We start from the raw sequence: 110,134 nt of genomic DNA on the forward strand, positions 1-110,134 counted from the left end.
GGTTTCACCATCTATCACCTCAAGCCAAACGTGATCTAAGTTTACCTATTCACCAGGACCTAGCACAGAGACTCTCCTATTTTTATCGATTTAAAGAGGTTAATTAACTGCCCTATTTTTATACAAAGTAAATATACAAAAAATACACAAAGAGACACAATCAAAAGTTCAATCCTCAGACAAAATCAATTACTAAACATCTGCAGGGCAAAAAGGACAGAGGAGGAGACATTGGAGAGGAAACTTTGGGAGCTGTTGGCAAGCCGCGTCAAGGATGCGGCTTTCCTCCGGCCCGGCTTGGCCGCGCCCCCGGAGCACCCACACTTCCCCACCGCCCTCCCGGCGGGCGCTCTCCTCGTCGCCCCGCCCCGCCCCTCCAGAGGCCCCGCCCCGCCGCCGACGTCAGTTGTTATGTCTCGGCTCTGGCAGCGGCCGCAGCTGGTCTTCTGCTCCGGAGGCGACGGACACAGCCTAGGGAGGTGGCGGGGGTGTTCATCCTAGCGGGGTGGCCGCGCTGTGGCCAGGAGGCAACGCGATAACGCCTGGGAAGCGGTCTCAGGCCTGTTCTTGCTTTTTTCCTCCGGACAGTAGCCCAGCACGCCCTATTTCCTTCTGCACAGACCGCGACGCCCCTTCCCGCACCGGGCCGCGGTGCCTGCCCGCCTGAAAGGCGCCGCCCGCGGGCCCGAGCGAACCTGGAGCTACCACCGCCGTGCCCGCCGCGCTTCTCGCGAAGCCTGGGCGGCCGGCGGGGCCTGGGGCCTGGACTCCGGGAACGGCTCTGCGTCGGCCGCTCCTTCCCGCTCTGGGCCCCGGGCCTGGCGGGGCCAAGCGCCGCGCCCTCCTGACCGGCCGCCGCGGGAGCCCGGCCGCGGCCCGGCCATCCCCAATTGCTTCCCGGGAGCGCCGCCCCTGCGGCCCGGACCCATCTTCCTCCGTGAACCTGAATTATTTTTTTGGCCTCCCTTCTCCCCGTTGAGATTACGGTGCTGGAAGGCCGACCCCGCCACTTCGGTCAGTGCTCCCCGCCGGAGGAAACGTCCCTCGTTTTGTTCTTCCCGGCGGGCTCTCCTTGCACCTCTCTTATTTGGGTTTTTAACTGATGGATTTTTTTTAGTTTTTCCCTTTATTTTTCTCTCCTTGAGTGGAAGGCCCCGCAGGGGGGCTACGAGGCTCCCCGCCCCTGCCCCCCCTGGTCTTCCCCGCACCCCCGCACGAATACCCAATCCACCTGCCTCCTCCGGGCTGGGCAGTGACGGCGGCCAGGGCCGGACCACACGCCGAGCTAGTGCCCTCGCCCAGGCTGGCGTAAATACACGCTCCCCCTGCCCTCCTCTTTTTCGTATTCTGAGCTCTGGAAAGAGAGAAGACGCAGGGGAAGATGTGGCTGAAGCTTTTTTTCTTGCTTCTCTATTTTCTGGTCCTCTTCGTCCTGGCCAGGTTTTTTGAGGCCATTGTGTGGTATGAAACTGGCATCTTTGCCACCCAGCTGGTGGATCCGGTGGCCCTGAGCTTCAAGAAGCTGAAGACCATTCTGGAGTGCCGGGGGCTGGGATATTCTGGGCTGCCCGAGAAGAAGGATGTCCGGGAGCTGGTGGAAAAGTCGGGTTAGTATTGGGCTCCCCTGGGATCACCTCCCAACGCGGGGAGGGGACGACCAGTATTTCCTTCTACTTGGTGGTCCCCCAGAATGAGGCGTTACCTGGACGGATTAGGCAGACTACTCCGAGGGGTACCCAAGGTTTCTAGAAAAATGTGAAGCCTAGTGTTGAGAAAGGGGGCTGGAATTTATTTGTAGGATGTGTTATGTCTATTTTTATTTTATTTTATTTTACTTATTTGTTGCTATGTCTTTTTAAGGTTATTTTAAAATAAAGTGCAGCTTCTTAAAATTGTTTACTAAGTTAAGTGATTTTCTCAAAATTAGGGCATGTCAACCAGTTACAAACTGTAAAGTATTGTCAGTTGAAATTCATTAGTATACAAGAAAAGAAAATCCCCCAGACATTGTCTGTAGATAGCAGTATTTGACAGGATAGTAATAATAGCAAGTTACCCAGAGGAAAATATTACTGGAATACTTAATATCAAAGAGGTATTTGTATTTACGCCTAAGATTTAAATTTTAAATGATGAGTTTACATATAAAGTATACACTGTACAATATTAGCTTTTTATACTTCAGATGTGGTGAGAATAAGGTGAATGTTTTTTGTGACTACCTTGTTTTGTTTTGAAAGCGTTTGTATCTGTCAGGATTTTAAAAAAATTGTATCTTGGACGTAAACTTGCTTCTGTGTCACACTGCTGCATGTGTTTTAAATGGATTGAGAAATAAAATTGCAACAGTGCTAAGAAAATATTTAACGTCTTAAAGAATGCATTTTCAATAATTGTTGATTTGGGGGTAGGATTGGGTGAGAAATATGGTTCATTTTTTTAAATGGCCAAAGTAAATCTTTGTTCAGATACACTTCCTGGAAGGGGAACGTACTGTAATTTGAGAAGGGCATTCTGGGTTGCTGTAGGAAGCAGTTGAAACTGATGGCTATCTTTTGTTGTTTTAAGTATACCTGTCAGCTCTGTCTTTTACAAGACAAATATTTTCCTTATTTAGTACCCTGTAGCCATGTCGTGTGATAGAAAGAATATTAACTCCCTTCGAGTTTAGTGCTCACATATTTGCAGGTTACTGACTATCAAACTTACATCTACTGCTCATATCCTCTGGAGGAGAGAATCGTCTTTGTAAAAGTATTACGTTTCCTTTAGAAAAAAAACAAGATTATGTATTATTCTCGCCTCTTGTTTACTGGGTGGCTTATAGTGATTCATTTCTTCCATAGGGTGGAGGGAAATGGAATAAAGTAGATCTCTAAAATTAAAGTAAATTTTGTAGGTTTAAAAATGCAGAGTGTTTTAATTGCTAAAGTCAAATCAGTTTTCATGGTAAAATAATTTGATAACACATTCTTTTTTCTTTTGACTTTTGTTTTAGTGTTGCCTTCCTTTGGGCCTAAAAATGCTTGTGACTTTGAGTGTACATAACATTTAAAGAATACACACAGCCCACAGAAATATGACTCAGATCACACACTTAGAGCACAGAAGTCTTGGTATAGCAATTTAACGTTAAAATTTAAATATTCGTTGTGAATGGTTTTGCTGTCATCATGATGGTGTTGTTTTCTCATCATTTAACATTTAAGGCAAAAATTAAAAATAATTTGATGTTAGTGTTTTCCTTTAGTTTTTATTTGATGATACAAGCTCTAAATTTATACTCTAATTCTGTATATGAATACACAGTTTCTTCTTATAGGTAATCTGTTGTGCCTAACCTCCAAGTCTTATAAACCTTGTTGCTATTTTAAAGCAGGTGGTGATGGCAAATTCTGTAAACCCATTTCTAAATCTTGTAAGTCAGAAGTATATAAAGCATACTGTTTAAAAATTATTTGAACTCTAGACACGTTACAAAACTAAATATTGTGATGGCTTTTTGAACTTAGCAGGAAATTCAGTAATTTCCTACTAAATTATGTGATGACTCCACTAGAATATAAGCTCCATGAAAAGATGGATTTTTGTCTGCTCTATCCATTTTTGCCTGACATAGTAGGTTCATATTACATACTTACTGAATATATGAGTCTTAAATGAGTGTATTAAGGCTCTATTTTATAGAGTACAGCAGAAGTACAATAACATGATACCTAACAGGGTAAAATGGAATTCATCTTTGAAGTTGGGGATGGGGGATTTAAACTTTTTAACTGTTATTTTTTTCTTTTTTTAGGTGACTTGATGGAAGGTGAGCTCTATTCTGCACTCAAGGAAGAGGAAGCATCTGAATCAGTTTCTAGTACCAATTTCAGTGGTGAAATGCACTTCTATGAACTTGTAGAAGACACAAAAGATGGCATCTGGCTGGTTCAGGTATCAGAAACAGTGATAGAAGTGAAATGATTTTTACCAAAATGGTATTCACCAGCTGGTGACACTTCAGCCTGTGTTGTGTTTCTTCGACTCAACTCACGTTCCCTATGTTCTCATAGGGAAGTTCCGGTGTCCTCTTCCAAGAGGTATTGCAAGTCAAGGAAAATGAAAGTTGAAGAGTAGGGGTGTGGGGGGAAGTGTCAGGAAAGACGGTTGACCTTTTTGTTCAGAATCAGCAGAAGCAAATTTATTTTAGTTGTTGGATCTTCATTAAAGAAACATATATATTACCCTTATTTAGTGATTCGTGCTATTTCTCTGTTTTTGTTAACTCCATTTTTAATTCAGTGATCCAACTAATTTTTGGAAGGAATAATATAAGGGAAGAACCCTAAAGTAAAAGTATCCTTCTATTAAAGAAATAGCCAAGTTTTTTGACTAAAGAGGAAAAACTATTGACGTGAGTGATATTGGGTACTCATTACTTTGTTTATTAAATTGATGAAATCATAATTTTAGACCCTAGCTGTTAATGATATCACAACTGTGAGATTTAATGAACATATTAGAACTTTAGGGCTATGAAAGGCCTTAAAAGTAATCTTTTATGCTTCCCAAAGTGTGGTTTATGTACCACTCATAGTGAGTGGGCATACATTACCATTTACATATTTTAATGTGAATTACAAAATCAGTATTATACTGGACATGTAATTTCATAAATACTGCCTAGGCAAGGCTAAAGTTATTTAAATTTTTAAAAATAAGTTCACTTAAAATAACAAATCAAGTAACTTAGCAGCATGAGTTACGATTATTGAACCAGGATCAAATCCTAGGTCCCTGCTTTCTTATCCAGTACTCTTGTTATTTCACACTGGGGTTAGCAAAGTTTGATCGAGGGCACAAAAATCAAAATAGCTGGCTTCTCTGTATTTCTTTTGGAGAACAGTGCCTTCAAAATATGGTAGAAAAAGCTATGAATCAGAGACCTTAGTCGCAGATCTGGTCCTGTCATTGATTTGCAGTATGTTGTGGATGGATAGATTTTCTACTGCACAAGACCTCAAATAAGTGCATGTACATCAAAAAAGGATGGAATAATATTGTAGTCCACTGGGCTAAAGAGTTGAGGTTTGGGAATTCTTCAGTGATTGTACTGGATATCCATGACCTTTCCTTTATTTGTAATCTTTCTATTGTGTTTGATCTTTTACCTGCAGATAGAATCTAATTCAATAATTTTTTAAGTTGAGCAAAGGGAGAACCTGGGAGGATATGGGTACAGTCTACACATTATCCATCAAATTCTAGTTTATGTCTGTGTTGATTAATTGGTATTGAAAAATTAACTGTGACACCTTTAAAGCCTTAATTTATAATTTAAATTGTTACCTGTTTCTTTTCCCAGATACTTGTTGCTGATAGTCTGATCAAGGAAGAGTTACTGGTTTTGATAATTTTCATTTTATTACTGAGATGGAGTTGAATAGCCAATGCCACCATCCTGTGTTCTGTGTCTAAATGTTTGTTCACACATGAATGATCCCACAAAGTGAATGGTAAAGATGCTGAGCACCTGGAAATTCTTTTGGTATAGAGGGTGCTGCCTATATATTATAAACACATTCTGGTTCACTCATTAGGAATATATTCTTGGTTTATAAATGAGCTATTTTTTGATGCTGTATTAAAGTTAACCATGTATTAAACCTTAATATGTGACAAAATTCAGTTTATTCAGCAGATATGTGTATGCCAGCCCTTGGAGTTAATGCCAGGAACATACATGAGTCTTCCGTCCTCTTCTCTCAGGCAGCTCGTATTCCAGTGGGGAGGGGTAGGCACTAAATAAATAAATGTTTGATGTAACATTAGTTAGTGGAATGTGCTAAGAAAAATAAACAGGGTAAGGAAACAATGGCAAGGAGTTCTCTGAACAGGTGACACTTGAATGAAATGAACAAATAATGAATTATAGTGAATGTTAGCATTCTAAATTCTCATCACTAAAAATTACTTTTCTCTAACCACTAGAAAAAGTGATTATTTTTCTAATCACTGAATAATTTTCTCTTTAAAATTATTTTTTATCTCTTCCAGTTTTCAAAATTCATTTCCTTACTCAGGTGAATTATAGTTTCCTTTTATATATATTGAGAAAAAATGTCACTAGGTCACATGTAACTGATAATTAGCTCTTTAGAATTCATATATCACATTGCTGAAAAGATGTTTGAATTGACTTATTTATGGAAAAAGTGAGTTTAATAAATGGGTATATGACTTAGCTATTCTGTCACTTGGTCAGTTCATTATTTTTCTGGAATGGATTGATAATCTGGGTGGATTCTTTTTTGGTGACACTTCTTATGGAATGATAACCACAAAAGGAAAAATGAATTCCTATAATTTGTTTAATTCATCCAATATTCCTTATGATTTCTATCTTCTCTGCAATTCATGAGTTTAGCTTTTGAATAATACATCTTAACAGTCTTATCTTTCTCTAAATTGTTTCAAGATGTGCTAATGCACATGAGTTGGCCTTATGGTAGAGTATTAGGATACTTCTTCTCATGGCAAGCTTTTCTGTGTAACATGAGTTAGAAAGAACCAAGTTTTCAAGGCAGCAACACACAGGAGACATCTCACTATTATACACTATGTGATCTATGGCAGAATCAAGTCCTCTTTTTCCTAATAGTTCTCTCTAATGTTCTAAGGGTTGCCTGCTTTGTTTCTAACCTAAGTTCATATCTTTGATTAGCTTTTCATTTGCTGGTGTTGTGGGTTCTTTGATATTGCTGCCACCCAATTTCTTAGCATCACAAATAGAAGACAGTTACTTTTCTTTCAAAAGGTGCTTAGGGAAGCAGATGAACAGTGAATAGGCTTCTGAAAGTGGCAAAGTTAGCACACCTCATGGGCTTGATGGATCTATCCTTACCTTAACATTTCTATTTCTCTGTTTTGACTTGTGTTCAAAGAAGTTCAAAGGACAGTGATATATGTTCCCTACTGGCTTTGTTCCATCGAAAGGAATTTAACATCTCTCGAATTGAATAGCAGTGAAAAGCATCATATGATTAAAAGTAAAGCTTTGGGTCAATATTTCTGAAATAGTATGTTAATGTATTTCCTGCTTGGCTGAAAAGAGTTAGTAACTATTCTAAAATTTGTTCATCCTTGCTCCTGAACAATAGTTTTGTTCAGGGGAATTCTAACCTATTTATTCCTTTCTTGACACTATTCTAAAGGCAAATCACATGTCAAGCCACTGTATCCTTTATTTCGTATAGGTGAAAACTTTATGTTTACTCATAAAGCTAGTGAAATACAAAGAAATGATTACATGCCAATGAGTTCTGTTTCTGCTACCAGCCATCCTCACTCTTAATGATTTTATAAGATTTGCATATATGTATTTAGGTTGATCTATGATCTTGAAAGTAAAAACTCCCTGTTTTAATGAAATAATGAGAGATGCAGAAAATATCAGAGCACAGTACTCCTGTTCTATGGAGTTGTATTATTTAATCCAGTCTAGATGTTGCATGGGGATTAACAATATTAAAGAGGATATGCCAGATGTTCTGATTAGTAGTAAAACCCACCTCTAAAAAGTAGGCAAAGGTGTGTGTTTTTTTTCTTATACTAGGGGAACACCTATAATTCATGTGGAAGGGAGTAGGCAATAATATAACAGAAATAAAAATCTTGGAGCCTTTAGAGACTCTGTATAGTCAGAAATAGAAGAATAAGTTACTAAACTGTAAAAAGCTAAAATAGTTTAGTTCAGCATACTTCCTGAGAATACAAATAAGTTAGGCACTGTATAGACGCAGGAAGTCTGTTCCAGACTTGGAACTCAGGTTGTATGTACTTCCATCTAGCTTTTTTCTAGTGTCTGAAAATACTCCCCACAGAGAACAGTTTTTCTTTGTACGTTTAACTGGACATCAGAAAATTTGGGCACTTAGCTTTACACACTGTCCAACTCAGTTCCATGCAGTGGTATACTGGAGCCAGTCTGTACTGCTTCATGAAGGGCAACTGTTAACATTCTCTTCCAGCTCCATGTTTTGATATGTCACATTGCTAACTTGAAATAGGCCATGTGAGAGTACTTACATCAAGGAAGTAATAAGCAAATGATAGAAATCAGAGCTTCTTTATTTTGCTGAAGAGCTAGTTGTTAAACATTTACCAGCAAACCACCGGTTTCACTCCTTCATCCAACCATCTGACAAATAGTTATTGAAATCTAATGTGTGCCATGTGAACCTTGTGGTAAGCACTAAGGGCGTAACAATGAATAACATAGTCTATTGCCATAAAAACAGATTTGGTTTACTAAAATGTGTGGACCAATAAAAATCTTAGTACATAATTATCTTTCCCATCTGAGTTAGATGGTCCATGATGGTACTAGCATCTTGAGAGATCCTAAAGAACTCTATTAGACAATGAAATGGAATCTAGGAAAATTACAGTAGTTTTTTTTCTGGAAGAAGTGTGATTTTAAATACACTTAATTGGAACATTAATGTGCAGTTGCATAGCCAAGTCTTTTATGCTGTTTGTCCAGAAAACAGTCCAGATGACAGGTTGCTGGGGAAGGGACTTTTATTATAACAAATAAAAACCTTGGAGCCTTTAGAGACCCTGTATAGTCAGAAATAGAAGAACAAGTTACTAAACTGTAAAACGCTAGAACAGTTTAGTTCAGCATACTTCATGAGAATGCAAATAAATTGGGCACTATTAGCTGCAGAAGTCTGTTCCAGACTTGGAACTCAGGCTGTATGTACTTCCATCTAGCTTTTTTCTAGTGTCTGAAAATACTCCCACAGAGAATGCAGCATCCTTCCTTAACTGCCAAGTATGTCTTTTCTTTTAATAAGACCAGGACTGTGAATACCACTTAGAATCATTGTGTATACTTTTGGATATGAGCTATAAGTTGGGAACAAGAGTGTGACTGCTGGTGTGACACAGTAGTGATAGGCTTATTCTTTTGTGCCATGTGACTCAACCAGTTGAGTTGTTTTCTGAAAATATTAACATTTTTAGTGGTTGTTTAATTCAGCTTCCCCCAAATTTAATCACAGCTAAACCTTCAGTTGAAAAATTACTGTATAGGATATTGGACAAAGCAATTTCTAATTGCATAAATATAACTTGAGAGTCAAATAAAATGCTCTCATGCAGTGCTTAGGGGATTTTTCATTTTTGTGTGTCTCTCAGTCAGGGATCATTAAACTCTTCAAAAACAGGTGTTGGAGCAGCTTGCTGAATAAATACGGCCCTGGGGTTAAGCATTGTCCTGTACTTGCCTCAGGGATGTCCCCACCTCTTTTCACGCACTTCTGTTGTCAGAGCTGTAACCAGGGGGGCCTGGATACAGCTCCTCCTCCTTCCTGCTTCCTTTCCTAGCATTGGAGCTCTTATAAGGCTGAAAGATACCTGTGCAGTGAGTAAGACTTTCGCTGCAAGATGCCCCTAGACTTAGGGCCATACTTTACAATTTAAAGCAACCTCTTGATTAACCCCTCTATGCAATGTGATTGTAAACACAGACTTGACAGATTTAGGTTATTTGTAACCTTGATCAGGAGATGGGAATGAAAAGGGGAGGTCTTTAAAAAAAAAAACAAAGAGTGCAAAGGGCAGGGAGCATGGAGATATGATTGCACAGAGACTTATTAATTCTTCTGAGTAATCTGAAAAATAAGTTCAAAGTTTTTTCATTACTTGATGGAAAGAACTACCATATTGATTCTTGAGTGGTAGGGAGAAAAATGAAGTGCCTGCTTTCCTTGATCTTCCTTTTTCTTCAGGTAAAATTTATACAGCACTTTTGGACTATGGAAAAATGCAACAACTAAGGACTTACTGGGTAACATAATTGGTCTGAACCTCAGAAAGAGCTTTCACCTACTTGTCCTCAGATTGCCCTCTTCGTGGTTAGATCTCAGCATTTGAATAATAACTTGGGTCTCCCTCAATAAGGCCATTTATTTTCACTAAAAAGTACTATCAAAGCCATTTGTTTAATGCCCTAAATTGTGTGTATATTTATTCAGCATCAACACTATGTTACAAAATGTTATGTAGGCATGTATGAGGACAGTAGTCTCAGTGGTATACAGTAGCGGTTACTGGGCAGTGATCTGTTGGCACATAAAATAAACTTCAAGTCACTTGTCACCACCATGTGCTACTCTGTTCTCCTGCTGCCCTTGAAATATCTTAGACTTCCCAGCAGAGAGGCCACAGATGAAGTAGTTTCACCATCTCTTGCCACTCCCAAGAAGTTGACTCTTGGCACTCATTTCACATAACCACCTGGGATTTCAATTCCTGGAGGCTTTGTGAATATAAAAATGGTCCTTCCTCCCAGAAAGATTAGCGGCGCCCAGAGTATTGTGTTGTAATTTTGAATTAAATAGTATCAGTAATCAGGCATTCATGAAAATAAACTTGGCCTACATACCCTGGGCTTAAAATATATCAAACAGATGGTTTCATGAAGATTTTAGACATTTTGGCCTTTATGTTGCCATTTACTTTTTTGTGTTTTTCTTAATTTATTTGTTTTTTACTGTTATCTCATTGATATTCTGCCTTCATTCAAATCAGGAAGATGAGGAAATAAAGGCAAAAGGTACTAACAATTAGAAAGACTGAGAAAGAAGTCATTATATATTTTGAAGGTTAATTTACAGATCTTTTCCTTTATATATATTAATATATTAAAAATAATATATTCTTTTTAAAAATATATTTTTCTCTCAATCCTAATTATGTTTGAAAGCTATTTGAACATTTGAAGTAGAAGTTCAAGAATGTAGAATATTTTAATGGTAATTCTTTTTGTACGTTAGACCCACTCATTAGGGTCTAGAATCTTAAGAAAAAAGCCATAGTATTGATTTAGTCAGTGCATAGTTTAATAGAAAACGTGTGTTGACTCTTGGCTCCATAATTATACTTGAAAAAACATTAGATTGAAATTTGTTGAACCCACATGTGATCATTTTTTGTAAGCTTTATTTGGGTTACTGCTTATGATTTTCAGAGTAGAGAAATGACTCGAAGGGCCTTTTTCTTCCAGCATAACAATTCTAGAGAATGGGCTACATGGTGCAGAATGTGGCTAGCTTTTTAAGTGTGGGAGTTTAGTGCGCTGTATTCAGTGCTTTAAGTCTTTGCCAGTTGGACAGTTGCTCCTTCTACAAGAACTGCAATATAATATGATACAGTAAATAGGACCTGGAAACAGAGTATCTTTTCCCAAAAAGTCAAGTTATATTTGTAGATATAAATGGTTGGTTTGACTTCACTTTAGGTAATTAAAGTTTCTGTTTTTCTTTTGGGGGGAATAGGTCATAGCAAATGACAGAAGTCCATTGGTGGGTAAAATCCACTGGGAGAAAATGGTGAAGAAGGTGTCAAGATTTGGAATACGTACAGGCACTTTTAACTGTTCCAGTGACCCCAGGTAAGTTGATTAGGCAACTCTTAGAATTTGGGTTCTAGCCAGAATTTTCTTATTTAATAAAGATAATGATTAGAAGCCTGTTTGAACTGAACCCTAAATGTGATGTGTAGCACACTGTTATATAAGTAATTATTTTTGATAAACTGGCAGTTATTTATCTTCTGAGATCTTTCTCTTATTCTTCAATATTCTTTCTAGTGGGGATGACTCTTAAAAGAGTATGTCTTCAGTCCTTTTTGTTTCAATTTTCTTCTCAAAGAGACTACAGCACATTTATGGCTTTAGGTACTAATCTAAATCTTCTTTCTCTAATTCGGACCTTCAGTTTGCATTTGGCAGTCATTTCCATCTACCCCACAACTATTCCTAGGTACGTCCTTTTCCCTAAACCTCGGATCTAAATTCAGGTTTATCCTTTTTCCTTTAATGAAACATGTGCCCTTTCTACCTTTCCTTTTTCTGTTTTTTATTATTCAGTTGGTTTCGTGTGTTTTTGGATTTTTTTTTTTTTTTTTTGCCTTTTCTCAGATGAGAATCCTTGCAGGCATTTTCGTTTTTCTTTTGTCATCATCTCCGGTATTTAGTCTGTCACATTACTTCTTGGTTCATATTCCATTATTTCTTCTTCAGAATCTTTCCTATTTCAGTATCAAGTGCTACCAAGTTATAACTCACATTAATTCATTCATTTAATTACCCACATAGCATGTTCTGTATAGTGCTAAGGAGGGGGCATAATATATGTATGTAGAAAGCCCCATGACAGTTTCTAGCACGAAGGTAGATATGCCTGGCTTATGTGGCCACCATGGAAAACCCATTAACTGTAGGAAGCCCTCTTATGCTACTACTATGCCTCAGATTTTCTTACCCTTCTCTTTTAGGCCCACATTTGCTTCAGTTCTCCTGTTTTGTCCATGTGTAATATAGAGTGAGGTTTATGGTAGGAGGACCCCCTAAGAATTGGGGATAAGAAAGTTAGTTCTTGTGTCCTCTTCTCATCTACCCACAAAGCTCCCATTTGCATCTTCACCATAAAATCTTTATCAATTCCAGTGCCTTTTGTTGAAATATCCAAGATAGCCTAAGTGTCAATGTTCTTATGAAAAGGAAATTATTCTTATTTCTATCCTTCATTTACCAAAGACAACTGCATTTAGTCTGATTCCAACATTCCCAAATAGAGTCTTAGTGAAAATCTCCCTAGCCCCCGACCCCAAGCTCCATAACTGCAATTCCAGAATAAATGATAGCGTGGGTATTTTGATACTCTTTTCAGATAATGCCAAGAGTCAGTATTCATATTATCTACAGTGATATTTTACTGATATTCAGAATTAGTTTTTTGATTAATGAACTAAATAATACATTTCAACAGTGATATAAATATATTAGAAAATATCAAATAGAATAAAAATTTACAAAAACATAAAGGTTAAACACATAGTCTAATGTAAGTTGTTAGGTAACAATAAGGAGTTTAAAAACTAAGTGCATAACATAAAATGAAGATAATTAAGCATGAAAAACTGAAGGAAATAGTATTCAGTTTTTTTGGTATAGTCTCATAAAGCAAAATATATCAGAGGTGTCATAATTGAGTCTGGTGGATTTTAGTGCCAATTTTTCCTGCTCTTCCTTTGAAAAACTCTTTCTGATTCTATACTAGCTGAAGAATAGTGAAGAGATATTATATAAGCTACCTTCATACAGTCCTCAAAGTCCTTCATCTTCAAATCCCTCTTATTTATGATGGAAGGGGTATTTTTAAGCAAATTTTGCTTTTTTGTTGGTTGTAGCTATATTTTGTTACTAAAAAAGCACTTTTCATTTTCCTCAGCTTCATCATAAAGATATAGATTTTGGTGCACAGTTGTGTGTATCAGTTACAGTATCTTCATGTTCATGCTTCCTTTCACTTGGAAAGTCTTCCACCCAGAGTAAAAACTGTTGATGTTGTCATAGAAGCTGTGCTTAGTCAGGGTCATTTTTTTCTTCTTTTGAAAATTATGGAGATAAAAAATAAAAGAGGGAGATAGAGAAAAGCATGTCCAGCATGTCCATGCAGAGTGTAACTGGGCAGGGAATAGTGTTTATTGGCAAGTGTTTTAATCATATGTTCAATAATTGAGTCTTCATCTTGATCTCAGACTTTTAGAGACACCAGAACTCTCTACTCCATCATTGTGGTGGTTTCTTTACTGCAGTTCCTTCTCTGGGGTGGCCTCCAGAGCAGCCTCCTCCAATGCCCGGGTTCCATTGTACAGCAGGACTTTCCTGACCTGGTTAACTCCCCTAAGGATATTCAGGACCACCATCTCTGGGTGGTGTCTGACTTTGTCTATGGGAGCATTTTTAAATTCCTTTCCCAGAATACCTGATTTGCCTGGCCCTAATTCCTGTCATTCCCTAACCAAGGGATCTAGCTAAGAGGGCTTTTCCTGTCAGGTCTATTCTCTGTTTTCTTTGGAGAAAGTGGAAAGTGAGATGGAGTGTGTATGTTCTGGTGGTTGGAGAAATGGGGGCAGTAAAGAGCAGATGGAGAAGATTGGCATTGCAGGAGCTGAGTAGCAAATGGGCCAGGAGGGATTATAGTGAGAGTATCAGCAATGGGGGCCCATGGAATAAACAGGGAAGGAAAGGATGAGGGAGATGGGAGAGCCGGCCAGGATGCCAATGACCTGGTCTGAAGAAACATTACCAAACAAAAATACCAAGGTTTCTTTTTAAATACAGCCTTCCACACCAGAAACTGGAATGCCAAAACTTGCTGGCCAGGTTTTCTGTCATTTTTTTTTTCAAATTCTTTGAGATCTTCATAAGTTTACTTTAATAACTAGAGGATATTTTTATGGTATCATCACTGAATTTATATAGACCTTTAAAATTTTTTTTGAGTTGATAGGGGTTTTTATATTGATATAAGGTAGTATAATATTATTCTTAAAAAATAAAATGTACATTAGTCTATTTCTACTTAATAGTGGAGTTTTAAAATTAATATTATATGCTTTATTTGTGTGTTATATTTTTTTACTTTATACCAGTGTTTAGATAAATATATATTAGTAGCCTGGTGTTTTGTATTAGACTTTTTCTCATATCTGGAAAATATGATTGAATTTGAAAGATATACGATGACATATGGAATTTTCTTTTCCTGTGTACTCTGAAATTCTATCTGGAATGATAAACCTTAAAACTATCATTAGCTCTGAATTGAAAAGAAAGCACAGGTACATTTGTTTTCTTACATGAAGAACTGTATGCACAGGACTTTGCCTGTTTTGCAAGAAGTAAGATTTTCTGTCAGAAAGACTCATTTATGACACAAATCAGAAGCCAAATATTCTGAGGTAGTTATACAAAGATAAAAAGATTGACGAAGAGTAGAACTGTCATCAGAAGTGTCATAAGCAATTAAAAAATTAAAGCTACTTAAAGGTACGTAAGATGTAAATAAGGCAATTATCTATATGCACTTGTTGCTTTTTGGAGGGGAAGGTAAAAATAGAATTCATCTCAATGAATTATTATTCTTTGCATTAGACAAATACAGTGTTATGGGATAGAAGATACTTTGTAGGAATATACAATTCCCAAACCATTTCAGTTAAAGAAATACTAAAAGTAATGTAATCTATCTTGCTAAGGAAGTGAATTAACTCAAGAAGCTGAGTCATGGTCTGATCTGATTCTGAGCCACAGATAGTTAACCAGTCATTACAGCCTTGTCTTTATGACATAACTTAAATTGTCTTCACTTATCTTAAATTATCGGAAAATTCTTCTATAAAATTGATCATATTATTATAAAAACATATGCCACCTATGTCAAGACTTTCCTCTCAATATGATCTTATAAAATGTTTAATATGCTTATTTAATAAAGTATAATCCGTGTTTACCAAGTATAACATTTGTGATTGTTATATCAATATTCTAAACAGCAAAATAAGATACTAAACATTTATTACTGTCTAATTACAAATCTGTTAACAAATATATCCACATGGGAGATTTTCTTTTTTCCAACTTTATTGAGGTAAGTTTACATAATACAAGATTCTATATATTAGGTTTTCAGAAAATACTTCTAAAAAAAAATGTTTCACTGATGAGCTCTCTGATGTGTAATACAAGATCTATTTTCATTTTTCAGTGTTTCATTCATTGTCTAGTTTTTTTTAAGGGGAGTGGGCTTTCACAAACATAGCAATAACTGTCCATTTACAAAAGGATTGGAGTTATGACTATACTGAATAAATCTAAACAAAGGATTAGTTTTAGTTAAATTCTTTTATACTTAACTCTGTTGTAAAATGGGGTCATCCTTGGACTGGATCTCTTCTTAATCTGAAAACTTAACTACCTTTGTTTCCTCTGTGTTAAATATTAACTCTTCATGGTCTTCATTAAAGAGATGAGGAACATAGAAAAATATGGGATTTGCTCTTCTATGTGCTTTTGTGCAAATGACTTTGTATCAGTGCCTATGTGTATTAGGCACTGCGGTGGGTGCTTGGGTTAATAAGTGGGTACAGCCTGGCTCCTACACTCCAGGTGCTTGTATTCAGGCCAGGCACTCAGCATGTAGGATCATCTATTTCCTTCTCTCTTCTCTGCTTATCTGAATCTCTCTACTTTCAAGGTTAGCTCCTTGAAGATCCCAAATCTTTCATGAAATCTTCACCAGCTCAAACTCCCAATGATATTCTCTTTTCTGAACTTCTTTTATATTATTTAGTCATAGGATATATATAGTTTTATACTTCTGTTTTGTTTCCTAAATAGGATTTTAAATTCCTTGTGAGCAGAAATTATTTTCTTGTTATCTTTTGGATCTTATCAGCACATGATGCAGCAGTAGGTATATAGTAGATGCCGAAGTATTTGCTGATTCCCTGACTCAAAGGCTTTTCAAACTATACTTCTCTTTTAAAAAGAAAAAAGTGAAACAGAGATGGAACAAAAAAAGAGAGCTTTCTTTTCATTAGTGTTATATGATCAAAGGAGAGCTTTCTTTTCCTCTTGTACAACTAACTGCCAGCTATTATACTACTTTGATTATTTGGAGGTTATTTGGTTTTGGGGAGAGAGTCTCTTTCAAGTGCTGGAGAAGATTTTTCAGGGGAAGACTAATTGTTTGCACAACAGTGAAGATGCACAAGCTAGCTCATCTAGCATCCTGGCTGCTTACTTACAGTTTACTCTCTTATAGATACTGCAGGAAAAGAGGCTGGGTACGATCCACACTCATTATGTCTGTTCCACAAACAAGTACTTCTAAAGGGAAAGTCATGCTTAAAGAATACAGTGGACGCAGAATTGAAGTAGAGCACATTTTTAAGTGGATAACTGCTCATGCAGCTTCTCGGATCAAAACCATTTATAATGCTGAACATTTGAAAGAAGAATGGAATAAAAGTGATCAATTTTGGGTAAAAATATACCTATTTGCAAACCTTGACCAACCCCCAGCTTTCTTCTCTGCACTAAGTATAAAGTTTACTGGAAGAGTTGAGTTTATTTTTGTTAATGTAGAAAATTGGGACAACAAGAGTTATATGACAGATATTGGTGTATATAACATGCCATCTTATATACTTAGAACTCCTGAAGGAATTTATAGATATGGAAACCATACGGGTGAATTTATATCCCTTCAGGCTATGGATTCATTTCTGCGCTCATTACAACCTGAGGTAAATGACCTGTTTGTTTTGAGCTTGGTTCTAGTTAATCTTATGGCTTGGATGGACTTATTTATCACACAAGGAGCAACCATAAAGCGATTTGTGGTTCTCATAAGCACTTTAGGAACATATAATTCTCTATTAATTATTTCTTGGCTACCTGTGTTGGGCTTTTTACAGCTCCCTTACTTAGATAGTTTTTATGAATATAGCTTAAAATTGTTGCGCTATTCTAATACAACCACACTGGCTTCATGGGTAAGGGCAGACTGGATGTTTTACTCTTCACACCCAGCCCTGTTTCTCAGTACATACCTTGGACATGGTTTGCTAATTGATTACTTTGAGAAGAAGAGACGGCGCAACAACCATGATGAAGTCAATGCCAATAACTTGGAATGGTTATCAAGTCTGTGGGACTGGTACACCAGCTACCTTTTCCATCCGATTGCTGCTTTTCAGAACTTTCCTGTAGAGTCTGACTGGGATGAAGACCCTGACTTATTCTTGGAGCGGTTAGCTTTCCCTGACCTTTGGCTTCACCCTCTGATACCAACTGATTATATAAAAAACTTGCCAATATGGCGATTTAAATGTCTTGGAGTCCAGCCTGAAGAGGAACTGTTGGAGGGATCTCAAGATACTGAAAATGACTCAGACAGTGAGAGCACAGACACTTTTCACAGTGAGAAGGAAGTATTTGAAGATAAACAAAGTGTAGTTCACAATTCCCCAGGAGGAGCACGTCACTGTGATGCTGAGCCTTGTTCATGTGCCAATAAATATTGTCAGACCAGCCCATTCGAAAGGAAGGGGAGGTCATATGGATCGTATAACACTAATGAAGATACGGAGCCTGATTGGTTAACTTGGCCTGCTGATATGCTGCACTGTACGGAATGTGTTGTTTGCCTAGAGAATTTTGAAAATGGGTGTTTGCTAATGGGGCTGCCTTGTGGTCATGTGTTCCATCAAAATTGTATTGTGATGTGGTTGGCTGGGGGCCGACACTGCTGCCCTGTTTGCCGATGGCCTTCTTACAAAAAAAAGCAGCCATATACGCAGCACCAACCCTTGTCCAATGATGTCCCATCTTAACCATGTGCAATTTGTCCTTTGTAGGCTCTGAGTATCTTACAGCTTGCCTTTTTAATGTTAGTCATAATGTTTTTGTGGTTTGAAGTTTAGTTTAATGTTCGTGCAGTGACAGGAAGTACACATTATGCTGATGTTGATGACAGTTTGGTTGCCTTGTGTGTCAGTTGAATGCACACTTAATTGTAAAATTTTTTATTTACAACATTGGATATTCAGAAATTAATGTTTTTTGTAAGCACAAAAGAAGTATGATAGACATTTATCCTAGCAAGACTTCATAAGGTAGGATCAAATTCTAATGGAATTGAGGCAGTTTCTTATCCTAAATGTTTCTTCCCTTTTTACAATCTGTCCAGCACCTCTTGGTTAAATAATGTATGCTCTGAGACATGAAATTAAAACAGACATGAAATAAATTATTTTAAAACCAGAAGATTACAGCTTTTCCAATGGTAAATTGTTTTTGATAAAGTCGCTGAATGCTGTAGGTGTTTGGCTGGTTTGTTAAATTCACAGGTAAGTCAAACATGATTCTTTGACTCATATGGAAAGACAAAGGTGACGGAAATTATGTTGCTGACACTACGCAGAGGTGATGTTAGTCCACCACTTAGCTTGGTTAGTTTTGATGGAAAGGAATTTCATGGTGGTCTTTTTTTAAGTATTAAATCTTTTATAGTATTTAGTATAGTCATCTAAATAAAATAAACTATACTATATTAGCCACACATAGGTTACTTTATGTGTTTTTCCTGACTTTTTATTTTTAAAAATACCCAAACTACAGAAAAGTTGGAAATATAGTACAATGACATCTATTTCTCTAATTCAAGTATTTACATTTTATTGTATTTGTTTTATCTCCTCTGTGTGTATCTTTTTTTTCTATGGTTTTTTTTTTTTGCTGATCCCTTTGAAAATAAATTTGTGACATCATGATGCTGCTTTACTACTAAATATATCTAAGAATAAGGACTTCTTTTACATAACGAGCATACCATTAGTGCACCCAAGAAATTTAACATTGATTCAATAATACCTGATATACAATCCATACTCCCAAGTCCCTCCCCACATACACTTCAGATCTTTATTTGTTTTTATTTTGTGAACTCTGGCAAGGTTCATGCCTTGGGTTTAGTTTCCTTCCTTTCATTCTTTTCTCTAGAGTAGTTCCCCTGCCTTTTCCTTTTTTTTTTTAAGTCTTTCCTGATACTAATATTTTTGAAAAGTATAAGCTTGCAGAATGTTCCACATTGTGGATTTGTCAGTGTTTCTTCATGAGTAGGTTTAAATTACGTAACATACCTAGATGATATGTACTTCCCATTTGCATAACACTAGGGGGCACATGATGTCAGTTTGCCCCATTACTGTTGATGCTAAATTAGGTTAAAGTAACATCTGCCTTATCTTTCCATTGTAAGATACTTGTTTATAACTAAGAAGGAACCTGTGAGACCATGTGAATATCCTGTTCAACAACCTTTAACTCAAGTTTTTAGCATCCACTGATGATTATTAGCTTGCATCAGTTATTAAATGGGAGTTGTAACATGGGGATTTTCTAATGCCATCCTTCATTCTAATTAACTTTTGTTTTTGTAAAAAGCTTTCCATTTTTCATTCTCATACTTTGAATATCACTTTGGATTCACAGATTCTGTTCATATTCAGTAGTTAAAATTCATTATTCTTTTTGATGATTAAATCATACAAAATTTGGTTAAGTGGGAGCCCATCTAAGCCAGCTCTTATGTCCTATTGACATGTTTCTTTCAATCTTGAAGCATTTCCTTGCTTTCTGACACAAGGTGTTCCAGGCTCACTTTAGACTTTCCCTGGCCCAGCCCCATAATCAGCCATTTCTATAAACTATCCGAGTTTCATAGTGGACTTCTATTGATTGCCCCCAAACAGTAAGGAAATACGTTTTTCTCATTCTCAGCTGCTGCTGGGTTACTAGCAGAAAGATTTTTTCTTCTTGTGCACTGAGCCTCATTTTCATACACTAATGGAAATAGGAGCAGCAGTTACCAACTTTGTATTAATATTTGGGAGCTGCTTTAAATTTTACAATAAAAATGCAAACACTACTTGTGTTCTGACTTTCCTTTTGAAAAAGGTAATCACGTTATTGTAAATCCTAGTGTCTCCCAGGGTTCTGCTATTGGGCCACTGCTCTTTTCTCATGTTTTCAGCAGATGTCCCAAGTCTACATGTCAAGGCAAAGGCCTCTCCCCAGATCTTAAGTTTTGTATCCAGCTATCTGCTGAACAGCTCCTCCTGATGCTTTAAGGACTTAGTATAAAATAGCTTTTCATTCTCTCCCCACCCACAGACCTCTTAGGGTCCTGATTTCAATGGATCAGATACATACAATACCTATTATAAAATGTACATCAAAGTATGAACATTTTTAAAGACAATTAAAATTACTCCAGCATCCCAGGACATACCACACTTCGGAGACTACCAGCCTAGATGATAAACCAATCTCCTTAATACTGGCTTTCAAGGCCCTTTGTAATCTGTTCCTGGCCCACCTCTTCGAAACAATGTGATACTCCATACTACTTGTCTGGCAGGATACAGGCACTAGTTTTTCTCAGCTTGGTGCTTTGCTATCCCCTCTGTCTAGTGCTCTCATCCCTTCCTCTCTGCTTTGTTTGGCTAGGTCTCACTTTATCCAGGAACTTCACATCTTCCTAACCATCTTCTCCCTCCAACCCACCCTGGGGCTGTCACCTTACTCAAGTAATCAAATTTAGCATCATCAACAATGGAGCAAACTGATATGTGCATTTCCAATCCCAGTAATAACCTTGTACAAACATGCCTGTCACACTTTGCTGCATTGTATTAAAATGATGGGATGTGTTTTTTTGGGGTGAACTCCTTTAAGGTAGGAACTGTGCTTTTATTCATGTAAATAGCCACAGTGCATGGCACAAAATAGACATCTTGAATGTAAGACGTGATGAAAATATGAAGTTGTGGGGGGAAATTGCCAGAGGTTCAGGTCTCCAGGGAAGCTTGACTCATCCCTTCATTTTAAGCACAGCAAATAATGCTCTTGTCAGATTTTCCTGGAGGTGGAGAATTGAAGGAAATATTCAAGGTTGAAGACTCTAAACGTCAACTGTGCTTAAAAAGAAAGTTTGAATTCTTGAATAGAGCAACCTATTGAATTTAATGAACTAAAGATTCCAAGTACGTGGGCTTTGTGGTTACTGAGCTTGATGGTTATTTTGTAGGACACATGGTTTTGTTCTGCTCAAAAGTTCTTCTACTGTCTTCTCTAGTTATTTCTTGTGTAAGCCTTTTCTCTTTTAGGATAATAAACTTAGAGCAGAGTAATGCTATAATCTACTGTTAATATCCTTAACATAGTAGATAGATCTAGAGGAGACATAACTTATTGTTGGCTTGAATTTTAAAATCAATTTTAACTTTTCTCTTTACCAAACTTTTTAACACAACCTAATGTAGGTAGAAAAGGTAAAACAAAAGAGATTATATTTTTAGGACTCATTAGTAGTGACAAAGAGATTGATATTTATGGCTGCTCCAAGAAAAAAATCTTAATCCTTTTTTCCTGCAGCCACATACTTCTTTTCATCTCTTCTTTAGATTATTTGGGAGCCTGGAAGATTATTCATGTAATCTTCTTCCTTGCTCCCACGTTCCTCCCCCTAGCCATTTTATTTGTCCTTAAAACTACCAAAGAGACAAAAGGTAGAGAGAGGTAAAGTGTTAGATCTGTGGATCTGATTAAAAATTTACTGAAGAAAAAAATGGAAATTTAATTGTTAAAATATTTTTGAATCATGTTTTAATCATTCTGTTCTTGTTTTTTGTTGTAATTTAAGTATATTGATTTATGATCAATTTAGGCAATCTTTTTCCTTAATTTTTTATACCATCTCCTCGACAAAGTTTCCATTGTTTCATATATAGATCATTTTACTTCCTAATATCCTTGTGCAACAGGTAGATCAGAAGTAATTCCCGTTTAAAAGATGATCAGAATGCAGGACAACCAAGAGAGTTAAAGATGTGACAAGGACACAGCTTTCAAATTCCAACATCTTCAGGGTCCAGGAAAACAGAGTTGAGTAGGGAGTGATGGGGGCAACAATGTATATGCTTCACCTAAAGGTATTAAAATGTTTTTTTAAAGATCGTGTCAGCCTATTAAAGCTGGCGGTGGCCTCTTCATAAGCTCTGGATAACATGCTCTATATGTATTTTGTTCAGGGCTCTTTCTATCATATTTTCACTTAGAAAAATAAATGTGTTTATGGAAAAGACAACTATAAGAAACTGCATTTTGTCAAAATTATCCTTTATGCTGGTGCTAAATTATTCTTCCTGTTGTCAATTTCTCAATTAATATGCATGATGGGATAATAGGCTCCTTATATTTATGTTAAACAAATGGTGCTTGAATATTCTCATTTACAGTCTTGAAACACACTGTATGGACAGAGGATAGCATATTTATCTAGTAATTAAGAACAAAACTAAGCTTAATAGTACCCAAAGAGATGTCAGAGTACAGACAGTACACATTTTCTTGTTTTTTTCCCCCAACTTTATTGGGGTATAAATGAGATTTAACATTGTGTAAGTTTATGGTATACAATGTATTGATTTGATGCATTTATATATTGCAATGTGATTACCATAGTAGTATTAGTTAACACCTCCATCACATCACATAATTACTATTTTTGTGTTTGGTGAGAACATTTAAGATCTATTCTCTTAGCCACTCTCAAGTTTATAATACAATATTAACTATAATTACCATCCCTAAAGCTTATTCTTCTAACTGAAAGTTTGTACTCTGACCAACATCTCATTTCCCCCACCCCCATCCCTATTAACCATCATCCTACTGTTTCTATGAGTTTAGCTTTCTTTGGATTCCACATGTAAGGGATATTGTACAATATTTGCCTTTCTCTGTCTCACTTTCTTTACTTGACATAATGCCCTCAAAGCCTGTCTGTGTTACTGCAAATAGGATTTTCTTCCTTCTCGTGGCTGAATAATATTCCACTGTGTGTGTGTGTGTGTGTGTGTGTGTGTGTGTACACACACATATATATACCTCATCTTTATCCATTCACCCATTGGTGGACACGTATTTTCTTATAAGCATCTGCTGAATGAATGAAGAGCCATGCAGATGCTTACAGAGAATTTCTTCTTACTTTACACAGAATATGAATGAGCTTGGTAGTCTGTCTTCCCAGTCTATAGAACAGAAACTACATGTATAGAGAGACTATGGAGTAGGGTGGAGCCTGCTAGAGGCAGGCCAGGCAAAGAAGTCATAGTTATAATAGTCTGATAGTAAGGGGTAGAGGTATTAAGAGAGAGAGAGAGAAGACCAAACCAAAAAAACAGTAGTTGGTGAGTAAGTACAGTGGCAAATAACTTCCTGAGAGAATATCACTCTTGCCATCAATGATTGTGTGTCATCAAGAAAATCATTTTACCCATACCATTTACAGAAGAAGGAAAATTCTTTTGATGATATATTCAAAGTAGTTAATTTTAAAATGTTTCAACAAAGTGAAAAGTTGCTATTTCCTGGGAAACTCATAAGGCAATAGGGTGGGAAAGAGAAGTCTTGTTCCTTGACTCCCTTATGAAAAGTTAATGCCTAATAGTCTCACCAGTTTTACCATAAACCATGCCATCAGTTGCATAATAGAAAAATGTTAACATACAGCGTATATTGAATCAGTGTCACCACTGTTGGTAAAATTCTGCAATTCTTTTCATTTGGGAATGTACTTTGCAAAGATCATCTATTTATGATAAAGTCTGCAGAGTAGGTGACTTGTTCCACATGGACAACTTATTTGGAGTTTTTGAAGCCCTTTTACATAGTAGTGTTTCAGACACAGCAGAAGGGAGGTTAGAACTCATATATTCAGGGCTGCCTTTGTTTTTATTGTTTAAATGCTCTCCATTTAGTTTTACTAATTCCTGAGACAAGTGGCTAAAAAGAATAGGCGTCTGGAACAAAATGTCTTCAGCAGACTCCTGGCTTTGTTGCCAGAGGCTTGGATAGGTGACACCTCTTAAAATGCAAAACAGAGCGACATCTTGGGTTTTTTAAACAGTATGGTTCAAATTATTTGTTAGTATTGAACATGGTAGACTGTGACCAATCTTGATAACATATTGCTTTGCTTTAAAAGCACTTTGTTTTGTTTGATGAGAGAAAAAAACATGGTTCCTACAATTTTCCTGTTTAAAATAATAGAAGCTGAGTGTCCAAAGCAAATGTGAAGGCCATTTTGTCCCATCTTCTGCCTTAGATTGTTGATGTCCCAGTTATGAATAAATTGGCACACTCATCATCTAAAAAAAGGCATGCTACATTTGCAAAAATTCATAAACCTGCCAGGATCCACAAAAGAGCATGCAATTAACTGGCAATATAGCAGTAGTAGGTGCTGAAAGCCCAAATGTGAACACTTAGTTGGACACTCCAAGGAGATGAATCAGGAGTTGAAAAAGCTAGTCTGAATATACCCTACTTGCACTGAAATATATTTACATTTATTCATCAAAATGACACATACTTAACCAGGATTTTGATTTATAGAGGAACCATTTGCGTGAGTTCAACAGCAGACTCATTTCATTATCCTGAATATCTCCAAAACAGGGAGGATGAGACATGAGAACAGCTTTCTTCTGGTGTTACTGAATGAGGGCAGATTTACGCAGACTCGCTGTATTTTCATGGTTGTGGAAGGGATGACAGATAATATCACCAAAGCAAAAGACAATTTACAGCATAATTAAATACTGGAAATTGGAGAAAGAACCCATTGCAATTTTGAAGTTTTCTAAGGGCAAAAAGTTTCCTGAGACTGCAATTCATTCAGTTATATTCCTTTAATTCTGAGTGTATCTAACCCACTTTGGGAAAGTTGTGTGTTTCATGAGATTCTGGTAATCGAGAGACCTACAGACTGTACAAATAGCTTGGAGGTGTTAGTCAAGGAGAATGTGTTTTACTTGTTTATCTGAGAATTATTCCATACTTTGAGTGCAGTACTAGTGTTTTCTGAAATAATATTCCTATAGGGTAAACCATAGGTGGGAATTGGAAAAGGCTTGTGATGCCTCATGTATGAATCAGCTATAAAGAAGAAGAGTAGGCCAAGGAAAGGGTGGGACAAGGACAGGATCTTCACCATCTACTTCTATAACCACTTTCAGACACCAGACAGCATTATGTTCTTTTCCCTTTCAAGTATTTACTGAAGGGCAGTATATCTTCAGAGAAGTATATGAATATTAAGTGTACAGGTTATTAATTTATCACAAACTTGACACACTCATGTAACCCATCACCCAGATCAAGAAACTATTAATCTTCAAAATAAAACAGCCAGATATTTCATCAGCAAAGTGAGGTTTTTTGGGAATAGAAAACTGCAATTCAGAACATGCCAACTATGGCAAAACCATAGTTAAGCTTGGTGAACACAGGAAAGGAATACTCTTTTATAGAGGAAAAGGGGGAGTTGAGAGGCTGTTATAAACAAAAGGTCCATTGGAGTAAACTGGGAGTTCAAAGTATAGTGGCTTCTCATTGGCTGAGTTGTGACAGTCTCTCATTGGCTGGGCTGTTGCAGGGCAAGGAGAAAATCCTTTCTTTCTCCTGCAGGTGTAGTAAAGTATAGGGTTTTTCCTGTCAGGGAATGCAAGGTCTCTTCCTGTTGCCATGGAACTGATGGGAGTATGGTGGGCACCACAGCTACCCCTACTGGCCTCCCAACTCCATTTTAGTGAGCTGTCCCTTTATTAATAGGTAGTTGCCACACCCTAGAAACCTCACCTAGTTCCTTCCTAGTCACTACTTCCACAATCTTTCCCAAATATAAACTATGATAACTTCTGAAATCACAATTTTGCCTCTTTTTGAATGTTACATAAATGGAATCATGTAATATATATTTTATGTATAGTTTCTTTCATTTAAAATTAAGTTTTGTGAGTTCATCTTTATTGTGTATATAGAAGACGTTTGTTCATTTTCATTATTGTGTAGTGTTATATGAGCATACCATAATTTATCCATTCTATCGTGATGGACATTTAGCTTATTTCCAGTTTTTGACAATTACAAATAGTACTGCTATGAACATTTTTGTATATGACTTCAGTTCGTATTTCTGTTGAGTGGAGTTTTTGGGTTATTGAGTATACCTGTGTTCAGTTTTGGCACTGACAGTTTTCCAAAGTGGTACCAATTTACATTATTCCCCGCAGTATGAGTGTCCCAGTTGTTCTACATACTTGCTAAAATTTGATATTATAATTATTTTTTTCATTTTTGTAACTCTTGTGGATGTATAGAGATGTCTCTGTGGTTTTAATTTGCCAACAACTTATGAGGCTAAGATCCTTACCACATGTTTATTGACCATTTGAATTATCTCTTCTGTGAAGTCCTTCAAATCTTTTGCCCATTTTTCTATTGAGTTGTTGTCTTTCTTCTTATTATTGCATTATAGGATTCTTTATATATTCTGGAATAAGCCTTTGTCAAATATATGTAATGCAGATATTTTCTCCCAGCCTGTGGCTTCCCTTTTGGGGAGAAGGAGGTATTTTTTAAAACTATTTTTTTCCATATTAAATTTCAATCATATACAAAAGTGTCTCCAACTTCAACAATCGTTAACTCATGGCAAATCATGTTTCAGCTATATCTCTACTATTCCTTTAGGCCTTTATTATTTCATCCAACTCATTTGTTTTTTTCTTCATATGTTGATTGGATTAATTCCCATTGAATAATTAAATCCAATAAATGCATTTTTGTATTTATATTACTGAGTTCTCTGCATATGACAACTCTATGGATCACTCCCTCCTTGTAATTTCTTTCCATTAGGCTTCTCTGATATAACTGTACCTGGTTTTCCTCCTACTTCTCTGATCCTTCCTTCCTGGGATCTTCTTCCTCCCTGGCTCCTTTGGAGTTATTATTCTCCCAGAGTTCTGTTCCAGTTCTCAATTCATTTGGGTGATTTCATTAATACTCATAACCTTGACTCCCATTTATATGCTGATGGCTTCTGAGTCCACATCTCCGGCCCCAAACACTCAATTCAATACTAGGTCCTGATATGGAGCAATCTGCTGGCCATTTCATTTGGATGGCCCAGAAGCATCCATGGTAAACTTGCTGATTGTTGTCCTTCCCACCCCACCACCAATCTATTCTCCCACTCTGCATTATACTACAATTTTAGCTGAACAAATACCCAGCTCTCAAGTATATTTCCCAGCCCATGTTGCAGTTAGACAGAACCAATGGGACTAATTCTTGCCAACACAATGTAAGCAAACATGATACATGCCATTTCCAGATCTTGACTTAAAACACTGGGCATGTGGATTATCATTTTCTTTTCCCTGCTTCGAACCTGCCAGATATGCTGATAACTGATTCAACATTGCAAATTTGTTGTGACCAGTGCACAAGGCTACTTCACCAACCAGGGTCCCTACATAGCTGCACAGAGCAGAAACTACCTATAGAGATTATTAGACAAATTCCACAAAATAAACCTATTTAAATCATTACATTTTTGGGGTCTTTCTGTTACAGCAGACTAGCCTTTAACTATTATACCATCTCAATCACATCATATCCAAATTTACTAATCATCCTCCCACCTAAATATCCTGTGTCTATAGTTCCAGCATGAGTAAAGGCTCCTGCAATTATATAGTAATTTTTCCTCTCTCAACCAATTATCCTAAATGCAGTTCATACTACTTCTTAAAAATGATTCAGGATTTCTACTTGTGGCCATGATGGAGTTACTGGTACTGAACTAATCTTGTCATAACTATAAAATGAGACAAAAATACACGAGCAGTTATTTTCAGGCAGTGAACAACATGCAGTACAAGACTGAGATCCCTGAGAGAAGGGAAACTAACAGGATAAGCCCCACAATTACCCAGCTCTTTGCATAGGACAGTTTCCCGACTTCAGTGCAGGGAGCACCTGTCCAAGAAAACCAAAGTGGTCCCACTGAGGTTCAACCAATGTTGTATGTATCTATGCTTCATTTTGTGTACTGTTAATAAGCATATTTTTATATGAATATACCACAATTTATGTATTCATTTGGTTGCCAATGAACATTTGTTTCCAGTTTTTGTAATAAATAAAGCTTCTTTGACTATTATCATACATGTCTTTCAATGGACATAAACATTTGAGTATATAACAAGGGATGGAATTGTATCATGAAGTTTAAATACGTTTAGCTTTAGTAGATACTACTAAAAATATTTTCCAAAACTAGTTGTATCAATGTATACTATAACCTGCAGTGTATGAGTCCCATTGCTCCATGTTATTTTCCAGCAGTTTATATTGTCAGTGCTTTTAATATTAACTTGTGTGTGTGTGTTGAGGGTGGCGGGTGGAGAGGGAGAGATATAGTGATACTCATTGCGATTTTTTTATCTCTGATGTTCATCTCATATTCTCATTAGCAATTTGAATATCCTCTTTTGTGATGTGTCTCTTCAAGTATGTTGCTCATTTAAAAAATTGGCGTGGGTCTATTGTTATCAATATGTAAGAGTATATAGTTTGGATACGAGTATTTTTATTTTGGAAATATGGAACCATTTGTGGCTTCCCTTTTACCCGCTTAATGGTATCTTTGGATGAATACAAGTTCTTCATGTTAAAGAAGTTCAATTTTATGATTTTTTAATAGCTGTTTAAAATTTGTGTCCTGTTAAAAGTCATCTTTGCCTACCAAAGTCAAGATATTTTCCTATGTTTTATTCTAGAAGCTTTGATTCTTTATGTATCATATTTCATCTATGATCCATCTCAAATGAGTTTTTGTGTTATGTGAGGTAGGGATCAAATTTCAGGGTTTTTTTTTCTTATGGATGTCTAAATCGACCTTGCAAAACTTAATGGAAAAAATATAATTTTTTCTGCTAAATTGTGGTGGCATTTGTTATAAATCAGTTGTCAGTGTTTATATAAAATTCTGCTTCTGGGCTCTCTATTCTTTTCCATTAGTCTATGTAATAATTTTGCACCAATACCAGTTTTAGTTGCTAGAATTTTATACTACTGTTGATATCAGGTAGGATAAATCCTCTAACTTTAGTATTTTGCATTTCCACATAAAATTTGCAAATTAGCTTATCAAAACTCACCACAAAAAGCCCTTCTGGGGTTTTAATTGGGATTGCATTAAATCTGTACATCATTTTGGGGATCAATTGATCTTTACAATATTTATTTTCACTCTATGAATATGGGATAGCTCTCCATTTATTTAGATCTTTAATTTCTATCAGCAGTACTTGTACTTGTTTCCATTTCTGGTATATTGTCATTCAGTTTATATTTAGGTATTTGATTTCTTTTTTAAGGTACTGTTCTGCAAATTTTATTTTTAAATTACTGATTGTATATAGAATGTATTTTTGTATATTAGACTTTTTGCTCAGAATTGTGTTAAACCTGTAAATCCACATAGGGAGAACTGACATCTTTACTGTGCTGTTTCTAATCCATGAAATTAATGTCTCCATTTTATTTACATCTTTGATTTCTTTCATTATTCTTTCAGTTATGTAATTTTCAGCATGCAAGTTCTATACTTATTAGATTTATACCTAAGTATTTCATTTTTTTATTGTAAATGGTGCTGTATTTTTAATTTTGGTGTCATGTTCACTGCTAGTATTTAGAGTATATAAAATGCTTTTGTACATTTGTCTTTTACTCTGGGACATTGCTGAACTCATTTTTATTTCTAGAAATATTTTGGCTGATTTCTTGGAATTCCTACTAGACAAACAGGTCATCTGGAAATAACAGTTAATTTCTTACTAACAAGTTAAATAGGAGTTCTATTTCTTCCTCTCTGATCTGTATATCTTTTCATTTCTTTTCTTATCTTCTTGTAGTGACTAAAACTTCCAGCATTATGTTGAATAAGAGTACTGAAAGTGAATATCATAATCTTAAGGGAATGCATTCAGTCTTTCACTATTAAATTTAATGTTAGCTGTAGGTTTTTTGTAGATCTTTATCAAGTTGAGGAGGTTCTCTTTCTACTTTTTTTAAGAGTTATTTATTTTTTCATAAACTGGTATTTCATCAAACCCTTTTTCTTGCATTGAGTGATATGGTCATGTGATTTTCCTTCTTTAGACTGATATTATGGTGTATTACACTGATTAATTTCCAAATATTGAACCAGCCCTGCATCCCTGGAATAAGCCCCACTTGGTCGTGGTGTATGATTTTTACATATTACTGCATTCTACTTGCTATATTTTGTTAAGAGTTTTTATACCTCTTTATGGATTTTGATAAGAATTTTTATGTCTATATCCTGTAGTTTTCTTATTTTATACTGTTTTTGTCTGGTTTAGTTATCAGGGTAATGCTGGCTGTAAAAATGAATTGGGAAATGTGTTCCTCTTCAGTTTTTTGGAAGAGGTTGTGTATAGTTGGTGTTAATTATTCTTTAAACATTTGGTGGAATTCTCTAGTTTAACTCACGGAGCCTGGGGATTTCTTTTTTGGGAGAAATCTTTTTGTATAATTTTTTTGTGTTTGGTTATTGTTTTAAATTATGAACTCAATTTCCTTAATTGAATATTATCTGTCATACTATCTATCACATTATTATCAATATCTATTGTATTATCCATTTCATTTTGGGTGATCTATAGTAGTTTTTTTCAGGAAATTGGTCCATGTCATCCCTCATTATCCCTTGGTGTCTTCAGGGTTCTGTAGTGATACTGTTTGAGTCCTGATATTGGGTAATTTGTATCCTCTTTTATTCTTTGTTGGTTTTTCTATAGGTCTGTTAATTTTAATTTGTATATTCAAAGAACCAGCTCTCTGTTTTATGAATTTTCTCTATTGCTTCTTTATTCTCACTTTCACTGATTTCTGCTCTTACCTTTACTATCACCTTCCTTCTGCCTGCTTTTTTATGTTCTCAAGGAGGAAACAGATTACTGATCAAAACTTTTTCTCTTTTCTAATATATACATTTAGTGCAATAAATTTCCTTTTCAGCATTTAGCTATGTCCTATAAAAAATTGACATGTTGTATTTTCATTTGCATTCAGCTCAATGTTATTTTTTAAATTTCCATGAAACTTCCTCTTTGATCCACTGACTATTTAGAAATGTGTTGTTTAGTTTCAACATGTTTGGAAGATTTTTCTATTATTGATTTCTAGTTTGATTCCACTGTGGTCAGAAAACATACTTGGTATGACTTAAATTATTTTAAATTTCTTGAGGTTCTTTTATGGCTCAGGATATGATCTATATTGATATATGTTCTGTAGGCACTTGAAAGAATGTTTATTATGTTGTTGGGTGGAGTGTTCTATAAATGTCATATTCTGTTGTTTGATGGTGTTCTATATCCTTGCTTATTTTCTTAGTTGTCCCATCAATTGTTAAGAGAGTGGTGTTGAAGTCTCCAACTGTAATTATGGATTTGTCTATTTCTTGATTTCAGTTCAGTCAGTCTTCATTTCCCAATATTTTCAGTTCTGTTTTGGCATATGTATATATATATTTAGGATTGCTGTATCTTTTTGTTGCCACTTTTATCATGAAATGTGTGAGTCTTTGTTTCTGGTGAATTTCATTGCTCTTAAGTCTACTTTATCTGATTTTAACATAGCCACTCCTACTTTCCTTTGATTAATGTTGCATGCTATATCTTTTTCCATCCTTTTACTTTCATCCTGCCTATATCATTATATTTGAAGTTATTGTATTATATGCAGTTGTATTAGGTCTTTAAATCCATTCTGTTATTCTTTTAAAATTGTATTTAGACCATTTACATTTAATGTAATTATTGATCTATTATTTGGGTTAAGTCTGCCTTTTTATATTTTCTGTTCTGTTTCCTTTTTCTGTCTTCCTGATGGTTACTTGAGAATTTTTTAGAATTCTTCTTTGATACAACTATGAATTATAATTTATAATTTAAGTAACTCACATACTGTGTAATTCACCCATTTAAAATATACAATCAATAACTTTTAGAATATTCACAGAGTGGTGCAACCATCACCACTATTTAGTTGCAGAACATTTCATCACCCTTAAAAGAAGTCCATACCTATTAGCAATCACATGTAATTCTACATTCTTCCCATTTCCTGGAAACCATTTCTCTATATGCTGTCTCTGAACTTTTGCCAATTCCATGTGTCCTTTGGATTTTTTTTTTGTCAGATGGCATAATGTTTTCTAATTTTAATCCATATTACAGCATAAATCAGTACTTTATTTTTTTATGACTCAATAATACTCCATTATATAGATATACCATATTTTATTTATCCATGTATCACTTGATGGACATTTGGATTATTTCCACTTTTTGACTATTATGAATAATGCTGCTATGAATATCTGTATACGAGTTTTTGTGTGGACATATATTTTCATTTTTGGTTGTATACATCTATAGTAGAATTGCCAAGCTGCTTTCCTCAATTACTGCACCATTTTACATTCCTATTGTTAGCACAGGAAGGTTCCAATTTCTGTGACACTTGTTACTATCTGTTTTATTATAGCCACCCTACTGTGTGTGAAGTGGTATCTCTGTGATTTTGATTTTCATTTCCCTGATGGTTAAAGTCTATGGCATTTTTTAGCATATTTCTCTGTATAGTTTTTCAGTGGTTGCTATAGGTAATACATTATATATATATAATTTATTACATACAAATTGCACAGTTTTGAACTACCAAATTTATGAGAGGACTCTATTCCCTAAATCCTTGCTAACAATGAATATTATCAATTTTATACTTTTGCCAATCTGAGGGTATAAAATACTGCTTTCAATTTTCATTTCTATGATTTCAAGTCTGGATGAGCATCTTTTTATATATTTTTTGGCTCTTCAAGTTTTTTCTGTGAATTGCTTTTTCGTATTCTTTACTATTTTCCATTGAATTGTCTCCCTTCCTTCCTTTTTTTAATGTGGAGCTCTTTGAAAATGAGAAATCCATTGAAGTATTTTTAAGACTCCTTCACCATATCCCTCTTATTATTATTATTATTTTTGAGAATGAATTTTAAGGCAGGAATTCTTTAGGAAGGAGGACACTGGACTTCCAATTAGTAAATAATACTTATCAAATGTCTATCATGTGTCAGGCATTCTATAGCTCTAGGAAAAGAACAGTGAACAAAAAAAGAAACTCATACAATCTGGTGAGGACAGGTATTAAACAATGGTAACTAAAACTGAGTGAATTACTACAAAAAGTGCAAAATTCTGACTTTTGAGAACACGGTGACCAGTGAGTCTTCTCCGAGCAGGTAATATATAAGCTGAGAGCTAAAGGATGAGCTAAGAGAGAGATAAAAGCATACAGTGCAAAAGAAAGATCATGTACCAAAGAGCCCTTTCTGTTTCCTGGTGAGGGTTTTGGGCCACAGGCATTTCATTTCCTAAAGCTGCACTTGTTCTAAAGTTGGTCGTCAATATGGAGGAAAATTAGATATGGCATGTGGCATCTCAATGAAATACAGAGCCCATAGCTACTGACAGAGTGCTATAAACATATCAGTGCAATTGTTCCTCATTCTCTGGAAGGGCACTGTGCATATTCCATGCATTTTCCAGGCTCTATTCTCAGAGAGACATACACTCTCTAGTCATATCCTGATATTGCATTGGCATTGGACAAAACTTTAGGTACAGCTATACTTTGGCCTTCTTCCATGGACCTTAGGAAGCATGCACCAGATCCTCTCACCTGCTAAGATTCACATCTGAGGGGGTGGGAAAAACTAAGTGAGCAGGCATTGTAGCTCTTTGCTCCTGCCAAGCACAGCAAGTGTTTAACAGGATCATACTCCCTTGCCATATGTTCACATACATGTTTATTCACACACATTTTCAGGGGTTTTATATGCATTCTCCTCCTGATCCCTGAAAAATAGTATTAACAGATGCATACCCTTGACTTGCTGCAATGCCTGATGTTTTTAAATACTTCCCAGATTAATGTGTTTAACTATTGAATCACTGTGTTGTACACTTGCAACCAATATAATAGTGTATATCAAGTATACTTCAATAAAAATACACTTTAAAAATTATGCTATAGCTTATAGATGGTAAAGTGTATAGATCTTAAGTATATGATCTGATGAATTTTTTTACATTCGTAGTTGACTGTAAAATCACAATGTAGATCAATATTTAAAACATTTCCAGACTGTTAGAAGGCTCATTCTTGCCTGTTCCCAGCCAATATCCACAAAAGACAACCATTATTCTGACTTCTATTTCCATAGATTAGGAAGTAATTTTTGCCTCTTCTTGAACATCACATAAACAGAATTGAATAGTATCCTTGTTTTTTAAATGATGGGGCAGAAGGACAGGAGGCCAGGATTTTGGGTGGGCAAAATGGTGGAGCAAAATTAAGATGGCCCTGAATCTGGGAGCCTTGAAGACTTCACCTGCAGTGAAAGCACAGGCTGAGAAAAAAATCCATCTGCTAGCAAAGGGGGCCAAAAAGAAAATATTTGTCTCAGGCTACAGCTCTGGTGAAAAAATAAAAGTAGATGTTTTTGAAACATGACAGTTATAAGGCTGCTCTTATATGGGCTTAAATTTATACTATTCCAATGGTTATTACCAAGGCTTTTAGAATGCAGTTTCTCATTTGCTCTGGACATGACCAGAGGAAAAATTTCCCATTATGTTTTATTTCTACTACCTTGTTAAAATTCAGCCTATTAGGAACATGTTATTATTTTTTACACTATCAAAAATTTATTTTTATTAAAAAAATTTTATTAAGGTATCATTGATATACACATTTTTTATTTATTTTTATTAAGGTATCATTGATATACATGCTTATAAAGGTTTCAAAAGAAAAATAATGTGGTTATTACATTCACCCTTATTATCAAGTCCCAGCCCATACCTCATTGCAGTCAATGTCCACCAGTGTAGTAAGATGCCACAGAGTCCTTATTTGTCTTCTCTGAGCTACACTGTCTTCCCCGTGACCCCACACACACCATGTGCACCAATCATGATTCCCCACAATCCCCTTCTCCCTCCCTCCCAACCCATCCTCCCCCACCCCTCCCTTTTGGTAACCACTAGTCCCTTCTTGGAGTCTGTGAGTCTGCTGCTATTTTGTTTCTTCAGTTTTGCTCCTTGCACGAGGAGATACGTTCAGGAAAAAGTTGCTCGTGTTTATATTTAAGAGATTTTTGCCTATGTGTTCTTCTAAGTTTTATGGTTTCATGCCTTACATTCAGGTCTTTGATCCATTTCAAGTTTACTTTTGTGTATGGGGTTAGACAATAATCCAGTTTCATTCTCTTGTATGTAGCTGTCCAGTTTTGCCAATACCAGTTGTTGAAGAGGCTATCATTTCTCCATTGTATATTCATGGCTCCTTTATTGTATATTAATTGACCATATATGCTTGGATTTATATCTGGGCTCTCTAGTCTGTTCCATTGGTCTGTGGGTCTGTTCTTGTGCCAGTACCAAATTGTCTTGATTACTGTGGCTTTGTATTAGAGCATAAAGTTGGGGAGCGTGATCCCCTGCTTTCTTCTTCCTTCTCAGGATTGCTTTGGCTTTTGTGGTTTCACATGAATTTTAGAACTATTTGCTTTAATTTGTTGAATAATGCTGTTGGTATTTTGATAGGAATTGCATTGGATCTGTAGACTGCTTTAGGCAGGATGGCCATTTTGACAATATTAATTCTTCCTATATATGAGCATGGGATGTGTTTCCATTTATTGGTATCTTCTTTAATTTTTCTCATAAGTGTCTTGTAGTTTTCAGAGTATAGGTCTTTCACTTCCTTGGTTAGGTTTATTCCTAGGTATTTTATTCTTTTTGATGCAATTGTGAATGGAGTTGTTTTCCTGATTTCTCTTTCTGCTAGTTCATCGTTAGTGAATAGGAATGCAACAGATTTCTGTGTATTAATTTTGTATCCTGCAGCTTTGCTGAATTCGGATATTAGATCTAGTAGTATTGGAGTGGATTCCTTAGGGTTTACTTTGTGTAATATCATGTCACCTGCAAACAGGTGAATTCAAAAGTAATTAAAAAAGTAACTCAGTAACTCAATAAATTCAAAAAGATTGAAACTGTACCAACCAGTTTCTCAGACCACAAAGATATGAAACAAGAAATAAATTACGAAGGAAAATGAAAAGTCCCACAAACACATGGAGGCTTAATAAGATGCTCCTAAATAATCAATGGATGAATGACCAAATAAAAACAGAGACCAAGCAATATACACACAAATGACAACAATAATTCAGCACTGCAAAATCTATGGGACGTGCTAAGAGGGACAGTTTAACTTCTTCCTTGCCAATCTGGATGCCTTTTATTTCTTTGTGTTGTCTGATTGCCATGGCTAGGACCTCCAGAACTATGTTGAATAAAAGTGGGGCGAGTGGGCATTCTTGTCTTGTTCCCAATCTTAAAGGAAAAGCTTTCGGCTTCTGGCTGTTATGTATGATGTTGGCTGTGGGTTTGTCATATATGGCCTTTATTATGTTGAGTACTTGCCCTCTACACCCATTTCATTGAGTTTTTATCATGAATGGATATTGAATTTTGTCAAATGCTTTTTCAGCATCTGTGAAGAGGATCATGTGGTTTTTGCCCTTCTTTTTGTTGATGTGGTGGATGATGTTGATGTATTTTCGAATGTTGTACCATCCTTGCATCCCTGGAATAAATCCTACTTGATCATGATGGATGATCTTTTGAAGTATTTTTGAATTCATTTGCTAATGTTTTGTTGAGTATTTTTGCATCTATGTTCATCCAGGATATTGGTCTGTAATTTTCTTTTTTTGTGGTGTCTTTGTCTGGTTTTGGTATTAGAGTGATGTTGGTGTCATAGAATGAGTTTGGGAGTATTCCCTCCTCTTCTACTTTTGGAGAACTTTAAGGAGGATGGTTATTAGGTCTTCACTAAGTTCTTGATAGAATCCAGCATTGAAGCCATCTGGTCTGTCTAGAGATTTTGTTCTTAGGGAGTGTTTTGATTACCAGTTCAATTTCGTTGCTGGTAATTGGTCTATTCAGATTTTCTGTTTCTTCCTGAGTCAGCCTTAGAAGGTTGTATTTTTCTAGAAAGTTGTCCATTTCTTCTAGGTTATCCAATTTGTTAGCATATAATTTTTCATAGTATTCTCTAGTAATTCTTTGTATATCTGTGGTATCCATAGTGATTTTTCCTTTCTCATTTCTTTTCTGTTTATGTGTATAGACACTTAAAAAAAAATTTGGTAAGTTTTGCTAGGGGTTTATCTGTTTTATTTTCTCAAAGAACCAGCTCCTCCTTTCATTGATTCTATTGTTTTATTCTTCTTGATATTATTTATTTCTGCTCTAATCTTTATGTCCCTCCTTCTACTGACTTTGGGCCTCAATTATTGTTCTTTTTCTAGTTTCATTAATTGTGAGTTTAGACTGTTCATATGGGATTGTTTTTCTTTCCTGAGGTAGGCCTGTATTGCAATATACTTCCCTCTTAGCACGTCCCATAGATTTTGCAGTGTTGAATTATTGTTGTCATGTCTGTATATTGCTTGGTCTCTGTTTTTATTTGGTCACTCATCCATTGATTATTTAGGAGCATGTTATTAAACCTCCATGTGTTTGTGGGACTTTTCATTTTCCTTCTGTAATTTATTTCTTGTTTCGTATCTTTGTGGTCTGAGAAACTGGTTGGTACAGTTTCAATCTTTTTGAATTTACTGAGGCTCTTTTTGTGGCCTAGTGTATGGTCTATTCTTGAAAATGTTTCATGTGCACTTGAGAAGAATGTGTATCCTGTTGCTTTTCGATGGAGTGTTCTCTGGATGTCTGTTAGGTTCATTTGTTCTAATATGTTGTTCAGTGCCTCTGTCTCCTTACTTATTATCTGTCTGGTTGATCTGTCCTTTGGAGTGAGTGGTGTGTTGAAGTCTCCTAAAATGAATGCATTGCACTCTGTTTCCCCCTTTAATTCTATTAGTATTTGTTACACATATGTAGGTGATCCTGTGTTGGATGCACAGATATTTACAATAGTTATATCCTCTTGTTGGACTGACCCCTCTCTTGTGACTTTCTTTGTTTTGAAGTCTATTTTGTCTGATACAAGTACTGCAACTCCTGCTTTTTTCTCCCTATTAGTTGCATGAAATACCTTTTCCATCCCTTTACTTTCAGTCTATGCATGTCTTTGGGTTTGAAGTGAGTCTCTTGTAGGCAGCATATAGATGGGTCTTGTTTTTTTTATCCATTCAGTGATTCTATGTCTTTTGATTGGTGCATTCAGACCATTTACATTTAGAGTGATTATCGATAGGTATGTACTTATTGACATTGAAGGCTTTAGATTTGTGGTTACCAAAGGTTCAAGAGTAGATATACACTCTTATGAAGGTTTCACATGTAAAACAATGTTGTTATTACATTCACCCATATTATCGAGTCCCCTCCCATACCCCACTGCAGAGTCACTACTTGTCTTCTCTGTGCTATACTGTCTTCCCCATCATTTCCCCTACACCATGTGTACTAATCATAATACCCCTCAATCCACTTCTCCCTCCCTCCCCAGCTGTCCTCCCCCACCCTTCCCCTTTGGTAACCACTCGTCCTTTCTTGGAGTTTGTGAGTTTGCTGCTCTTTTGTTCCTTCAGTTTTGCTTTGTTGTTATACTCCACAAATAAGGGAAATCATTTGGTATTTGTCTTTCTCTGTCTGACTTATTTCACTGAGCATAATACCCTCTAGCTCCATCCATGTTGTTGCAAATTGTAGGATTTGTTTCTTTCTTATGGCTGAATAGTATTCCATTGTGTATATGTACCATATCTTCTTTATCCATTCATCTACTGATGGACACTTAGGTTGCTTGGGAACATGTTATTTTAAAAAGTTTATAATATTCTGTAGGGTTGGAAATCGCAAGCTGAGATATTAATTTAAACTGTTCCTAAGTTGATAACATCATGGATCCCTGGCAGAAGCACTGTAGTCTCATTTTGAAGGAACATACCCAAAATCTAGGCCCTGTGGTATTCCTACAGATTAAGATAAACCAAAATTACGAAACGCACAAGGTAAAAAACATCTAAGGCCAAGAGTTAATTTAAAAGGAATCATAATTAACTCCAAAGCACTTCAGCTATTAGAATTTCTAAAAAAAGTTACACTTACGTTCACAGAAATAAAAGGAGGAGGACTTGAAAGAAATAAGAGACCATAGAAAATGAAAAATATGTAAGAATTTCTAGATGTTAAAAAATTCAATGGAAATAAAAAGCTTAGTCACTGAATAAATCTTAATGAATAAATAGCAGCAGATTACACAAAACTAAAGAGAGAATAAGTGAAGAGGATGATAGATCTCACTTATCCAAAATGCCTTGAAAAGAATCTAAGACAAGAGTGTGTTAGAAAAAGATAAGACATCAATGTTAGAATTTGGATATTCATTATATGTTTAATTCAATTTTCAAAAAGACTGAAATGAGAAAATGGGAGAGAAAAGATCTTGAAAGGATAATTATAGCTGAGAAATTTCCCAACATAGTAGATATTAATGTTAACATCAAGAAGTACATAAATCACAGGCAGGATAAATATAAACAGCTACCTATTATAGTGTCACTGAAAACTATCAAAAACAGAGACGATCTTAAAAGTAATTAGAGGTTATGTACAAGAGAAAAATAGACTAATAGCTCGCTTCTCAGTATCCACAAAGGAAGAAGATAAAAAGCAAAAGAATTTCTTCAGAGTGCTAAAAAAAAAAACCCCAAACAACTATTAACTTATAATTTTATACCCTGCTAAGATATCAGCCTAAAATGAAGGCAAAATAAAGACATTTTCAGGGGAAATAACAACAGACCAAAAAAACCAATAGGTCAACACTAAACAAAATTCTAATGAATGTGTATTAGAAATAATAGTAATGATCTCCAATGGAAGGCCTTAGATACAAAAAGAAAGCATGACAATTTGGTCATGCTTAAGTTAACATGTGGTTAACTTAAAAAAAAACAGTTGATTGAATAAATAATAATAATAATATTGAATTTGGGGGTTTAAGAGATAAAACTAAAATATCCCACTACAATAATGTGAAAAAATGAGTGGGAAATCATTACACTTAAGAGATCACATGGGACTCACATACCTTCCCTTATTTCACCACAGCAGGTAGGTCCTAAAAACACACTTGATCTAATATTCTTTGGGAAGGAGTAAAGATATTGAATAATTTTAGATTTTATGTAAGTTTGTTAGAATTTTAAGGATAACCACTAATATAAAAGCAGTACTTCCAAAATGGTAGAGGAAAAAACTGAATTAAGAACATTTATCTAAATAAGGTAGAAAAGTCAGGGAATGTAGAAGGCAGAAAAACAATGATAGGAATAAAGAAGCATCAGTATTCATAATGAAATGGACTAAACTACATCCATAAAAATATTTCAGACTGGATGTTTTTACATCTAATTTTAAGCTATTTGAGAGACAGAACTGCAACATAGAAAACTGAAAAACTGGAAATAAGAAAGATCAGGAAAAAGAACATATTTACCAGGAAATTATTAACAAAAATAAAACTGTTATAGCTATATTATTATCAGATAAAATAGATTTTTATGGCAAAATTACTTTTTAGGGGTAAAGAGGTTATTTACATAATGATAAAAATTTCAGTTAACCAAAAGGCGAATCATAGTCTTAAAAAAAAAAGCAAAAGTCTTTCAAGAAATATATAAAACCAACATCACAGAGGGAAATTTTAACTTCACCTTGATAAGTGATAGATCAAGACGACAATATAGATGTGAAAACAAGACACACTTGATCTAATTGTCATATCCTATATACAACAGAGAATAAGTAACCATACAGAATGTTTACCAAAATGGACTGTATACTAGAACATAAAGCAAGTGAAGAAACCATTTGGATACACAATACATATCACATTATAAGCCCACAAGTCAATTGGGTTAAAAATCCATGACAAAAAAACAAAAAAAATTTTTTTGGAGATGTGAAAACGTATTTCTAAATAATTCATAAGTCAAAGAAGAAACCTTAGTAGATATTGAGGAGTCTGCACTCCCACCACACCTGGTAGTTACAAGGCACCCCACCTTTCCCCCTCCTCACCAGAGTGGTATCAGGGGAGTCCTAGTAGACTCAGGACTTTCACCTTCAACCAGTGATAATGAGACTACCCCCACCACAGTGTCAGTGGAGACCATATGGGGAGCTGGAACTCTCACCTCTGCTGGATATTAAAGAGGAATTCCTCCTGGGTCTCACTGGAGGCTGCGTAGGAAGCTTTGGCTTCTACCTCAATCTTTAAGTAATGAGGTTGCACCTCCACTTTTCTTACCAAAGCATTGTCAGAGATAGCTAACAGAAACAGAGGTTTAAATAAGATACAGAACCTCAAAATAATGTAAAGTGTCCAGGTTTCAAATTAAAATCCATCATCATCCCAAGAAACAGTAAAATCTCAAATTAAATGAAAAAAGATAATCAATATATGCTTTACTGGGTTGAACAGTGTCTCCCCAAAATTCATGTCTACCTTATTTGAAAACAGGATCTTTGCAGATGAATCAAGTTAAGATGAGGTCATACAGGATTAAATCCAATATAACTGATATCTTTATAAGAAGAGGGGAGTTTGGATACAGACACAGAGGAAAGAAAACCATGTGGAGGCAGAGGAAGATATTGTGATGAATCTATAAGCTAGGGAACACCAAAGATTGCAACTATCAGGAACTAGAAGAGGCAAAGAAGGATGCTCTAGAGCCTTCAGAGGGAGTATGGCCCTGCCAACACATCTTGACCTCAGACTTTTTAGTCGTAAGAACTATGAGAGAATAAATTTCTGTTGTTTTAAGCCACCTAGTTTATGGTAATTTGTTATGGCTGTCCTAATAAAGTAATACAGATGCTAAGAATGAGATGACAGATGTTAAAATTACCTAATGAAGATTTTTAAACAGGCATGATTAAAAAAAAAAGCTTTAATAAACAAAACATGATTGAACCAAATATTAAAAAAAGAGAAAGTCTCAGCAAAGAAATGGAAGATGGGAAGAAATGGAAGAAAGACAATAACTGAAGAGAAAATTTAGAATTGAAAAATAAATAAAATAAAATAAAAAGGTCATCGGATCAGCTCAATAGTAGAATGGAGAAGACAGAAGGAAGAATCAGTGAAGTGGATGACAGAACAATAATATTACCCAATCTGAACAACAGAAAGAAAATAAGATGAAAAACAAACAGAGCCTCAGAGACCTGTGGAATTATAACAAAAGACCCAGCATTTGTGTTATCACAGTCATGGAAGGAGAACAGAAAGAAGGCAGGACTAAAAAAGTATTCAAATAAATAATAGCTAAAGAAAAGAAAAGAAATAATGACTGAAAACATCTCCATATTTACAAGTGACATAACCTACATGTTCAAGAAGCTGAGCAAACTCCAAAGATAAATCCAAAGAAATTCACCCTCAGGTGCATTTTAATTACTTTTGAAAACTAAAAACAAAGGAAATATCTCAAAAGCAGCCAGAGAAAAATGACATTTTACCCATAGGAAAAACAATTCAAATGACAGTGTATTTCTCATCAAAAACCATGAAAGCTAGAAGGAAGTAGCACAATATTTTTCAGGTGCTAGAAGAAAATAACTGTCAACCCAGAAACTTATATTCCCAAAGAATATTCTTCAGGAATGAAAGACAAGGCATTCTTAGATGAAGAAAAACTAAGAGAATTTGTCAAAACTAACTTAAAGGATAGTTATTAACAGGAAACAAGAAGGTATCTTGGAACACTAGGAAACAAGAAAGAGCAGAGCATGCAGAAAGATGGATAAATACAATAGGCTTTTGTTCTCTTGAGTTTTCTATAATATTTTCGATGGTTGAAGCAAAAATCATAACATTGTGTAATGTGGTTCTAAATGTACAGAGAGGAAGTACTTAAGACAATTATATTATAAATGGGGGAGGGTATAGAGGCCTAAAGGGAGATTAGGTTTCTATACTTCACTCGAACTGATAAAATGACATTAGTAGACCCTCCTTTACTGCCTCTTTCCTAACCAACCCCCGCACTGATTCTTGTCACAATAGAATAGTTTGCATTTTCTAGAATGTAATATAAATGAAATCATACAGTATGTACTTTTTTTCTGGCTTTCACTCAGCATAATTATTTTGCTGTTGCAAATACATGTTGTTGCCATATCAGATTATTTTTATTGTTGAGTAGTATGCCATCGTATGGATCTATCACAATTGGTTTATCCATTCACGTGTTTATGGACATTTGGATTGTTTTGACTATCACAAATAAAGGTGTGAAAAAAAAGTTTAACAAGGGTGAGGGGATGTGAGCAGAGAAGTAAGTACAGATCTTAGCCACCCCCATACTTGAGAACGCAAACTGTAAAATTTTCCCAGGAGGTGCTAGCATCTGCTGCTACAGAAACTGATGAACAATTCCTGCTGATAAAAACCTGTCACCGTCTGTAACTGTTAAGACTGATGGACATTTCTGCCTGTTCATCTAATAATCAACCAATCACAGACTTTTCTCTAAACACAGTTTTTTGTAGCTTTTACTTTTATAATCTCTAGCCGTTTGCTGTTCCAGGGGGCACAATTCATATTCCTCCCTGACTCCTAATTGCAAATGTCCAAATGAAAACTTCTGTTCTGCCTTTGACAGTATTCTTTTAGGTCTACAGATGCTATCAATATTCACGTACAAATCTTTGTAAGGACATACGCTCTTTTCTTCTCTTTGGTAAATAGCCAGCAAGGGATGGCATAAGACAGGTTATGTTTAGCATTTTAAGAAATTTCCAAAATCTTTTCAAGTGGTTGTGCACTTTACATTCCCACCAGAGATGGGAGTATGGGATGGAGGCACTAAATGAGTAGTGTCTTCACCGTCATGAGATGAGGTAATGAAAGCAGCCTCACCGTGTAGATTCAATTGCCCGGATAAAAAGCGGCCAGCCTTTTTAAGCCGCAGACTCCTCTGACTATCTAATAAAGGTTATGGCCCAAGTGGAGTGCAGGATCACAGGTGCGCACACACACACTCGCGCACAAGTGACAGGTAGCAATCCACACTGGAAATGGCGATGGACTGAACATTGAACAAAACCTGTGACACCTGAGATGGAAAAGAGAGGGCTGCAATTCAAACACTGAAGTTAAACAATTGTTGGGACTTGCTAGGAGGGGGAGAGAAGATGATGCTCAGGTTTTATTGACAAGGTGGTGACTACGGAGGAGAGGAGTAGGTCTGGCAGGAGGCAAAAGGGGTCATTTCTGGCTTGCTGACTGTGAGGTGCCTAAGGGACATGAAGGTTTTCGGGAAGCGGTCATACATGTACCTTGTCTGGCTGGAGACAGACTTACAGTGCAAGAACACATAGGCTCAGGAGCAGCTCTAATTACCAAGTGTAGTCAATAAATTCGCAACCTCCGGAAGAATCATTTGCACACCTCAATCCAAAACCCTAATACGACGCCTCCGTGTGTAAATACCCTACCAGAATGTGCTCAATTGCGTTACCTTTTTGATTAACCTACCCAATCCACTTCTGCGCATGCGCCTGGCGCATGCGCACCACCCTCACGACGGCTCCTCCCTCCTTTGGGCTTCAGGATTCCTCTCCTCCCACCGGCCCCGCCCAGGCGGCTGCCCGTGACCTGCCTGGGCGCAGGGAACGGAAAGCCGGAAGGGGCAAGACGAGTGGAATTCACCATGGGGCTGTTTGGAAAAACCCAGGAGAAGCCGCCCAAAGAGCTGGTAAGAGCTACGGCGGCGGCAAGTGAGTGGGTGGATTTACAAGGGGGCTGAGTGGACTTGGTAGGTGACTGGACTCTCTTTCCTCACGGGTTGGCCAGGTACCGCTCAGCCCCCCTGTCCGGAGCCTCCCACTCGACGGAGGGGCCGGAGGAAGAGTCTTTACAGAGACGGCTGTGGCCAGAGAAAGCCCCAGTACCTCAGCCCTCCACAAGGGAGCCGAGGGCCGGGTAGAGTTCCTCATTCTCCGCACGGGGCACGGAGGTAGCAATGCGACCCTGGTACCTGAACACCCTGTCCCAGGAGCGCGTTGGTACGTCCCGCCCGAACCTTCCCTTGGCGCAGGCCCCGCCCTCATCCCTGCCTACGGGCAACCGGCGGCTGTGGGCATTTTTCCAGAGAAGCCCGCCTCTTCCGCGAGAAGAGAGGTTTCCCTGCCGCCCTTTCCCCGTCCATCGCGCTCTGTTCAGAAGCACTCGTTTCCTTTTCCCCCTACCTTACAACGACAGTACGTTGACCTCAGGCACATCAGTCAGAACAAGGACCCGACTCGGAAGAGTGTTGCCGAAGATAGCTCTGGACTCGGACTCGAAGGCTGGATCTGCCTGTTAGCTGAGAGTGTTGGTCTGATGTGTCAGGTGAAGAGTGCCCTGCAGAGTCAGGCTTCTTAAATTTGAATCTTGGTTCGCCACGTACCAGCCTTGTGATCTAGGGAAAGTTCATTCTTCTGTGCCTTAGGTTTGTCTGTCAAATAAAAATACCAGTATCGATTCAGTCATTGTAGATGACAGGATGTAACGTTTCAGCTAGCCGTGCTAGTTAGAGTTAATTCATTTTCTGTAGCCCTGCTGCCCAGATGAAGACCAGCAGCATCCTCAGGCAGACATATTTTTAAAACCAACCTTGTGCATCAACCCTGTGGTCTTCTGATATTACTTTCCCTACTGGAACGGTATGTTGACATGTTCTTACCAATTATATTTCCCAGAATCTTAACTCACTTCATGAATGGCAAAGCTATGGCCAATCACTAAAGTAATAATCTTTGCCTAACATCAAAAACACACTTCTGTAATAACAAGCATCTCAGAATACATACATGTCACAAAATCTGCACCTATGTAATGACCAGTATCATCCGGAACATGGTTAGAAATCTCGGGTCCTACTCAAAATCTGTTGAATCATAATTTGATTTCTCACGAGGTCCCCAGTGATTAGTATGAACATTAAAGTTTGAGAAACATTGCTTTACAACACCCATTACTATCTGTAATGAGAAAACCCCTAAAAGCTATCATCTAATAAGTGATATTTTTCAAACTAATGTCATGCCAGTGTAGCTCAGAGAAGACAAATAGGGACTCTGTGGCATCTTACTACACTGATGGACAGTGACTGCAATGGGGTCTGGCGGGGGACTCCATAATAAGGGTGAATGTAATAACCACCTTGTTTTTCTTGTGAAACCTTCATAAGAGTGTATATCAATGATACTTTAATAAAAAAAAAAGAAAAAAGAAATAAACTAATGTCATACAACATGAAGTTGCTAGCACACAATATGTGTATTAATGTTGATTATATTTGTTAATCATAGGTCCTAAATGGTGGGTACTCAATATTAGTTTCTTCTGGAAACGTACTCAATTTTACTCCTTGGTAAAATAAAAACTGGATCTTGAAGGAAGTAAGAGTGTGTGACATTGCTTTGCGAACTGTAGAGCATTACATAGGTGCAGATTTTGTGACATGTATGTATTCTGAGATGCTTGTTATTACAGAAGTGTGTTTTTGATGTTAGGCAAAGATTACTTTAGTGATTGGCCATAGCTTTGCCATTCATGAAGTGAGTTAAGATTCTGGGAAATATAATTGGTAAGAACATGTCAACATACCGTTCCAGTAGGGAAAGTAATATCAGAAGACCACAGGGTTGATGCACAAGGTTGATTTTAAAAATATGTCTGCCTGAGGAATATTATAAAGATGAAAGAAGCAGCCAAGGGATGCATCGTCTAGAAAGTAAGATAAGCATTTCTGGAGCAAGTCTGGCTCAGGTACCATATACACAGTTATAGGAGTTTGGAGGGCAGGATGTTGAGAAATGATTTGGTCTTCTGTTATGCTTTCCACATAACTTCTGCCTGTGAATTGGTTCTGGACAGTTTAGTAGGGTTTTAGTATTAGGTTATTTAGACATGTCAGACACTTTGATGGAGACATCTTAGTGGTGACACTTTCTTAAAGTGTCTAAGTTAAGACTAGATTCGGCCTGCTTAAGGAGGGAGCCTTGTAATCCATTTAGAAACCTGTGATTACCTTTGGATGAGAATCAAGAGGACATGAGATTCTGCTGGAAAGAGATCTTTTGGACTTCAGGTTCTGCTGGAAAATGGGTACTGTCCTTACTTAAGGACTTTGCTGATTGAGATTTAGCCTTTGGGTAGAGTAGTCACCTTCCATGGCATCAGAATTCTTAAATCATATGATTAACTTATATCCTTAGGGCCATGACTTATGGTTGTGGGGTGTTACCAGAACAGTGAAGAGAATAAGGGGAGATGGAGAAAAAGAGAATGCTTCATTCACTTAATGCATACAACAAATATTTCCTGAGATATTTTGGTGTGCATTGGATACCAGCTTTACAAAAATGAGCCATTGGTGCCAACTTCAAAAAATACCAAGTTTATTGGGGGAGAGTAACATGTGAACAAATACTTACATTTTAGAGTAAATAAGAGCAGTAAGTACAAGATCTATGACGTGACAAGGAGTAATTAGCTGTTCAGATTAGGGAAGGTGACCTGGTCAAGGAATCTGGATCTTGTCACAAGAAGCTAGCCAAGTGGCTTGGTATATGATTAGGAAAAAAAGGATGGGGGAGCATTCCAAACAAAGTAAGGTGTGGGAGTGTGGAACATAGGTTGGAGAAACTAGAAAAAAGTTCAGAGTGGTTAGAGGATGAGTTTTATCTGATTGGGGTACAGTAGTAGTGATGGCAGTTTTAAGATGTAAAATTGGAGAAGAGGCCAGATTATCAAAAGCATGTATGTCATGTCTACTAAGAATGTTGAGTATTAAGAATAGTGGTTTGCAGCAAGAATTGGAGGAAGAGACTTAGGTATGGAGGCATATTAGTGGCCCAGGTGAGAGATGATGTGGGTCTTAAATAAGAGTGGAAATGGAGATAGGCTAGGATGATTTTTAGAAATATTTAACATATGTAGTCAGAATTTTCTGATCTACCGAATGTGGGATGAGAATTCAAAGATGATTTTTAGGTTTTGTTTAATCTTACCCCTGTCAGATCTACATATGTCCCCCTGAGTGTCAGTACCATGAGTTGAAATGAGAGAATTCAGGAAAAGAGCAGGTTTGATGGGATGATGATGGTGGAGGAGAAGGAGCCACTGAAGTTTTAGACAGAATTCTGTCCATTTTAAATAGAATTCAGGAGACCAGGGAAGACATTAGAGGAAGAGTTATCTTGGAAGAATATTTTTCTTTTCTACTTTGTCTCTTCAGCAAAATTGTAAGCTTCTTGAGAGCAAGGCTCATGTTTTTCTTTATCATCTACTGGGCCAGAATAGTGTTGAACTCCAATAGTAAGAGTAAGGTGCCTATCAAATATTTGCTTGGTAAATAGAAGGAGAGATGGTAAGAGAATATGATTACACATTTTAAGTGTAGCCTAATTGATCATCTTCTGTATAGTCATCTGACAGTGTAGATACCCCAGCAGTTAGCCTTGCTGTACTAGAAAGAACAATATGATTTGTAGCCAAAACTAATCTAAGAGAAAAGAACAATAGGTACTGTCTCTTGGAATCTGGTGCCAGTCATGAGTAGTGTGACAAGGACTGCAAACTCTTCTCATGATCCTTTCTGAGGCAAACCCAGATAAGGAACACACCGTGAGACTCACGTGGCCAGATGATTTGATGAGACTTAAGAGAAACTTTAAGAGGTGATTAGCTTGCAATTGTTTAACTTGATGAAAAAACTCATCCTATAATCATTAATCGATGCCTGTCTTTTTGCTTGCTGTAACTTAATAGAAGTGCAGGGGAGTGCTGACTTGGTGCTTAGTCTCCTGAGAAAGTCTAAGCCCTCTGCTTAAAACATCATTCTACTCGGTTTCTCATTTTCTTTACAGTCCCCGACTGTAACATGACAGTGATCATAACAGGCATTTTGACCTAAGTTCACTTATAGTTGTTGTTTTTGGCTAATTTCTATTTTTATGTATGTTTTAAATCTTGAAGGATACACAAAATCCTAGTTTATGGAGATTGCTTTCAGGGAGAGGAGGTAGGTAGCTGAGGGTCAAAAGTGGGAGGGGAACATACTTTTCATTATACATGTTTTAGTCTGGGCGGCTATAAAAAGTACTATAGACTGGGTAGCTTATACACAACAGAAATTGATTTCTCACAGTTCTCGAGGCTGGGAAGTCCAAGTTCAAGGCACCCACAGATTTGGTGTATGGTGAGGACCGGATTCCTAGTTCATAGATCGTTATCTTTTCACTGTGTCCTCTCATGGCAGATGGGGGAATCAAGCTTTCTGGGATCTCTTTTATAAGGGCACTAAACCTATTCAAATCACCTCTTTAAACCTCATGACCTAATCACCTCCCAAGGGCCCCATCTCCAAATACATTTCATTACACTGGGGATTAGATTTCAACCTAGGAACCATTTTACCTTGAACAATTCAGTGGCATTTGGTATATTCATAACATTATGCAGCCACCACCTCTGTCTACTTGCAAAATATTTTTATCACTCCAAAATAAAATCCCCATACCCTCTGAGCAGTTACTACCCATTATGTTCTTCCCCCGTATCTGGCAACTACCAATCTGCTTTCCTATTAAATATTTCTTATAAATAGACTCATACAATATATGTCCTTTTATGTCTGGCTTCTGTAATTTACTACAGTGTTCTCAAGGTTCATTCTTGATGTAGCTGGTACTTCTTTTTATAGCTAATGGTAATTTTGTTGTATTCATCAAATGTATTATTCATTCATCCATTGATGAACATTTGAATTGTTTCAACTTTTTGGCTATTGTGAATAGCTCTGCTATGAGCATTCATGTACAAGTATTTGAGTACCTACTTTCAGTTCTTTTGGATATATACCTAGAAGTAGAATTGTTAGTCTTATGGTAATTCTTGATTTACCTTTTTGAGGAACTCCAAAACTCTTTTGCGCAGGGGCTTCACCATATTATATTCCCTCCAACAAAGTGCAAGAGTTCCTGTTTCTGTACATTTTTGCCAATATTTGTTTTTTTATTGTAGCCAATATGTTGCCAATTGTGTTAAATATCTTCATGTGCTTATTGGCTATATATCTCCTTTGGAGAAATGTCTATTTATGTCTTTTATTTTTTAATTGGCTTATTATTATTGAATGAATTCCTTATATATTCTAGTAGTAGACTTATTAGATATATGATTTGCAAATATTTTTTCCCATTCTATAGGTTATCTTTTTGCTTTCTTGATAATCTCTTTTGATGCACAGTTTTTAATTTTTGAGGTTTAAATTTATGTATTTTTTTCCTTTTATTGCCCAGGCTTTGGGACATTTCTGATTACTCATTGCTGAATACAAAGTTATGAAGATTTTTCCCTATGTTTTCTTCTAAAAGTTTAACAAGTTTTAGCTCCTTTATCTAGGTCTTTGATTCCTGTTGAGCTAATTTTTATATACTGTGTGAGGAGTAGATTTGGTTTTGATTAGTGTTTGCATAGTGTATCTCTCCATTCCTTTACTTTTAACTTTACTCTTTATATTTAAATGGTTTTCTTGTAGGCAACACATAGTTGGATCTTTTTTAAAAAAATTCTTCTGACACTCTGTTAATTGGTTTAATCAGACCATTCACATTTAAAATGATTATTGATATAGCTGGATTAATATGGTATTGTAACTGTTGTCTATTTGTTATACTTTTTTGTTGTTTCTTCATCACTCCTTCCTTTCCTTCCTTCTTTCCTTCCTTCCTTTTTGCCTTTTTCCTTTGTTTTATTATTTATTTATTTTTATTTTTTGGAAGTATGGTGATATATAATATTATATTGGTTTCAAGTATGAAACACAGCGGTTCAACAGTTACATACATCATTAAATCTTTATCCCAAATAGTTCAGTTACTATCTGTCAACATAGAAAGATGTTACAGAACCTTTGGCTAATGTTCTTCATGCTACACTACCATCCCATCACCAACTTATATTATGATTGAGAATTTTGTGCCCCTTTATCCCCCTCCCCACTCCCACCCCCGTCCCTCATGTTAAGCACCAGTCACTTTTCAGTGTCTTGAGTTTAATGCTGTTTTGTTTTGTTTTTACAGTCCACATAGAAGTGAAATCATATGTTATTTGTCTTTCTCTGTCTGGCTTATTTCACCTAGAATGATACCCTCTAGGTCCATCTCTGTGGTCACAAATGACAAGATTTCATTCTTTTTTTATGGCTGAGGTGTGTGTGTGTGTATATATAGCATCATCTTTTTTTTTGTCCAAAAGGCAGATTTATTAGTCCTATCCCCTAGGATTCCAGTTTGTTAGGTTTTAAGTAGCCCAGGAATCTGCATTTAAAATAATTTATATAACATCTTCTTTATTAGTTCATCTATCAGTGGACACTTGGGTTGCTTCCATATATTGTCAATAATGCTGCAGTAAACATTGGAGTGCATGTATCTTTTCTAATGAGTGTTTTTGTTTTCTCTGGGTCAATTCCCAAAAGTGGAATTTCTGTGTCATAGAATATTTTAATTGTTTGAGAAATCTCCATGCTGTTTTCCACAGTGGCTGTACCATTTTACATTTCTACTCCCAGTGCATGACAGTTTCCTTTCCTCCACATCCTTGTCAACATGTGTTATTTCTTGTCTTTTAGATACTAGCTGTCTGACTGGTGTGAGGTGATATCTCACTGTGGTTTTGATTTGCATTTCCCTGATGACTAGTGATGTTGAACATCTTTTCCTGTGTCTGTTGGCCATCTGTGTGTTTTCTTTGGAAAAAATGTCTGTTCATGTCCTCTGCCCATTTTTTATTCAAATTATTTGTGGGTTTTTTGGAGGGAGGGGATTGAGTTATTATGAATTCTCTTTACATTTTGGATGTTAACTCCTTACCAGATACATCTTTTGCAAACATTTTTTTCCCACTCAGTAGGCTGCTTTCTCATTTTAATGGTTTCCTTTGCTGTGCGGAAGCTTTTTAGTTTGATGCAGTCCCACTTGTTTTTTTCCTTTTGTTTCTCTTGTGTAGGGAGACATATCTAGAAAAAAACTGCTGCTGCCAATATTTAAGAGTTTACTGCCTATGCTTTCTTTGTGGAGCTTTGTGGTTTAAAATCTTATATTTAACTAAGTGTTTAATCCATTTCAAGTTTATTGAACCATTTACTTTTTACAGTGGTCCAGTTTCATATTTTTGTATGTAGCTGTCTAGTTTTCCCAGCACCACTTTATTGAAGAGACTGTCTTTTCTCCATTGTATATTCTTGCCTCTTTTGTTGAGGACTAATTGACCATATAAACGTAGGTTTATTTCTGGGCTCAAGGAGAGATTGTTTAAATGGTATAGTGTGTTCTTCTGTCATGTCAAAAAAATTTTGAAAGTAGGGAGAGTTGGTGATTGTACAATATTGTGAAGGTCCTAAATGCTATTGAATTGTACATTTTTAAATGGCTAATTGTATGTTACATGAATTTTACTTCTAAAGTGTATAACTGTACAATTTTTAATTTAGGTGCTTTTATACTTGTTATGGATGGAGTTTCAGTTCTTGCATAACAAATGTTTTATAGATTTTATTAAATAATTATTTTACTTAAATCATTAAAAGTGAAATTTATTGGAAATACGTCTCTTAATGGTATAATTTCTAAGTCATTTAATCCACGTATCTATAGATGAATTGCTAAAGGGTTCAGCATTAATTCTATTCTTGTTTTATTTTCTTATTTTTTTATCTTAAATCCCACAGCTGTTGTTTATTGTAAAGGCTTATAGGTAGGATTTCTGGTAGTGATTTCGAGCACCAGCGTCTCCAAACTTTTTTGATTTGCAGCAGTGGGGGTCAGCTACCAGCATGGTCCAGTCATATTGGGTGAGGATGTCTTTGATCTCTTTTTTGGAAGCCTGTACACAGACCTTTGGAGGTAGACTACCAGGGCTTTGGTGGTAGACTAGCAGAATGTGTAAAACTGGGCCACATGACCACACCCTTCATATAGACACAAGAGGTCCAAGCCAGCTAAGGCTCCTTGCCCAGAAGCAGAACAGGTTCCAGTAGCTTATATAGCAACATGTATGGTTAGATCATCGCCAAGGGTTACCCATTCACCCACTTAGGCTATTCGCTCATGCAGTGTGCCACGCCTATGGCCATCTTGCATCTGAAGACCCTGTACTGGATGACGTGGCTGCAGCTATAGAAGAGATCCGCATCATGAGGTGCTGTAACTGGAAGAAAACCCTATGTTTTTTTAGACTGAAGTGCTGAGAAACTATTACTATAAATGAGTAGATGGTAGGGAAAGAGTTTTGCTAGTTCAGTGTCACCCAGTTCTTTGTATTTCTGTGTCATATGCCAAAAAGCACATAGTAATTTACTGTCATATGCCATAAAGCATATAGTAGTTTTAATGGTTTATCAGCTGACAACTCAGATTTTCACTTTTGTTTTTTTGAAACAAAAGACTTGGAAAACACTGTACTTGCATAGGAATTTAGTAATCATTAGCATTTTATTATTTTCTTAAACCCTACACTAGTATTTCTAGTTGGCCATATGTTTAGTGCTTCAAAGGTTTTTGCCTTTCAGGGAAATATTATCATGGTAGTAAAAGATATAGGTTAGGTTAAAGGAAAATCTTTTGTAAAATGGAAAAGCATTGGGGATAGAAAAGGTGAACTCTCATGACATAAGAAGAACAGGTTTGGAATAATAATCTGTAGAACTTGAAAATCTTCTGATGCCCTTGAAACATACCTATGCTCATGTACCTCTTGAAAAATCTTAATGTACTCTCTCTGAGATCCTGTATAAAATGCTTCTTACTGCCCGTCTTCTGATAAGAATCCTTGAAAGCTTGGGGCTTCTATGTACTGTGAATAAAAAAAGGAAAGAAAAGAATGAAAAAAAAATAGAATGTGGCCCTAAAGCTCTTTCTTTGAAAATGGCTTAATTTTGTGTGTGGATTTTGTCTGGAATAAATGTAGAATTAATATACAATTCTTTAAAATTCACTGAATTAGAAGTATTGGCTTCTCTTGTAATTCCTTTTCTGAAATTTTTTCCCAGGTCAATGAATGGTCCTTGAAGATAAGAAAGGAAATGAGAGTTGTTGACAGGCAAATAAGAGGTAAATTATTATTTTATGTCTCCTGTTCTTCACCCTCTTGGTGTATTTTGCATTAGTTCATAAAAATAACTGCATCTATATATTGTAAGACATAGTTTATTCTTACATTAATTATTTATGGCTGTCCTAATTATTTTGCTTTTTAGTCACTATGAAAAACAAGATGTAAAGAACTCAAAGAAACTTTACATTTTATAAGAACTAAATCTTTCCTCTGGTCTGAAATTTAGCTATTCAAGGGGTTGGGGCTGTGTTAATTCATCTCTGATTTCCTGAGCCCAGGTTGGTTTTGGAAACAAAGCAGGTGCTCATCTACTGTGGTAGTCAGAATAATGGCCTCCTAAAGATGTCCACTTCTTAATCCCCAGAACCTGTGAATACCTTAAGTTACCTTATATGGCAAAAGGGAATTTGCAGATATGATTAAATGTAGGATCTTGAAGCGGGGAGATTTCCTGGGTTATTTGGATGGGACCAACATAATCATAAGAGTCCTTATAAGAGGGAGATAGAATGTTGAGAAACAAGTGAGAGAAAAAGAAATGTGACCACAAAATCTGATGTTGGACTGATGTGCTTTGAAGATGGGGGAAGAGACCATGAACCAAGGAACACATGACCTCTAGAAGCTAAAAAAGGCAATGGATTCTTCCTTGAAGCCTCTAGAAGAAATTCAGCCCTTTCATCACCTTGATACTAGAATTCTGACCAGCACAATTGTAAAAGAAGAAACTTGTGTTGTTTTAAGCCGTTAAAAAAAAGAACTAAAGGAACCTCTTCCTACTTCTAAAGAAGTGATTTTATGGAATTCAAATTAAATAAACTGTGCATCTGTAAGGAATGAATTCCATTTTCACTACTCTAGTTTATCTTAGCATGGCTATAAATTGAGGAAAATGAATTTCCAAATAAAATTGTTGTCTAGTACCACTTAAAATTGAGGCAATTTGCAAAGAGATAGTGATGTTTAAAACTTGCATGATTTTTAACACATTCATGATTGGAGAAAGATTAATACTGTAAAGATACCCAGTATTATTCCCTTTAAAAAAGAATTAGAAGGGCAGTTCTATTCCCAGCCTTGCTGGAGTAATGGTGTCAGATTTGCACTGGCACTCCCATCATAAAGACAAAATTGGACAAAATCTATGAAACATCTGTTTTCAAACATTGAACAGTTGGCAATGGGGATTTTGATCACTGGGAGGAGGGAAACAAAGGGTGAGAGCCCTAATATGGCCATGATTTTTTTGCCTGGCAAAACTTTCTGGATCGTAGTGTATGGCAGGGGATTCCAAGCAGAAAATAATGGTCTCAAGTTGAGGATAAAGAGATCAGGATTCTGGAAGACTGCAGTGGCTGAAATTTGTGGGGCAGAGTATTAAAGAAAAGGCAATACCCAGAGAAAGAGCTCTAGATATCTGCATGGGATCCAGTAGTATCTTTACCCAAATACTAAATGGTGTATACTTAGAATGAGATTTTAAGAAGTAGGACAAAGAACAGTTACTGGGTACAGAAGATCTACCAGGAAGCTGGAAGCTGACCAATTCCCAGAGCTAACAAAAGATTGAGAGATGGTAGAGTTCTGATCACATACAGTAAAGAGACTTAATTGGACATCTGGGTCATTCAGTAGAGACCCCAGAAAGGTCATACCTTAATATTAAGGCTAAACTAGCCCTAAATTAAAAGCTGTTGTAAACCCATACCAACAAAGTTTAAAAAGATGTCTTGAAAGCTGATCTACAGATAGCTTAACTGCCTGCCATAATCAAGCAGAATGCTCTTAAAGGAAGACCAAAAATTCAGACAATGAAAAATGAAACATTCAAAGTGTCCACCATCCAATGAAAAATTACTAGAAAGAAGCAGGAGAAAAATCAGGCAATATAAATAGACCCAGAAAAGAAAAAGAAATTTAATAAGCAGATAAAGATTTTAAACAGCTATTGTAAATATGTTGAGGAATTTAAAAGAAAACATGAACATAATGAGAAAAATAGGAGATGCAGAAAAGAACAGAATGGAACTTCTAGAAGTGAAAGATCTAAAATGAAGTGAAATAAGATGAAAACTTCACCAAATGGGTTTAACAGGCAGATTAGACACTACAGAAAATATCAGTGAAATTGAAGATAGTAATACAAACTGTCCAAGCTGTAGTACAGAGGGGAAAAAAGTGAAATAAAATGAACAGCCAGTCCAGTAACTTGGGGAAGAGTAAGTGGTCTAATGTATAATTTGAGTTTCAGAAGGAGAGGAGTCAGGATAGGCTCACATGAAACAATGGCTGGTGAAAACTGTAAACCCACAGATCCAAGGAACTCAGTGAGCTTCAAACAAGATTCACACAAAGAAAACCACAGTCAGGCATGTCATTGTCAAATTATTGAAAATTAATAAGGAGATAAGACAGTCTGAGAAAAAAGACACATTATACATAGAAAACAAAAAGAATGATTAAAAATTTCTTATCAGAAATGATGCAAACCAGAACATCTTTCATATTGGTGAAAGAAAAAAACCCCACATTATCCTAGAATTCTGTATCCAGTGAAAATGAAGGTGAAGTAATGAAATTTTTATACAAAAGAGAATTTACCACCAGTTGATCTACAGTACAAGAAGTGCTAAAGGAAGTTGAAAATGTTAAGGGAAAACCATACCAGGTACATACTTAGGTCTACTTAGAGGAATGAAGCATGCTGGAAATAACAAGTATATACATAAATATATATATATTTAAATTTATTTTAAAAATTGGTTGTTTAAAGTAATAATGTAGGGCTTATAACATTAACATGTAGAAGTAAATAAACTGTATGACAATAGTAGCATAAACAATTGATTAGTGTCATTTTTAGAAACCTCATAAATTTAGTTAGGGTCCCACAAGCCTCGTTAATGCTGTTTTATACTTTGTTCATTGTATGCCTTCTCACATCCATAGCTCATTTATCTTGTTAAATGATATTCAAGCCTTACTCCTGCTATTTCCCATTCATAGCAATTTATTAGTTAGCTAACTCTAACATGTATTAGAAAAAGATGATGAGTTTTGGAGTCTTAACAATACCAGGTTAATTGCTATCAATTAACTATCGAGCTCTGTTAAAAATCTCAGAATTGTGACAACAAAACCCATGTGCCCCTGGCAATGATAACAGTCATAAAGGCCAGTGAAATGGAATAGAGAGCCCAGAAATAAACATATGGTCAGATGATTTTCAGCAGGGGTGCCAAGACCATTCTATGGGGAAAAGACAGTCTTTTCAACAAATGGTGCTGGGAAAACTAGATTTCCACATGCCAAAGAATAAGTTTTGATCCTTACTGTTTTTCCCTCTCCTTTGACACCAAATGCAATGGTGTATTTTTTCCTACATATATGTATAACATTAACAATATTATACACAGCAGTAATAGTATAACTTCATTCAGGTTCCTGGACCCAGTTCCAATCTGTGTAAGTATGTGGGAGGGGGTCTTCCCATACATACTACCACGAAGCAATTCTGGAACACAAGGAGGGTGTTGGAGAACTCAATTCAATTCTGATGCTATCTGCCTAGAGACAGCACCAGATTCCCAGGTTAAGGACTCCATCCTACAAGACTGCCCTCCACCCCTTACTCCAAACCCTGGTTGCAAGCCCCTGTGCTTCTGCACAGGAAGGCAGTTCCTGTGCTTCTAACCTACCCACTGCAGACTGCAGCTTCCCACGACCTCCCCCTTAGATTCAATTAATTTGCTACAGAGGCTCACAGACTCAGGAAAACACTGAACGATCACCAATTTAGTAAAGAGTACCATAAAAGATACAAGTTAACAGCCAGATGAAGAGAGACATAGAGCAAGGTCCCAAATAAAGGAGCTTCTGTCCTCCTGGAGCTTGGGGCCTGGCACGGTGGCACATGGAGACATCCTGGTTTCCCAAGCATAGAAGTTCTGTCTCTGACCAAGAAGCAGAACTCAGTTGAGGAGAGCAGGCAAAGCAGAGCAGAGACCAAGTGAGCTCTTCTCGTGGGTTTTGTGAAGGCTTCACTGCATAGTCATGAATGACTAAATTGCTGGCCATTGGCTGATTCAGCCTCTAGCCCCTGTCCTTGGGAAGGGGTCCACAAGTCTCAATGATATGACAAGACACCCATTTCACCTTTAAGACTGCAGTGTTTTTAGGAACTGTGATGAAAACCAAATATACCTGAGAGAGAAATATTTGGTTGTATGAATGACCAAATATGTATTTTGTCTAACTTATTATGTCATACATACCTAATACCATATATAAAAATTAACTCCAAATGGATCAAAAACCTAAATATAAAGTAAAAGTATAAAACTCTTATGAGAAAACAGGACAAAAGCTTTTCATTACATTTGGCAGTGATATCTTGAACATGACCCCAAAGCCATAGGCAACAACAAAAATAAAAATAGACAAATTAGACTTCATGAAAATCAAAAATTTTTGTGAATCAAAAGACACAATATAAAGAGTGAATGTAGGAGGCAGAGCCAAGATGGTGGCATGAGTAGAGCAGCGGAAATCTCCTCCCAAAACCATATATATTTTTGAAAATACAACAAATACAACTATCCCTAAAAGAGAAACCAGAAGATACAGGACAGCAGCCAGGCTACATCTATACCTGTGAGAACTCAGCGCCTTGCGAAGGGGGTAAGATACAAGCTGCGGGCTGGCGGGACCCAAGCGCCCCTCACCCCAGCTCCCAGCGATAGGAGAGGAGTTGGAGCGGGGAGGGAGAGGAGGCCCAGGACTGCTAAACACACAGCCCCAGCCATCCGCACCAGACCGCAGACACACAGTGCATGGGGTGCTGGATACTAGGGAGACAGGACAGTAAGACCTGTGAGTGGGTCCCAGCAGCTGGTGCCCCTGGGACAAAGAAAAGCGAGTGCTTTTTTGAAAGACTTAAATCCCACAGCTGGATGGAAGCGTCCCAGGACACTTAGCGCAGCAGCTGGGAATCCCGGGGAACTCCGGGTACCCTAATCCCCTGGGCGGCAGCACAGCTCAGAGGCCCTGCATGAAAATAAACAGCCTCCCACCCGTTTCCCCTCCAACGCTGCTCCGCCATAGTGGAGCAGCAGCCTGAGGCCGGCCACGCCCACAGCAACAGCAGAGCTTAACTCCACAGCAGCCAGGCAAGAATCAGAGACCCCATCTGTGTGCAGCTGCCCAGCACTAGCCACTAGGGGTCGCCGTTCTCCCAGGAGAGGAAGGCCACAAACTAGCAAGAAGGGACGTTCTCCCAGCCAACACACGTGCCAGCTCCCCACAACTACCTCTATCACCATGAAAAGGCAGAAGAATTTGATACAGACCACACTAACCCAGACATCCTCCCCTGAGAAGGAATCTGGAGAGATAGACCTAACCAATCTCCCTGAAAAAGAATTCAAAATAAAGGTCATAACCATGCTGATGGAGCTGCAGAGAAATATGCAAGAGCTAAGGGATGAAGTCCAGAAGGAGATTACAGAAATGAAACAATCTCTGGAAGGATTTATAAGCAGAATGGATAAGATGCAAGAGGCCATCGATGGAATAGAAACCAGAGAACAGGAATGCATAGAAGCTGATGCAGAGAGAGATAAAAGGATCTCCAGGAATGAAACAATATTAAGTGAACTGTGTGACCAATCCAAAAGGAACAATATCCACTTTATAGGGGTACCAGAAGAAGAGAGAGAAAAAGGAATAAAAAGTCTATTTGAAGAAATAATAGCTGAAAACTTCCCCAAACTGGAGGAGGAAATAATCATTCAGACCATGGAAGTACACAGACCTCCCAACAGAAGGGACCCAAGGAGGACAACACCAAGACACATAATAATTAAAATGGCAAAGATCAAGAACAAGGACAGAGTTTTAAAGGCAGCTAGAGAGAGGAAAAGGTCACCTACAAAGGAAAACCCATCAGGCTATCATCTATCATCAGACTTCTCAACAGAAACCTTACAGGCCAGAAGAGAATGGCATGATATATTTAATGCAATGAAACAGAAGGGCCTTGAACCAAGAGTACTGTATCCAGCACGATTATCATTTAAATATGAAGGAGGGATTAAACAATTCCCAGACAAGCAAAAGTTGAGGGAATTTGCCTCCCTCAAACCACCTCTACAGGGTATTTTAGAGGGACTTCTCTAGATGGGAGCACTCCTAAGACTAAATAGATGTCACCAGAGAAAATAAAATCACAGCAAAGAAAGCAGACCAACCAAATACTAACTAAAGGCAAAAAATAAAATCAACTACCCACAAAAGCAGTTCAAGGAAACACAAAAGAGCACAGAATAAAACACCCAACATATAAAGAATGGAGGAGGAGGAATAAGAAGGGAGAGAAATAAAGAATCACCAGACAGTGTCTACAATAGCTCAATAAGCAAGTTAAGTTAGGCAGTAAGATACTAAAGAAGCTAACCTTGAACCTTTGGTTACTACGAATCTAAAGCATGCAATGGCAATAAGTACATATCTTTCAATAATCACCCTAAATGTAAATGGACTGAATGCACCAATCAAAAGACACAGAGTAATAGAATGGTTAAAAAAGCAAGACCCATCTATATGCTGCTTACAAGAGACCCACCTCAAACCCAAAGACATACACAGACTAAAAGTCGAGGGATGGAAAAAAAAATATTTCATGCAAACAACAGGGAGAAAAAAGCAGATGTTGCAGTACTAATATCAGACAAAATAGACTTCAAAATAAAGAAAGTAACAAGAGATAAAGAAGGACATTACATAATGATAAAGGGCTCAGTCCAACAAGAGGATATAACCATTTTAAATATATATGCACCCAACACAGGAGTGTGAAACAGGAGCATATGTGAAACAGATACTAACAGAACTAAAGGAGGAAATAGAATGCAATGCATTCATTTTAGGAGACTTCAACACACCACTCACTCCAAAGGATAGATCCACCGGACAGAAAATAAGTAAGGACACAGAGGCACTGAACACGACACTAGAACAGATGGACCTAATAGACATCTATAGAACTCTACCATAATCAACAGGATATACATTCTTCTCAAGTGCACATGGAACATTCTCCAGATTAGACCACATACTAGGCCACAAAAAGAGCCTCAGTAAACTCAAAAAGATAGAAATTCTACCAAGCAACTTTTCAGACCACAAAGGAATAAAACTAGAACTAAATTGTAAAAAGAAAGCAAAAAGGCCCACAAACACATGGAGGCTTAACAAGATGCTCCTAAATAATCAATGACCAAATTAAACTGGAGATCAAGCAATATATGGAAACAAATGACAACAACAACACATAGCCCCAACTTCTGTGGGACACAGCAAAAGCAGTCTTAAGAGGAAAGTATACAGCAATCCAGGAATATTTAAAGAAGGAAGAACAAACCCAAATGAATAGTCTAATGTCACAATTATCGAAATTGGAAAAAGAAGAACAAATGAGGCCTAAAGTCAGCAGAAGGAGGGACATAATAAAGATCAGAGAAGAAATAAACAAAATTGAGAAGAATAAAACAATAGAAAAAATCAATGAAACCAAGAGCTGGTTCTTTGAGAAAATAAACAAAATAGATAAGCCTCTAGCCAGACTTATTAAGAGTAAAAGAGAATCAGCACACATCAACAGAATCAGAAATGAGAAAGGAAAAATCATAATGGACCCCATAAAAATACAAAGAATTATTACAGAATACTCTGAAAACCTACATGCTAACAAGCTGGAAACCTAGAAGAAATGGATAACTTCTTAGAAAAATACAGCCTTCCAAGACTGACCAAGGAAGAAACACAAAATCTAAACAAACCAATTACCAGCAAAGAAATTAAAGCAGTAATAAAAAAACTACCCAGGAACAAAACCCCCAGGACAGATGCATTTACCTCGGAATTTTATCAGATATTCAGAGAAGACATAATACCCATTCTCCTTAAAGTTTTCCAAAAAATAGAAGAGGAGGGAATACTCCCAAACTCATTCTATGAAGCCAACATTTCCCTAATACCAAAGCCAGGCAAAGACCCCACCAAAAAAGAAAACTGCAGACCAATATCCCTGATGAATGTAGATGCAAAAGTACTCAACAAAATATTAGCAAACCGAATTCAAAAATACATCAAAAGGATCATACACCATGACCAAGTGGGATTCATCCCAGGGATGCAAGGATGGTACAACATTTGAAAATCCATCAACATCATCCACCACATCAACAAAAAGAAGGACAAAAACCACATGATCATCTCCATAGATGCTGAAAAAGCATTCGACAAAATTCAACATCCATTCATGATAAAAACTCTCAGCAAAATGGGTATACAGGTCAAGTACCTCAACATAATAAAGGCCAAATATGATAAACCCACAGCCAAATTCATACTGAATAGCGAGAAGCTGAAAGCTTTTCCTCTGAGATTGGGAACAAAACAGGGATGCCCACTCTCCCCACTGTTATTGAACATAGTACTGGAGGTCCTAGCCACGGCAATTAGACAAAACAAAGAAATACAAGGAATCCAGATTGGTAAAGAAGAAGTTAAACTGTCACTATTTGCAGATGACATGATATTGTACATAAAAAAACCCTAAAGACTCTACTCCAAAACTACTAGAACTGATATCAGAATACAGCAAAGTTGCAGGATACAAAATTAACACACAGAAATCTATGGCTTTCCTAAACACTAACAATGAACTAACAGAAAGAGAAATCAGGAAAACAACTCCATTCACAATTGCATCAAAAAGAATAAAATACCTAGGAATAAACCTAACCAAAGAAGTGAAAGACTTACACCCTGAAAACTATAAGACACTCTTAAGAGAAATTAAAGAGGACACTAACAAATGGAAACTCATCCCATGCTCTTGGTTAGGAAGAATTAATATCGTCAAAATGCCCATCCTGCCCAAAGCAATATACAGATTTGATGCAATCCCTATCAAATTACCAACAACATTCTTCAATGAACCAGAACAAACAGTTCAAAAATTCATGTGGAAACACCAAAGACCCCGAATAGCCAAAGCAATCCTGAGAAGGAAGAATAAAGTGGGGGGATCTCACCCCCCAACTTCAAGCTCTACTACAAAGCCACAGTAATCAAAACAATTTCGTACTGGCACAGAAACAGAGCCACAGATCAGTTGAACAGAATAGAGACTCCAGACTTTAACTCAAACATATATGGTCAATTAATATACGATAAAGGAGCCATGGACATACAATGGGGAAATGACAGTCTCTTCAACAGATGGTGCTGGCAAAACTGGACAGCTACATGTAAGGATCACTGTCTAACCCCATACACAAAAGTAAATTCGAAATGGATCAAAGACCTGAATGTAAGTCGTGAAACCATAAAACTCCTAGAAAAAAACATAGGTAAAAATCTCTTGGACATAAACATGAACGACTTCTTCATGAACATATCTCCCCAGGCAAGGGAAACAAAAGCAAAAATGAACAATTGGGACTATATCAAGCTGAAAAGCTTCTGTAGCAAAGGACACCATCAATAGAACAAAAAGGTATCCTACAGTATGGGAGAATATATTCATAAATGACAGATGTGATAAAGGGTTGATATCCAAAATATATAAAGAGCTCATGCACCTCAACAAACAGAAAGCAAAAAATCCAATTAAAAAATGGGCAGAGGAGTTGAACACAGTTCTCCAAAGAAGAAATTGACGTGGCCAACAGGCACATGAAAAGATGCTTCACATCGCTAGTCATCAGAGAAATGCAAATTAAAACCACAATGAGATATCAGCTCACACCAGTAAGGATCACCACCATCCAAAAGACAAACAACAACTAATGTTGGCGAGGTTGTGGAGAAAGGGGAACCCTCCTGCACTGCTGGTGGGAATGTAAATTAGTTCAACCATTATGGAAAGCAGTATGGAGGTTGCTCAGAAAGCTCAAAATAGACATTCCATTTAACCCAGGAATTCCACTTCTAGGAATTTACCCTAAGAATGCAGTAGCCCAGTTTGAAAAAGACAGATGCAACCCTATGTTCATTGCAACACTATATACAATAGCCAAGAAATGGAAGCAACCTAGGTGTCCATCAGTAGATGAATGGATAAAGAAGATGTGGTACATATACACAATGGAATATTATTCAACCATAAGAAGAAAACAAATCCTACCATTTGCAACAACATGGATGGAGCTAGAGGGTATTATGCTCAGTGAAATAAGCCAGGCAGAGAAAGACAAGTATCAAATGATTTCACTCATATGTGGAGTATAAGAAAAAAGAAAACCTGGAGGAACAAAACAGCAGAATCATAGAACCCAAGAAAGGACTAACAGTTACCAAAGGGAAAGGAACTAGGGAGGATGGGTGGGTAGGGAGGCTAAGGGTGGGGAAAACGAAAGGGGGCATTACGATTAGCATGTACAATATGGTGGGGGTTATGGGGAGGGCTGTGCAACAGTGAAGACAAGTAGTGATTCTACAGCATCATACTACACTGATGGACAGTTACTGTAATGGGGCATGGAGGGGGACTTGGTAAAGAGGGGAGCCTAGTAAACATAATTTTCTTCATGTTATTGTAGATTAATGATAACAAAATAAAAATAAAATTAAATTAAAAAAAAGAGTGAGTGGAGCAAAAAGGCAACCACAGAATGGGTTTTACAGTATTTACAAATCATATATCTGATAATGAATTAATACCCAGAATATATATAGAAGTCCTCAAATTCAACAACTAAAAAAAGCCCCTGTTTAAAAATGGACAAAGGACTTGACTAGACCTTTGAGTCTATAGAATATTTCTCCAAAAAGATAATAACTGCTCAGTAAGTACATGAAAAGATGCTCAAGGTCACTAATCAGGGAAATGCAAATCAAAACCACAGTGAGATACCACCTCACACTGCTTAGGTTGGCTGCTATCAGTCAAAACAAAACAAAATAACAAGTGTTGACAAGGATGTGGAGAAATTGGGACCATTGATCATTGTTGGTGGAAATGTAAAACTGCAGTACCTGTGGAAAACAGCATGGCTGTTCCTCAGAAAGTTAAAATAGAATTACCATGTGGTCCAGCAATCCCACTTTCGAATATTGCTGTGGACTGAAAGTTTGTGTCTCTCCCAAAATTCATTGTGTTACAGCTCTAATCCCCAGTGTAATGTATTTGGAGGGGGGCATTAGGAAAACGCCATGAAGGTGGAGGAACCCTCAGAAATGGGAGTAGGAACTTTGATAGACACTAGAAAGACAATCTCTGTCCATCATGTGAAGATACAGCAAAAAGGTTTACATTTTCAAACCAGGAAATGGGTACTCATTAGGAACTGAATTGCCCAGCACCTTGATCTATTTCCAGCCTCCAGAACTATTTGAAATAAATTTCTGTTGTTTAATTCACTGAATCTATGGTATTTTTGTTTAGCAGCCTGAACTGATTAATACAGATATTAGTACTAAGAGGAGGTGTTCTGCTGTAACAAACACTTAAAAATGTGGAAGCAGCTTTGGAACTGGGTAATGGGTAGAGGCTATGAGAGTTTTGAGTTGCATGCTAGAAGAAGCCTACTTTGCCAAAAATGAACCTTTTAAGGTGAGGGCTTAGGGAAAAAAAGGATGCTGGAGTCAAGCCTCCATCTTCTTAGAGAACAACACATCAGTAACCATATACAGAATGTGGGTAGAATATGGATGGTAAAGGCCATTCTGATGATGTCTCAAATGAAAGTGAGAACCATGTTATTGGAAAATGGAGAAAAGGCAGTCCTGGCTACACAGCAGCAAAGAACTTGGCTGAACTGTGTTTGGGTTCTAGTGTTTTGTGGAAGCTAGACCTTGCAAGCAATACAATTGTATAGTTACTGAGATTTCTAAGCGAAGTGTTGAAGGGGTGGCTTGGGTATTCCTGATGGCTTATAGTAAAATGAGAGGAGAGAGAAGTGTGTTGAAGAAAGTATTGTTAAGCAAAAAGATTTGGAATAGCCTTATCTTTCCATATTGCAAAAGATGAGAAGGCATGTCCAAAAGACACCAAGGGTATGGCTAGACCAACCATTTGATAAAGAGATTGGAATTCAGCTAGCTCACTGCCAGTTTGAACTGAAGGAGATGAATACAGGTTGGAATGAAGGAAGGCTTGTTAGACTTCTTAGATTCTGAATGATAGGACTATAAAACCATTTGGCCTTGAATTTGCACAACACTTCAAGGAAAGGAAGAAATATCCCTAACAGTACTTCAGAGAGTGTTAGTGCCAGCACCTCAGTTCCTATGCACCAGATGGCTGCTGATCAAAGCTGTTAGGAAGGGTGGCTGACAGAGCCCAGGGGCTGTAGCCCCACTGCCCAGCAGAGCCTCGGCTTGAGAGGGACCCCACAGAAAGTCAAAGCTTGGTGGTGCTCTGCCAGTCGTGGGATTATGTTGCCACCCCAGTAGGTTCTGAGTATCAAGCCAAAGAGTCATAAGATCTCGTAGATTGCCTTGCTGAGTTTTGGGCTTGCTTGGGACTTGTCACCCGTTCCTTCTTTCCTATTTTCCCCTTTTGGAATGGTAATATCTATCCTTTGCCTGTCACAGGTTCATAGCTGGAGAAAAATTTTGCCTCAGGATCAATCATACCTTCAGACTCACCCATATCTAATTTAGATATTTTGTTGAGACTTTGGACTTTAGAAATTAAAGTTGATGCTGGAACAAGTTGACTTTTGAGGCTGTTGGGATGGAACAAATGCATTTTGTATGTGAGAAAATAAACTTTGCGGGGCCAGAGGCAGGATGCTATGGACTGAATATTTGTATGTCCCCAGACTTCCTTTGTTGAGGCCATGATCCCAGTGTGAAGTGGGGTATTTGGAGGTGGGGCCTTTTCACATTAGGAGAGTGTAGCCCTCATGAATGGGTATAGTGCCCTTAGAAGAGACACAAAAGATGATGCCTTTCTCAGCCCTGTGAGGATACAGCAGGAAGGCATCCATCTGCAAACCAGGAAGCGGGAGCCACACTGGTTGTTGGCACTGTGGTCTTGAGCTTCCCAGCCTCCAGAACTATTAGAAATACATTTAGGTTGTTTAAGGTACCCAGTCTATGGTAATATAGGTACATACACAAAAGATTTAAAAGCAGGAACTCAAAGGATACTTGCATACTCGTGTTGATAGTAGCATTATTCACAATAGCTAAAGATAGAAAACAACCCGTGTCCACTGATGGAGGACTGGATAAGCAAAATTTGGTATTCACATGTAATGGAATATTATTCAGCCTTGAAAAGAAAGGAAATGCTGATATATTCTACAACATGATGAACCTTGAGGACATTATGCTAAGTGAAACAAGCCAGGCACAAAAAAATTAATACTGTATTATTATACCTGTATAATGTACATAGAATAGTCAGCTTCATAAAGACAAAGTTAAACAGTGGTTGCTGGGGGCTGGGGGAGGAGGAAGTGGGGAGTTGTTATTTAATGGGTTTGAGTTTTAGGTTTGCAAGTTGAGAAGAATTCTGGGGATGGATGGTGGTGATGATTCCCAACAATATGGATGTACTTAATACCACTGACCTGTGTACTTAAAAATGATTTAGATGGTAAATCTGACATTCTGTGTATTTTAAAAAATATTCTTTGAAAAGTTAAAAAAATATTTAATTTTTAAATTTAATTAAAAATTACTTTAAAATATTCTCTATTGTTCTTAAAACACTTAATATAGACATACTTTACCTCTAGTTGATGCTATCATGGTACTTCTAATATGTTCAGGTTTTCCTTAAGTTGCAGGTTTTTAATAAATCATTAATGAATGTACAGAGATTATACTCCCATAGTTAGGGAAATAGTACTTTTGTGATTACTAGAGCAAGCTCTGGAATTCATTTACAGTATTTTTAAAGTTCCTTAGCAACAGTATCAACAAATGTTGGAGTAGACTCCCAAAAAGTTTGGAAATTTTTTCCAGTATAATAGGGTTTACTTTTCTTTTTACTTGTAGATTACTGTCGTTTCTGGAAATAATACTCACCACATGAATTATTTTACTTTCATTTATATCCTCCTGTCTGTTTTCCTATTTCCTAGACACATTTAGACCACAGTAAGAGCAAATTTGACAATGCCAGTAAATCTGGTTTACCCTTAATTTTTTGGTGTTTTGTATTATATTCAAAATCTAAAACAGATATCCAGAGAGAAGAAGAAAAAGTGAAACGATCTGTGAAAGATGCTGCCAAGAAGGGTCAGAAGGATGTCTGTGTGGTCCTGGCCAAGGAGATGATCAGGTCAAGGAAGGCCGTGAGCAAGCTGTATGCATCCAAAGCTCACATGAACTCCGTGCTCATGGGGATGAAGAACCAGCTGGGTAAGAGACCACTTACCTTACAGCCACCCCAATACTGCTGACATTCTTTTGAACAGTTAGAGCTCTGGTTTTTATTCTTTGTATTGTCTTAGTTGGGGTGTTATACAGATGAAAATATAACTACTGCTATCATTTTTATTTTGTTGTTATTCTTCTGCCAGTGTTGAAGTAATGGCAACATTTAGATATAAATCTGCTTTGTGTAGAATTTAGAATATAGTTTCTCATGTGAACAGTTATAAAGTGACTGAGAGTTGAGCCATAGGAGTAAGAAGTAGGCCTACTTGTTACAGTGAGTCTGAAGAAAAGAGTTGCCTCTGTCCAGAGCCCAGAGCTGCCCTAGGCAGAATTCTGCAGCAGGTTAAGTTTGTCTTTGGCTTTCACCCACCTGCTTTTCTGCCTTATTTCTGACTCTCTATGTATGCTTCCTTACTGTGATTCCCACTCGTTCAATACCAAATGTAATGGTGTATTTTTTCCCTACGTATATGTATAACAGTAACAATATTATACACAGTAGTAGTAGTAGTATAACTTCATTTGGGTACCTGGACCTGATTCCAGTGTGTATAAATATGTGGGAGGGCGTCTTCCCACATATACTTACACCAAGCAATTCTCAACACCATCAGGGGCCTTGGTGTGCGACTCTAAGCCAGAGGGATGGAGTGCCTGAAGTTCCTGAAAGTTCCCAGCCTGCTGGGCTAGTGTGCCTAGATGATTTTGTCCATCTGACCTTTCTCCTGAGCAGCAAGCTCTGTGTAATCCTTGCCCCTTTAGCAGCCCTCTTGCTGTTGGGAACTGTCAAAGCACTGCCTTTCTTTTGTCCTGGAGCAACCGGTTGTGGGTACCTGTTCTCCACAGTGGATGGAATCTCAGTCTCTCCAAGTATCCTGCCTAATCTCCAGAACACCATGTATGGGTTCATGCTTCCAGAGCAGATCTCCAAGGCTGGCTGTTCAGCACTCCTAGGTTTCTTCCCTCTCCCTGCTCCGTTTCTCTTCCTCCTGAGGGTGAGCTGGGGTAGGGGGAGGGCTTGGGTCCTGCCAGATCGCAGCTTTGCTGCTTCATCCTTTTCCATCAGGTCTTCTCTTTTCCCCAGATGTAGGCAGTCTGTTGCAGTCTTTTCTCTAGTTGCTCTTTCAGAATTCGTTTATTTGCTTTATTTTCGTATTATAAGTGGTTTTGGGAGGAAGCTTCTGTCTCACTTCTCATGCCACCATCCTTAAACATGTTCCCTCTTTTTTAAGAAAGAAATAAAAAGGGAGGAAAGGGAGTTGAGAGGCTGGATTAAGTGTAGGCTTCATGAGGACCTTTCCCAGTCTTCTTAGGCAGGCTAACTAAAATACAAAGAGCAAAATGATATTTAGTTTAACAGATAGATTTATTTTAGCCCCTATTATGTGCCAAATATATTACTGGGCACTGGGGATAAAATAGTGAATATTACAGACACAGTCATTGCCCTCTAAGTCTGGGATGAAAAGCAAATACTGTAATGAGTTTAATAAAATACATAATAAAATTCATCATCAAATAAATAGATATCTAAATTGCAAGCTGTGATAAGCACTGGGAAACTGTAAAAGGGAAGGTGCAGTCAAGGATGGCTCCTTTCAAGCACTGATGTTTGTTACCTGGAGGAGGACGAGTGATTTTGAGCGTAGGTCAGGGGGTATTCCAGCCTGAGTGCCAGCCAGCATGTGCAAAGGCCCTGGGGCCACAAAGAATCTATGCACTTCAAACACTGAAGGAAGTTCTCAGAGGTTGGGGTACCGGAGAGAAAGAGGAAGGAATGGCCAGAGAGGATGAGCCAGGGAGGTAAAGACAGTTTTTATCCTTTCAGAGAGCAGGGGTTTTCAGAGGCAAGTTCAAATTGAGAGGAAAAGTATTTCAGGGAGAATCAGGGAAAGATGTGAATAGAGGCACAAAAGCACAGATGAAATATTTCAGGCTTTGCTCAGCAAACAGCACTCGCTTCAGTTTGACAAGAGTGCATTAAGTGGGGGAGTGGGAGGTAAAGCTAGAAAGGTAGTTGGAGTCAGAATTTTTAAAGGTAAGCTTAGGAGTTGTCATTTCATTTCATAGGTAGTGGGGCACCTTGACACACTGTGAACATAGACTGCAGGCACAGGGAGGGGTCGAGGGGGCAAGATGGGGGCAAGGGGCCTGAGAGGTAACGGGCAGGGCCTGAGTAGTCTAATGGGATGGGGTGGAAGAGAGAGCATGATGAAGAACTCTTCTGAATGCAGAGTAAATGGATCTAGTGTATAAACAAGCCTGAGGTCCTCCAAGCCTCTGAGCTTGAAAAGACTGCAGGGCCACAGAAGGATACCGGAAACCCAGGGAAAAGAATAGACCTGAGAAAGGAAGGAGATTCCATCTGGGACTGTCCAGACTTGGTCCATGAGGATCACCCTGCTTCCCCAGCACCTAAGCATGTTGCCTGGTGGGAGCATTCCCCAGGGAGGGTTGTTGAGAGAGTTTATAGCAAATTAAATACAGCAGAGAAAGTAACTGAGGATAGAGTCTGGGACAGAGTAAGAGAGAGGAGCCTACATTTCGAGAGTAAGTAAAGAGAGTTCCTGAGAGGGCTTCGTCCGTCTTGCCTTTGGAGGTCCCCTATCCCACCCGCAGGCTGTTGCTGCTTTGAAAAGCCACCATTTGATGAAATTTTTGCTTTTGCTTAAGGTGTTCCTCCTTTAATATGCAGATATCTCTGAAGTGTAATATGTTAAACCTTGTCAGCTATTAATACACTGTTATAATTGGATGCTTTCCAAGTGATAACTTTCTGACAGCAGCTTCTTGCAGAATAAGAAATGAGTATATTTTAATTAGGGGAGAAAGTTAAGAGAGAGGTTCAAAGGTGGGGCAGAAAACAGAATTACTGTGTGGTCCAGAAATTCCACTTGAGGGTATATCGACAAAAGAATTGAAAGCAGAGACTCAAACAGATTATTTGTATATCCACCTTCATAGCAGCATTATTCATGATAGGCAAACTGTAAAGACAGCCCAAGTGTCCATTGAAGGATGACGAATAAACAAAATGTGGTCTATACACACAATGGAATATTGTTTAGCCTTCAGGTAAAAAGGAAAGAAATTCTGACATTTGTTAAAACATGGATGGACCTTAAGGCGTTATGCTAAGTGAAATACAGCTATCACAAAAGGAGGAATGCTCTATGATTCTACTTCTGTGAGGTACCTATAATAGCCAAATTCATACAGACAGAAAGTAGGGACAAGAATTTCAGTTTGGAAAAATGAAAAACATTCTAGAGGTAGATGGTGGTGAATGTAAACATTAAATTTACATTTAAATTTAATTAAATGTTAAAACAGTAAATTTTGTGTTACACGTATTTTGCTACAATAAAAAAGAATGGTGGGGGCAGGCTGCTGAACCATGGTGGGGTCCAGGAGGCAGGGACTGGATGGGAACTGTAAGCCCTTGGGTGGTAGGGGCAGCGTGTCTAGAGGGGCAAGAAAGGCAGTAAAAAGGGGATAGCAGGGTGCCAGGCTAGACACTGTTGTGATTTCCTTCTTTGTCTTGTTTCTTTATTTTTTCTCTTGCTTTGATTGGCATACTTGAAGTCATTTGCAAGGTATGGATCTTTGAGGTGTTTGTGAAGTTTAAACCAACAGTGAATCAAGACATGTTTTTCATAAATTTAGTATTTTTAACTTAGAAGTTATGCGGGCTTACTGAGAAAATACTTACTACAGAAAGATAATCAAATTATAAGGAAGTGTTCACCAATTCTCTTGTCTTGGCCACAGCCCTTGTATCGCTGGCAGTTGCTATTAGAGTACCATCCGGGCTGTTCTGCAGTTTGCTTTTTTTTACTCAAACAATATGTCATTATATGTAAATAGATGGCTAGGTAGACACACACACACATTTATTTGTTACCCAGTCAAGCCCTTCAATAAACAAACAAGAGCAGACTTTTCTTTTTATTTGGCATTTAATGTTTAACTGTTACCTAGCATATGCAAGATTAAAATTAACTTTCTTTAAGGCTTACTTAACAATAGAAGTAATCCTATAAAATAAATATACAGTTGACCCTTGAACAACACAGGTTTGAACTGTGCAGCTCTACTTATGTGCAGATTTTTAAAAAATATATTGGAAAATTTTTTTGAGATTTGTGACAATTTGAAAAACTCACAGATGAACCTCATAGCCTCAAACTATTGAAATACTAAATAGATGTGTAAAATATATGTAGCTACTAACCTGCGTTTATCATTTACTTCCATAAAATATACACAGATTTATTACAGAAAGTTAAAATTGATCAGAACTTACACACACATACAGACAGTACATGGCCCCATTTGCTGTGGAGAGAAATGTAAGCCAATGTAAAGATGCAGTTTAAATCATAACTGCATAAAAGTAACTGGTACATACTGTGCTCCTGTAGTAATTTCGTAGCCACTTCCTTGGGTATTATGGTGAGCTTAAGTATTGCGACTATCCGTGTAAAACACTGTGTGACACAGATCATCTCTGTGTGAGCCGTTCATCTCTCGGTAAATTATTTATCACAGTAAAAGGTGATGTTTAGTGCAATACTGTAAGAAACCATGGGACCTATATGAAGTGCTACTACTGATGCTGAAAGTGTTCCCAAGAAGCAGAGAAGTCAGGACAATACAAGGAAAAGTTGAATTGCTTGATATTGTTGGTTGAAAACTGCAGCTGTGGTTGCCCAACATTTCAAGATAAATGAATCTAGCATAAGGACCATTGTAAAAAAAAAAAAAAAAATTCATGAAACTGTCACTGCAGCTACACCATCAGTCTCAAAAACCTTGCAGATTATGTACAATACCTTTTTATCCTGTAATGAAAATGTAACTTTTATGTGGGTGCAGGATTGCTGTAAGAAAGGCACACCTATAGACTCTTAATAGGATTCAAGGAAAAAGTAGTCATTGTAAGACAAAGCAAAAGGAAGGTGAAAGTTTGAAAGCTGGTAAATTCAATGCCAGCAAAAGATGGTTCGATAATTTTAGAAAGAGGCTTGGCTTAAAAAAATGTCAGGGTAACAGGAGAAGCAGCTTCTGCCAACCAAGAAGCAGCAGACCTCTCAGACGCCATTAAGAATGTCATTGAGGAAAAAGGATGTCCACCTGTTCAGGTTTTTAGGGCAGGCGCAAGTGTCCTGTTCTGGGGGAAAAAAGCCACAGAGGACATTTATTAGTAAGAAAGAGAAGCAAGCACCAGGATTTAAGGCAGGAATGGGATAGGCTAACTCTCCTGTTTTCTGCAAGTACAGTTGGGTTCATAGTCAGGACTGCTCTTACCTCTGAAACTGTAATGCCTGAGCCTTGAAGGGGAAAGATAAACACCAACTGCCAGTCTTTTGCCTGTACAACAAGAAGACCTGGATAGCAAGAACCCTTTTTCTGGATTGGCTCCATCAATGCTCTGTCCTTGAAGTCAAGTACTTTGCTAGTAAGGGACTGCCTTTTAAAGTTATTTTGATACTGGATGATACCCCTGGCCACCCAGAACTGCCTAAATTCAACACCAAGTCTACTTCGCCCACTGGCAAGGTCTCTAACTCAGCCCCTAAATCAGAGGGTCATAAGGACTTCTAATACTCACTGGAAAGGACTGTCAACACTAGGGAAGAGAACCCCAAAAGAGAAAGAAAATCTGAAGGTCTGGAAGGATTACACCACTGAAGATGCCATCATTAAAAAAAAAATCCATAAGCCATTGTTATAGAAGAAGCCATCAAGCCTGAAATAAATTCCTGCCGGAGAAAACTGTCCAGCTGATATGCGTGACTTCACAAGATTTACAACAGAGAAAATCAAGGAAATCATTAAAGAGATCTGGATATGGCAAAAAAAAAGAATAAAAAAAGGTAGAGGGTGAAGGGTTTTGAGATACGGATCTTGGAGAAATTCAAGAGCTGATAGACACCAACCATATCAGAGGGATTAACAGAAGGTGACCTAATGGAGATGAATGCCTGTGACCGGTGCTAGACGGTGAGGAAGATGTAGAAGTAGTGGCAGGAAATAAACTGATGTTTAGATGATCTGGCAGAGTGGTTCTGATTATTCAAGACTGCTTTTGATTTCTTGTATAACATGGATCCTTTTGTGATGGGCACTGAAACTAACACAGCAGCAGGACTAGTACTGTGTAGAAACGATTTCAGAGAAATGAAAAGCAGAAGACATAAATTATTATGTATTTCTGCAAGTGACACCAAGTGTGCCTGCCTCTTCTGCCTCACCTTCCACCTCTGCCCACCCTACCCCCCAGACAGCAAGACCAACCCTTCTTCCTCCACCTCAGCCTGCTCATTGAGGAAGACCTTTATGTGATGTTTCTACGTAATGAGCAGTAGATCATAAACTTACCTGTTGTGCATGTGTATCTTTGTATGAAAATAAGTAACTGTACAGCAAGAACTGTACAGACTTTGTGTTGTCATCACCTAAGTATTCATCCTGTGCAAGACTTGTGTGGAAGTGGATGACCCATCCTTACAAAGGCATAAGGTGAGTGATATTTAACATAAAATTAATAACGTGTTAGTTTTCTTCTGTTTCCTAACTTTGTCTTCAAAGAATAACATTACCATACAGAATACACTCTCATAATTGGAGAAACTGTGTATGAGGTTATCACAGGCAAGTGATTTTTAAAAAAATGTAACATATCCAATACCATATTATATATATAGCTGCAATAATATGCCGTAAAAATTCCATAACGAGTCATCCCCTTAGTGAATAGGCCAGGCTGCCATAGGATGGCTGCGTCAGTTACACTGGCTGCAGCACAGCTGCTACTTTTTCTCACATTATCTTTTCATCTTTTGTGTGTAGTCTTAGTAATAGATATGACATCAGTGTTCACATCATGTAAGACAACATTGATGTAGGTACTGATAGATAATTCATCTTGTAAACAGATCACATAAACTTATGGTATTGATAACTATAACACAGTACTGTAAATATACTTTCCTTATGATTTTCTTTTTTTATAACAACATAATATATGTTAATTGTTGATGTTACTGGTAAGGCTTTTAGTCAACAGTCAGCTATTAGTGAAGTTTTGAGGGAGTCAAAAGTTAAACAGATTTTTTAATACACCACAGGTTGGCACCGTTAACCCCCAATTTCTTCAAGGGTCAACTGTATGTATTATGAATCTTCCATAATAGTAGATGTTCAGTGGTTTTAAATGTTTGCCTTCATCTATAAAATGTGTTTTTCAAATGAAATATTTTTTCTTTGTACAAACAAATACAGTATTATTAGAAATCTTTTAAAGGGTGAAAAACAACTACTTCACTGACAAATTGTTTCCATTTATTTCATATTTAATTTTAGTCATTATTCATATGAATACTTACTTTAGTCAGGTGTGAAGGTAGTGTAGGAACCCACAGTCGGCATCAGAGGAAAGTGACGCCTGTAGCAAGCTGCATTGCCAGGCAGCCTCAGGCTCATACTGCCCCCAGCTTTGCTTCTCACACACTGCCTTTCCTGAACTGTGTTTTCATAATTTTCCATAGCTCTTTTTCTTTTTCAATGGATAAGAAACAGCTACATGAAGAATATTTCTCTAATTTCTACACAGTTGCCGGTAGTCAGTAAAGATTGTGGTACAAAATTTATCTTAGAACCTAGTGCTGGAAAAAAATCATTTTTCCCAGTGAAACAGTGTACTTCTACCAGGGACTGGCCTGCAGCTCAAATCATTGTCACCCTTTGTGCCTTATCTGTTGAGATGCTCAAAGATAAATTAACTCTCAGTTGCAGCAGCTCTAGATCAGTGATTCCCAATGGAGGACATTTGGCAATGTTTGGAGATGTTTGGTTGTCACACTGGGGTGGGGTGGCGTATTGTTGCTATTGGCATCTAATGGGTAGAAACCAAATATGCTGGTACATATCCTAGAGTGAGTACAACAGCCCCTACAGCAGAAAATTACCTGGAGCAAACCGTTCATCATGCCATTGTTGAGACACTCAGGCCTACGTCTGTGTAACCCACTCATCCTTCTGATCTTTTATATTTTATCATACATGATGTATGTTTTTTTAATAGAGATAAATTCAAATTATTTTTTCAAGTGGTAACATACATTATAAATAAACTTGACTTTAAATTTTGAAAGTTTCCCAAATGTGTATGGTTCCAGTGCTTCTTTATGACTCTAATTCCCTTCTATGGTCTTTGGTTTGGGTTCCCCCTATTATAGAATGTTTGTGCTGTCTTCATTTCCTTTCAAAAATAATGTTAGATGTTTCATTATAAATCATTTATCTTTTTTTTTAATTTTTAAAGGTATTATTGAAATACACTCTTATGAAGGTTTCACATGACAAAAATGTGGTTATTACATTTAGCCATATTATCAAGTCCCCACCCACACCCCAATGCAGTCCTTGTCCATCAGTGTAGTAAGGTGCCACAGATTCACTATGTGCCTTCTTTGTGCTACACTGTTTTCCCTGTGATCCCCCACACCATGTGTACTAAACATAATACCCCTCAATCCCCTTCTCCCTCCCTCCCCATCTGCCCTCCCACACCCCTCCCCTTTGGTAACCACTAGTTCCTTCTTGGAGTCTGAGTCTGCTGCTATTTTGTTCCTTCAGCTTTGCTTTGTTGTTATACTCCACAAATGAGGGAAATCATTTGGCACTTGTCTTTCTCTGCCTAGCTTATTTCACTGAGCATATTGTCCTCCAGCTCCATCCATGTTGTTGTACATGATAGGATTTGTTTCTTATGGCTGAATAGTATTACATTCTGTATATGTACCACATCTTCTTTATCCATTCATCTACTGATGGACACCTAGGTTGCTTCCATTTCTTGGCTATTGTAAAAAGTGCTACAATAAACATAGGGGTGCAAATGTCTTTTTGAATCTGAGAAGTTGTATTCTTTGGGTAAATTCCAAAGAGTGGGATTCCTGGGTCAAATGGTATTTCTATTTTTAGTTTTTTGAGGAACCTCCATATTGCTTTCCACAATGGTTGAACGAGCTTACATTGCCACCAGCCATGTAGGAGGGTTGCCCTTTCTCCTGATCTTTGCCAGCATTTCTTGTTCTTAATCTTTTCGATGCTGGCCATCCTTACTGGTGTGAGGTGATATCTCATTGTGGTTTTAATTTGCATTTCCCTGATAATTAGTGATGTGGAGCATCTTTTCATGTGCCTGTTGGCCATCTGAATTTCTTCTTTGAAGAAGTGTCTGTTCATATTCTCTGCCCATTTGTTAATCGGGTTATTTGCTTTTGGGTGTTGAGGCATGTAAGTTCTTTATATATTTTGGATGTTAACGCCTTGTGGGATATGTCATTTACAAATATATTCTTCCATACTGTGGGATGCATTTTTGTTCTGTTGATGGTATCCTTTGCCGTACAGAAACTTTTTAGTTTGATGTAGTCCCATGAGTTCATTTTTGCTTTTGTTTCCCTTGCTCGAGGAGATGTGTTCAGGAAGAAGTTGCTCATGCTTATATTCAGGAGATTTTTGCCTATGTTGTCTTCTAAGAGTTTTATGGTGTCATGACTTGCATTCAGGTCTTTGATCCATTTTGAGTTTACTTTTGTCTATGGGGTTAAACAATAATCCAATTTCACTCTCTTGCATGTAGCAGTCCAGTTTTGCCAACACCAGTTGTTGAAGAGGCTGTCATTTCTCCATTGTATATCCATGGCTGCTTTATCATATATTAACTGACCATATATGCTTGGGTTTATATCAGGGCTCTCTATTCTGTTCCACTGGTCTGTGGCTCTGTTCTTGTTCCAGTACCAAATTGTCTTGATTACTGTGGCTTTGTAGTAGAGCTTGAAGTTGGGGAGCATAATGCCCCCCACTTTATCTTCCTTCTCAGGATTGCTTTAGCTCTTCGGGGTCTTTTGTGGTTCCATATGAATTTTAGAATGATTTTCTCTAGTTCGTTTAAAAATGCTGTTGGAATTTTGATAGGAATTGCATTGAATCTGTAGATTGCTTTAGGCAGGATGGCCATTTTGACAATATTAATTCTTCCTACTGAAGAGCATGTGATGTATTTCCATTTATTGGTATCTTCTTTAATTTCTCTCATGAGTGTCTTGTAGTTTTCAGAGTATAGGTTTTTTACTTCCTTGGTTAGGTTTATTGCTACGTATTTTATTCTTTTTGATGCAGCTATGAATGGAATTGTTTTCCTGATTTCTCTCTCTGCTAGTTCATTGTTAGTATATAGGAATCCCACAGATTTCTGCGTATTAATTTTGTATCCTGCAACTTTGCTGAATTCAGATATTAGATCTAGTAGTTTTGGAGTGGATTCTATAGGGGTTTTTATGTACAATATCATGTCATCTGCAAACAGGGACAGTTTAACTTGTTCCTTGCCAATCTGGATGCCTTTTATTTCTTTGTGTTGTCTGATTGCCATGGCTAGGACCTCCAGTACTATGTTGAATAGAAGTGGGGAGAGTGGGCATCCTTGTCTTGATCCCGATCTTCAAGGAAAAGCTCTCAGCTTCTTGACATTAAGAATAATGTTGGCTGTGGGTTTGTCATCTATGGCCTTTATTATGTTGAAGTCCTTACCCTCTACACCCATTTTGTTGAGAGTTTTTATCATGAATGGATGTTGAATTTTGTCAAATGCTTTTTCAGCATCTGTGGAGATGATCATGTGATTTTTGTCCTTCTTTTTGTTGATGAGGTGGATGATGTTGATGTATTTTCAAATGTATCCTTGCATCCCTGGAATAAATCCTACTTGATCATGATGGATGATCTTCTTGATATATTTTTGAATTTGGTTTGCTAATATTTTGTTGAGTATTTTTGCATCTGTGTTCATCAGGGATATATATTGATCAGTAATTTTCTTTTTTTATGGTGTCTTAACCTGGTTTTGGTATTAACAGTGATACTGGCCTCATAGAATGAGTTTCGAAGTATTCCCTCTTCTTCTACTCTTTGGAAAACTTTAAGGAGGATGGGTATTAGGTCTTCACTAAATGTTTGATAAAATTCAGTGGTGAAGCCATTTGGTCCAGGAGTTTTGTTCTTAGGTAGATTTTTTTGTTCAATTACCGTTTCAATTTCGTTGCTGGTAATTGGTCTGTTCAGATTTTCTGTTTCTTCCTTGGTCAGCCTTAGAAGGTTGTATTTTTCTAGAAAGTTGTCCATTTCTTCTCGGTTATCCAGTTTGTTAGCATATAATTTTTCATAGTATTCTCTAATAATTCTTTGTATTTCTGTGGTGTCCGTAGTGATTTTTCCTTTCTCATTTCTGATTCTGTTTATGTGAGTAGACTCTTTTTTTTCTTTATAAGTCTGGCTAGGGGGTTATCTATTTTGTTTATTTTCTCGAAGAACCAGTTCTTGCTTTCATTGATTCTTTCTGTTGTTTTATTCTTCTCAATTTTATTTATTTATGCTCTAATCTTTATTATGTTCCTCCTTCTATTGACTTTGGGCCTCATTTGTTCTTCTTTTTCTAGTTTCATTACTTGTGAGTTCAGACTGCTCATATGGGATTGTTCTTCTTTCTTGAGGTAGGCCTGGATTGCAATTTGCTTTCCTCTTAGCCCAGCCTTGGCTGCATCCCACAGATTTTGTGGTGTTGAATTATTGTTGTCATTTGTCTCCATATATTGCTTGATCTCTGTTTTTATTTGGTCATTGATTCATTGGCTATTTAGGAGCATGTTGTGAAGCCTCTATGTGTTTGTGGGATTTTTCATTTTCTTTGTGTAATTTATTTCTAGTTTCATACCTTTGTGGTCTGAGAAGCTGGTTGGTACAATTTCAATCTTTTGGAATTTACTGAGGTTCTTTTTGTGGCCAGGTATATGATCTATTCTTGAAAATGTTCCATGTGCACTTGAGAAGAATGTGTAATCTGCTGTGTTTGGGTGTAGAGTTCTGTAGATGTCAGTTAGGTCTATCTGTTTGAATGTGTTGTTCAGTGCCTCTGTGTCCTTATTTTCTGTCTGGTTGATCTGGAGCACCTGAAAATCGTGAAAGCTCCCAACCTGCTGGGTAGTGGGCACCCGGAAAATTTTGTCTACCTGTCCTTTCTCCTGAGCAGTAAGCTCTGTGCAATCCTTGCTCCTTTAGCAGCCCTCTCACTGTTAAGAAGTCTCTCAGACTGCCTGCCTTTATTTTGTCCCAGAGCAGCTAGATATGGATCCCTGCTTTCCACAAGCAGTTGGAATCAGTCTCTCCAGGAATTATGCCTGTCTTAGCTTTCCAATCCCCTAATCACGAGAGTATCATGCAAGCACCATGAAATGTAGGTTTGTGCTCCCAGACCAGATCTCCGGAGTGAGGTGTTCAGCAGTCCCAGGCCTCCACTCCCTCCCTGCTCCATTTCTCTTCCTCCAGCCCGTGAGCTGGGGTTGGGGAAGGGCTTGGGTCCCGCCGCTGGGCCACAGCTTTGGTATGTTATGCTGTTCCATGAGGTCTGCTCTTTTCTCCAGGTGTATGCAGATATATATCACTATGATGGCATCTATATTGTTTTTTAAATTTTTTCTGCTTTTATTGAGGTGTAATTTACAAGTAAAAATGCAAGATGTTTGAAGTATACTTTGTGAAGATTTCATATACATTTATACACATTTGGAAAGGAGCCTCTGGTCTGGTTTATTAACACATCCATTTATATCTGTATCTGTGCACGTACATCTATATCTCCCTCCCTTTCATTTCCACGATCTTCCAAGTACCCTTTCATTAAGTATTAGTTCTTCCTAAGTGTGTCAAGGTAGGTTTCTATTGCCAGCTTTTTAAAAAATTGAAGTATTATTGATATATAATCTTGTTTTGGTTTCAAATGTACAACACAGTGGTTCAACAGTTCCCCATATTATTCAATCCTCACCCCCCAGTGTAGTTACTGTATCAATGTAGAAAGATGTTACAGAATCATTGACTATATTCTTCATGCTGTACTACTGTCCCAGTGACCAGCTTACACTGTGGTTGTAAATTATTGTGCCCCTTAATCCCCTCACCATCTCCACCACCTGCCCAATCCCTTCCCCATTGTAACCACCAGCCACTTCCCAGTGTCTCTGAGTCTACTGCTGTTTTGTTCCTTCTGTTTTGCTTTGTTTTTATATTTAATGGCACCTATATTATATTGCTTATTTCAGCCACACAGATTTTGATACTTCCTTTATAATTATACTAATCTTAATAAATATTTTACTCTCCTATTCCAGTGGTAAGGGAAATGAAGTATTCTCTGCAACTAGTGAACTTCCTTACTCCTTTATTAAAATCACAGAATGCCCTGTGAGACAGGCATTTGCCTAGTTACTTTTACTTCCTTGCCTCTTGTTTTCCCTTAGATGTGAAAGCTTCCTAGAGCCTGGATGCAGACAGAGGTGAATCTGCTGTGACTCCTGGCTTAGCTACGCACTGCAGTGCTGGAGGAGGACTGTGTGCCAGTCTTAGTGAACAGCTTGATTTATAGCAGTTGCTGAGAACTCTAGTGTCATGAAATGCCAAGACCAATTTGGAAGGCTGCCAACTCTTTATTCTGATGTATTATTAAAGAGTGTGGGGAGGGAAATGATAATTTGCTACTACCGTGATTTCTTATAAAATCTCAGATTTCAGGAAGTTTTGTCATGGCAAGGAACTGTAACCACCTTACACTGGCACGGATACTCACTATATCTAACCTGATTTCTCCTGTTTTCCTGAGGGCCAGTGACAGGTACCCCACAGAGCAGCTGCCACCTATAGGCTGGTGTGTGAGAGTACTGTTGGGTAGCCTAAAGCCTTCTATTTTCTGGTGTGGCCTTGGCAAAGTCTAGAGCTCTTCCTCCCATATGTGACTCGTCCTAGTTGTTACAGTTGTTCTTAGCTGGCTTCCTTCCCTTCAGTTCAGACATAAGCCTTTGGTCCACTCCAGGTGTATGTGCTCAGAGAACTGGTACCTATTGTACCCAAAGTAACAAAGAATTTAAAAAAGTCAGTCTCTTGGCCAGCTAGCACAGTAAAGTAATATATTCTACAGGTACATGAATAGCTTCAGGAGTTCACCTACCTCTGCTGTCTTTTATTGGAATAGCTTATAATTTGACGTCTCTCTTTATTCCATCCTGTGTCACATTCTGTTGAAGTTTCTATTACCTTTCCTTTTCAGCGGTTTTGCGTGTGGCTGGTTCCCTGCAGAAGAGCACAGAAGTGATGAAGGCCATGCAGAGTCTTGTGAAGATCCCAGAAATCCAGGCCACGATGCGGGAGCTCTCCAAAGAGATGATGAAGGTGACCTGGGGCTAACCCTACATCCCATTCCAAACATCCAAGAGCCCCTCTCAGCTGTATGGCAGGGGGCTAAGCCTAGGGATGGGAAAGGAGGGCCGACCACTCTCCCAAATGATGATTTTGAAGACAAAGGAGCAGCTGTTAACACTGAATGAAACTGTGTGAGCTGAGCATGGCAGAAGCTGGGTCAGATTGCTAGAGTGTTCCTTAGAAGAAGTAACGGTGTACCCAGAGCTCTAGGAGAAGTGGTATATCCAGGGAACAACAGCTTAGGATTTAGGGAACTGGGGTTTATGGGCTTCAAAATGAGCAAGGAGACAGAAAAAAAACTGGGTTCCTCTGTCAACTTCAGGGGAGTGTTAGTGAAGCTAGTGAGGGAAGTTGTTCTAAACCAAGGATTTGCCCTTTTTTGTTGTTAAGGTCTGGATAGTGTGTTTTACACTATAAATCTCTGTTGTAACCACTCAACTCTGCTTTGTAGTATCAAAGCAGCCGTAGATAATATGTAGACAAATGAGTGTCTGTGTTCCAATAAAACTTTGTTTACAGAAATGGGCAGTGGACCAGATTTGGCCCACAGGCTGTACTTTGCTGACCTGTTTAAGACTAGAAAAGGAAAGACTGAGAGCCAAACAGAAAGCAGTAAATACCCACCACCCCCAGGACCAAGGCCTAGCAAGGACCTGTACTTGGGGTCTTCTGGGACAGGGCTCAGGAAGCCATTGTTAGGGAGCCCCCTCCAGCCAGTGTGCATCACCCATACTATCCCGTAGTATAGTCCTTCTCGTGACCCTGTAAGATAGCTGTTTTTTCCCCAGAGGAAACTGAGTCTTCAAGTTGCCAGGCAGCTTTACCTAAGTGACCTTGGTGTATAGTAGGTGACAGGTCTGGGGTTGGAGCACATGTCTGACTTGTTGCCTGAGCTGCCTCAGAGGAGAGAGTGATAGGAAGAGCCTCACCCAGGTGCTCTTCCCTGCTTCGAACCTGTGGTCAGAGAGCCAAGATTGTCCACCTCAAATTCTTGTAAATAGCTTGTGCATAGAAATTGCCTCCCTTTCTCCTAGGGCATTTCATTTTTGAACTTGAATTATATACAGGGCTCTAGGGCATAGGAAAGAGGAACTAGAGAAGAAAACCAGTGGAAAAGAAAAGCAAACAGCCCAGAGCCCAGGTGCTTGGAATGAGGCATGCTGGGGCAGCAGCAGTAAGGAGGGAACAGGTCGGGGGGTATGTCCTTTCAAAGTGGCACGAGGACATCTCTTCCCCCACATTGCAAAGACTGTCCACCTAGAAATGGTTAGAGGTAATACGTGGAGTAACGTCAGGCCTGCTCATTCTCACTTCTGTGGTCACAGGATCTGAGGGGAAGCCATTTTTAGACTCTGGGATCTTTTCCACAATAGTTTCTGAATACTGAAAATAATACAGATTTGGAGGAAGGCCTGCACATAGTAGATAACAAATATTTACTGAATTCACCCCAGGATGTATGCCCAGGTACAAACTGAAGTTTCTGATGGGGACCCAGCTCCTCAAGTCAAGAGACGACCTTAGTCATTCTGTTTGTCCTGATCCTGGCCTGTGTGGCACAGAGCAGGCATTTCATGAAGGATTGCTGATTGAATGAGTGAATGAATAAATGATATCTACCTCCAGGATGTGGAGGGCTGTTACAGTCAGGGTTCTGTGGGCTTTTTAGCTAGTCAGCTTATGTGTATTGAACCTCTTTTACAGTAGCCTCTAGCACTAGGATGACAGCCCAGGCCAGAGGGCTCTACCCATGTGACCTTGAATGTGAATTTATTTGTTCATTTTGGGTGGAGGAAAAGATCTGAGAGTTGGCAGAATCTGTTACTAGCTAGGTTCACATAATTAGCAGGCACTTGAGTGATCTAACAGCAGAGAGGCAGGTAGGAGAGGGCTCCCTTTCAACCTGATTGCTTGATGTGGTCAGGGAGAGTCATGCCCTGGCTGAGTGCAGGACAGCTGGGGCTGGGGCTGCCACATGTGACCTGCTCTTCTTTGTATCACTGGAATATCAAGGTAGAAAGCAAGGAACTCAGTTCTTGCAGGTTGCAAAGCAGTCAGGGTTTTTCTTTTCTGGCAGCTTCTCAGAAGCCTGAATCCATTCCTTCCCTCTGCCCCCCACCACAGCCACTCAGTGCCTTCCTATCTCTTCTCCCCAGGGATGCCAGCAGCCTTCTTTTTGACACTGCAAGTTGCTATTCTGACCTTTTGCTTCAAGATCAAACAAAAAAACTGTAGGGCCTTATCTGAGGACACTGCTCAGCAAGGAGGACTGCAGGGCTTGCTTGTGTTGGCTAGTGCTGGAGAAGTTTTCTTGTGCCCTGTAGTGGTGCCATTCTACCCTGAGTACTAAGGACGCTCATTAGCTGGTTTCAGGCAGCCAGGCACAGGGCTCCTGTAGACTATGGGCATTAGCTGGTTGGGTGCAGAAGCGCTGTCTTAGCAGTTCACTCAGGAGTAGATGGTCAGCTTCAGTGGATTGAGTGCTCCTTGCTAGACCCACCAGACCGACCCTGCACCAGCAGCTGTACCAGGCACTTGCTGGAGTGCCTGCAGGCCTTTCCCCGGTTCGTGGAGCCCACCCCGCTCTCAGTATTTGTTATTCTCGTTTCTACTATGATTCCAACCAATTTTCGTACTGTGTTTCAGTCTGCACTCACAGATTGTATTTGTAATGTTAGGGCAAATGCTTCCCAAGACAGCTCAGGGCAAACCCTTGGCTGTCAGTCAGCTGTCCCAACTGCTGCCACTCTAGTCTGGGTGACTGAAGCTTTGCTGCTAGCAACACCACCCTCCAGTCTTGCTGCTATATTTGGAGAGCAGTTTCCCTTTGGCTTTTTGCCTCTGCAGAGAAGACAGGCAGCATCCGGGGTTTCCTGTGGCCGTCACTCCTGCATGTTAGCCCTCAAGAGGGTGGACTGGACGTGGACACATTAGAACTTGGTTGGTGCTGGACCCGCAGATGGGTTGTTAACAGATTTAACAGTTGAGGGAAGTGACAGGGTTTATTCTGTGTTTAGGCTGGGATCATAGAAGAGATGTTAGAGGACACTTTTGAAAGCATGGACGATCAGGAAGAAATGGAAGAAGCAGCAGAAATGGAAATTGACAAAATTCTGTTTGAAATTACAGCAGGTATGGCCCTGAAATTCTTCCTGTTTTTCCCTTCTTTTTATGGCTTTCTTCCCACATAAACTACATTATCTAGTAGCTTTTTTCTTAGGCTGTAATTTCCTTCTATATTTAAAATTTTAGATGAAGTTTTTTCTTAAAAAATAAGCACAGTGCCTATAACCATCTGTTAAAAAACAAAGATAAAGATGTTCCCAATATATTGTGTGAAAAAAGCCTTGTTACTGAAATACATGTTTGTGTAAAAAGCATGCCTAGAGAAAAAGTCTGGAAGGGGTATAAATAAAAATAGTAGTTTATCTGACTGATAGTTAATGAGGTTTTAAACTTTATTTTTACTTCTGGATTTTCTGAGTTTTATGTTTAATAGAAAGTATAAATGGTGAGATTTAACTTTTGTTTGCTTTAAATTGGGAGAAAGACTAGTTCTTCCAGGAAAATGTTTTGTGAAGACTTACAGGTTTTACTGAGTGAACATTTTCATGAATGTTGAAAATTAAATATTTAATATGGAGTTTAGGAATTTACATCATGACTTCAGAACCAAACTTCTTAAATTCAAATCCTTACCACTGTGGTATCAGTACAGTGAGTCGGTGTTTGTGCATTTGTCATAGTGAGCAAATCCCCCCAGAGCCCCCCATCCCCCACCACTTCCCACCTTCCCCCGGGCAGCTTGTTGGGTCGCCCCTTTTCAGACGGATCCCGATATGAAAAGCAGGCAAGATGAGGGACCACTTTTTTTAGCCAATGTTTTGTTCATCTGCTGTTTGCTCTGTTTCTGTTCAGGGGCCTTGGGCAAAGCACCCAGTAAAGTGACCGACGCCCTTCCGGAGCCTGAACCTCCAGGGGCGATGGCCGCATCAGAAGAGGAGGAGGAGGAAGAGGAGGCTCTGGAGGCCATGCAGTCCCGGCTGGCCACGCTCCGCAGCTAGGGGGCCACCCAGCTGGGCCCTTGGGCCCTTTTCACGGCGCACCCACCGGGTATGCACACACTCCTCTGAAGCAGCTGCTATTTATGTGTCTCTTGCACTACACCTCTGGGTATGAGGCACTGCATTGTAGAGAGTGCTCTGCTAGTATCTCTATACTCTCTGCAGAAGTTTTGGGATCTCAACATGATTATTCTTAAGAGGTGGTATAATAAATGCATTATTTTCAGGAGTATAAACAAGTGTCTTTTTGGGGGAAGGGCAAAGTAATCTATCTGTCTTCTCACAAAGCCTTTCTGAGAATAGCTTTGATTGCCTGAATGTTGAGGACTGTACATTTGTGTGTGTGTGTGTGTGTGTGTGTGTATATAAAACACTGTATAAATGGATTTTAATAAATGTTTGCTTTAACATTTGGTCTCATTGTAGATTGTCACATGCAGGAACTTTCAAGGTGCTTGCTGTTCCAAATTATTTCATATGTTGGCCTTGGGAAGAGAGGAGGTGCTATAGCCAGGCATGGGACTTATAGGCTCCCCAAAGGCTGTGGGCGCTGCTCCCTAGCCTTCACAGACATGGTGTAGGAACGACTCTTTTGCTCTTGGTCATCTGTTTAACCAACAGGTGTTTGGAAATCTTACATTGTTGGCTGGATGGCTGTATTATGTCCTGAGCTATGTGTGCATAGCTGTCCTTCCTATGCCCAAAGCAGACAGCTGTCAGATAGGGCTCTTCCACCCTCTGAGAACCTTTACCTGCTTTGAGCTGGTTCTCTTGGATGCATGGGATAGAGGCCCATACATCAGTGCTTCAGCAAAGCCAGGAACCAACCAGTGAGAACTGTGTGGTCATGCATTATAAACAACTCTCACGCATCTGACACATTCTTATACTACATGTATAAATAATTCAGCAGTAGCAATTTATATTTGGGTGTATTTGACAATTTATAAAGGTCTTTGACATATGTGATCTCAAGTGTTCTCAAAACAGCTCAGCTAGCTAAAGTGACATGTCCTAATGAGTCAGGAAGTGGCAGAGCTAGAGTTTAACCCAGATCCTTCTGGTCTAAGTCCTGTATGCACTAATTAATCAGGCAGGAAACAGCCCAACCGCTCTCTCACAGGTTGGTTTCTGTAGAGAAATTCTGATGTCTCAGATGTTGCTGCAATGATTTCCTTCCACTCTAATCATGCCAAATGGCAATCTTGAATCCAGAGGAATAGCCTGTTACTACTGAATTCATCTTAAGGAGATAGTTTTTAAGTAAACACGATTTTTTACAGCAGTTTTAGGTTCACATAACAGCTGAGCAGAAAATACCAAAAAATACCTCTTAGTTTGGCAAATGTAGTCTCCCCAACTTGTGTTGACACCCCATACCGCAGAAATACATTTGTCACTGGAATCATACAATATGTAGCCCTGAAACACTGGTTTCTTTCACTTAATAACATGCATGTAAGGTTCCTCCAGGTCTTTTATGACTTAATAGTTCATTTCTCTTTAGTGCTGAATAATATTCCACTGTCTGGATGTACCATTGTTTATTCACCTCCTGAAAGACACCTTTGTTGCACCCAAGTTTTGGCAATTATGAATAAAGCTGTAAATGTGTGCAGGTCTTTCTCAAGTTTTTTGGGTAACAACCAAGGACACAATTACTGGATTGTAAGAGTATGTTGTCTAGTTTTGTAAGAAACTGCCATACTCTTCCAAAATGGCTCTACCATTTTGCATTCCCAGAAAATAAAGTATGAGAATTCCTACTGCTTCATTTTCACTAGGATGGTGTCTATGTTTCACATTCTGACTAACAGTTGTGTTGTGGTATAGTTTCAATTCGTGATTCCCTAATGACAAATGATGTTGAACATTTTCATGTGCTTTTTTGCCATGTATAAATCTTTGGTGAAGTGTCTGCTTAAGCCATCAGCAGAATTTTTTTTTTTTTACATAATTATTTTTTATTGAAGGGTAGTTGTCACACAGTATTACATTAGTTTCAGGTGTACAACACAGTGATTCAATATTTATATACATGATAATTCTAGGTACCAGCTATCACCATACAAAGTTGTTACAATATTTTGACTAAATTCCTTATGCTATATATTACATCCTGGTTACTTATTTATTTTACAATTGGAAGTGTGTACTTTTTTTTTTTTTTGTGAGGGCATCTCTCCTATTTATTGATCAAATAGTTGTTAACAATAAAATTCTGTATAGGGGACTCAATGCTCAATGTATAATCATTAATCCACCCCAAGCCTAATTTTCGTCCGTCTCCAATCTTCTGAAGCATAACGAACAAGTTCTTACATGGAGAACAAATTCTTACATAGTGAATAAGTTACATGGTGAACAGTTCAAATATGAATATTCATTTGATTTTTATACTTGATTTATATGTGGATACATTTCTCTCTTTATTATTATTTTTAATAAAATGCTGAAGTGGTAGGTAAATGCGAGATAAAGGAAGAAAACATAGTTTAGTGTTGTAAGAGAGCAGATGTAGATGATCAGGTGTGTGCCTGTAGACTATGTGTTAATCCAAGCTAGACAAGGGCAATAAAACATCCATGGATGCAGCAGATTTCTCTCAGAACAGGGGGGGAGAGGTTCTAAGCCTCACCTATGTTGATCCCCAATTTCTCACCTGATGACACCCCTGCTACCGTGCCTGTCTTAGGTTGTTTCTCCCTTGAGGAATCTTACCCGTCTCTGGCTAACCAGTCATCTTCCAGGGCCATACAGGGAAATGTAAAGTTGGTAAGTGAGAGAGAAGGCTTATTGTTTGAAAAGGTTAGTTTTTTACTTCTTTGGATATTTATGCCCTGTGGCTTCTATGACCAGCATTTGTCTTGAAGTATCTTTACCACTTGGAAGAATTGTGATACACGGTAAATTCGATATGAGACACGAATTCTATTTAGGGGTTGTAATTAGGAAGGAAGAAGAAAAGCTATAGAAGTAGCAGGCGGAAGAAAACATGGGAAGATTGATTATTTCTTTGACATATCTTCTTGTAGAGTAACTTCAGCATGTATAGGATTTAAACTACTAATTAAATTGCACACACACATTAACAAAATAGGAGTACAGTTACGTAACCAAAGCATACCTATAATTACCAGCCATCTCCAATGAAACCAAGAAAACCAGTTAGGCACCTTAGGCATTTGTGAAAACTTATCTATGATACGGTGGATATTGTCCAACTGAACTTGAACAGTCTGAGAGAAATCAGACAAATTAAGACAGCCCATTCCTGGGGACTGTTCACATCCCATATGTTCTTTTAACAGTAAATAGTCTGTAGTTGTAAGATTTTGGAGCACTACAATTTGCACTTCTCCTAATTCTTGGTTGAGTTCCAATAGTATAGATCCAGTCAAATTTGTTGTTTTACTGTATGCACAGGCCAGCTTAGATATCTCCTTCGTCATTCCCATGGCAAGTCCAGGAACCGGTGGGATGAGTGCAGCTACAGCTGTAGCAGTGCGTGGATCTTTGTTGGGGTTTTTTGATGATCATCTTCTGGCATGAGTCTTCCAGAGAGTGCTGATGTTGGAAGTTCTTTTTCATATCGTATGTTAGTTAATTTTCAGGGTAGCCAAATTAGGCTTTGATCCTCTGTATAAACACAAACTCTTTGCCTACACTTTTATATGCCCTTTATACCATTGTGTAGAACTTATTGGAGGTCACCACACAGGAACTGCTTTTTTCTTTGTTATCATTAATCTACACTTACATGATGAATATTATGTTTACTAGGCTCTCCCCTATACCAGGTCCCCCCTATAAACCCCTTTACAGTCACTGTCCATCAGCATAGCAAAGTGTTGTAGAATCACTACTTGTCTTCTGTGTTGTACAGCCCTCCACTTTCTCCCACCCCCCCATACATGTTAATCTTAATACCCTCTTCTTCTCCCACCCCCTTATCCCTCCCTACCCACCCACCCTCCCCAGTTCCTTTCCCTTTGGTACCTTTGAGTCCATTCTTGAGTTCTGTGATTCTGCTGCTGTTTTATTCCTTCAGTTTTTCCTTTGTTCTTATACTCCACAGATGAGTGAAATCATTTGGTATTTCTCTTTCTCCGCTTGGCTTATTTTGCTGAGCATAATACCCTCCAGCTCCATCCATGTTGCTGCAAATGGTAGGATTTGCCCTTTTCTTATGGCTGAGTAGTATTCCATTGTGTATATGTACCACATCTTCTTTATCCATTCATCTATCGATGGACATTTAGGTTGCTTCCAATTCTTGGCTATTGTAAATAGTGCTGCGATAAACATAGGGGTGCATCTGTCTTTCTCAAACTTGATTCCTGCATTCTTAGGGTAAATTCCTAGGAGTGGAATTCCTGGGTCAAATGGTAGGTCTGTTTTGAGCATTTTGATGAACCTCCATACTGCTTTCCACAATGGTTGGACTAATTTACATTCCCACCAGCAGTGTAGGAGGGTTCCCCTTTCTCCACAGCCTTGCCAACATTTGTTGTTGTTTGTCTTTTGGATGGCAGCCATCCTTACTGGTGTGAGGTGATACGTCACTGTAGTTTTAATTTGCATTTCTCTGATAATTAGCGATGTGGAGCATCTTTTCATGTGTCTGTTGGCCATCTGTATTTCTTTTTTAGAGAACTGTCTGTTCAGTTCCTCTGCCCATTTTTTAATTGGGTTATTTGTTTTCTGTTTGTTGAGGCATGTGAGCTCTTTATATATTCTGGACATCAAGCCTTTATCAGATCTCTCATTTTCAAATATATTCTCCCATACTGTAGGGTTCCTTTTTGTTCTATTGAGGGTGTCTTTTGCTGTACAGCTTTTCAGCTTAATATAGTCCAACTTGTTCATTTTTGCTGTTTTCTTTGCCCAGGGAGATATGTTCAAGAAGAGGTCACTCATGTTTTTTTCTAAGAGTTTTATGGTTTCATGACTTACATTCAGGTCTTTGATCCATTTTGAATTTACTTTTTTTTTGGCAAATCCACTTGTGTATTCCTAAATTCATATATATATATAAAGGCTTAAAAAATATTACAATATTGAATGTGAATTTTTTCTGAAGTCAAGCTTATTAAAGTGAACTTCATAAAGGCAAAATTCAAAATTTTAGGTGTGTAGTTACATGAGTTTTGACAATCACTTGTGTAACTATGACCAGCATCGAGATATAAAGTAGTTTTTTCAATCCAAAATACTTCCCTGTGTAACTTAGAAGTTAATTCCCTCCCTGGGTACCCTCTTGGCAACCTCTGATCTGCTTCTGCCCCTATGATTTTTTTTTGAGAGGGCATCTCTCATATTTATTGATTAAATGGTTGTTAACAACAATAAAATTCTGTATAGGGGGGGTCAATGCTCAATGCACAATCATTAATCCATCTCAAGCCTAATTCTCGTCAGTCTCCAATCTTTTGAAGCATAACGAACAAGTTCTTACATGGTGAATGAATTCTTACATAGTGAATAAGTTCTTACATGGTGAACAGTACAAGGGCATTCATCACAGAAACTTTCGGTTTTGATCACGCATTATGAATTATAAACAATCAGGTCAAATACGAATATTTGTTTGATTTTTATACTTGATTTATATGTGGATCCCACATTTCTCCCTTTATTATTATTATTATTTTTAATAAAATGCTGAAGTGGTAGGTAGTGCAAGATAAAGGTAGAAAACATAGTTTAGTGTTGTAAGAGAGCAATTGTAGATGATCAGGTGTGTGCCTGTAGACTATGTGTTAATCCAAGCTAGACAAAGGCATTAAAACATCCATGGATGCAGAAGATTTCTCTCAAAACAGGGGGGGTGAGGTTCTAAGCCTCACCACTGTTGATCCGCAATATCTCACCTGATGGCCCCCTGCGACTGTGCCTGTCTTAGGTTGTTCCTCCCTTGAGCAATCTTACCCGTCTCTGGCTAACCAGTCATCTTCTGTGGCCATACAGGGAGATGTAAAGTTGGTAAGTGAGAGAAGCCATACTGTTTGAAAAGGTTAGCTTTTTACTTCTTTGCAGATTTATGCCCTGTGGCTTCTATGCCCAGCACTTGTCTCGAGGTATCTTTATCACCTGGAGGAATTATGATGCTCGGTAAATTCGATATGAGGCACGAATTCTATTTAAGGGTTGTAATTAGGAAGGAAGAAGAAAAGCTCTTAGAGGTAGCATATGGAAGAAAACATGGGAGGATTGATTATTTCTTTGACATATCTTCTTGTAGAGTACCTTAAGCATGTATAGGTTTTAAACTAGTAACTAACTTATGCACACATATTAACATAATAGGAATACGGTGACATAAACTAAGCAAATCTATAATTACCAGCCAACTCCAGTGAAGCCAAGAAAACCAGTTAGGCACCCTAGGCATTTGTGAGAATTTGTCTATGATGGATATTGTCCAACTGTACTTGAACAGTCTGAGAGAAATCAGACAAATTAAAGCAACCCATTTCTGGAATCTGTTCACATCCCATATGTTCTTTTAACCGTAGATAGTCTATAGTCGTAAGATTTTGGAGCGCTACAACTTGCACCCCTCCCAACTCCTGGTTGAGTTCCAACAGTACAGATCCGGTCAAATTCTTTGTCTCACTGTATGCACATGCCAGCCTAGACATCTCCCTCATCATTCCAGTGGCAAGTCCAGGAAATGGTGGGATGGACACAGCCACAACCGCAGCATCGCTTGGATCCCTGTGGAGGCTTTTTGATGATCATCCCCTGGCACGAGTCATCCAGAGAGTGCTGATGCCGGAAGCTCCTCCTCATATCGTATCTTAGTTCATTTTCTGGGTAGCCAAGCTAGGCCTTGATCTTCTGCATAAAAACAAACAGACCCTTTGCTCACACTTTGACATGCCCCCTATACCACTGTAGAACTAGAACTCATTGGAGGTCAGCACACAGGAACTGCTTTTTTTTTTTTTAGTAAGAGAAAGGAATATTATCAGAAAAGAGTACCTCCGTAGCCAATCATCTGACACCCTTTAAGTGATCAAAATTAAGGATATTTGAGGGGAGCCAAGATGGCGGCGTGAGTAGAGCAGTGGAAATCTCCTCCCAAAAACACATAGAGCTATGAAAATATAACAAAGAAAAATCTTCCTAAAATAGAGACCACAGGACACAGGACAACATCCAGACCACATCCACACCTGCAAGAACCCAGCGCCTTGTGAAGGGGGTAAGATACAAGCCCCAGCCCGGCGGGACCCGAACGCCCCTCCCCCCGGCTCCCGGCGGGTGGAGAGAAACCGGAGCAGTTTTTTTTTTTTGGCGAGCGCTTTTTGGAAGCCTTAGAGGGACGGGCCCCCGTTGCTGGGGAGGCAGGGTGGCGGGACCGGTGAGGAGGTGCCTGGGAACGGCGCCGGAGGACAAAGAATATCCCGCGTTTCTCCCTGCGAGACCTGGGGGCGGGTGCCTGAGACCAGTGCCTGAGGACGGAGGAGGTCGCGCGTTTTTCCCCTTTTTTTTTTTTTTTTTCTTTTTTTCTCTTTTTGGCAAGCGCTTTTTGGAAGCCTTGAAGGGACGGGGACCCCAGTGCTAGGGAGGCACTGTGGCGGGACTGGTGAGCGGGTGGCTGGGACCGGCGCCTGAGGACAAAGAATATCCCCCATTTTTCCCTGCGGGACCGGTGGGCGGGTGCCTGAGACCGGCACTTGAGGACAGAGGAAATCGCGCGTTTTTCCCCTTTTTTTTTCTCTTTTCTGCGAGTGCTTTTTGGAAGCCTAAAAGGGACAGGGACCCCGGTGCTAGGGAGGCAGGGCGGCGGGACTGGTGAGCGGGTGCCTGGGACCGGCACCTGAGGACAAAGAATATCCCGCATTTTATCCTGTGGGACCGGTGGGTGGGTGCCTGAGACCAGCACCTGAGGACGGAAGAAATCGCGCGTTTTTCCCCTTTTTTTTCTCTCTTTTGCCAAGTGCTTTTTGGAAGCCTTGAAGGGACAGGGACCCCGGTGCTAGGGAGGCAGGGCGGCGGGACTGGTGAGCGGGTGCGTGGGACCAGTGCCTGAGGACCAAGAATATTGAGCGTTCCTTCCCTGCGGGACCGGTGGGTGGGTGCTTTTTGGAAGCCTTGAAAGGACAGGGACCCTGGTGCTAGGGAGACAGGGCAGCAGGACCAGTGCGCGGGTGCCTGGGACCGGCACCTGAGGAAAAAAAAAAAAAAATCGCGTGTTTTTTCTTTTTTTTTTCCTTTCTGTTCCCTCTCTCATTGTTGCTGTTGTTGTTTTGGTTTGGAGAGTGCTTTTTGGAAATCTTAAAGGGGCAGGACAGGTCACTTAGACCAGAAGCAGGGAATCTGGGGATCTCTGGGCACTCTAACCCCCTGGGCAGCAGGGAGCACAGAGGCCCCTTACGGAGATAAATAGTCTCCTGGCTGCTCCCCCTCCAACGGGGCTCCACCATTTTGGAGGAACAGCCCCAGCCAGGCCAAGCCCACAGCAACAGTGGAGATAAACCCCAAAGCAACTGGGCAGGAAGCAGAAGCCCTGTCTGCGCACAGCTGCCCAGCACAAGCCACTAGAGGTCGCTATTCTCCCAGGAAAAGGCTACAAACCAACAAGAAGGGAAGCTCTTCCAGCGGTCACTTGTACCAGCTCTGCAGACTATCTCTATCACCATGAAAAGGCAAAACTACAGGCAGACAAAGATCACAGAGACAACACCTGAGAAGGAGACAGACCTAACTAGTCCTCCTGAAAAAGAATTCAAAATAAAAATCATGAACATGCTGACAGAGATGCAGAAAAAAATGCAAGAGCAATGGGATGAGATGCAGAGAAAAATGCAAGAGCAGTGGGATGAGATGCAGAGAAAAATGCAAGAGCAGTGGGATGAAGTCCGGAAGGAGATCACAGATGTCAGGAAAGAGATCACAGAAGTGAAACAATCCCTGGAAGGATTTATAAGCAGAATGGATAAGATGCAAGAGGCCATTGAAGGAATAGAAGCCAGAGAACAGGAACGTATAGAAGCTGACATAGAGAGAGATAAAAGGATCTCCAGGAATGAAACAACACTAAGAGAAATATGTGACCAATACAAAAGGAAAAACATTCGTATTATAGGGATACCAGAAGAGGAAGAAAGAGGAAAAGGGATAGAAAGTGTCTTTGAAGAAATAATTGCTGAAAACTTCCCCAAACTGGGGGAGGAAATAATCGAACAGACCATGGAATTATACAGAACCCCCAACAGAAAGGATCCAAGGAGGACAACACCAAGACACATAATAATTAAAATGGCAAGGATCAAGGACAAGGAAAGAGTTTTAAAGGCAGCTAGAGAGAAAAAGGTCACCTATAAAGGAAAACCAATCAGGCTAACATCAGACTTCTCAACAGAAACCCTACAGGCCAGAAGAGAATGGCATGATATACTTAATGCAATGAAACAGAAGGGCCTTGAACCAAGGATACTGTATCCAGCACGAATATCATTTAAATATGATGATGGGATCAAACAATTCCCAGACAAGCAAAAGCTGAGGGAATTTGCTTCCCACAAACCACCTCTACAGGGCATCCTACAGGGACTGCTCTAGATGGGAGCACCCCTAAAAAGAGCACAGAACAAAACACACAACATATGAAGAATGGAGGAGGAGGAATAAGAAGGGAGAGAAGAAAAGACTCTCCAGACAGTGTATATAACAGCTCAATAAGCGAGCTAAGTTAGGCAGTAAGATACTAAAGAAGCTAACCTTGAACCTTTGGTAACCACGAATCTAAAGCCTGCAATGGCAATAAGTACATATCTTTCAATAGTCACCCTAAATGTAAATGGACTTAATGCACCAATCAAAAGACATAGAGTAATAGAATGGATAAAAAAGCAAGACCCATCTATATGCTGCTTACAAGAAACTCACCTTAAACCCAAAGATAAGCATAGACTAAAAGTCAAGGGATGGAAAAACATATTTCAGGCAAACAACAGTGAGAAGAAAGCAGGGGTTGCAGTACTAATATCAGACAAAATAGACTTCAAAACAAAGAAAGTAACAAGAGATAAAGAAGGCCACTACATAATGATAAAGGGCTTAGTCCAACAAGAGGATATAACCATTCTAAATATATATGCACCCAATACAGGAGCACCAGCATATGTGAAGCAAATACTAACAGAACTAAAGAGGGAAATAGACTGCAATGCATTCATTGTAGGAGACTTCAACACACCACTCACCCCAAAGGATAGATCCACCGGGCAGAAAATAAGTAAAGACACACAGGCACTGAACAACACACTAGAACAGATGGACCTAATAGACATCTATAGAACTTTACATCCAAAAGCAACAGGATATACATTCTTCTCAAGTGCACATGGAACATTCTCCAGAATAGACCACATACTAGCTCACAAAAAGAGCCTCAGTAAATTCCACAATATTGAAATTCTACCAACCAATTTTTCAGACCACAAAGGTATGAAAGTAGAAATAAATTCTACAAAGAAAACAAAAAGGCTCACAAACACATGGAGGCTTAACAACATGCTACTAAATAATCAATGGATCAATGAACAAATCAAAATAGAGATCAAGGAATATATAGAAACAAATGACAACAACAACACTAAGCCCCAACTTCTGTGGGATGCAGCGAAAGCAGTCTTAAGAGGAAAGTATATAGCAATCCAGGCACACTTGAAGAAGGAAGAACAATCCCAAATGAATAGTCTAACATCACAATTATTAAAACTGGAAAAAGAAGAACAAATGAGGCCTAAAGTCAGCAGAAGGAGGGACATAATAAAGATCAGAGAAGAAATAAACAAAATTGAGAAGAATAAAACAATAGCAAAAATCAACGAAACCAAGAGCTGGTTCTTTGAGAAAATAAACAAAATAGATAAGCCTCTAGCCCAACTTATTAAGAGAAAAAGAGAGTCAACACAAATCAACATAATCAGAAATGAGAATGGAAAAATCACGACAGACTCCACAGAAATACAAAGAATTATTAAAGACTACTATGAAAACCTATATGCCAACAAGCTGGAAAACCTAGAAGAAATGGACAACTTCCTAGAAAAATACAACCTCCCAAGACTGACCAAGGAAGAAACACAAAAGTTAAACAAACCAATTACAAGCAAAGAAATTGAAACAGTAATCAAAAAACTACCCAAGAACAAAACCCCGGGGCCGGACGGATTTACCTCGGAATTTTATCAGACACACAGAGAAGACATAATACCCATTCTCCTTAAAGTGTTCCACAAAATAGAAGAAGAGGGAATACTCCCAAACTCATTCTATGAAGCCAACATCACCCTAATACCAAAACCAGGAAAAGACCCCACCAAAAAAGAAAATTACAGACCAATATCCCTGATGAACGTAGATGCAAAAATACTCAATAAAATATTAGCAAACAGAATTCAACAGTATATCAAAAGGATCATACACCATGACCAAGTGGGGTTCATCCCAGGGATGCAAGGATGGTACAACATTCGAAAATCCATCAACATCATCCACCACATCAACAAAAAGAAAGACAAAAACCACATGATCATCTCCATAGATGCTGAAAAAGCATTTGACAAAATTCAACATCCATTCATGATAAAAACTCTCAGCAAAATGGGAATAGAGGGCAAGTACCTCAACATAATAAAGGCCATATATGATAAACCCACAGCCAGCATTATACTGAACAGCGAGAAGCTGAAAGCATTTCCACTGAGATCGGGAACCAGACAGGGATGCCCACTCTCCCCACTGTTATTTAACATAGTACTGGAGGTCCTAGCCACGGCAATCAGACAAAACAAAGAAATACAAGGAATCCAGATTGGTAAAGAAGAAGTTAAACTGTCACTATTTGCAGATGATATGATACTGTACATAAAAAACCCTAAAGACTCCACTCCAAAACTACTAGAACTGATATCGGAATACAGCAAAGTTGCAGGATACAAAATCAACACACAGAAATCTGTAGCTTTCCTATACACTAACAACGAATCAATAGAAAGAGAAATCAGGAAAACAATTCCATTCACCATTGCATCAAAAAGAATAAAATACCTAGGAATAAACCTAACCAAGGAAGTGAAAGACTTATACTCTGAAAACTACAAGTCACTCTTAAGAGAAATTAAAGGGGACACTAATAAATGGAAACTCATCCCATGCTCATGGCTAGGAAGAATTAATATCGTCAAAATGGCCATCCTGCCGAAAGCAATATACAAATTTGATGCAATCCCTCTCAAATTACCAGCAACATTCTTCAATGAATTGGAACAAATAATTCAAAAATTCATATGGAAACACCAAAGACCCCGAATAGCCAAAGCAATCCTGAAAAAGAAGAATAAAGTAGGGGGGATCTCACTCCCCAACTTCAAGCTCTACTACAAAGCCATAGTAATCAAGACAATTTGGTACTGGCACAAGAACAGAGCCACAGACCAGTGGAACAGATTAGAGACCCCAGAAATTAACCCAAACATATATGGTCAATTAATATTTGATAAAGGAGCCATGGACATACAATGGCAAAATGACAGTCTCTTCAACAGATGGTGCTGGCAAAACTGGACAGCTACATGTAGGAGAATGAAACTGGACCATTGTCTAACCCCATATACAAAGGTAAACTCAAAATGGATCAAAGACCTGAATGTAAGTCACGAAACCATTAAACTCTTGGAAAAAAACATAGGCAAAAACCTCTTAGACATAAACATGAGTGATCTCTTCTTGAACATATCTCCCCGGGCAAGGAAAACAACAGCAAAAATGAGCAAGTGGGACTACATTAAGCTGAAAAGCTTCTGTACAGCGAAAGACACCATCAATAGAACAAAAAGGAACCCTACAGTATGGGAGAATATATTTGAAAATGACAGATCCGATAAAGGCTTGACGTCCAGAATATATAAAGAGCTCACACACCTCAACAAACAAAAAACAAATAACCCAATTAAAAAATGGGCAGAGGAACTGAACAGACAGTTCTCCAAAAAAGAAATACAGATGGCCAAGAGACACATGAAAAGATGCTCCACATCGCTAATTATCAGAGAAATGCAAATTAAAACTACAATGAGGTATCACCTCACACCAGTAAGGATAGCTGCCATCCAAAAGACAAACAACAACAAATGTTGGCGAGGCTGTGGAGAAAGGGGAACCCTCCTACACTGCTGGTGGGAATGTAAATTAGTTCAACCATTGTGGAAAGCAGTATGGAGGTGCATCAAAATGCTCAAAACAGACCTACCATTTGACCCAGGAATTCCACTCCTAGGAATTTACCCTAAGAACGCAGCAATCAAGTTTGAGAAAGACAGATGCACTCCTATGTTTATCGCAGCACTATTTACAATAGCCAAGAATTGGAAGCAACCTAAATGTCCATCTGTAGATGAATGGATAAAGAAGATGTGGTACATATACACAATGGAATACTACTCAGCCATAAGAAGTGGAAAAATCCAACCATTTGTAGCAACATGGATGGAGCTGGAGAGTATTATGCTCAGTGAAATAAGCCAAGCGGAGAAAGAGAAATACCAAATGATTTCACTCATCTGAGGAGTATAGGAACAAAGGAAAAACTGAAGGAACAAAACAGCAGCAGAATTACAGAACCCAAAAATGGACTAACAGGTACCAAAGGGAAAGGAACTGGGGAGGATGGGTGGGCAGGGAGGGATAAGGGGGGGAAGAAGAAGGGGGGTATTAAGATTAGCATGCATGGGGGGGAGGGAGATAGGGGAGGGTGGGCTGCACAACACAGAGAGGACAAGTAGTGACTCTACAACATTTTGCTAAGCTGATGGACAGTAACCGTAATGTGGTTGTTAGGGGGGACCTGACATAGGGGAGAGCATAGTAAACATAGTATTCTTCAGGTAAGTGTAGATTAAAAATTTAAAAAAAAAAAAAAAGAAAGAAAGAAAGAAAAGGGGGATTACTCCTTAACAGGATAAAACTATTGGTAAATCAAAGATCAACGCATGCTTTAAATATCCTTAATGTTGATCACTTAAAGGGTGTCAGATGATCAGCTATGGAGGTACTCTTTTCTGATAATATTCCTTTCTCTTAATTAAAAAAAAAAAAAAAAAAAGCAGTTACTGTGTGCTGACCTCCAATGAGTTCTGCACAGTGGTATAGAGGGCATGTCAAAGTGTGGGCAAAGGGTCTGTTTGTTTCTACGCAGAAGATCAAGGCCTAGCTTGGATACCCAGAAAATGAACTAAGATACGATATGAGGAGGAGCTTCCGGCATCAGCACTCTCTGGAGGACTCGTGCCGGGGGATGATCATCAAAAAGCCTCCACAGGGATCCGGACGATGCTGCGGTTGTGGCTGCATCCAGCCCACCATCTCCTGGACTTGCCATAAGAAGGAGGAGGGAGATGTCTAGGCTGGCATGTGCATACAGTGAGATAACGAATTTGACTGGATCTGTACTGTTGGAACTCAACCAGGAGTTGGGAGGGGTGCAAGTTGTAGCACCCCAAAATCTCATGACTATAGACTATCTATGGTTAAAAGAACATATGGGATGTGAACAGATCCCAGAAATGGGCTGCTTTAATTTGTCTGATGGTTCAAGTACAGTTGGAAAATATCCATCATAACATAGATAAATTTTCACAAATGCCTAGGGTGCCTAAATGGTTTTCTTGGCTTCACTGGAGATGGCTGGTAATTATAGATTTGCTTTGTTTATGTCACCGTATTCCTATTATGTTAATATGTGTGTGCAAATTAGTTAGTAGTTTAAAACCTATACATACTTAAGGTACTATACAAGAAGATATGTCAAAGAAATAATCAATCCTCCCAAGTTTCCTTCATATGCTACATCTATAGCTTTTCTTCTTCCTTCCTAATTACAAACTTTAAAAAGAATTCGTGCCTCATATCGAATTTACCGAGTATCATAATTCCTCCAGGTGGTAAAGATACCTCGAGACAAGTGCTGGGCATAGAAGCCACAGGGCATAAATCTGCAAAGAAGTAAAAAGCTAACCTTTGCAAACAATATGGCTTCTCTCTCACTTACCAACTTTACATTTCCCTGTATGGCCCCGGAAGATGACTGGTTAGCCAGAGACGGGTAAGATTCCTCAAGGGAGGAACAACCTAAGACAGGCACAGTCGCAGGGGGGCCATCAGGTGAGAATTTGGGGATCAACAGAGGTGAGGCTCAGAACCTCACCCCCCCTGCTTTGAGAGAAATCTTCTGCATCCGTGGATGTCTTGCTGCCCTTGTCTAGCCTGGATTAATACTTAGTCCATAGGCACACACCTGATCATCTGATCATCTACATTTGCCTTCTTACAGCACTAAACTATGTTTTCTACCTTTATCTTGCATCTACCTACCACTTCAGCATTTTATTAAAAATAAAAATAATAATAATAATAGGAGAAATGTGGGATCAACATATAAATCAAGTACAAAAATCAAATGAATATTCATATTTGACCTGATGGTTTATAGGTCATATTGCATGATCAAAACCGAAAGTTTCTGTGATGACTGCCCTTGTACTGTTCACCATGTAAGAATTTATTCACTCTGTAAGAATTCGTTCACCATGTAAGAACTTGTTCGTTATGCTTCAGAAGATTGGAGACTGACGAGAATTAGGCTTGAGATGGATTAATGATTGTACATTGAGCATTGACCCCCCTATACTGAATTTTATTGTTGTTAACAACCATTTGATCAATAAATATGAGAGATGCCCTCTCAAAAAAAAAAAAAAAAAAAAAAAAAAAAAAAATTAAGGATATTTAAAGCATGTGTTAATCTTTGATTTACCAATAGTTTTATCCTATCAAGGAGTAATCCCCCTTTTCTTCTTTTTCCTTTTTTTTAAATCTTTAATCGACACTTAGAATGAAGAATACTATGTTTACTATGCTCTCCCCTATACCAAGTCCCCCCTAAAAACCACATTACAGTCACTGTCTATCATCATAGCAAAATGTTGTAGAATCACTACTTGTCTTCTCTGTGTTGTACAGCCCTCCCTCCCCTTTCTCCATCCCCCCCATGCATGCTAATCTTAATACCCCCTTTCTTTTCCCCCCCCTTATCCCTCCCTGCCCACCCATCCTCCCCAGTTCCTTTCCCTTTGGTACCTGTTAGTCCATTTTTGGATTCTGTAATTCCGCTGCTGTTTTGTTCCTTCAGTTTTTCCTTTGTTCTTATACTCCTCAGATGAGTGAAATCATTTGGTATTTCTCTTTCTCCGCTTGGCTTATTTCACTGAGCATAATACTCTCCAGCTCCATCCATGTTGCTGCAAAAGGTAGGATTTTCCCTCTTCTTATGGCTGAGTAGTATTCCATTGTGTATATGTACCGCATCTTCTTTATCCATTCATCTACTGATGGACATTTAGGTTGCTTCCAATTTTTCCCTATTATAAATAGTGCTACGATAAACATAGGGGTGCATCGGTCTTTCTCAAACTTGATTCCTGTGTTCTTAGGGTAAATTCCTAGGAGTGGAATTCCTGGGTCAAATGGTAGATCTGTTTTGAGCATTTTGATGAACCTCCATACTGCTTTCCACAATGGTTGGACTAATTTACATTCCCACCAGCAGTGTAGGAGGGTTCCCTTTTCTTCACAGCCTTGCCAACATTTGTTGTTGTTTGTCTTTTGGATGGCAGCTATCCTTACTGGTGTGAGGTGATACGTCACTGTAGTTTTAATTTGCATTTCTCTGATAATTAGCAATGTGGAGCATCTTTTCATGTGTCTGTTGGCCATCTGTATTTCTTTTTTAGAGAACTGTCTGTTCAGTTCCTCTGCCCATTTTTTAATTGGGTTATTTGTTTTTTGTTTGTTGAGGTGGGTGAGCTCTTTATATATTCTGGACATCAAGCCTTTATCAGATCTCTCATTTTCATATATATTCTCCCATACTGTAGGGTTCCTTTTTGTTCTATTGATGGTGTCTTTTGCTGTACAGAAGCTTTTCAGCTTAATGTAGTCCCACTTGTTCATTTTTGCTGTTGTTTTCCTTGCCCAGGGAGATATGTTCAAGACGAGGTCACTCATATTTATGTCTAAGAGGTTTTTGCCTATGTTTTTTTCCAAGAGTTTAATGGTTTCATGACTTACATTCAGGTCTTTGATCCATTTTGAGTTTACCTTTGTATATGGGGTTAGACAATGGTCCCGTTTCATTCTCCTACATGTAGCTGTCCAGTTTTGCCAGCACCATCTGTTGAAGAGACTGTCATTTTGCCATTATATGTCCTTGGCTCCTTTATCAAATATTAATTGACCATATATGTTTGGGTTAATTTCTGGAGTCTCTAATCTTTTCCACTGGTCTGTGGCTCTGTTCTTGTGCCAGTACCAAATTGTCTTGATTACTATGGCTTTGTAGTAGAGCTTGAAGTTGGGGAGTGAGATCCCCCCTACTTTATTCTTCTTTTTCAGGATTGCTTTGGCTATTCGGGGTCTTTGGTGTTTCCATATGAATTTTTGAATTATTTGTTCCAGTTCATTGAAGAATGTTGCTGGTAGTTTCATAGGGATTGCATCAAATCTGTATATTGCTTTGGGCAGGATGGCCATTTTGACGATATTAATTCTTCCTAGCCATGAGCATGGGATGAGTTTCCATTTGTTAGTGTCCTCTTTAATTTCTCTTAAGAGTGACTTGTAGTTTTCAGGGTATAAGTCTTTCACTTCTTTGGTTAGGTTTATTCCTAGGTATTTTATTCTTTTTGATGCAATTGTGAATGGAATTGTTTTCCTGATTTCTCTTTCTATTGGTTCATTGTTAGTGTATAGGAAAGCTACAGATTTCTGTGTGTTAATTTTGTATCCTGCAACTTTGCTGTATTCCGATATCAGTTCTAGTAGTTTTGGAGTAGAGTCTTTAGGGTTTTTTATGTACAATATCATGTCATCTGCAAATAGTGACAGTTTAACTTCTTCTTTGCCAATCTGGATTCCTTGTATCTTTTTGTTTTGTCTGATTGCCGTGGCTAGTACCTCTAGTACTATGTTAAATAACAGTGGGGAGAGTGGGCATCCCTGTCTTGTTCCTGATCGCAGAGGAAAAGCTTTCAGATTCTCGCTGTTCAGTATAAGGTTTGCTGTGGGTTTATTGTATATGGCCTTTATTATGTTGAGGTACTTGCCCTCTATTCCCATTTTGCTGAGTTTTTATCATGAATGGATGTTGAATTTTGTCAAATGCTTTTTCAGCATCTATGGAGATGATCATGTGGTTTTTGTCTTTCTTTTTGTTGATGTGGTGGATGATGTTGATGGATTTTCGAATGTTGTACCATCCTTGCATCCCTGGGATGAATCCCACTTGGTCATGGTGTATGATCCTTTTGATATGCTGTTGAATTCTGTTTGCTAATATTTTATTGAGTATTTTTGCATCTACATTCATCAGGGATATTGGTCTGTAATTTTCTTTTTTGGTGGGGTCTTTGCCTGGTTTTGGTATTAGGGTGATGTTGGCTTCATAGAATGAGTTTGGGAGTATTCCCTCCTCTTCTATTTTTTGGAACACTTTAGGGAGAATGGGTATTATGTCTTCTCCGTGTGTCTGATAAAATTCCAAGGTATATTCATCTGGCCCCGGGGTTTTGTTCTTGGGTAGTTTTTTGATTACTGTTTCAATTTCTTTGCTCGTAATTGGTTTGTTTAACTTTTTTGTTTCTTCCTTGGTCAGTCTTGGGAGGTTGTATTTTTCTAGGAAGTTGTCCATTTCTCCTAGGTTTTCCAGCTTGTTGGCATATAGGTTTTCATAGTAGTCTTTAATAATTTTTTGTATTTCTGTGGAGTCTGTCGTGATTTTTCCATTCTCATTTCTGATTCTGCTGATTTGTGTTGATTCTCTTTTTCTCTTAATAAGTTTGGCTAGAGGCTTATCTATTTTGTTTATTTTCTCAAAGAACCAGCTCTTGGTTTCGTTGATTTTTGCTATTGTTTTATTCTTCTCAATTTTGTTTATTTTATTTCTTCTCTGATCTTTATTATGTCCCTCCTTCTGTTGACTTCAGGCCTCATTTGTTCTTCTTTTTCCAGTTTTGATAATTGTGATGTTAGACTATTCATTTGGGATTGTTCTTCCTTCTTCAAGTGTGCCTGGATCGCTATATACTTTCCTCTTTAGTCTGTTTTCGCTGCGTCCCACAGAAGTTGGGGCTTTGTGTTGTTGTTGTCATTTGTTTCTATATATTCCTTGATCTCTATTTTGATTTGTTCATTGATCCATTGATTATTTAGAAGCATGTTGTTAAGCCTCCATGTGTTTGTGAGCCTTTTTGTTTTCTTTGTAGAATTTATTTCTGGTTTTACACCTTTGTGGTCTGAAAAATTGGTTGGTAAAATTTCAATATTTTGCAATTTACTGAGGCTCTTTTTTGGGCTAGTATGTGGTCTATTCTGGAGAATGTTCCATGTGCACTTGAGAAGAATGTATATCCTGTTGCTTTTGGATGTAGAGTTCTATAGATGTCTATTAGTTCCATCTTTTCTAGTGTGTTGTTCAGTACCTGTGTGTCCTTACTTATTTTCTGCCCAGTGGATCTATCCTTTGGGGTGAGTGGTGTGTTGAAGTCTCCTAAAATGAATGCATTGCAGTCTATTTCCCCGTTTAGTTGTGTTAGTATTTGTTTCACATATGCTGGTGCTCCTGTGTTGGATGCATATATATTTAGAATGGTTATATCCTCTTGTTGGACTGAGCCCTTTATCATTATGTAGTGTCCTTCTTTATCTCTTGTTGCTTTCTTTGTTTTGAAGTCTATTTTGTCTGATCCTAGTACTGCAACCCTGCTTTCTTCTCACTGTTGTTTGCCTGAAATATGTTTTTCCATCCCTTGACTTTTAGTCTGTGCATGTCTTTGGGTTTGAGGTGAGTTTCTTGTAAGCAGCATATAGATGGGTCTTGCTTTTTTATCCATTCTACTACTCTGTGTCTTTTGATTGGTGCATTAAGTCCATTTACATTTAGGGTGACTATTGAGAGATATGTACTTATTGCCATTGCAGGCTTTAGATTGGTGGTTACCAAAGGTTCAAGGTTAGCCTCTTTAGTATCTTACTGCCTAACTTAGCTTGCTTATTGAGCTGTTATATACACTGTCTGGAGATTCTTTTCTTCTCTCCCTTCTTATTCCTCCTCCTCCATTCTTCATATGTTGGGTGTTTTGTTCTGTGCTCTTTCTAGGAGTGCTCCCATCTAGAGCAGTCCCTGTAAGATGCCCTATAGAGGTGGTTTGTGGGAAGCAAATTCCCTCAGCTTTTGCTTGTCTGGGAATTATTTAATCCCGCCATCATATTTAAATGATAGTCCTGCTGGATACAGTATCCTTAGTTCAAGGCCCTTCTGTTTCATTGCATTAAATATATCATGCCATTCTCTTCTGGGCTGTAGGGTGTCTGTCGATAAATCTGATGTTAGCCTGATAGGTTTTCCTTTATAGGTGACCTTTTTCTCTCTAGCTGCCTTTAAAACTCTTTCCTTCTCCTTGATCCTTGCCATTTTAATTATTATATGTCTTGGTGTTGTCCTCCTTGGATCCTTTCTGTTGGGGGTTCTGTGTATTTCCGTGGTCTGTTCGATTATTTCCTCCCCCAGTTTGGGGAAGTTTTCAGCAATTATTTCTTCAAAGAGACTTTGTATCACTTTTCCTCTCTCTTCTTCTTCTGGTACCCCTATAATATGGATATTGTTCCTTTTGGATTGGTCACATAGTTCCCTTAGTATTGTTTTATTTCTGGAGATCCTTTTATATCTCTCTATGTCAGCTTGTATGCGTTCCTGTTCTCTGGTTTCTATTCCTTCAACGGCCTCTTGCATCTTATCCATTCTGCTTATAAATCCTTCCAGGGTTTGTTTCACCTCTGTGATCTCCTTCCTGACATCTGTGATCTCCTTCCGGACTTCATCCCATTGCTCTTGCATTTTTCTCTGCATCTCTTTCAGCATGTTCATGATTTTTATTTTGAATTCTTTTCAGGAAGACTGGTTAGGTCTGTCTCCTTCTCAGGTGTTGTCTCTGTGATCTTTGTCTGCCTGTAGTTTTGCCTTTTCATGGTGATAGAGATAGTTTGCAGAGCTGGTACGAGTGACAACTGGAAGAGCTTTCCTTCTTGTTGGTTTGTGGCCTTCCTCTCCCCCTTCGTGAGGTGCTGGGTTCTCGCAGGTGTGGATGTGGTCTGGATGTTTCCCTGTGTCCTCTGGTCTCTATTTTCGGAAGAGTTGTCTTTGTTATATTTTCATAGATAAATGTGGTTTTGGGAGATTTCTGCTGCTCTACTCATGCCGCCATCTTGGCTCCGCCTTCTTGTGAGGTGGTGGGTCTGTGAGCTGGCCAGCCTTTTCTTTCACTGAGCACCAGCGGGTCTTTTGGAGATAGCATCTGGGGCAGAACTGAACCCAACAGTTGGGCCCTCCAGAACCTTGGCAGTAGGCAGCAGGAAAACTTTGGCTGTCTTTTTAGTCTCTTCCCCAGGCTTCTCATGAGGAATGTCCAGCATCCCTTTCAAGGTCCCGGCTATGGATTGCACAACTCCGGTAGCCAGGCGGAGTCTGGACGTAGGCGGAGCCGCGGCAGGGGCGAGAATGCCCCGCTGCAGACGCCACAGGAAGCCCCGAGTTTCCGAGTAGCCCATCAGCAGAATTTTTAACTGGGTTGCTTGTTTTCTTATTGTTGAATTTTAGGGCTCTTTGTATACTTTGTATAATAGTCCTTTTTCCGATTTATCTTTCATAAATATTTTCTCCTAGTCTGTCGTTTGTCTTCTCATTCTCTTCAGTGTCTCTTGCAGAGCAGAAGTCTTTTATTTTAATGAAGCCCAGCTTACCAATTATTTCTTTCATGACCATGCCTTTGGTGTTGGATCTTAAAAGTCATCACCATACCCAAGGTCACCTTGAGTTTCTCCTATGTTATCTTCTAAAAGTTTTGTAATTTTGCATTTTACATTTAGATCTTTAATCCATTTTTATTTAATTCTTATGAAGCACGTAAAGTATGTATCTAGGTTTATTTTTTTTGTATGTGGATGTCCAGGTGTTCCAGCACCATTTATTGAAAAGACTCATCTTAACTCCATTGTATAACCTTTGCTCCTTTATCAAAGATCAGTCAACTGTATTTATGTGAGCCTGTTTTAGGGCTCTGTATTCTGTTCTACTTAGGTATTTGCCTGTTCTTTCACCAATACCACATGGTCTTGATTACTGTAGCTTTATAGTGAGCCTTGAAGTTGGGTAGTGTTAGTACTCCAACATTGTTCTTCAATGTTTTGTTGGCTAATCTTGGTCTTTTGCCTCTTCATATAAACTTTAGAATTTGTCAATATCTACAAATAACTTGCTGGGATTTTGATTGGTAAGGCTTTGAATCTATAAATCAAGTTGAGAATGACATATTAGGATATAGTTTTAAGATTCCATCTATCTGGCAAGTTTGTTCATAGAATGGTACAGAATTAAAAGGATGCCCATAATCTCTGTTCTTATGTGGAAAATCAAGTTTATCCAAGTGGATGGAGAAACAGTCAGAATAATGACAACTACCCTCTGGCCATCAAATAAAATGATCCAAATGTAGAGCTGATTTGTTTTAATTGTTTGAAGAGGTCCTGTTTTCTTCATTTCTGCTTTCAGGCTAAGGAAAAAGCCTTTTTGACT

At 38.3% G+C, this 110,134-nt stretch overlaps 1 protein-coding gene, 1 long non-coding RNA gene and 1 other non-coding gene across 8 annotated transcripts; all 3 read left to right on the forward strand.

Moving 5' to 3' along the window:
* Positions 1 to 408: 408 nt before the first annotated feature.
* LOC108402257 (charged multivesicular body protein 3) lies at positions 409 to 89,046 on the forward strand. 6 transcript variants are annotated; one of them, XM_017668674.3, is made up of 7 exons: positions 431 to 1,607; positions 3,800 to 3,939; positions 54,576 to 54,636; positions 68,846 to 69,025; positions 83,217 to 83,338; positions 86,386 to 86,500; positions 87,287 to 89,046. In XM_017668674.3, the coding sequence occupies exons 1-7, from the start codon at positions 1,382 to 1,384 to the stop codon at positions 87,430 to 87,432; spliced, it is 990 nt and encodes a 329-aa protein (XP_017524163.1). In that variant the 5' UTR covers positions 431 to 1,381; the 3' UTR covers positions 87,433 to 89,046. The 6 variants fall into 6 exon arrangements, 5 of the variants coding, with proteins under 5 accessions (XP_073097515.1, XP_036867878.1, XP_036867877.1 ...); XM_017668673.3 differs by lacking the exons at positions 431 to 1,607; positions 3,800 to 3,939 and adding an exon at positions 45,076 to 45,230; XM_037011983.2 differs by lacking the exons at positions 54,576 to 54,636; positions 68,846 to 69,025; positions 83,217 to 83,338; positions 86,386 to 86,500; positions 87,287 to 89,046 and adding exons at positions 11,331 to 11,446; positions 16,668 to 18,673 and having other exon boundaries at positions 417 to 1,014; positions 1,441 to 1,607.
* Positions 34,984 to 35,105, forward strand: LOC118971293 (small nucleolar RNA SNORA32). The gene has a single exon (XR_005059668.1). It is a non-coding gene; the product is annotated as a small nucleolar RNA SNORA32 (small nucleolar RNA).
* LOC140850487 (uncharacterized) lies at positions 45,248 to 46,001 on the forward strand. The gene is made up of 2 exons (XR_012133392.1): positions 45,248 to 45,540; positions 45,737 to 46,001. It is a non-coding gene; the product is annotated as an uncharacterized lncRNA (long non-coding RNA).
* Positions 89,047 to 110,134: the final 21,088 nt, after the last annotated feature.

Source organism: Manis javanica, chromosome 1 (assembly GCF_040802235.1).
Source record: "Manis javanica isolate MJ-LG chromosome 1, MJ_LKY, whole genome shotgun sequence".
In the NCBI taxonomy this organism is placed as follows: domain Eukaryota; kingdom Metazoa; phylum Chordata; class Mammalia; order Pholidota; family Manidae; genus Manis; species Manis javanica.

Coding starts and splice junctions, on each gene's coding strand:
- LOC108402257 (XM_037011982.2), top strand. CDS start 1,382: ATGTGGCTGAAGCTTTTTTTCTTGCTTCTCTATTTTCTGGTCCTCTTC. Junction 3,940..11,330: donor ATGGCATCTGGCTGGTTCAG/GTATCAGAAACA, acceptor TGGGGGGAATAG/GTCATAGCAAATGACAGAAG. Junction 11,447..16,667: donor AACTGTTCCAGTGACCCCAG/GTAAGTTGATTA, acceptor ACTCTCTTATAG/ATACTGCAGGAAAAGAGGCT.